The 131,934-nt window shown below is 44.5% G+C and overlaps 1 protein-coding gene across 2 annotated transcripts; it reads left to right on the top strand.

Moving 5' to 3' along the window:
- Positions 1-64,210: 64,210 nt before the first annotated feature.
- On the top strand, positions 64,211-112,142 carry ACTR2 (actin related protein 2). 2 transcript variants are annotated; one of them, XM_040993315.1, is made up of 10 exons: positions 64,211-64,339; positions 74,873-74,983; positions 77,737-77,751; positions 81,312-81,527; positions 84,964-85,036; positions 92,194-92,330; positions 95,137-95,286; positions 100,375-100,520; positions 105,806-105,938; positions 109,620-112,142. In XM_040993315.1, the coding sequence occupies exons 1-10, from the start codon at positions 64,292-64,294 to the stop codon at positions 109,788-109,790; spliced, it is 1,200 nt and encodes a 399-aa protein (XP_040849249.1). In that variant the 5' UTR covers positions 64,211-64,291; the 3' UTR covers positions 109,791-112,142. The 2 variants fall into 2 exon arrangements, with proteins under 2 accessions (XP_040849249.1, XP_040849248.1); XM_040993314.1 differs by lacking the exon at positions 77,737-77,751 and having other exon boundaries at positions 64,212-64,339.
- Positions 112,143-131,934: the final 19,792 nt, after the last annotated feature.

Below are 131,934 nucleotides of genomic sequence, written 5' to 3'. Positions count from 1 at the left end.
ACAAGTGTGGCAGGTATCCATTCCTTGATCCATCACCTGCAGCCTACGAAAGTGTGCATCGCTGGGAAGGAAGTGGAAGCAGAGTAGCCAGGACTCAAACCAGGCACCCTTATACAGGAAACAGGTGTCTTAACCACCAAGTCAAACACCTACTCCTCCATTTGCCCAGGCCCCTGGGAAGGAAGTAGCAGAGGGCATAAAGAGAAATCTTATCAAACCCAATCACTTTTCAACACAACTGATGAAATAAAGTTAAAAACCAGAAGAGGATTTTATGCTCTTAAATATTTTTGTCTGGTTACCCCCTATACTCCTCTAAGAGCTCATACTACCTTCTACTTTTTCTCCTATTAGAATCCCAGATATGTTTAGCAGCCCATCTTAATCACGCATCTTCCTGGAAGGAAGAATTATTTTATTATTATTTGAAAAGCAGTGTTTTAAACAGAGGAGTAGGAAAGAGAGAAAAACAGAGAGAGAGGGATTCGGTTGCTGGTTCACTTCCCAAAGGTCACAATTGCTGGGGCTGGGCCGAGCCAAAGCTGGAAACCTAGAATTCCACGTGAGTCTTCCAAATGAGTGGTAGGGGCCCAGGCAGTCAGGCCATATTCCACTGCTTTCCTAGACATAACAGCAGGGAAGTAAATCAAAGCAGAGCAGCTGGGAGTTAAACCAACACATGGTGACAATGCGGACGGCTTAACCTGCTATGCCACATTCAAAGAATGCCTCTGAAGCCATGAGCCACACATGCCTATTGAAATTACTAACAGTTAACTTAAATACTCAGCTCTGCTACTTGGTAATATTATCCACATTTCAAATGCTCAGCAGGCAGTGTGGCTGGTGGTTACATCTCCATAAGTGGAGGAAGATCTAGGAAACAGCATAGAATGCTACAATTTGTTGGGGGATTTTTTATTGTTGTTGGGGTTTTTGTTGTTGTTGTTTTACTTTTCTAGCAGGGAACATGTCTTTTTTAAATTGTACTCTTTCCCTCCAGCATTTGGTACAGTGATTTATACCTAACAGACACATCTTTTTTGAGTGTGGAGGGTTTATTTGTTTGAAAGGCAGAGTTTACAGTCTCTATCTGCTCATTCCCTCCTCCAAATAACTGCAGTCGCTGGAGCTGGGCCAAATCAAAACCAGGAGCCTAGAATTTCTTCTGAGTCCACCATGTGGGGATAGGGGCCCAAGAACTTGAGACATCTTTCACTGTTTTTCCAGAGCACATTAGCAGGGAGCTGGATCCAAAGGGAAGCTGCAAGACTCAATTGGTGTCCATAAGGAATGCCTGCACCGCAGGCAGCGTTTTAACCTGCTACATCACAATGCCAATCCCACATGGTAAACACTGAATAAATTCATTGATAGGGGTCCTCAAAACTGGATGCTGAGGCTGGCATTACAGCTCAATAGGTCAAGCACCCACTTGCTGTACTGGAATCTCATATTGGATTGCTGGTTCAAGTGTTGGTTACAGTTCTGATACAAACCTGCGCCCATGTGGGATTGATTCCAGCTTATGCAAGGCAAGGGATTTAGCCACTGAGCCATCATGCTGGACCACAAACAAAATAAATCTTAGAAATAACTGCCTTGTCTGTAAACTGTAAGATATAGTAAGTCTTTGTACTTTCTCTTCATCAAAAATCAGTCTAGGAGGAACAATGCACTGAAGTCTAGCAGAGAAGAAACTCCTATCCCCTCAGCAAGGTCAGCAGGAAAAAAGGGATTCCAAAGGGATTAAAGTATGCCAGGCATGTAACAGATATCAAACCCCAGGTATTCAGTCCTCTGCGGAGAACATCCATGCCAACACTTAGTTCCCTTGCTTTGATCTCCCAAGGAATTTCCCCAGTAGGAAATATTCTGATGCGATTAGGGTGCCATCAAAACCACCATGCTGTTCGATGACAACCAAGGCAGGCCACAGGTACAGTGGATAAAGTCAGATTACAGTTCCCTACATAGACCTCCAAACCATGCTAGTCACCTTGGCTCAGGATGCCATACTGCCCAGTAGCCTGGGCCTGTTTCGCAGTGTTAAATCCAACCTCACCATTCTCGTGCCTACCTACCTGATCTCAGTCCTCCAGGGATGCACTTGAACCCAATTCCCAGAGAGTGTCTTCCGGACCTCTACTAAAACAAGAGCTGATACCATGCTCCATCCCATATTTTCTTGTCTACTCCCTTGTATTTTCTTCCTGCTGCCTTCGAGGACAGAGTACTTACTCACTGCCATCATTACCCTACACATTCTTTGGAAAAGGTTAAAATGAAGCTGACGTTTATGGAGGTGCCATCCTCAGAAATGGGAGCTTCCTCTATTTTTTTCTTCTGATCTAAAGTACAAACCCTCTCTGCCTTTCCCCCACTCTTGCCCACTCTACAGGGGCAATTGACAGTCGCTTTGCCTTCCATGACACCTGTCCAGACAGCCACAGCGAAAGTCGTGATTCTCTCCTCTGAACCTCCACAGCCATCCTGCAGAGCACCTCACCGCTCTCTTGCATGAGTGATGTTAGTCACTCTTCCATGTTTGCCTCTTGACGATTTGAGTTTTTTTGAATTTACTTATTTGTGAAGCAGACACACACACACACAAATAGAGATAGAGAGCTCTCATCCCAAAGCCCAAGCTGCATGGGCAGGGGAGGGGATGGGCAAGGCCAATTGAGAAGCCAATCTCAAATCTCCCCTATGAATAGTAGGAAGCCAACAGCTTGAGTCATCCCAGCTGCCTCCCAGGGTCTGCATCAGTGAGAAGTTGAAGCAGGCACCAGAGCCTGGCACTGGACCCAGGCACTCCAACATTAGACAGACCTATCTTATCTGGTAGGTGGTAAATGCTCATTCCAGCTTCTTGGAGATTTTATATTTCCTTGTATCTTCAGGACTCAGCCCATAAAATACCTTTTAATGTTTGATTTATTTATAAGATCAATGAATATATTTTAACAAATACTTAGTTATACAGAATGCATAGATATCAGGGACATCATTCTCAGTAGTCAAACACATTCAGAACAAATATTAAGCTACCTTTTAGAAAATATTCATATCTCAAAGAACTTTACACAATGACTAAGATGTTTTCAGTGCTGAGTAAATGTTGTGTGAGTAAAGTTTCTAGATAAACCCTATAAGAAGGCCAGTCATAGTCCTCTAAGCACCTGTATTTTAATATACATATAACAGTAGACTTATTTCAAGCAAAGCACAGGCTGATGAATCTCAGTAATGGTTCTGTTGGAGGTGGTTGCTGCTGCTGTTGCTGCTGCTAACGTGACTCCATTTATGGATGTGGCATGGGTCCTTCCTCACTGGGACATCAATTGTCATTTGATGTTCTTCAATCAGCAAGACCATACCAACATGCTATGCACCCAAAGGATCTCATTTCTGCTCCCTTCTCAAACGATGGCAACTGTGGACAATCTCCATGTTATCCTGTACCACATGAAGTAGGCTGGGTAAAGCAAAATCATAAGCCCATAGATAAGCAGCTGTAGTATAATATGAAGTCCCCTGGAGAGCTCCATGTAAAATCCTTCACCATTGGGTAATCTCTGGAATTAGGTTAGAGTGGAGGGATAAGAACACATGGCCACCTTAAACTACTCTCTTTCACAGGAGACTCAGCAGGAAGTCTTGTAAAAGTCGCCTTTGCATTACTCCACAAAATCTGTCTTAGTCTTTCATCTAGTCATTGATCCATACATTCATTGACAATTATGCATTAGGAACTTGCTCTGCTCTGGCACGGACATACACCCATGATAAAATTGAGCAAATCTGTTGCCCTTGTGGAGAAGGTGAGTTGTCAAGAAGGAGCTCGGTCAGTCAATTGCTATTTGCCCACAGTGTAAGGAAATCACTGATTTTCATCAGGAATAACAGTCCTCCAAGGTGTGGGTGCTTGTTGCCATTTGGGGCACCTGCACGTTGTAACTTTTTCACATTGCAGAATGGGTAAGGACACCACTGGACCTTTCACTGAACTTTAAAAGCTTGGTTAAGGTGGAGATTTTTATACGGGTAGAAGGAAGTCTTGATTAACATTTAATCAGGAGCTGAGTCTGGCGCCGTGGCCTAGCTGCTTAAATCCTCACCTTGCATGTGCTGGGATCCCATACAGAAGCCGATTCCTATCCAGCCATGTTTCCTATCCAGCTCCCTGCTTGTGGCCTGGGAAAGCAGTCAAGGACAGCCCAAAGCCTTGGGATCCTGCACCCACATAGGAGACTCAGAAGAGGTTCCTGACTCCTGGCTTTGGATCGGCTCACCTCTGGCCATTGAGGTCACTTGGGGAATGAATCATTGGATGGAAGATCTTCCTCTCTGTCTCTCCTCCTCTCTGTATATCTGACTTTGCAGTAAAAATAAAATCTTAAAAAATAAAAACACATTTAATCGGGTGCATGATAGAGGAAGGTATTTCCAAAGCTTCATGGAAAGAAGAATTAAAAGATAAATTTAGGGGCAGGAGGGTAGCCTATCAGTTCAGATGCCTATATTCCATATCACATTACTTGGGCTGCAGGCTCAGCTCTTGATCTTTTTTTAAAATTTTATTCTGTTTGAGCAGCAGAGTTGCAGAGAGAGGGAGAGACAGAGAGAGAGACAAAGAGACCCTTCATTTGCTGGCTCACTCCCCAACAGACTGAGGCTGTGCCAGGCCAAAGCCAGAAGCCCAATCAGCTGCAACTCCACACCTCCGGATGTCAGTGCCCACCTCTGGATGCCGGAGATGGCTCAGGTGATTGGATTCCTCCCACCCTTGTGAGAGATCTCAACTGAGTTCTCAGGTTGCAACTTAGACCCAGCACAGCTCTAGCTATTGCAGGTATTTGGGGAGTGAACCAGCACATGGGCAGTCTCTCCATATCTTTTTCTGTGTCTCAAGTAAATGCAACATTTTTTAGAGATAAGCATTCTTGGTGGAAAAACATTTTAATTCTACTCACAGTGTTTTTTAAAAAAGATTTTATTTATTTACAGGAAAGTCAGATATACAGAGAAAGAGAGACAGGGAGGAAGATCATCCGTCTGAGGATTCACTCCCCAAGAGAGCGCACAAAGCCAGGAGCCAGGAACTTCTTCCGGGTCTCCCACATGGGTGCAGGGTCCCAAAGCTTTGGGCCATCCTCGACTGCTTTCCCAGGCCACAAGCAGGGAGTTCGATGGGAAGTGGAGCTGCCAGGATTAGAACCGGCGCCCATATGGGATCCCGGCGTGTTCAAGGCAAGGACTTCAGCCGCTAGGCCATGCTGCTGCCAGGCCCTCACAGTGCGTGTGTGTGTGTGTGTGTGTGTGTGTGTGTGTGTGTGTGCGTGTGTGTGTGTGTTTAAAAGATTTGTTTATTTTTATTGGAAAGGCACATTTACAGAGATGAGATCTTCTATCTGTTGGTTCACTCCCCAAGTGGCTGCAATGACCAGAGCCAGGAGCCTCTTCCTGGTCTTCCATGTGAGTTCAGCATCCCAAGGCTTTGGGCCATCCCTGACTGCTTTCCCTGGCCACAAGCAAATAGCAGGTAGGTAGGTAGAGGGGAAGTGGAGCAATCAGAACACAAACCGCCGCCCATATGGGATCCTGGCTCATGCAAGGCAAGGACTTCAGCTACTAGGTTATACAGTGCTGTGACCTATGCATAGTTTTTGCATAATACACATTTTCCATAAATTTTTGAAGACCTTTTGTAATAGTTTAGGATTGTTGGACACCATAATTTGAGGTAAGCAGTTAAAGAATCTTGGGATATCAACTATTCTTTGATGCCTTATGTTGAAGAGGTGGTATGTCTCCATGCACGTGCCTGGACTCAGCTGTGGAGTTTGGCAGCTTTTACCTTCCTCTTCAGTTTCCTGAAGTAATAACAAAGCCATGCTAATGTGCGAAGTGAGCTATAAACTGGTCTCATAAACCTGTGAAAAATATGTATGTTAGGAGAAATAATCATACAATTAATGATATATAAGTACAATTACAAAACACTCTGGGGAGAAATATGGAGTGTTATGGCAGTTTATAAGTAGAGCAATTCACTTACTCTTACAGAAGTCAGAACAAGTGTCTTTGAGAGCTTGTGTTTGAAGCCAGGCAAACTTGTGCCTGCTAGAATTCAGGATGGAAGTGGAAAGATGAGACAACAGGGGCAAAGGTCACACAGTAGGAAGGAACACGATGAAGGACGGGGCTAAAAGATCAGCAAGGTCGGAACACAGGCAGGGAGAGGAAGACGTTATGAAGACAGAACTGGAGAACGTTGCTAGCTACTGCCCAACTTCAATGACTGTGTTTTCAGACAAAAGAATCTTTGTGCTCTGAGATCTGAAGATTACATTCCCAGAATCACCAGCTACATTCTCAAACTCTCCAAAATGGCGATGAGTGAGCCTCCTTCCTTAGCTATCATAATATCACATTCCAACTGTTGCCCAATAACAGTGAAACCATTCCAGAATATCCTCCTACACAAATTCAAAATTGTGGTTAAACCGGTGATCTGGATTTTGTGCTAGATATCCGGTAATGCCCAAAAGGAAGCAAGAAGAAACTAGATAAATACAAAGTGAGGAAGAAGAGTTATTCCAAGCATTGGCTTCAACATGCACAATTATTTTTTTAGTTTGAGTTTAATACAATACTGCTTTGTAGTAGTTTAGTCTTCTATATAACTGCTCATTAAGTCATGAAAATGGCTTTAAGTCAGTATGTACTATGGGATTGCAGTTCATGCAAGGTGAGGCTTTAGCCACTGAACCATAGCACTGGACCCAGATTGGTTATTTCTAACTTACTTTCCTTATAAGCAACAACCAAAAGACAGGCATCAGGCTATGTTAGGCCCATTACACTGAGGGACCTTTATTATCAAGCCAATGGGAACTAGCCTGTTTGGGAAATTTGCTATCTCTCTAACCCTACTTAGTCTGAAGGTTGGATAAACAACTCAGTTTGCTTTCAACTTGATGGCCTGGAATTTTAGTGTGGTCCCCCCACTCCTTTTCTTTTTATTCCGTTCTGTTGGGACCTAGTTTGGTCACGTGTTCCAAAACTAGACCTCCTATACTTTCAACTAAACACTTGCCTCCTGTCTTTAAGAATTTTAAGCACATGAGGATGGGTTTCAAACTATATGGTCAGGTGAAGCTCTTTCTTCACATATGCTGTGGTCTGGATACGGCTTGAGTTTGACCCACAGAGGTTCACATGTTGGAGGCATGGTTCCAAATGTAGTGATTGGAGGAGCTTTGAAAACTGGGACATTGTAGCATGTTCTTACATCAGCTGGAGAATACTCTTTTTTCTTTTTTTAAGATTTCTTTTTTTATTTTTATTGGAAAGTCAGATTTACAGAGAGAAGGAGAGACAAAAAGACCTTCTTTCCACTGTTTTACTCCCCAAGCAATCAATTCAAAGCCAGGAGCCTCTTCCAGGTCTCCCACATGGGTGCAGGGTCCCAAGGCTTTGGGCCATCCTCGACTGCTTTCCCAGGCCACAGGCAGTGAGCTGGAAGGCAAGTGGAGCATCTGGGATACAAACTGTGCATTCAAGGCGAGAACTTTAGCCACTAGGCTACCACGACGCGCCCTAGAAGGCACTCTTTTTTTCTTTAAGGTTTATTTTTATTTATTTTTTTTATTGAAAAGTCAGATATACAGAGAGGAAGAGACAGAGAGGAAGATCTTCCATCTGATGATTCATTCCTCAAGTGGTCAAAACCACCGAAGCTGAGCTGCTCTGAAGCCAGGAGCCAAGATCCTCCTCTGGGTCTCCCATGAAGGTTCAGGGTCCCAAGGCTTTGGGCTGTCCTTGACCGCTTTCCCAGGCCATAAGCAGGGAGCTGGATGGGAAGCTGGGCCGCTGGGACACAAACCAGTGCCCATATGGGATCCTGGCATATGCAAGGTGAGAACTTTAGCCACTAGGCTACTGTGCAGGCCCAAATCTCTTTTATTTATAATAATAGTCTGCCTCATGTATTCTATTACAGTGAAAAAAAAAGAAAATGAATAAATACAAGGAGCTCTTGACTCTGGCTTTCTGTAGGTCTGTGTAACAATTTATTCCAAAACAAACTAGCTTAAAACAGCAATTTATAGGATGGGTGCCACAATATACTAGATTAAACCTCCACCATTTATGTAAGTATCCCATATTGGTGCCGATTTGGATCCCAGTTGTTCCACTTCTAATTCAGCTCACTGCTTATGTGCCTTGGAAAGCAGTAGAGGATGGTTCAAATTCCCAGGCCCCTCTACTCATTGCAGAGACAGAAGAAGCTCCAGGCTTATGAGTTCAGACAGGCTCAGCAATAGTCTTTGCAGCCATTTGGAGAATGAATCAATAGATAAAAGACTTCTCTATTCCTTCTGTGTGAATCTGCCTTTCAAATGAAAATAAAATCTTAAAAAAGTAAAAGCAACAATTTTTTTAATAATTTGTGGGTTGACTGGATTTCATTCAGTCCTCACTTGGTGTCTCTCACACAACTAAAGTCATGTGCCAACTGGGATGTGGTCATCTGCAGGCTCTACTAGGTAAGGAGTGCATGGTGGCTCACTCATGTGTTTTGCAATTGTTCGTGAATGCTGAGCAAAAGCACAGCTGAGGCTGTCAACCTGGGCACTCACATGTGGCTCTTCTTGTGGACCAGGGCTTCTAAGAATCTACAGACTGAAATATGGGAGGAATCAGTCAAAAAGTAAAAGACTAGGCCTGGTACTTCTTGTATATTGCTTCTGCCATGTGCTGTTGGGTCAGAACAGTCACAGGGCTTTCCCAGATTCAAGGAAACAGAAAAAAACTTGCCACTTCTCGAAAAAGAAGTGACAAGGTTACATTGCTTAAAAGTACATGAAGAAGGAAGTAATTGTTGCAACCCTCAGCAGCAAAATGCACCTGTTAGTGGAGTAATTCTGTGTGGACAGTAGTTATGGCAAGCCTTAAAGGAAGGTTGAGGAAGGATGCAAAAGGACAAAATGCACGACTCTCAGCTTTGGGGTGGTTGCTAAGCTGACACTTAGAGAATGGGTTAAGACACTTCCAAAATCATGTGCCAGAAAGTTCGGGCAAATCTTCCCCTTAAAGATAGACAAACTATTTTGGAATGTACAAATTCTATATGAAAAACCCAAACTGAAAGGCTATTTTGGTATTACATAAAGGGAATAAAATGTAATTCAGCAACATATAAACTCTAAACTCCCAATCAGAATTTTAAGCCATAACTATAGCCTTGTAAAAATCTGTACATACGTGCTAACCAATTCTATCGGGGTGAAAAGAACTGAAGACATTTACTTCTGATCACCAAGCAATTTGAATGTTAAGAAAGAGCTTCTCGGACCCAGCACAGTAGCCTAGTGGCTAACGTCCTCACCTTGCATGCACTGGGATCCCATATGGGCACCAGTTCTAATCCCAGCAGCCCTACTTCCCATCCAGCTCCCTGTTTGTGGCCTGGAAAAGCAGTAAATGATGGCCAAAAGCCTTGGGACCTTGCACCCACGTGGGAGACCCAGAAGAGGCTCCTGGCTCTTGGCTTCAGATCGGCGCAGCCCTGGCTGTTGCTGCTGCTTGGGGAGTGAATCAGTGGACGGAAGATCATTCTCTCTGTATATCTGACTTTGCAATAAAAACTAAATAAATCTTAAAAAAAAAAAAGAAAAGAAAAGAAAGAAAAAGCTTCTCTGTGTCAAGAACTGTGAAGGGTTAGAGATTTTATCCTACCTGCGTGCTAACAAGTCTGCCACAGACACATGATTGCTAAACAGTCAAATCTTTTTCATTTTTTTAAAGATTTATTTATTTTTATTGCAACCTTATTCTGAGTCTCCCATATGGGTACAGGGTCCCAAGGCTTTGGGCCATCCTTGACTGCTTTCCCAGGCCACAAGCAGGGAGCTGAATGGGAACAGGGCTACTGGAATTAGAACCAGTGCTCATATGGAATCCCAGCATGTGCAAGGTGAGGACTTTAGCTGCTAGGCTACAGCGTTGGGCTCAACCGGGTCAAATCTTCTGTGACAAAGCATAATATACCTGTAGCAAGCATGGTAGCTGGGGGCCAACATCGTGGTATAGCATGTTAAGTGCTGCTTACATTGCCAGTGTCCCAACACAGGTACCAATATGAGTCCCAACTGCTCCTTTCGCTTCTAATGTATCTAGAAGAGCAGCAGAAGATGACCCAAGTGCTTGGGTCCCTGCCACTCATGTGGGAGACAAGAATGGTGTCTCAGATTCCTGGCTTTGGCCCCAGCCCTAACTTTTGTCACCACTTGTGAAATGAGCCAGTGGCAGCAAGATCTCTCTGTCTCTCTGTGTCTCTCTTAAACTCTTTTAAATATCTACAAATATATTTTTAATAGCAATAGCCAGAGAACCATCCTTTTCTCCCATTAGGTATCCTACTGCTATTTCCACAGGTGATAAAATGCAGTCCGGGTGACAGTTATACATGTGATAGGCTGCAATACAGGAGAGAAATTCCAAACTTAGAAACATCAGCTTTGTACAGTGAGCTGCAAGCAAATCCATGGCCCAACCTTTGCCTTGGGGAAGATACCATCTTTATTACGTTGGACAGATAACAAATGTATCTTTTTTTTTTTTTTTCCTGGAGGCAGATGCTATCCACAACTTCCCAGGTGGATTACACTTGAGAAGCCTGCATTGTAGCCAAACAAGTTAAGCCACCACCTGCAATGCTGGCAATATGGACACCAGTTTGAGTCCCAGCTGTTCTACTTCCAACTCAGCTTCCTACTCGTTAGTGAAAAGCTTTGGAAGATGGCCCAAGCATTTGGACCCATGCACTCATTTGGGAAACCCAGAAGAAACTCTGGGTTCCTGGCTTTGACCTGGCCTGTCTCCAGCCATTGTGGAGTGAGCCAAAAGATGGAAGATCTCTCTCTTTCTTTCCCCTCTATCTCCTTGTAACTGCCTTTCATATTAACAAATTATGAACTATTTTTCCCTGAAAAGAAGAAAAGACTGTTAGTGCGTGTACTTACACTATATGAGGAAATGATTTCCCAAAACGTGTGGGTAGTAGCATGTTATCTCCCAGAGCAGGCAACAGCCAATCTGGGTGCCTCATTTACTGATATTCAGCATGCATTTCAAAATATCTCCATAGAACTCTGATCTTGTAACATTTGTATTTGGAATATGACAAGAGAGCTTTCTAAAAATGTTTTAAAAGAGTTATTCATTTTTATTTGAAAAACAAATTTATAAAAATGTGAGAGAGGAAGATCTCCTATTCACTGCTTCATTCCCCAAATAGCCACAACAGCTAGAGCCAGGCTGGTCTAAAGCCAGCCAGGAGCTTCTGCTGGGTCTCCCACATAGATACAAAGGTTCAAAGATTTGGGTCATTCACTGCTGTTTTCCCAGGCACATTAGCAGGGAGCTGGATTGGAAGCAGAGCAGCCAGGACTGGAATGGACACCCATAAGGGGTGCTACCACCACAGATGCAGGCTTAGCCTGATATTCCACAGCACTTACCCCAGCCAAAGGTTTTTCTCTGGTTATTGAATGCTTAGTCAGCCTCAAAAGAGAAAGAGAGCTAGCAATATATATATACATTCACACATACACATACACACATATATTTAAGATTTATTTATTTGAAAAAGTTGTAGAGAGAAGGAGAGAGAGATCTTGTATCCATTCGTTCTGTGCTCAAATGACCACAATTGCTAGGGCTGAGCCAGGCCAAAGTTAAGAATCAGAAGCTTCGTTTGAATCTCCCATGTGGTTGACAATGACCTACACACTGGGGCTCCGTTCCAGTGCTTTTCTAGGTCATTGGCAGGAGGCTGATTGGAAGTAAAGCTGCTGGGCTTGAACTGGCACCCATATTGCATGCCAATGTCAAAGGCAGAAGCTTCACTCACTACACCACTACTGGGCTGGGTAATATACATTTTTTAATTGCCAAATACTGTTGCAAACTGAGGCCTTGCAAAAGAATGATGAAATTATCGATCTACTGGCTTCTTCACTCATAGACTTATTTATTCAAATATTCAACAGCTTTTAACATTTTACTTATTTGTACGTGAAAGGCACAGAGATACGAAGACAGAGACAAACAGACAGATCTTCCATCCACTGATTCACTCGTAAAATGCCCACAGCAGCCAGACTGGATGAGGCCGGATTCAGGAGTTTGCAATCCAGTCCAGGTGTTTCATGTGGATGACATGTACCCAACTACTTGAGTCACTACCCACTGTCTCCTAAGACGTGCATTAGCTGGAATCAGGACTCAGCAGCAGGGCTGGGGCTCAAGCACTCTGATATATGGGATGCACTTGTGACTCAGGAACATCACACTCACCGTGCCAAATGCCCAACCCCCAACAAATCTTTATTTATACTGTGGGCATTAGAAAAGTGGAAGAATATTCCTGGTGTTTTAGAATCTAGATGCCAGTACAAACAGCTGACAGTAAACAACAAATTACACCACTGTTAGAATTGTGGTAAGGACTCTGAATTTGGGGAGTCAATTTTTTAAAGATTTATTTATTTTTATTGGAAAGTCAGAAAAACAAAGAAGAGACAGAGAAAAAGATCTTTCACCCGTTGGTCTACTTCCCAAGTGGCCACAATGGCCAAAGTAAACCTATCTGAAGCAAAGAGCCAGGAACTGTTTCCAGGTCTCCCATGTGGGTACAGGGTCCTAAGACTTTGGGCCATTCTCTACTACTTTCCCACTCCATAAGCAGGGAGCTGGAAGGATAGTGGAGCAGCTGGGACATGAACTGGTGCCCATATGGGATCCCGGTGTGTACAAGGCAAGGATCTAGCTACTGGGGCCATAGTGCCAAGCCAGACAATTAAAAAAATATATGTATTGCTTACATAGTTGAGAAGGATGCATGCCTATATGGCCCTCAGGATAGGGTAGAGAGGATTGAGGTATGGAGGAAAATTGATGGAATATTTCAGTTTTTGTCTTTTTTTCTTGTATCTGCAGGGGGAGGGAGCCATATTATTGGGGAAGTGAGAGGGTCACTGCTTACTGTTGTTTGATAATGCCTTAAAGACCCCAATGTGGGGCCCAGCATGGTAGCCTAGTACCTAAAGTCCTCACCTTGAATGCGCTGGGATCCCATATGGGCACTGGTTTGTGTCCCGGTGATCCCGCTTCCCATTCAGCTCCCTGCGTATAGCCTGGAATAGCAGTCAGTCGAAGATGGTCCAAGACTTTGGGACCCTGAACACCTGCGTGGGAGATCCGAAGGAGGCTCGTGGCTTCAAATCAGTTCAGTTCCAGCCATTGTGGCCACTTGGGGAGTGAACCAGTGAATGGAAGATCTTTTTGTCTCCTCTGTATGTCTGACTTTCCAGTAAAAATAAATAAAACCTTTATAAAAAAAAAAAAAAAGACCCTAATGTAGGAAAGCATGTTCTGAGGGTGTTACTTGAGTGGGTCGGATAGTTCTAAAACATTGTTGATTTTGTTGCTTCAGGGTTGAAAAAACCTTTTTCAAGTTCTATTTGTTGACAATGGCCACCTAAGATCAAGATTCTTGCTGTTGGGCCAGGAGGGTCATCCATCCTACTCCACTTTCCATCCTGCTGGCCTATGTGAGTTGGCTGCCACGTGCTTTGTGTGCGTCTGTGTATGCTTTTTCACTGCATGGGCATCAGGAACTGAGGAGGCCTAGACCCAATATGTACACTCCAAGGCCAGACCACACATCTTATAAATTTCCCTGTGGCCAGGGTTTAAGTCTAGTTGGGGAGTCCCCCAAGAAACTTGCCTAGGATGACATCAGACTTGATTCTTACATGTGCCAGCCAGTGCAGAGTCAGGCTAGTGTGTCACCTGCATCAGACAACATACATTTTGCCTCATCAGATCTGCTCCCACCCTCCCTCATCTTTGACACAAACTGACGGGTGTTGCAGACCAACCTAACCTGCTCTGCACCCTGCCCTGGTTTTTGCACATGCCAGAGGGTTCTATGAACTAGCCCAGCCTGGCCTCCCCTAGACTTGGCCCATACATATTTAGTCCAGCCTGGCCTGGGCTACCCCCAACCCTGGCTCTCATGCTCAACAGTGAGAGCTGTGGCTTAACAGGAGTTTCCCAAGTTCCCCCCTACCAGACCCATGGGGAAGCCAATTCTACTTTTTTTTAAAAAAAAGATTGATTTATTTTTATTGGAATGTCAGGTCAGAGTTATGGAGAGAAGAAGAGACAGAGAAAGATCTTCTCTTCTATCCACTGGTTCATTCCCCAAATGACTCTAATGGCCAGAGCTGAGCTGATCCAAAGCCAGGAACCAGAAGCCTCCCATGCCCATGCAGGATCCGAAGGTTTTGGCTCATCCTCTACTGCTCTCCCAGATCATAAGTAGGGAACTGGATGAGAAATAAAGTAGCTGGGATATGTACTGGAGCCCATATGGGATCCTGGTGTTTGCAAGGGTAAGATTTAGCCACTGGACCATCACACCAGGTTCTGTGTTTATTCTTAATTAAGAGCTGAGTCCTCACAAAATTACTTGCTGAGGCTGGCACTGCGGCATAGAAAGCTAAACCTCTGCCTGCAGCACTAGCATCCCTTACAGGCACCAGTTCATGTCCCAGCTGCTCCATGTCTTATTCAGCTCCCTGCCTATGACCTGGTGTAAAGCCCTGGGACCCTGCATTCCTGTGGGAGACCCAGAAAAAGCTCTTGGCTCCTAGCTTTGAATTGTCTCAAGTGTGGCTGGTGTGGCCATTTGGGGAATGAACCAGCGGATAGCAGATCTCTGTGTTTCTGTCTGTCTGTAACTTTTCTTTCTTTTTTTAAAAAAAAGTTTATTTATTTATTTTTTAATTAATTATATTGCATTATGTGACACAGAGTTATAGGTACTGGGATTCCCCCCACCCCTCCTGACTGAAGATTTATTTATTTTTATTGGAAAAGCAGATATACAGAGAGGAGAAGAGACAGAGAGGAAGATCTTATGTCTGTTGATTCACTCCCCAAGTGAGCGACTGCAAAGGCCGGTGCTGTGCTGATCTGAAGTCAGGAGCCAGGAGCCACCTCCAGGTCTCTCACATGGGTGTAGGGTCCCAACGCTTTGGGCTGGCCTTCACAGCTTTCCCAGGCCACAAACAGGGAACTGAATGGGAAGCGGGCTGCCTGGATTAGAACCGGTGCCCATATGGGATTCTGGCATGTTCAAAGCAACCGCACTGGACCCACTCTCTCTGTAACACTTTCAAATAAAAATAAAATAAATTATTTTTTAAATTACTTGCTAATGTGTTAGTTTGCATCTGGTAAAGATTGAGTAATTTTTTTCCAGTAGAAAGTAGCACATTAGTTGATTTTCTAAACTGTTAGATTAGCTGATGAAAGCAGAACTGGCTCACAGAGTTGCTGAATATTTCATAACCATGTCTCAAAATTAGTGTGAGCTGGGGTCAGTGTACTACTGGGTATCCCCAAAGATTGTGATTTATTGTCCTAGAAGATAACAATTTTGTATCTAACAAAGCAATCTTATATCTTTTTCTTTTTAAATTTAATTTGGGCTCCTTCTGCTGCTTTCCTTGGTATATTAGCAAGGAATCAAACAGGAGAAAGAGCAGCCAACAGTTGAACTGGCACCCATGGAATGCCAGCACTGCAGTGATGACTTAAACCATTGTATCATCATGCCAGTCCAATAAACCTATTTTTTGTTTGTTTGTTTATTGGAAAGGCGGATATACAGAGTCAAGGAGAGACAAATAGATCTTCCCTCCAATGGTTCACTCCCCAAGTGAGCGCAACGGCTGGAGCTGCGCCGATTCAGAGCCAGGAGCTCTTCCGGGTCTTCTACACAGGTGCAGGGTCCCAAGGCCTTGCACCATCCTTGACTGTTCCCCCAGGCCACAAGCAGGGAGCTGGATGGGAAGTGGAGCCGCTGGGATTAGAACCGGTGACCATATGGGATCCTGGCACGTCCAAGGCAAGGACTTTAACCATTATGCTATCACGCCGGACCCAATAAACCTATTTTTTTTAAGGATAGGTGAATGGATGGGGCTGGTTCCAGTTCTGTTCTACTTTGGATCCAGCTCCCTGCTAATGTGCTTGGGAAAGAAGTAGAAGATTGCCCAAATTTTTGGGCCCCTACTCATCAGCACAGATGCAGATAGAATTCTGGATTTCTGGCCTCAGGATGACCAGTTCCAGCCATTGTGGCCACTCTGGGAGGTGAACGAGCAGATCCCTTCCCATTCCAGCACCCCCCCCCCCGCCCCCGTAACTGCAAAGGAGAAGAAAAAAGAGTGGGGGAGAGGGAAGAGGAAGAAGAGAACAAGAACAATGGTGTGGTTAAGAGTGCAACATAGGAAAGGAGCCGAGAATGAGAGGTGGAGAAAGACTAGTCAGACAGCTTTTCCAGGAAGTTTGGGTGTGCAAGAAGGACAAGGGAAATATCTAAGATAAATGTAGTGTTGAGGATTTGTAAAACTTGCTGATATTGTAAATCTTAAAACTGGCGCTTAAATGGGATTCCTGCAATTGCAGGGTGAGGGTTTAGCCACCAGGCCAATGTGCCAAACCCCTGAAAAGCAGATTTTTAGAGACAGAGAGGGAAGGTCTTCCATCTGCTGGTTCACTCGCCAAATGGCTACAATGTTTGGAGCTGAGCCAATCCAGAGCCAGGAGCTTCTCCCAGATCTCCCACAGAGATGCAGGGTCCCCAAAAACTTGGACCATCTTCTGCTTGACATGTCAGAGACCATTGTGAAGAAGGCAGCCTGCCTGATAGCCCACCTCACAGCTAGCCAGACTTCCCCAATGCAAGATCAATAAAGCATGCAGTCCTCTGGGAACGGGAGGAGTACTGCAGAGGTACTGGGGCTCTAAGGTGCTCTCAGCACAGGGGTCTGGCCAAGGCACTGCCAGCAGCATTCCCAGGGCACGCTTCGATGTTGCATGAGGTCTTGAAGATTAGGAGTCCCATCTGGAAAGAACTAAAAGAACCAGCAGGCCAGAGGGAAGAGAGCCGGGTTCTGTGTCAGAGAGCTGGGACTCGTAGCTGCTGCATGCTTTCCCAGTCAGGACTGAGCAGCTAAAGGCTCAGCAGTACCGGCTGCTGCCGGAAACGAAGCAGGACAGTGAAGAAGATAGTACTGTGCCCCGAGAACTCCCTACAACAGCACTTTCTAAATTATCTCAGTGAAAATTGACTTCTTTCCACTCCAACAGGAACTGACCCTTCTGAACAAAATGCAACTAGAGAGCTAGAAACATACTCACATGTATAGGTGGCTACAATGCTTCCTTGATGAGCATGGCCAGTTTCTGGGCTTGTGTAATGTGCAGGTAACAGTTGCTGACTGGCCTGAGTCCTTGGGTCCCACTTGGAGCAGCCCTACTCTATAAGGCTGTTTTAGGAAGGCAAATCTCACACTATCCTGACCTTTTGCAAATGAAATTACTATGGAAAAGTAGGAGCTCCTTATTATATTCTTTATTAATGGAAGAACTCCAGGGACTGGCTTCATGGCACAGTAGGGTAACTAACCGACATGCAACACAGACATCCCATATAAGAGCACAGATTCAAGCCTTATTGCTGCTCCACTTTCAATCCCTCTCCCTGCTAGTGTGCCTGGGCAGGCAGAGGAAGATGGCCCAAGGATCTAGACCCCTGTCACCCACATGAAAGATACCAGATGGTGTTCTAGACTCCTGCCTTGGGCCTGGCACAGCCCTGACTATACAGTCACTTGGAGAGTGACCAGCTAATTGAAAATCTCTTTCTCCCCATCTCTCCCTTGCTCTCTGTTGCTCTGCCTTTCAAATAAACAAAATAAATTTAAAAATCCATTCATCTTCTCCGGTTTATTTCTCATTGCTACATCTGAAGAAGCTGATTGATTCTAAGTAAATACATCCAAAGTGGTTTTTGTAGAAGATACTAGGACAGGCTTAGCTTTTGTAAAGACATCTTAAATATGAATTCAGGAAGACAGTCTCAGGTCCCAGGAGGCAAGATACTTTCCTTGCTGGTGATTTTTATGCATTGATACACCAGCTAGGAAGGCAAGAAGCTTGGCTCATCAATCTAGAGCATGAGCTTTCAAAACTAATGAACATATGGGTCCAGCACCGTGGCCTAGAGACTAAAATCCTCGCCTTGAACGCACTGGGATCCCATATGGACACTGGTTCTAATCCCAGCTCCTTGCTTATGGTTGAGGAAAGCAGTAGAGGATAGCCCAAAGCTTTGGGATCCTGCACCTGCATGGGGAAACCTTGAATAAGGTCTTGGCTCCTTGCTTCAGAGCGGTTCAGCTCTGGTTGTTACAACTGTTTAGGGAAGGAACCAGTGGATGGAAGATCTTTCTGTTTCTCCTCTCCATAAATCTGATCTGCCCTTCCAATAAAAATAAACAACTATTTTAAAAAATTATGCCTACTTGATAGAGACTGAAGACAGCTGAGCCTGAGAAAACAGAAGATTATCCAATGCCTTGGGCCTCTGCACCCATGGAAGAAACTCCAAGGAAGCTTCTGGCTCCTGGTTTCTGACTGATCTACCTCTGGCCTTTGTAGCCATTTGGGGACTGGTTCAACAGATGGAGGATCCTCTATCTGTGTCTCCTTCTCCCTCGCTGTAACTCTTCCTTTCAAATAAATTAATGAAGTTTTGGAAGAATATGTAGAACTTACATATGAAAGAGATCACTTGTTGTCCAGTTACCATACACAAGGTAGACGCATCTCATCATATGCAGGTCAGCACTAACTAGCATGTACGGATTTGCGGATAATGCAGTTTGTGCTTTGTTGCTGCAAATCCGAAAAGAATGTGCAGGGAAGGAAAGAGGTTGTAGTTAAAGAATTAGAAAATGGAAGAAGACGCAAGGATTCCAGTATCCACATCATTCTTTTAACTGGTTTTCAGCTCATTAGAGGAATTTGATGCAGAAGTTGATGGAATTATTCAAGACTTGCTTTGAGAGAACTGTCAATACGGGGAGGAAGAGGCAGCCCCTTCCTCCCACTTCTGTTTACTGCAGTCCTGTTCTTGGACTCTGAGACCTGGAGATACTGCTGGGTGCCCAGAGACTGTGACTAGGGTGGAAGATCAAGGAATGTCACCACGAGACCACCGAAAACAGCTATGGGCCAAAGGGATCCAGATCTGGAGAAGCTGCAGGCAGAGAGTGCCAGGATGGGCACCAGCAAGCGAGCCACCCCCTCAGGTGCTGCCAACAGTGATGCCAGCTCCTTGTGGAGGAAAGGGCTCCTTTTACGAGTACAGTACTTCATGAAATCCAGGAGACACTGAATTAAGCATGTATTGTTTCATTTAACCTCTATAACAATGCTATGAAGGTGAAATTGTTACTATTCTTATTTTACAGATGAGGAAACTGAGGTTTGGAGAGACTGCACAACTTTCCTGAGGCTATAAGACCCCCCAAGAGGCAGAGCTGGATTTAAAATTCAGGAACATAAGGCCCAATGCAGTGGCCTAGTGGCTAAAGTCCTAGCCTTGAACGTGCTGGAATCCCATATAGACACTGGTTCTAATCCTGGCAGCCCTGCTTCCCATCCAGCTCCCTGCTTGTGGCCTGGGAAAGCAGTCGAGGATGGTCCAACAGATCCTTGAAACCCTGCACCCATGCGAGAGACCTGGAGGAGGCTCCTGGCTCCTGTTTCGGATCAGCTTAGCTCTGGGCATTGCAGCCTCTTGGGAAGTGAATCATCGGATGGAAGATCTTCCTCTTTGTCTCTCCTCCTCTCTGAATATCTTCCTTTTCAATAAAAATAAATAAATTTTTTTAAAAATGGCAATAATAAGGTGAGATTTTCTGAAACACTTCTGGGACATATCCATAACCTGATCTTTGCCATAGCCTTGGGTTCTCAGGAAGTCCCAAAAGAGAAGTAAGAGAGCTTATCTCATTTTAAGATGAGATCTTGCTTTTCTTTTACAGCTTGGACAGTAAGCTGATTGACCCAAATTGTTTTCTGTAAATAGAATTGAAAGGTCCTGTTTGCCTGGTTCTGCTGTTCGCTACTAGGTGGGCTACAGTTCTTACTGATTGGATAATTTAAAATTCATGATGCTTAAATTGGGTTTCTGTTCCATACCACTACAGTTGATTGGATCATTTATATTGTGCACTGATGTTATTGGTTGATTGAATGATTTGCATGTGCCATTCTTAGTTGATCGGATGATCACTGTTTAAGAACTCCTGAACATGGCTGACCGGGGCTGTTCCCCTCTTCCACATGTAGTGGAATGGGACAGTCCACCAGTTTGCACCAGCCAGTGAATAGACTCCTGAGCTTCTAAGACTGCCTCCAACTCATTTTTTGGGATAGATTTGGTCAACTCGCAACAAGAGCAACATAGAGTCAGGCAGAGATACCAAGAGAGACCTTCCATCTATGGGTTCATTTCCTAAACAGCCATGACAGCCAGGTCTGGGCCAGGCCAAAGCCAGGAGCCAAAAACTCCATGCAGGTGGCACATTTGTATTACCAGAAAGGCTTGGCAGGTTCTTTCCTCAGCTTAATATAGAAATAAAAAGCCAGGAATTGGTTGCAGACAGAGAAGTTTTATTTGCAGGATGACCAGGTAAATGGGAAATAAGAGGGAAGGGGAAAGCGCCTCCCAAGAGAGAGCCAGGAGATGGGGTGCCCCTTGAAAGGAGAGAGGGATACCAAAGGAAGGGTGTTGGGATTTTAGGCCTTCCCTGACCCTTCCTTGTTGGGTAGGAACTTACAGGTAAAAGGTTTCCCATTGTTGGTCTCAATCAGTTAGCAGGTGACTGGGCAATTCTTGTGCCACCCACTTAAAGGTGTGGTCAAGATTTCAGCTGGCTTGGATGGTCTCATTAGCATGTTAGCAGGAAGATGGATGGGAAGCTAAGTAATCAGAACTTGAATGAGCTCTCCAGATTGCAAGTGGCAGCTTACTCCATGGTACCATAATGCCAGTCCCGCCAATTGACTCTCAAAGAGTGTTAAGCCCATTCAATGGGAAAAGAATAATCTCTTCAACAAATAGTGCAGAGACAACTATATACCCATGTGCAAAAGAAAGACATAAATCGTTATCTCATACCACCTAGAAAAATTAACTCAAAATGAATCAGAGACCTAATCATAAACACTAAAAGTATAACGCTCTTAGAAGAACATGTATGTGCATTAGGCAATGATTTTCCAGGTATAATACCAGATACACAAGTAATCAAGGAAAAGATAGTTAAATTGTACTTCATAGAAATAAACTCTTCGTGGATTAAAGAACATGATTTAAAAAGTGGAAAGGCAACTTACAGACGGTAGAAAATGTTTGCCAATTATCTATCTAATGGGATCTATATTTAAGTTAAATAAAGAAGAATTCAACAACAAAATACAAGTCAATCATGCAGGAGTGAACATCCAGCAACTAACACGCATTAGAGGGGAAGGTCTAATGTCAAAGGTTTTCCCCGAAAAAATCAGAGTTGCACCAGTGCTATGGTATGGGTGGGGAGAGGGAGGGGAAGCAGCCTTCAGAAAGTGGTTCTAGAAATGAAACATAAAAAAGTGAAAGGGAAAAACTCAACAACACATTTGGAAAATGAAACAGCAAGTGTCAGAACTGTCATTTGAAGCCAAATTAGACTGATTTCAAAGTCTGTGAAAATAGAAGATGCTTTGAATTCATTAACATTATCTAACCAAAATTATGAACTTGTCTTTTCTTGTAATGAATAATAGTACATCTTATGCCTCTAAGCTTACTAAAAGTGAGCTTGAGTTTATAATATTTTTTAAATCTACTGTATCAATAGTAGAAATAGAGGTAACCTAGAGACTTCATATGTTCTGAAAATGTAAATATAACAATAATTTCTGGTGTTAATCTCCCTATATAGTCATCACATACCAATTACGAGTTGCCATTCATACAAAGCACTAATGCAAAAAACCTTTAAATGAATGTTTTCTTGTTTTGTAAGATTTATCTTATTTATTTGAAAACATGACAGAGAAGAGAAGGGGAATGAGAGAGAAATCTAACGTCTATCATCCATCCACGGGTTCAGTTCCCACTATGGCTGTGTCTGGGTCAGGCCAAAGCTAATAGCCAGCAGTGCTACCTGGGTCTGCCACATGGGTGGCAGGAATTAAAGCACCTGAGCCTTCATTTTCTGTTTTATTTTTTCTTTTAAGACTTATTATTTATTTTTATTGGAAAGCCAAATTTACAGAGAGGAGCTACAGACAGAAAGATCTGTCCACTGATTCACTTCCCAAGTAGCCACAATGGCCAGAACTGAGCCGATCTGAAGCCTGGAGCTTCTTCCGGTTCTCCCACGCAGGTGTGCAAGGTCCCAAAGCTTTGGGCCGTCCTCAACTGTCTTCCCAGGCCTAAAGCAGGGAACTGGATTGGGAGAGGAGCAGCCAGGGTACACACCGGCGCCCATATGGAATGCTAGCTTGTGCAAGGCAAGGACTTTAACCACTAGGCTACTGTGCTGGGCCCTCTTTTTCTGCTTTTCCAGGCGCATTAGCAGGGAGCCACATCAGAAGCAGAATAGCCAAGACTTGAATTAGCACACTGATATGGGATAATGGCATCACAGTATACCATTTAACCAGCTGTATCACAATGTGGATCCATATATGGGGTTTTGTTGTTACTCATTTGCTTGAGTTGAAGAATGTCATTTTGAGAAAACATGAAAAAAACATGTTTTAGAACTATGGAATTTTGGAGATGGTCATTTGGTCCAAGGGTTAGGATACCATTTGGAATAGCTGCCTCTCAAATTGGAATAACCTGGTTCAAGTTCTGGTTCTGCTCTTGAGTCTAACTTCCTGCAAATGTGCCCCCTGGAAGCAGCAGCCACCATCCTGAATTCCCAACACTACAGTCACAGGTAATTGGAAAACAGATCAGCAGCTGGAAGCTCTCTGACACTCAAATAAAATAATTATTTTAAAAACTAGAATTGGACCTGGTGTGGCAACCTAGTGGCTAAAGTTCTTGCCTTGCAAGCCCCAACATCCCATAAGGGTGCCAGTGCATATATCAGCTGCTCCACCTTCCCATCCAGCTCCCTGCCTGTGGCCTGGGAAAGCAGTCGAGGATGGCCCAAAGCCTTGGGACCCTGCACCCACGTGGGAGGCTCCTGGCTTCAGATCGGCATAGCTCTAGCCATTGTGACCACATGAGGAGTGAACCAGCGAAAGATGCTTTTCTCTGTCTCTTCTTTTTCTCTGTAAATCTGACTTTCCAATAAAAATAAATAAAATCTTGAAAAAAAAAACTACTCAGAATTATGGAATTTGGAACTAGAAGGAACACTAATGTCTAGCCTTGTTTCCTCATTTATATGTACAAAGCTGAGTGACACAGGGGCTGGAATTCAAGCATTTCCACGCTGTAGAACTTTGAAAAGGGGAAATAGTCGCAGCACCAGTGCTCATGTCTGATGCCTTTAAAATCAGGAAACAGTAACTGAGTCATCAGTGACAACCACACAATGAGATGAAAATGAGGACAGAAACACATGACTTCACGTCCTAACTGCTGTGCTAATGGAAAAGAAAGGTCAGTTCTTCCTAACCCACTCCCCACGTGTCTGCAGCATCAGATCTGTGTCTGGGCCTTTGGACAGTGAATTAGTGGATGGAAGCTCTCTTCCTCTGGGTCCTCTTTCTCTGCCTTTCAAATAAACTAAATAAATCTAAACTAAATAAATCTTTTTAAGAACAAAGTAGGAAAGACACGCACAAGGTCCAAGTACTCAGGCCATCCTTTGCTGCTTTATCTTGTTCCTTTGTAGGGAGCTGGACTGAAAACAGAACAGTCAGGACTGGAACTTCAATACAGGTTGCCAATGCTGCAGGCAGAGGCTCACCAGGCTGTGCCACAACATCTGTTGCACTATTTTTTATTTAAAGATTTTGTTTATTTTTATTGTAAAGTCAGATATACAGAGAGGAGGAGAGAGAGACCTTCCATTCACTGGTTCACTCCCCAAGTGGGATTGGAACGGGTGTCCATATGAATTCCAGGTGTGTTCAAGGCGAAGACTTTAGCCACTAGGCCACCACACTGGGCCCTGCTGCACTCTTCATGTTTTTAAAACAACGTATTGGGGTCAACACTGTGGAGTACCAGGGTGAGTCTCAGCTTAGAGTGCTGGCATCTAACATGGGTGCCAGTTCTAATCCTGGCTGCTCTATTCCTGATCCAGTTCCCTGCTGAATAATGATCTAGGAAAGCAGCAAAGGATTACCCAAGTCCTTAGACCCCTGCACCCACATGGGGAACCCAAACAAAGCTCCTGGCTCCCAGCTTTGGACCAGCCCACCTCTTGGCCAAGGACTAGAACCAGCGCCCATATGGGATCCTGGCACGTGCAAGGCAAGGGCTTTAGCCACTAAGCTACTGCCTGCGCCCCAAACAAATATTTTTAAAAATTATTTGAGAGGGAGAGGAAGACAGAGCTATCTGTTGGCTCACTCTTTAAATGTTCACAACAGCCAACACTGAGTTGGTCCAAGACCAGGAATAGGATACTAGGAACTCAACCCAGGTCTCCTATAAGAGTGACGAGTATTCAAGCATTTGAGCCATTACCTGCTACCTCTCAGGACTCCAAAAGCAGGAAGCTGGAGTTAGGAGAGAGGACTTGAAGTTAGACGCTGCAGTATAGCACCTAAGGATCCTAACCTACAGCTTACCTGCTCGGTGAAGCCTTTAGCCTCATTTGGTCAATCCTCTTTTTGGCTTCATTCCATGCAGTTCGTATCTATGTAGTATCTTACAATGCTGCCTTTCCTCTCTGAATTCACCAATTGCTATGCCCAGAAAGGGAGGAGGGGGAGGAGAAGGATAAGTTCAATTTATTCTATTCAGTTGCCATTGGTTTTCACTCGTTTGAAACTCTGATATTTATTTGAGATAGGGATAAGTATTTCACTTGTCTATGAGTATGATACATCAAGGGGGGGTGAAGAACCACTTTTTCAAATACAGTATTTTTGGTGGCAGAATTACTACAGAGACAGTGTTGGAATTACATAAATAACTGGGAGCAGATTCATAACTCTGCCTCTGCTATTTAAGGAACCAACTGAGAGAACAGGAGAAATTTATTATGTTATCACAAGCAAATTTTTCCTAGTCATCTCAAGGACTAAAAACATGTAGGAAGAGCCTGGCTTGCTAGTGAATGTAGAGGATGTTGACAAATGGGCAGCTTCCACAGGACACTGGCTCGTTATTCTTACTTGGACTTTAACCCATTTAGTTCTCATATATTGAGTTGTGTCATTTCACTAAGGAGGTCCTAAGAGAAACCAATGAAACAGCGAAGGTGACATGAGTTTCAAGAATTGCAACACAAAGAACGAAAAGAACAATGAAGTCATTAGGAGAAGAGGCCATTCATAAACAGCTTAGTACCACTGTAGGAAGAAAATGAGCTGGAGCCAAAAGGAAGTGTAGCTGAGATTCTATACTTAAATTAATATATATATTATATATATGTAAAATTTATATATATTCTATTCCTAAGTGATATATATATATCACTTAGAAATAGAATTGGGGTGGAATGGCACAAGTGGCACAACATACTAATCCTCCACATTCTGTGGCCACAGTATCCCATATGGGCACTGGTTCACGTACCGGCTGCTCCACTACTGATCCAGTTCTTCGCTTATAGCCTATGAAAGCAACAGAGGATGAGCCAAGTCCATTCTGGCCATCTGGGGAGTGAATCAGCAGATGGATGACCTTCTCTCTTTATCTTATCTTTCCTTCTCCATAAACTCTTTCAAATTAAAAAAGAAAAAACTTAAAGAAAATTTTAAAAATACAGTTGGGGACTGGTGTTGTGACATAGCATATAAAGCTGCTTTGTGGGCCCAGCATGGCAGCCCAATGGCTAAAGTCTTTGCCTTGCATGCAACAAGATCCCATGTGGATGCCGGTTCTAATCTCAGCAGCCCCGTTTCCCATCCAGCTCCCTGCTTGTGGCCTGGGAAAGTAGTGCAGGACGGCCCAAAGCCTTGGGACCCTGCACCTGCGCGGGAGACCTGGAAGAGGCTCTGGGCTCCTGGCTTTGGATTGGCTCAGCTCCAGTCAATGCGACTGCTGGGGAAGTGAATCAACAGACGGAAGATCTTTCTCTGACTCTCCTCTCTGTATATCTGACTTTCCAATAAAATAAAAATTTTAAAAAGCTGCTTTGTGCTACTCCAGCAACCCACATGGGTGTCAGTTTGAGTCCTGGCTGCTTCACTACTGACCCAGCTCCTTGCTAATGGCCTGAGAAATGTAGCAGAAGACAGCCCAAGTGCTTGGGCTTCTGCTACCAAGTTGGGAGACCTAGGAGAAGCACCTAGTTTCGACCTGGCTCAGGCCTGGCCAATACAGCCATTCGGCGTGTGAACCAGTAGATGAAAGACCTTTGTTTCTTGCTCTCTCTAACTCTGCCTTTCAAATAAATAGAAAAAAACAAAGTGTGACTACTCATTCAATTCATTCATTCCACAAACATTCATTGCAAGTCAGGTTGTATCTTGAGACAGGCATCATCATAGGTACTTGACATTGAACAGCAAGCAAAAATCCCCATCCTTGGGCCCGGCACAGTAGCCTAGCAGCTAAAATCCTCACTTTGCATGCGCTATCCCTGCTTGTGGCCTGGGAAAGCAGTAGGGGACGGCCCAAAGTCTTGGGGCCCTGCACTCACGTGGGTGACCCAGAAGAAGCTCCTGGCTCTGGCTCCTGGTTTCGGACCGTCTCAGCTCCAGCCGTCGGGGTCACTTGGGAAATGAATCAACAGACAGAAGAGATTGCTCTCTCTTCTCTCTGTATATCTGACTTTCCAATAAGAATAAACAAATCTTTAAAGAAAAAATTGTTTCTCTAACCTCAGTTTCACTTTGACACATGTGAGCCAGTTTGTTTTTTTCTTAGTCTTCCTAAGATTGGGGTAATTAATTAGGGTAATCAGATGCCTCCCTTTGGTTGCTGTAGAGAAGCCAGCTAAAAACCCAAGATGTGTAGATTGCCTCTGAAGAAAATTCAAGAGGCTAAGTTTGAATTGGTACAGAATCAGTTTAGTTTCAAAATTAACTCAAAACAAACCAGGCCAATTCATAGGCTAATTTAGGAAACAGAAGTTGAAAGAGCCTATGTTGTGGCTTACCAGAGTTAAGCTGCCACCTGAAATGCTGGCATCCCCATTCAGCAGCCTTTCCAGTCCTGACTGCTCCATTCCAACTCAGCTCCCTTCCAAGAAAGCCTTGGTAAAACCATGGTAGATGGCCCAAGTGCTTGGACCCCCCAAATGAGACCAGAAGGGAGGTCCAGGCTCATAACTTCAGCCTGGCCCAGCCCTGACCTTTGCATAAAACCTCACCAAAACAGCAGGATTACCGAGACCAGAATGATGACCAAACCAGGCTTTACTGGGGTAAGCTCCAGGTGCACCAGGCCACAAGGGGGTGGGCCAGGAGAGTCGCAACCTTACCGAGTTGAACACGGTTTAAAGTAGTGGCGCTGACATGGCTTGAGGTAGAGACGTGTATTGGTTTCTGATTGGTTGGCTCCATTTGAATGAGTCCCAGGCAGTTATTCTTGGGGGTAACTTTTGCTGCCACCCAGGGACTTACTGCCTGCCCCCGGGCCCTGTGGGCTAACAACAGCCACGTGGGGAGTGAACCAGCAGATGGAAAGTCTCTCCGCTCCTCCCTCTCTCTCCGTAACTCTGCCCTTCAGATAAATTCATTTTTGAAAAGAAATTCAATGACAAGTTTGATTTTTCTTTTGAAATCAAGTTTGATTTTTCTTTTTAAGGTATTACTCAATCTACTTATACAAATGATAGTTAAAAACCAACAATATTGCATTTTGGTTTGGTATAAGGGTTAGGAAACCCCTTGGGTGAACTGGCGCTGTGGTATGGTAGGTAAAGCTGCTGTCTGTGGTGCAAGCATCCCATAAGGGTGCTAATTTGAGTCCCAGCTGCTCGACTTCCCATCCAGCACCCTCCGAGTGTACCTGGAAAAGCAACAGAAGATGACTCAAGTCCTTGGGCCCTGAACCCATGTAGGAAGCCTGGAAGAACTTCTTCGCTCTTCCAGGAGGTTATGGCCATTTAGAGAGTGACCCAGTGGATGGAAGATATCTCTCTCTCTTATAGTCTCTTGTAAAATCTGCTCTTCAAATACAAATAAATAAATCTTTAAATTAAAAAAAAATCCAAAAAAGAAAATAATAGAAACTCCCTTGCAATGCCAGCATCCCATATTGGAATACAAGGTTCAAGTCCCAGCTCATCTTCACACAACCCAGCTTCCTGCTAATGCACAACATGGGAGTTAAAAGATTATGCCTCAAATACTTGGGGCACTGCCACCTACAGAGGACACCTAGATGGTGTTTTAAAAAAGCAAAGATTTAAAAAAAAAAGAAAGAAATGGCCCAGCAAGGTAGCCTGGTGGCTAGGGTCCTTGCCTTGCATGCCTGGGATTCCATGTGGTACAAGTTCTAGTCCAAACTGCTCCACTTCCCATCTAGCTCCCTGCCTGTGACCTGGGAAAACAGTCAAGGACGGCCAGAAGACTTGGAACCCTGCACCCACGTACGAGAACCGGAGGAGACTCTGGGCTCCTGCCTTTGGACTGGCTCAGCTCCCGTCTTTGTGGCCACTGGGGGAGTGACCCAGCAAACGGAAGACTGTCTCTCCTCCTCTAAGTATCTGCCTCTCCAATAAAAATGAACAAATCTAAAAAAAAAAAAAAAGCAAAGAAAAATTCAACAGAATGGGCATTTGGTAAACAGTTTCAATGCTGCCTGGGATACCTACATCTCAGAGTGCCTAGGCTTGAGTCTAAACTCCAATTCTGATTCCAGCTTCCATTCTTACCCATTGCAGGCATTTGGGAGTGAACCACTAGATGGAAGATCTCTTTCTCTCTGTCTTTCAAATAAGATTGGTCATTTAGCTAATCCTCCACAACCGCAAGGGCCAATATCCCGTATGGGCACCGATTCATGTCCCGGCTACTCCACTTCCTATCCAGCTCCCTGCTCATGGCCTGGGGAAGCAGTAGAGAATGGCTCCACATCTTGGGAGCTTGCACCCACGTGGGAGGTCAGGAGCAGGCTCCTGGCTCCTGGCTTCAGCTCAGCTCAGCTCTGACTATAGTGGCTATTTGGGGAGTGAACTAATGGATGGAAGGTCTCTCCATCTCTACTTCTCTCCATAAATCTGTCTTTCCAACAATAATAAACAACTATTTTAAAGATTATTATGCATAGTCTAACTTCAACTGAGATATAAAGGATAATTGTAGCTTCATAACAAACTCCCAACCGGCACCTGGACCACAGGCATAATTCACGGGTTGCCAAACAGTTAAGCAAACCTATACCATTCTTGGGCTTCCCTGCCCACTGGAACCCCTCCCTTCATGACTCAGGAAATAACAGCCAATAAAATAGATTCTACGTGGAACCAAGATTAGCTGACACTTCAGCACAAACACAATAAACAGTGTTTAATGTTGGCTGCAGCTAGAACTACCCGGAGATAAAAGGACTGAAGACCAGGGGAATGCTCAGGCCCAGTGTTGCACATATTTTGAGTCTAAGTGAAACGGAATCTGACCTAATCAGCTCCGGGGAGGCCACAAAGCCCCTGCCCTGAGGCTGATTGTCTCTGCTCCCTGTCTTGCTTTTCAGCCATGAAGAGGCTCTTCTACAGACTTGCATCTATCTGGTTGAGAACAATACTAAATCCAGGACCGGATTAGGTCCATTTTGGGTTGTAGGGAAGGATGTAGAGGAATAGAAGAAAGGAAAGAGGAGATAGAAAATCAGAGGATTGTGGTGATTATTTTTCCACTTTTCCACTGTATACTAACTTTAGAAGAATTAAAAAAAAAAAAAAACACCAATTTTCGATTCTAAAATAAGGGGCTTCCCCATTGGAGGAAGGTTGCCAAGGGACGCACCTTGTAGGAAAAGAACGGCACTGAAATGAGCTCTGCTGCAGCTGTGGGTACCTGCATGAAGTCTTGAGCCATAAATTCACAGAACAGAAATGATGGGGGACCAGCACAATGATTCAACTGACTGATCCTCCACCTGCAAGTGCCAAGATCCCATATGGTCGCTGATATGTGTCCTAGCTGCTTCACTTGCCTTCCAGTTCCCTTCTCGGGGCCTGGGAAAGCAGGGAAGATGGCTCAAAGCCTTGGGACACCCCACCCAAGTGGGAGACCTGGAAGAAATGTTTGGCTTCTTAACATACACTTATATTAAGTTCCTTATGTTAGCTCCTTAAATATATGTTTAGCTATGGAGTATTCTGTGTAAGGTGTTTCTCTGAGGATATATGTAATTAAATACTGTATTCCTCACAATAATATCTTCAGAAATAATTGTCCATTCAATTTTAGGGAGATAGAAACAGGCAAGCTGAGGTTAAAGAGTCTAAAGTCACTCAGGGACAAGTGGAAACGTTGGATGGACCCAGGCCATCTGGAGCTCACCAAGCAAACCAATAGCAAGGGGTTGGTGTTTCATTTTAACATATTAAAATTCCTATTTATCTTTATCTAACTGAAGGAGAGGAAGAGAGAGAGAGAGGTTGGTTTCCCATCTGCTGGTTCCGTCAGGGATCTGAATTGCAGTCTGGCTTCCAAGGTGTGTATCAGCAGGAAGCTAGACTGGAAGCAGAAGCAGCACTCGGTTCCAGGTACTTGGACACGGGATGCATGTGTCCCAGCCACTGTACCAAACGCCAGCTACTCTCCTTGTAACTTTCTGCTTTGCCTTCCTGTTCCCCTCTGTCTATCCCTCTCCTTGCTTCCATCAGTATTGCCAATCAGCTCCTGATGCACTCAACCTGATACTGGAATCATTAGGGCCAGAGGCTTATCAGAGGGTTCTGAAGTTAGGAAGATGGGAGAAAGCAAACTTTGCAGGCAGAAGGCAAGAGTGGGGACAGAGGACTCAAGAGTATGGGGGAGGAGGAACTCTGCTTTTGAAAAAACTCAGCTTTTCAAATCTTTAAAAATTTTATTTTTCCTCATTAAAATTTTTTTTTCTTTTAAAGATCCATTTTTTTAAGATTTATTTATTTTTATTGCAAAGCCAGATATACAGAGAGGAGGAGAGACAGAGAGGAAGATCTTCCATCTGATGATTCACTCCCCAAGTGACCACAATGGCCGGTGCTGCGCTGATCCGAAGCCAGGAACCAGGAACCTCTTTCAGGTCTTCCACGTGGGTGCAGGGTCCCAAGGCTTTGGGCCATCCTTGACTGCTTTCCCAGGCCACAAGCAGGGAGCTGGATGGGAAGTGGAGCTGCCAGGATTAGAAACAGCGCCCATATGGGATCCTGGTGCATTCAAGACAAGGACCTTAGCCCCTAGGCTACCGCGCTGGGCCTTTCTCATTTATTTTTTTAAATCTATTTCTTTGAAAGGCAGAGTTATAGAGATAGGGAGAAAGTAAGAGACATAGAGAGATCTTGCATCCACTGGTTCATTTTCAAACAGCAATCACAAGCTAAAGCCAGGAAGCTGGAACTCCATCTGGATCTCTCACATGGTGCCATCTTCCAACAGTCAGGAGCTGGATCTGGAGTAGATCAGCCGGCTCTGAAACTGGCACTCACACTAGATACTGGCATCAAAGGTGGCAGATTAGCTCACTGAGCCACAACACTGCCTCTTTTCCCTCACATTTTTCTTCACTTCATTTATGTTGCCTTTTGTCTGGTCCAAAATGGCAATTTGGAGGTTTTTTTGTTTGTTTTTTAAATTGTATAAATTTTAGTTTTGATGATTTTTACATGGCAAGGTGTTTCCTCTATAGGAAGGAGTAGGTTGGAAAAAATGTTGGAACTGATTTGTCATCTAACTTTTGAATATAGTTGATGAAAAAGAAATGTATATGGCACAAAAAATAACTCATCTAGGGGCCAACACTGTGACACAGTCGGTTAAGCCACCACTTGTGATGCTCTGGTTTCTTAGCAAAGCACTGGTTTGAGTCCTGGCTGCTCTGTGTCCAATCCAGCCCCCCGTTAATGCACTGGGAAGGCAGCACAAGATGCCTCAAGAGCTTGGGCCTTGTCACGCGGAAGACCCCGATGGATCCAGCATCCTGACTTTGACCTGGTTCTGGTCCAGTTCCAGCCATTATAGCCATTTAGGGAGTGAAGCAACAGGTAGAAGATCTCTTCCTCTCTCTGTCTCTCCCTTTATCTGTAACTCTGCTTTTCAAATAAATAAATCCTTTATTTAAATTTTTGTTTTATTAGTATTTATTTGAAAGACAGAATTATAGAGAGACAGAGAGAGAAAACGTTCTTCTATCTGTTGGTTCACTACCCAAATGACCACATTGGCCAGGGCTGAACCAGGCTAAAGTCATGAGTTTCTTCCAGGTATCCTATGTGGGTGCAGAGGCCCAAGGACTTTAACCATCCTCCACTGCTTTCCCAGGTACACTAGCTGGCAGCTGGATCAAAATTGGACCAACTGGAACTTAAACTGGGGCCCATGTAGAAGGCTGGCCCAACAGACAACAGGTCAACCTGTTTTAACACGGTCCTGGCCCCAAATTAAATATATATTTTTTAAAACCAAAGTTTAGCAACTAGCCTACCATATGCTATTTTTTTAAAGATTTATTTATTTTTATTTTTATTTTATTGGAAAGTCAGATATACAGGAGGAACAGAGACAGAAAGGAAGATCTTCCATCATTTGATTCATTCCCCAAGTGGCTGCAACAGTCAAAGCTGTGCTGATATGAAGCCAGGAGCCCAGAGCCTCTTCTAGGTCTCCCACACAGGTGCAGGGTCCCAAGGCTTTGGGCCATCCTCCTCTGCTTTCCCAGGCCACAAGCAGGGAGCTGGATGGGAAGCAGAACTGTGCCAGGGTTAGAACTGGTGCCCATGTGGGATCCCAGTGCATGCAAGGCAAGGACTTAAACCACTAGGCTACCATGCCAGGCCAACTATTGCTATTTTTTAAAATTTTATTTATCTATTTGAAAGGCAGAGTGACAAAGAGAGAGAGTTATTCCATTTGTTAATTTGCTTCCCAAATGCCCACATCTGCAGTTGTAGTACAAGCCAAGCTCAAGAGCCAGAAACCTAATTCAGGTCTCGTACATGGGTGGCAGAAACCCCAGTACTTGGTCCATCAACTGCTGCCTCCCAGGTGATTAGCAGGAAGCTGGACCAAAAGTGCAGAATAGCTGGGACTCTAAGCCAAGCCCTCCAGCACAGGGTGTGACCACCATAAACGGAGACTTAAGTGCCTGCATCACAACGCCTGCCCTTACTGCTTTACATTTAGTTAGTAGGAGGTAGAAAAATATTGACCATTTTTATAAAATGAAATCAGAGGAGCATATTAAACTTTTTATTTATTTGTTCCAGAGAAAGTTCCCTCTCTGGTTCACTCTCCAAATGACTGCACCAGCCAGGGATTGGCCAGGCAGTAGCCAGGAGACTGGAACTTGACGGAGTCTCCCAGGAGTTTGGCAGGAACTCAGTTGCTGGAGCCAATACCTGTTATCTCCCAAGGCCTGCATTAGCAGGAAGTTGGAAGGTGGAGTGAAGCCAGAATGTGAACCTAGGAACCAGAAGCGGATGTTTAATCTGTGACGTTTCTGCCAGGGTGGTAGTCTTCAAAAAGCTTCCCATTTCTTTGCAGGTAATGACAAAACCTAAGGATGGTAGCAGAAACAATTGCTTCAATTTACGTACCAGAGAAACCATTTTTTTTTTCCTCACTCAGTAATTACCAATGCTAATTAAGCTCTCTCTGTTTTATTTTTATCAGAGTCTTCCTCAAGAGCAAAGCAGCTCTGAACGAAGGATAGCTGATGGGGACATGAGGTCCTTGCAAAGCAATGGTCTTCACTCCCAAGATCCTTAGGATCCGATTCAGACTTGAGCAAGAACACAGAGGCACCACCAGCACTCACTGAAAGTCATCTTGAGCCAGGCTTGCACGCTGAGGGCGTGTTTGCACTGACTTGATTAAGCTGCTCAGAGTCGGGGAGGAAGTCTCACCTTCACTGCCGGTGACTTAATCGGTCAGCCGTGAATGGAATATAAATGGAAGAGGCCAGACCTGTTCCCCACCTCTGGTTGCTGATGCTGCTCGCCCCCTTCTGGCTGAGTAAGTGATCCATTTTATTAAATGCAGTGGATGATAAGTGTAGACACAGGTGTAGAAATCGCTGTTTGCAACGGGAGGGGAAAGTGCATTCTGGAAAGAGATGAAAAGTTCGCAATTACTAAATCATTTTTTAACATTTAGTAGGTGAACCAACAACTCATTCCAACTCCATTGGAATTTTCCTGTGGGTTGACTGGGGCTTAGGGACTGTCATCCTTTTTAAAATATAAATATCTTGGGCCCGGCACTATGGCGCAGTGGTTAAAGTCCTCGCCTTGCACGCCCAGAATCCCATATGGGTGCCGGTTCTAATCCCGGCAGCTCCACTTTCCATCCAGTTCACTGCCTGTGGCCTGGGAAAGCAGTTGAAGATGGCCCAAAGCCTTGGGACCCTGCACCCATGCGGGAGACCCGGAATTGCATTTATTTATTTCAAATACAGAGAGGCAGAAACAGAGAAATTCAACCAATTGGCTGTCCATTGAATTTTGTTGTAAGGTACGTTTATTTGAAAGGCAGAGGCTCAGAGAGAGAGGGAAAGACAGAGACACTTTCTACCTTCTGGGTTCCTTAAATGGCTGCAATGACTAGAGGTTGGCCAGGCCACACTCAGGAGCCTACAGTTCCATCTCCTGCATGGGTGACAGGTGCTTAATCACATAAGCCATTTTATGCTGCTTTCCCAGGCATATTTGTAGGAAGCTGGATTAGAAGCAAAGCAGTCAGGACTCAAACCAGAGCTCAGGTGGGATGCTGCCATCACAGGCAGTGGCTTACTCTGTTGCATCACAACACCAAACCGGATTTGCCTGCAACAGTTGGGCTAAAACAGGCTGCCACCAGAAGCCAGGACTCCAATGCAAATAATTTGAACCATTATTTACTGCCTCCCAGAGTGTACATTTGCAGGAAGTTGGAACAAAAGCAAAAGTAGGATTTGAATCTGGGCATTGCAATGTAAAATGCAGTTTACCAGGTAGAGTTTTTTTTTTTTAAGATGTATTTATTTTTATTGGAAAGTCAGATATACAGAGAAGGAGAGACAGAGGAAAATCCTCCGTCTGATGGTTCACTCCCCAAGTGAGTGCAACGGCCGGTGCTATGCCGATCCAAAGCCAGGAGCCAGGAATTTCCTTCAGGTCTCCCACATGGGTGCAGGGTCCCAAAGCCTTGGGCCGTCCTCAACTGCTTTCCCAGGCCACAGGCAGGGAGCTGAATGAGAAATGGAGCTGCTAGGATTAGAACTGGTGCCCATATGGGATCCCGGTGCGTTCAAGGCGAAGACTTTAGCCGCTGAGCCACCGCACCACGCTCACTAGGTAGAGTCTTAAAAAAAAATTGTTTTGTTTTTACTGGAAAGGCAGACTTACAGAGGAGAGACAGAGAGGAAGATCTTCCATCTGCTGGTTCACTCCCCAAGTGACCACAATGGGCCGGAGCTGAGCTGATCCAAAGCCAGAATCAGGAGCTTCTTCTGGGTCTCCCATACGGGTGCAAGATCCCAAGGCTCTGGGTCATTCTACTGCTTTCCCAGGCCACAAGCAGGGAGCTGGATAAGAAGTGAAGCAACTGGGACATGAACCAGCGCCCATATGGGATCCCAGTGCAAGCAAGGCAAGGATTTAGCCACTGAGCATTGCACTGGGCACAAAGTAAAATCTTAACCACTCTGCCAAATACCTGCGACACTGATGTTTTGGACTTTTCAGCCATTTAAATCCTTTCTTGAAGGTGATTCCTCCCATAGAGATCAGAGAAAACCTGCTTTAGTGATGAGAACTACAGCTGCACTGAGGACAGGCAGTGCTTGAAACTCCTCCCCGGATTAAGGCTCCCCCAGTGCCCCCATCCCTTTGGAAGAAAGCTGCCACCTTCTCTTTACTTTGGCTCTCAAGCTTGGTTTACAAGGTTAGCCAAACACCTTGTAGCACAGAGCACCTGGGTTAATGATTTATCTGACTGGGGTAGAAGCTTTGTGCTGCGTGCTGCTTTTGTTTCTTTCCCAAACGAGTTAGCTATTGCACACTGAGGATGTAGCTCATGCTGTGTCACAAGACTGTGTGTGTGCTGTGTTCACAGCTCTATCTGGAGCAAGAGCAAAGCACTTCCCTTTTTGATAATGCTATGGTGTTTCTCAGAACCCTGAAAGGAAGAAAGGAAAAAGTGACCCAAAGAAATAAAATAACTTAAATTAGATCACATCTCAGAACTGAAGTTTTTAAAAAAATTTTTTTAGTTAATTTATTTACCATGCTCCACTCAGGGACCCTGGGATGATGTTTTCCATCCCCTGGTACTGAGGCGACTGGCAGCCTGGGTGCGGCTTCTCCCCTTCTCTTCCCCCTACCCCAGATGCAGGAAAAAGAAAAGAAAATTTGGAAACAATGGTCTCACTTTCCCTTAATCCTCAGCCTTTCCCACTCTCATCAACTTTGTAAACATCAAAAATAAAATAAAGCAATAATTTAAATTTTAAATTAATTTATTTGATAAGTAGATAGCGAGGGACAGTTCTCATTGCTAGTTTATTGTCCAAATGCCTACAGGGTCGGTAGGAGCTGGATCAGGACCAGAAACTCCATCCAGGGTGACAGGAACTCAGCTACTTAAACCATCATTGTGGCCTCCCAGGGACTTAGCTGTATTGGCAAGAAGCTGGAGTTAGGAACCAGAGTTGAAACTCAAGAATCTGGGTGGGTCTGCTGCAGTAACCTAGTGCTAAAGTCCTCACCTTGCATGCACAGGGATCCCATATGGCCATTGATTTGTGTCCCAGTGGCCCCACTTCCCATCTAGCTCTCTTCTTGTGGCATGGGAAAGTAGTTAAGGACACTCCAAAGCCTTGGGACCCTGCACCTGCTAGGGAGACCCAGAAGAAGCTCCTGGCTCCTGGCTTCAAATCAGCTTAGGTCTGGCCATTGTGGCCACTTGGGGAGTGAATCATCAGACAGAAGATCTTCCTCTCTGTCTCTCCTCCTCTCTGTGTATCTGACTTCCAATAAAAATAAATAAATCTTTAAAAACAAAAAAGAATCTGTCCTCGACTACTTTCCCAGGCCACAAACAGGGAGCTGGATGAGCAGCAGGGCTACTGGGATTAGAACTGGTGCCCATATGGGATCCCTGCACATGCAAGGTAAGATCTTTAGTCATTAGGCTACCGTGCCAGGCCCCATGATGTTCTCTTTTTTTTTTTTTTTTTTTTAAGAAAGACTTATTTAATTTTATTGGAAAGGCAGATTTACGGAGAGAAGGAGATACAGAAGAGAAGATCTTCTGTCTGCTGGTTCACTCCCAAAGTGGTCACAATGGCTGGAATTGAGCTGATCCAAAGCCAGGAGCTTCTTCCAGGTCTCCCACATGGGTGCAGGGTCCAAGGACTTTGGGGCCATCTCCACTGCTTTCCCAGGCCATAAGCAGTGAGCTGAAAGGGAAGTGGAGCAGCCGGGATATGAACCGGCGCCCATATATGGGATGTTGGACATGCAAGGTGAGGACTTTAGCCACTAGGTTATTGCAGCAGGCCCACCATGATGCTTTACTTACTGTAACTTTGCAATATGCTCTGAAGTCAGGTATTGGGGATGGCTCCAGTTTGATTTTTCTTGTTCAGGATCATGTTAGCTGCTCTGTAGACCTCATTATTTTGGATCATTAGAAATATACTGGAGATGACTGATTTTTGCTGCTAGTAGTTTATTTAATTCTTTATAAAGTCAATGGAATTGTGCCAGCATGATAGCTCAAGTGGCTAACCCTCTTTCTGTGAAGTGCTGATTTTCCATATGGATGCCAGTTCATGTCCTGGCTGTTTCACTTTTTTTTCTTTCTCTTTCTTTCTTTCTTTAAGATTTGTTTATTTTATTGGAAAAGAAGATGTACAGAGAGGAGGAGAGACAGAGAGGAAGATTTTCCGTCCAATGATTCACTCCCCAAGTGGCCACGATGGCCAGTGATACACCGGTCAAAAGCCAGGCGCTTCCTCCAGGTCTCCCACGTGGGTGCAGGGTCGCAAGGCTTTGGGCTGTCCTCGACTGCTTTCCCAGGCCACAAGCAGGGAGCTGGATGGGAAGTGGAGCAGCCAGGACATGAACTGGTGTCCATATGGGATCCCGGTGCACCCAAGGCGAGGACCTTAACCATTACGGGATCGTGCCGGCCCGCTGTTTCACGTTCTATCCAGCTCTCTGCTGTATTACAACCTGGGAAAGCAGTGGAAGATGGTCCAAAGCTCTCTGCCATTCCAATAAAATTAAATAAAACTTTTTTTTTAAAAAAGGAAGGAAGATAAGAATGAAAGAAAAAAAATTTTAAATGGCATATGATTTTTTTCCATCTTAAATCATCAGTGTGTCAGGCACTTAACCGCGTAATTAAGTTGCTAGTGAAGGCACCTGCATTCCACATTGGAGTATCTGGGTTTGATTCCAGATTCTGGCTCTTAAGTCTAGCATCCTGTCAATGCAAACTCTTGGATAGCTCAAATAATTGAGTTCCTGCCGCCTATTTGGGAGCCTGGATTTGATTCCCAGCTCCTTGCCCAGCCCTGTCATCATAGGTGTTTGGGAAGTGAACCAGCAGAAGGGAGTGTACTCCTGAGTGTACACACTCACTTGCTCGCCCTCTCTTTCTCCATCTTAACAACTCTCAAGTAAATTTAAAAAATGCAAAAATAATGCTGGGGCCGACACCATGGTAGAGAGAGTAATGTCACAAATTCTACCAGCCGTGGTGCCAGCATCCCATATGGACATCAGTTTGAGTCCTGGCTGCTCTACTTCCAATTCAGCACCCTGCTAATGTACCTGGGCAAGCAGCAGAGGATGGCTCAAGTACTTAGGCACCTGCAGCCTTATGAAAGACTGAAAAGAAGCTCTTAGCTCCTGGCTTGGGGATGCCCAGCCTTGGCTGTTGCAGCCATTGGAGGAATGAGCCAGTGGATGAAGATCTCTGTCTCTCCCTCTCCTTTGTAACTCTGCCTTTTAAATCAATAAACCTTCTGAAAATGATGTGATCGTAAAGAAAACTGACCTACCTGCTTCACATAATAGTCAGGGATTTTCAGCGCTATCCCATGAGCGTGGCGACTACCCATTAGCCCCATTCTGTAGGAGGGCAACTCACAGTACCTGGCACAGCTAAGGTAAGCCATCCCAGGATGAAGGGGATCTGAGGACACAAGTTGTATCAATTACACTCTTCTAGCAAGGAAGGGTGGAAAATGGATTCAGAATGAGTGGACTGGGAGGGAACAGGCGTCGAGAAGTCTGCCTTGTAATCACCAGGTCGTACCAGGTACATACGTGGGAATGCTCACATCCTGAGTACATATTATACTTTTTCTTTTTTTTTCAGTCATCAAAAGGCAACAGCCTTCACAGGCAAGGATAAATTCAAGAAAACAGAAACTGCAGTATTGTCAGCACTCTGTGTCAAACATTGGCATTAAAGTTACTGTGAAGGTGCAGTGCTAATTGCTAGGGTTACAAAGGAATATGAAACCCAACTCTATTTTCAAATGACTCTAAAACAATACGTCACCTGGATTGAGGACTTGCCAGTACCATGCTCAGCACTGTGTTGGGTGCATACCTTTACACAGATGAACACAAAACGCAGTATTCATTTATTTGCTTTTTAGAAAAGATTTATTTTTATTGCAAAGTCAGATATACAGAGAGGAGGAGAGAGGAATATCTTCCGTCCCTTGATTCACTCCCCAAGTGACTGCAATGGCCAGTGCTGTGCCAATCCGAAGCCAGAAGCCAGGAGCTTCTTCCAGGTCTCCTGCACGGGTACACGATCCCAAGACCTGTCTTGAATATTCAAGCTGTCCTCGACTGCTTTCCCAGGCCACAAGTAGGGAGCTGGATAGGAAACGGGGCCACTGGGATTAGAATCGTCATTCATATTGGATCCTAGTGCATACAAGGCCAGGATTTTAGCCACTAGGCTACGGTGCTAGTCCCTGTTTATTTACTTTAAAAAAAAAAAAAAGATGTTCACAAGGCTGGTGTTAAGTCAGAGCGAGCTAATCCTCCATCTGCAGCTCCGGCATCCCACATGGACACCAGTTTATAACCCAGCTGCTTCACTTCCAATCCAGCTCCCCACATATGGCCTGGGAGAGCAGCAGAGCATGTCCCAAAGCCTTGAGACCCACACAAGAGACCCAGAAGGAGTTCCTGGCTCCTATCTTCGGATCAGCTTAGCTCTGACCAGTGTGGCCATTTGGGGAGTGAAGCAGCAAATATAAAACTTCTCTCTCTCTAACTCTCCTTTTATGTAAAATTTATCTTTCAAATAAAAACAAATAAACATTAAAAATGTAAAGATGTTCACTTATTTGTTTGTAAGGCAGAGTGAAAGAGTGAAATCTCCCACTTACAACTTCACACCCCAAATGCTTACAACAGCTGGGGCTGGGCCAGGTTGAAGCCAGGAACCAGGACTTCCACCTGCTTCATTTCCCTCATGGGTGTCAGAAACCCATGTTCATGCACGACCACCTGCTACCTTGGAGGCACAGGAGCAGGGAGCTGCATAGGAACAGAAGAGCCCAAACTTGAACTAATACTCTGATATGAGATGTAAGTATCCCAAGAGATAACTTAAGTTGCTATATCACAATACCTACCCTGCTTATATATATATATTTTAAGATTTATTTAATTATTGGAAAGTCAGGGAGCTGGATGGGAAGTGGATCTGCCAGGATTAGAACTGGCGCCCATATGGGATCCCGGCGCATTCAAGGCAAGGACTTTAGCCACTAGGCCACACCGCCGGGCCCCTTATATATATTTTTAATACAACTGAGATTTAATTACATTTAATTATATAGCGACTTGATTTTATATATTCATGTGTAGAAGAAGCCATATGGATTACACAGTGAATTAAGTAGTGGGTTGTGGTTTGGAAATTTTAACAGTCACTAGGGCCTGAATATTCAAATATTCAAGTATCATCTCCACTGCAAATTTGATTAAGATACAGAACATTTGCATAAGCTAATTAAGATGCAGAAATGGTTAGGTTAGAAATTTCGGCTTTCGCCTTTTTTTTTTTGTTTGTTTAAACATTTACTATATTTTGGAGGCTGGTGAGATGGCTCAATGGCTAAATCTTCACTTTGCAAGCGCTAAGATCCCATATGGACACTAGTTCATGTCCTGGCTGCTTCACTGCCCATCCAGCTCCCTGCCTGTGGCCTGGGAAAGCAGTCAAGGATGGCCCAAAGCCTTGGGACCCTGCACCCGTGTGGGAGACCTGGAAGAAGTTCCTGGCTTCTAGCTTCAGATCAACTCCGCTCCAGCCGTTGCGGTCACTTGGGGAGTAAAGTATTGGATAGAAGATTTTCTCTCTGTATTTCCTTCTCTCCATAAATTTGATCTGCCTTTCTAATAAAAATAAAATGAATTTTTGAAAGAATTTATTTTATTTTTCTTAACAGAAAGGGAGACAGAAAAGATCAATCTTCCATTTGCTGGTTCACTCCCCAAATGGGCACAATGGCCGGAGCTGGGCCAGTCCAGCTTCCTGTTGATGCCTGCTCTGGGAAGCACCAAGTGAAGGCTCTAGGTCATGAGTCCAGGCCACCCTCGTGGGGAACCCAGACTGAGTCCCCAGCTTCTGACTTCAGCCTTGTAGACCCCTGGCTACTGTGGGCATTTGGGAAGTAAACCAGAGGATAGAATACCTGTCTGACTTTCCTTCTCTTTCTCTCTGACACTTTACTTGTCAAGTAAAAATGCATTAAAGAAACAAAAATTAAGCTCATCTCACATTTAAAAATAAGAAGTTGAAAAGAAGTCATTATATAAGGCAGGTTACATGCAATAGTTGAGTGTTATTATCCCCATTCTATAGATGGAAAAAGTGAGGGACAAAGAAGTTGACTAAAATGTCAGAGTAAAGATGAAAGCTAAAGGACCAATGATATAGTGTTGTAGGTTAAGCCTCTGCCTGTTGTGCCAACATTACATATGGGTGTCAGTTCAAGGACCAGATGCTCCACTTCTGGTTCAACTCCATGCTAAATGTTTCTGGAAAAGCAACAAGAGAGGGCCCCCTTTCTTGGGTCCCTCCACCCACATAAGAGGCCTGGGTGGAGTTCCAGGCCCTGTCACCGGAGTGGGAATCCTGAATGGAGTTTCAGGTTCCCGGCTTCAGCCCAGCCCAGATCCGGCTGCTGTGCTCATTTTGGGGTGAATGAGTAGATGAAAAATCAACCCCTCTCTCTCTCTTTCTTTCTCTTGGTCCATTTCTCTATTTCTTTCTGTCTGCCTTCAAATGAAGTGACTACCACAAAGAGACAAGGAAAGCAAGCATTGGCTGGAAGTTTTGAGTCCGAGGATCTGTTTTATCAGCCCAGGATGGGCTCAGGCACAGTCTTGGGGCCCCGTAATTGAAAGCTGGAAACCCTCGGGCTCTAGTCTCTCACCCATCCTCACCCCATCCCACGCTGCCCTACCACCGCCCGAGCCGTGCTGTCTCCCAACCTTCTTCCTTACCATGTCCTTGTCCTGCTTTTACAATTGAAAAGTAGCCTTTGACTAAAATCATGTCACTGAGCAGAGCCAACGGCACAGCAGCCTCACAGGGCCGCTGAACACAAGACCCCGAGTTCATTTAGTTCCTAGATCACAGGCAGAAGTGTTCTTATCTTCACGCGTTTCTTTCCTAGAAATTCTAGGCCCCTCGCAAAATGCGACTATCGCTTGGACATTGCCCCCAGATGGACAGAGTTCACTTCGCCATCATGAAAAGTCCCTCAAGAACATGATATTGCTGACACTGCAAACAGGTCCACAGGTACCACACAGCAGCCAGGGACTGGGACCCACGCTCAACCGACCTCTCAGCCCCAGTTCTAATCTAGACTGCTCTTCACCATTAAACCCTCAGGGAGCCCAAGAATGAAGCAATAGGTACAGAGCCTCTTGTCGTGAACTTTACAATAAACATCTTTCTCCCATCACCCCAGTGTCACGAACTGTCTTGCTGTGTTTTGGAAGTTTTATCATCAGTTCCTTGACCACTTTTGGAGGTGTTCTATTAACATGTATCCCCAATGTGATCGGGATCAACAGATTAAAAAGTAAAACCTTGGGAACACAGCCCCTGCTGGCTGTCCAGGGCAGACAATCCCCATTCTGTTCCACCACTCCCTCCCCTAACAAAGTCTTATCTATTTAAAAATAAAATAAGAGCTGAGGCTGGCCCTGTGGCATAGTGACTGAAGTTACCATTTACTGTGCTGACATACCACAACTGGTTCAAGAGCTGGCTGCTGCACTTCCAATCCAGCTCCCAGCTAAAGCAGTAAAAGATGACCCACATGCTTGAGCCCCTGTATGCACACAAGCCATCTGGAAGAAGCGCCTGGCTCCTGGTCTTGGCCTGGCCCAGCCCTGGCCATTATAAATATGTGGGGAATGAACCAACAGATAAAAAGAGCTCTCTGTATCTCTCTGTAACTCTTTTCAAATAAATAAATACATATTTTTTTAAAAAGCAGGGCCTAGTGCAATAGCCTAGCAGGTAAGTTCCTTGCCTTACACGCGCCGGGATCCCTTATGGGCACCAGTTCTAATCCTGATGGTCCTACTTCCCATCCAGCTCCCTGCTTGTGGCTTGGGAAAGCAGTCAAGGAAGGCCCAAAGCTTTGGGACTCTGCACCCGCGTGGGAGACCCAGAAGAAGCTCCTGGCTCCTGGCTTCGGATTGGTGCAGTTCCAGCTGTTGTAGCCACTTGGGAAGTAACCATCAGATGGAAGATCTTCCTTTCTGTCTCTCCTCCTCTCTGTATATCTGACTTTCCAATTAAAAAAAAAAAAAAAAAAAGGTCTGGTTTGATAAGAGTTGAAGGTGTTTGCAAAAGTGACTCCAGCAGCAATGTGTGGCATCTGGGCTGGCCAGGTAGTAGTGAAGGGACAGTCATCTGCAGGATGGAGAACTCGGCAGTCATCGACAGAACAGAGGTCAGGCACTAAAGAATACTGCTGGCACGTCACTTGAGAACAAGGAAGGAGAGGACAGGGTGCAGAAGGAAGTGACGCTTTGGTCCACACTGTGACCATGAAAGGGTGACGGTGTCTGAGCACAAGGAAGTGTGGCTGGAGGAGACGAGTGAGAGAGCTAAAAGGCCAGGATGGCTTGTTGGAATCCAGAACAAGTTCTAGTGTACCAAAGGCATTTTTGCCCAGGGCTTTTGTAGAGGGCTGCCCCCTGCTGGCAAATTGTGGTGGAAGCTTGAGGCCGAGCTGCCTGCAGGTGAAGGGGAACCGGCTAAGCATACAGCAGTCAGAGGCAGCACAAAGACCGGCTGTTTTCACACTTTGGCTTTCAGAAACGCCTTGCCAGTTTTTGTCTCCAAGTTTCCTCACAATTAAAGCTCCTGGGCTAGATAATCTCTGACTCACGATATCAAACAAAGGAGAATAGATTGGGTGAAGACTGAGAAACTACACATTTCTCCACAAATCTGATTTTACTTTCTTCGGAAAACACTTGAAGAAAGTATTATACGACACGCATGTAATAAAATGCACAAATCTTACTTGGAAATGTGAAATTTGGCAAACGTACAGCTCATGAACCCAGAGTGATAGCTCGGTGGCTAAATCCTCGCCTTGAACACACTGGAATCCCAAATGGGCATCAGTTTGTGTCCTGGCTGCTCCACTTGCCATCCAGCTCCCTGGGAAAGCAGTAGAGGACAACTAAAGGCCTTGGGACCCTGCACCCATGTGGGAGACCAAGAAAGTGCCATGGTGCCAGTTCCGAACCTGTTTAATTTAACCTTATTTGCATCAGATGCCCTGGCTTTGATAGACAATAGAATCTATGTGTGCTTTCTTTACCTCTGTGCTCTAAAAGCCAAAACTGATGCTGCAAAAAACCTTATAAATAACGTTCTTGTTCTCTTTTGAAGTCGTAGTAATTTGACTCTGTCCGGTCCCCTTGCTTCACTTGTCCAGAAACCCTCACTGAGGTTCAGTCTTGGTTGTTCTGTGGCCAGTGAATGCACCTGAATTAGGAACAGCAGCGAGATATCTGAGGATGGAAAGCAGGGACAAAATGAGCCCGTGAGGACGGGAAAGCAGGCTCTGCTCGATGGACTCTGCAGAGATAATTCCTGGGAATGACCGAAAGGCACATCCTTCACACAGGACCTAAGGGGCACTGAGCTGAGAGACAGGAAAGGTGATGAAGGAAGGCATGGGGGCAGTGAGACAGAGAAAGTGTACGGGAACTGGAAAGATGAGAAACCATCAGCGAACAATGTCATGCACCTGGAGAACAGAGGGGCCACAGACCTGGTACAGCCACATGATGCAGAGCAGCTTTGATGATGCTGAGCCCAGCCACTGCCAGGAGAGAGAAAATGAGGCCGATCCACCAGGCAGCAGGTGGAATGCACCTGAGCCACAGGACCGGGAGAGTAAATGGGAAAAGACGCACCAGCACAGACTCGCTGATGGTTAGACGCAGGTGGGACTGCTCAATGGTTTGGGTCAGTAGACAACATCACCCGGGGAAGGATTCCCAGACAGTTGTTGACAAACTGATTTTCTCATTCCTGATTCTTACATTTCCCTTACAATGCATTAAAAAATGAGGTACCAACAGCATCAACAAACGTCATGAGTAATAGCAAGACGTGAGAGGTGCCATGGTGTGTCTAACACGAGGTCCCTGTAGGGTAGCGGTGCCAATAAAGGCTGCAAGCGTAGGGCAGAGTCAGGCTGTGGGAGTCCCGAGAAGTCTGGCAGGCACAAAGAAAGAGCCTTCAGCTGGGCAGCTGGATGATGAGCACAACCTTATAGGGAGAAAAGTTTACCAACACAAGACAGATTGGAAAGGAAGGGAACCCTGGGGCAAGCGATTTAGGTGGAAAGCAAAGCAGCTCAGAGTAGAGCAAAGGTCTCCCAGATTTGCATCCAGAGCTTGTGCTGCACCTTCAGCCTGCATTGCTAGAATCCCCCAGGGGCTGTGCCACCTCCCACCCAGCTTCCTGCTACTTCTGGGAAAGCAGTGGAAGATGCCCCAAATGAGATCTGAGTGGAGTTCCTGGCTTAGGGTTTTAGCCTGACTCAGACCCGGCCATGTGCGGAGTAAGTCAGCAGATGGGAGATCTTTGTCTCTGTAACTCAGCCTTTCAAATAAATAAGCCAATTTAAAAAAAAATTTCAATATAAAGCAAGTCTGCTTCTGGGTATTTACAGCCCAAGAAAATAACTACGACAACAAAGAGTTCATTACCAAGATGCTTATTTAATACTGTGATAAAACATTTATGAAATACTTCTAAAGCAATTCAGCAGATAAATTTCTACACACCTTCTTCCTTATTTCCTAAGGTTCTATCTATAAAAACTCTCAACTTTGCAAATCAAAATGAATCATTTGAGCTTTCATAGATCTAGAATGACTAACAAACATGTAGTTATATAGTTACACACACACACACACCTACATGAGCTCCTGCAGACAGAACTATCAATGCATTGCTCACCGTGCTGGTACTGGAGCTAAAAGCTTTCATGCCCTGCAGAGATGGCAGGCTTCCTCCAGGAGCATCAGGGGCCTTGGCATGGGAGCAGGGCAGGGAGCTCAGGCACGGGGAGTGACACTTCTCCAGAGGGCATGCTCTGGGACACGTGCTTGGGTTTTTGTATATGTATAGCTTGTTTGTAAATTATGTTATAAATGCAGTGAGGGTAGGAACCTAACATCCTTTAGAATGAAGACAGAAAAGACTTTTTTTTTGGATGATCCACTCTATTCTGGTACACAAAATAAACTGCTCACTCTGTAAAGAGTGTTATTTGTCTTCAAATTGTTACAGGGCAAACAAAAAGAATAGGAACATCTGCTACCAGCTCCAGGGGTATCAGAGACGCTTTAGAAAAAGCCCATTACTATTTGGATTCAAACACACATAATGTAGAGGAGGGAGTAGCTAATTATCTTCCTCTTTTGATTTTCCATAATCACATTAAATCAGCACTGAGAAACGTAATGGTTAGGATGGCACCTAATTATACTAGAATCTGCTAAGGATGGTAAAACCAGCTTTCTGAATCCAGCTAAACTGTAAGAATACTTGCACAACCTTTTATTATCCTCTTCTATTTTTGAGTAAGGCTTAACTTCAACCCCTGGGTCACCAACAGGCTTTGAGTTGCAGCATGTAGTTTGCATGGCCAGTGTTGCGGCACAGGCAGCTAAGTTACTGTTTGCAATGTCAGCGTCCCCTATTGGACTGCCAGTTCACGTTTTGGCTGCTCCATTTCCAATCCAGCTCCATGCTAATGTACCCAGAAAAGCAGCAGAGGATGGACCAAATGCTTGGGCCCCTACATCCACATGGGAGACAGGGATAGAGGTCCTGGCTCCTGGTTTTGACCTGGCACAACCATGATTGTTGTAGCCATTTGGAAAGTGAACCTGTGCATGGAAGACCTGTCTCTCTTGTGCTGTTACTCTGCCTTTTTTTCCCTTTTTCCCCCCTACGATTTATATATTTGAATGCCCAAACTACACAGAGAGGAAAAAGAGGCAGGGAAAGAGATCTTCCCAAATGACTACAACTGCCAGGGCTTGGTTAGGTCAAAGTCAGGAGCCAGGAGTTTCTTCTGGGTCTCCCAAGTGAGTGCAAGGGCCCAATCCCTAAGCCAGCTTCTGCTGCTTTCCCAGGCCAGAAGTGCAGCACTGGGGACTCAAACTGGCACCTTAATGGGGTGCTGGCTTTGCAGGTGGTGGCTTGACCTGCGGCATTGCAATGCAGGCCCCAAAGAACTCCGCCTTGCAAATAAGAAAGAAAAGTAACTCCTAGGTTCCCTTTTATTATGGCTACAAAAACCATCAAATTCCTGAGGGTTTGACATCTCTTAGAAAAAAGCAAAGTAGGAGATGGATGTGAGGTGGGTTTACTTGGATACATTTATACTTGAAATCCAATTGAAATAATTATGCCTGTGTTGGCCAGCAGAGTGCAGTCAGCAGATTGGGAGGCGAGCCCTGGAATATTTCAATGCCATACTTAAAAAAAAAAAAAGATTTATGTGTTTGTATCTGAACGGCAGATTTTCACAGGAAGAGAGATCTTTCATCCACTGGTTCACTCCTCAAACGGCTGCAATGGCCAGAGCTTGGCCAATCCAAAGCCAGGAACCAAAAGCTTGTTCCAGGTCTCTTACTTGGATACAGGGGCCAAAGGACCTGAGCCATCTCTGCTGCTGTCTCAGGCCATAAGCAGGGAGCTGGGACTCGAAGTGGGTCCATATAGGATACTGACAATGCATGCAGAGGCTTAACTAATGCGCCATAGCACCAGCCCCATCAGTGCCATGCTGAATCCTCATTGTAAGGTCATGGTCTCAGCTCCATCCGCTGGCTCCATCTGCTTTGATCTGAATATCTCTCATACTTTTCCAGGTATATCAGCCAGGGCTTGATGAACTTTTCCACGAAGTCTGGCTCACTCACCTCCAAATCCTTGACGAAGTCATTGCACTCCTACAGAGTCCAACCTGGAAACCATTGACCCCAAAGATGTAGCTGGCCCCAAAGAAGCCCTACTTAGTCCATCTCCTGTCCTAGCAGAAACAGTGACCTTTCCTGACTGGCCCTCACCCATTCTGGTTCTTGTTGTTGGGTGCTACAGTCCAGCCAAGCCTGGTCCAAACGCAGTCACAGTTCACATGTGGCTCAGCAGGGACAGAGACCTAGTCCAGCCCATCCTTGGTTTTCATGAGCACCAGTGGTTGCTAGAGTCTAGTGCCCAGTTTGATGCATCCCAGACCCAGTCCACACGCATGCCAAAGGACACTGCAGCCATTCCCAGACCAGATGACAGCCCCCTACTTTGCCCCCACACTCACCAGTGGGAACCACAGCCCAGCCAGGGTGTCCCCTTAGCTCCCCAACCAGGCCTATTTCCAGCTACAGATCTTGCGCATGTCAGTGGTTGCTCTGAGCCAGTTTGGCATAACCTCTTACCTGTCTTGGCCTTTGCCTTTGGATGCTGTAGCCTAGCTTAACCCGGCTAGCCCCCAGTCCGAACTCACTGGTAGGTGCTGCAATTTGGCCCTGCTCAGTCTGCTCCCATTCCTGGCTCATGTAAACCAGTAGGTGTGATAGCCTCACCTAGCATGACCTGCACTCTAGCCTGGATTCTGCACTCACCAGTAGGCTAAGGTTTGCTTGGCCCTTCCTTGTCTGCCCCTTTCCAAAAGCAACACACACACTTGCCAACTGATGCAGCCACCCCGCCAAACCTGCCCAACATCCAGGCCTGGACCATTGCTCACCAGCAGGAGCTATGTCCCACTAGGGGAGTTTCCCAAGTTCTTCCATTAGGCCCACTCCCACAGCTGCTAGGCCCTTCCTTACCTGGCATAGCCTGCTGCCTCTGTCCTGGCCTTTGTATGAGCTGGTGGATGCTAAGGCCCAACCCACCCCACACACAGCCCATGTGGGTGCTGCAGCCTGAACCTGCCCAGCCTTTTCCCAGCCTCAGTACCCATAAGTGTCAGTGGATTCCATGGTCATATCTAGCTTGGCCTATCACCTCCCCAACTTCTAAGCTAACCAGCGGGACTTGTGATTCCAGAGTTAGGCCCCCATATCCCCCATGGAATCTACCCCCATGTCTGGTTCTTTTGCATACTGGTTAGTGTCATGACCCAGCCTAATGTGACCTGTCTCCTGTACCAACACTCACTATCAGGTGCTAGGACCTGGCCATACCAGACAGGCCTCTAGCCATAGCTTTTGTGTGGGCTGATGCGTGGTAGTCAGCACGCTGACAAGCCCATCTCAGGTCTCCCATGTGAGCCGGTCCATCGGTCTGACCCATAAAGGTCTTCCAGTCTCTCCCCTCCAAAACACCTCGCTTACCTGCAAGAACAGTGGCCTTGTCGTTGGGAGCCCCTCAGCAGTCCTTCCTTACCTGCAAGATACCCCCACAGTGGTCCTCCCTACCCCCTATCTGCTTGCTCCTTTCCCTATTCAATCCACAATCCTTGTGCCCAGGAGTGTGTGGGTTCTCCAGCCCAGCCTTCGGAAACCCAGTGGGTGGTGTGCTGTTCCAAAGCTCTCCCCGCCCACCAGAGTCCCAAGCTTCTGGCACATGTGCTGGCCTGGTGCCTTACCCCTCCACACACCCAAGACCCAGGCCCATTGAGGTTCTCCAGGCCTGGTCCACCAACACACCAGGGCAGCGTGCTGACCTGGGGCTCTCCCCTCTCCCCTTGCCCAGGACAAACACCTGGGGAAATCCCCAGGTTTACTCCCCCTGCCTAGAAGTGAGCTCCCAGGTCCCCACATGCCCATTGGTTTTATATCCCTAGTCCTCCCCCACAAGCCAACATCCACAGGCCCCTATGGGCTTCCTGTCATCCCCCTCTCCTCAGCTCCAGCGGGTCACTGTGGCGGGAATATATTAATTATCTTGCCATTTAAACTTGCTACACCTCAGCCTACTCTTTAAAATAAGAAGCTCGAGGGAGCCACCCACAGGAACACGTGGAAGAGGGCATAGGACTCCGTATCCCACAGAGATACTCACTAAGACATTGGTTATTTCAGGCTGTGCTGTCCTCATTATCGGAGGCACATGTCACACAGTCATCTACTCGAGCTGAACATAGGGTGTGTGTTCTATCTGGCAAAAGTGCAGGACCACAGCCCAAGCCAAGCATCCAAGGGTACTCAGTGGGATCTTTAAGGCACAAACACTGGAAACCAGGGGACATGGTTACTATGCTGCTGTATCAGCAGCACAAACGGAGTTAGCTCCCTGACAACTGCTCTCGCTGTTTGCATCTCGCACGAGAGTCGGGACTGGGAGGTGCGTCAGAAGCTGAAGAAGGATCAGGGCTTCCTGTGGGAGTTGCAGGAACTCTCAGATAAGCAGTAACCCTGAGGAAGGCAGAAAACCCAGCGCTCAGGCCAACAGGAGGCAGGCCCTGAGCTCAGTCTCTGAGTTCTGTTTTTTCGTTCCCATAAACGTAGATATTTTTATTCTTGATATGAGTGTCAGGCTTCCAGGTCTGCAACAGCTTGTGAGAAAAGCTCAGGCTGTTCCAGGCACTGCTGCTCAGGGGACTTGGCAGCGGAGTGTATCCCTTTTTAATGTTCCATTAGAGATTTAAATTTGTATCCCCCCACAAGCCTAGGGTTTCTTTTCTCTTCAAAACAAGTCATTTAAGATTTGTTATCTGAAAAGGCAGAGCATTAAGAGAGAGAGGGAAGGGTCCAGCGCTGTGGCCTATTGGCTAAAGTCCATCCTTGAATGTGCCGGGATCCCATATGGATGCTGGTTCTAATCCCAGCAGCCCTGCTCTCCATCCAGCTCCCTGCTTGTGGTCTGGGAAAGCAGTTGAGCATGGCCCAAAGCCTTAGGACCCTGCACCCTCATGGGAGACCCAGAAGAGGTTCCTGGCTCCTGGTTTGATCGGCACAGCTCCAGCCTTGCGGTCACTTGGAGAGTGAATCATCAGATGGAAGATCTTTTTTCTGTCTCTCCTCCTCTCTGTATATCTGACTTTGCAATAAAAATAAATAAATCTTTAGAAAAAGAGAGAGAGAGAGGGAGAAACAGAAAGATCTTTCACCATTTCACTCCCCAAATGGTTGCAACAGCCAGGGTTGTGCCAGGCCAAAGCCAGGATCCAGGAGTTTCCTCCGACTCTCATGTGGGTGTGGGGGACCCAAGCTTTTGGTCACCTTCTGCCGCTTTCTTAGGTGTGTTAGCAGGGAGCTGGGAAGGAAGTGGAACATCTGGAACTCAAACTGATGTGAGCAAGGGATGCATTAATTTCCAGTCCAGGTTTGTGGGTAGTTGTTCGTGGAGCCAAGCCTTCCTGGCCTATGTCGGAGGCCATGACACGAGAGTGCACGATGCCCAGGGAAACCAGCAAGGGGCTTAGCAAACTGCAACTCGGCTTTGAGCTGATGGCTGACAGGTGGTCCCGGGAACTGACATAGTCAGTTTCGTCTCTGCTTGGAAGGTCCCTGTCTCGCAGTGGGGAACATGCAGAAATCATTCAGGGGCCTGTGGTCAGGTCAGGCTTGCAGCTTGCTCTTGCTAGGGAGTCTTGTACCTAAAACTGACCTTTAAGTTGATTGGTGGCTAAGGGGGTTTGGGGGACCAATGTGGCTACTGTTGCTAATGCTCTGGGTTTCCTGTTTATTACTCTGTACCCAAGCTTCACTATTCGACTCAATAGAATGACTGGCTGACTCCTGGTCGCCTCCTTTCTCTGGTGGTCTTCAGCGGGGCCTCTGTCACCTCATCTCGGGATCTTTCAGGAGAACTGTGGAAAGCAGCCTCACAGGTTCTTGTCTGTTGCAGAGGTGAAAACACTGGAGAGACCATATTGTGGTGTGACAACTAAAGCCACATCCTGTGATGTTGGCATCTCATAGGGACATAGTTGATGTCCCACTGCTCCACTTCCGATCCAGCTCCTGGCTAATGTACCTGGGAAAGCAGGGGGAGATGGCCTAAATACTAAACTAACTGGAAACCAGTGAGGAAATAGGTTCAGAATTTATTGAACACTGAGGGAATAAACACACCTTCACCTGCCACACAGAAAAACACTCGGCACGGGTGGGCCAAAAAGTTGCTCAAAAACAAGAGGAAAAAAGACAAAACAAAACCAGTACTTTAAGTGTTCCAGGTGGAGTCCATCTGAAACACATCTGCAGTAGAATAAGAAGGCTCTTCTACCTTTCACTTCTTTTCCACAAGAGGATACCTCAAGAGGATCCCACCAGGGTGGTCCCCGATGTGACAGGCATGTCCTGGGATCAGATTTGCCGACTGCTAGGAACTGTTGACAAGAGGCCTTTACTGGGGGGAAGTCTGTTCTCGGGTCTTTCCTCCGTGCAGTGGAGAGGCAGAGAGCAGGGGCTGAAAAGGCACGCCAAGAAGCGGGCAGGAGGTTTTTACATCTCTCCTGATGCGGAAGCTGGTGCAGGTGCCGCTCGGGTCCTTACTAGGAGCAGAAACGCCGGCCCGAGTGCATCATTGGTCCGTTAGGTTTCCGCTACCCTGGGGTCATACTGAATCTCTACTCCCTCTTCTAGATCCAGCACAAACTCCGCCCACCTCCACAACCACAGAGACCTTCATATTCGTTTTTATTGGAAAGGCAGATTTACAGAGAGAGGAGTGACAGAGACAAAGATCTTCCATCCTTTGGTTCACTCCCCAGATGGCTGCAATGGCTGCAGCTGAGCTGATCTGAAGCCAGAGACAGGACCTTCTTTGCGTCTCCCATGCTTGGGTATATGAGGCCCAAGGCCTTGGGCCATTGTCCACTGCCTTCTTAGGTTACAAGCAGGTGGATGGGAGCTGGCACAGCCGGGACATGAAATGGTGCCCATATGGGATGCCAGTGCTTGCAGGTGGACAATTAGCCCATAGAGCCACTGCCCCAGCCCCAAGGTTGCAAAAATGTCAAGATCATCTAAACTTCAATTAACTAGTTATACCACTTCAAAACTGACACTTTAATATGGGACACTGGCGTCAAATGTGCAGCTTGCCCCACTGCACTACAATGCCAGCCACCTTTTCATTCTTTTTCAGAATTATTTTGGCTATCTGGGGTGATATAAATCTGATTTTTAGGATCAGTTAATTTCTACAAAGAAGCTAACTGGGATATTAAAAAGTAAAAAAAATAGCAATTGCTATCTTGAAGTCAGAGTTAGAGAGAGACCTTCCATCCACTGCTTTCACTTCCAAAATGGCCAGAAAAGCCAGTGCTAGACCCAGCTGAAGCTAAAAGCCAGGAACTACATCCTTACCTCCATGTGAGTGCTGGTGGGGACAGGCACCTGGCCACTCCTTTGCTGCTTTTCCTGGGCCATCTGTAAGGAGTGACATAGGACTCAAAGCAGTGCTCATATGGAATGCCAGTACTGCAGGCAGTGGCCTTACCCACTATGCCACAATGCCAGCGCCGAAAGAATTTTTTCTAAAGGTCAATTGAAAGGCAGTGTGACAGAAGGAAAAGACAGGGAAAGAGCGAGGGAGAATTTTCCGTCTGCTGGTTCACTACCCACATGATTGGAATGGCTGGAGCTGAGCCAAGATGAAGCCAGGAGCCCAGAACTCCATCCAGGTCTCCCACAAGGGTAGAGGGGACCTTGGTATTTGGGCCATGATTGGCTGCTTTGCCAGGAGCATTAGCAGGAAGCTGGATAAGAAGCAGAGCAGCCAGGTTTCTATCCACATTCTGATAAGGAATGTGGATGTCTTAGGTGGTGGTTTAACCCACTGTACCACAACACTGGTACCCGCCCTGCCCACCCCCCAAAAAAAACTGTTAACCATCAAGTCTTAGTTGTCAACTTAAGGTTGAAGAATATCTTATTGAAGTTAAATATATATAATAATAAATTCTGAATTTAATGACATGCAAGGCATTTTATCTAGGTAATATGAATGATCCCTAAGTTTAGTGTTTGCTCTTGCTCTGTTCATTTTCAGTTAGGGATGACAGATTACTTGGAGGTCAGCAGCTTACATCATTTTTTTTAAGCTTTATTTATTTTTATTGGAAAGGCGGATATACAGAGAGGAGCAGAGACAGAGAGGAAGCTCTTTGGTCTGATGGTTCACTCCCCATGTGAGCGCAATGGCTGGAGCTGAGCCAATCCGAAGCCAAGAGCCAGGAGCTCTTCTGGGTCTCCCACGGGGGTAAAGGGTTCCAAGGATTTCGGTTGTCCTCAACTGCTGTCCCAGGCCACAAGCAGGGAGCTGGATGAGAAGCAGGGTCTCCAGGATTAGGACTGGCGACCATATGGGATCCAGGTGCATGAAAAGCACGCTATCGCACCAGGCACAGCAGCTTACATCTTGATGTTGAATAATGTTGTTAGCTACCATTTTCCCCCTAAAACACACAGAGACACTCAAACTAGCTGGTATTGAAACTACTAGAAGTCAAATTCTGAGAGCAATAAAAATGATGTACAATTGTCTAATACATCTTCTAGGGTGTAAGTTTTGTCATATATGTTATACCCATGTATGTTCACTTTTACAAATGTTACATGAGTGCTACACATGTTATCATAATATAAAGTCTACTATATAACAACAGGAGAGGTGTTGTGCAGCCATCAGAGGACACACTGAGCAAACTTTTAAGGACAAAAAAATCAAACTTGGAAATAGAAGCCCTGGTAAGTGATCCAGTTTACACAGCAGCAATATGTATAAAAAAGTTGCAAAAGCTTGTGAAAGTGCTGATAACAAATTAAGGCAAGGTGTCTTCCATATTTCACCCAGAAGCCTAGGGAGTTTCAGGCCTAAACTTTAATTAAATAGGATACACTATCATCTTCCAACTAATGTTATAAAAGGTCATAGAGCCTTGACAAAAGAAAACTCAGACAGCAAAGCACCTCACATTGTTTCTTGAGCACTGAATATTCCATCCACAATATACAAGTATAGTCACACACATGTTAAAAAATATATTGGTTTAGTGCCCAGTGTGATGGCTCAGTGGATAATTCTCACCTTGCAAGGGCCAGGAGCCAATGTGAGTGCCAGTTTATGTCTAGGCTGCTTCATTTCTCTTCCAGCTCCCTGCTTGTGACCTGGGAAAGCAGTCGAGGACGGCCCAAAGCCTTGGGATCCTGCACCCATGTGGGAGACCGAGAAGCCTCTGGCTCCTGGCTTCGGATCAACTCAGTTCCAGCCATTGTGATCACTTGGAGAGTGAACCAGCAGATGAGGCATCTTTTTATCTGTCTCGCCTCCTCTCTATAAATCTTCCTCCAACAAAAATATCAAAAATAAATCTTTATTAGAAAAAGTACAGTGGTTTAACAAAGCTGGTGAGGACAGCAGATGTCTCTCCTCTCCTGTCCCTGTTTCTACTTGCTGCCGGCAATTACTTGTAACTGAGTTGCTTCTGGTATTTAACTGTGTGGTTCTAAGCATGCTTGCTCAGCTATTTCTTGACTTTTTTCCAGTTCAGACATTTCTATGTATCTGCCATCTACTGGTAAATACCATATAACTCCTCCCCAGAACATACACATTTCTCTTCTCTTTATCCTCCTAATATCAACATACCATGTTTGATTAGATCATGATTAGTATTTATGCTCACATTGAGTCATGTAATATATGATATTTCCTTCATATTATAATTTAAATTTTTTCATGGGTTTAGTCATTGCCTATTTAATTTTTTATGTCCTTCCTATTACTTATTCATAACCAAATTCTCTACTACAGGCAAGTATCTGTCAATTTTTTTTTTTAATTTTTAAAGGTTTATTTAGAAAGTGAGATATACAGGCACACATGGGTCATGCCAGGGAGTGAGCCAGGAAGAGAACTGGTAAGGGAGATCAAGATTACTGCCTACTGGCCTCCGAGTCCTTGCGTGAAGCAAGCCTACATTTTTGTCAGGAAACAGTGTGTGTGTGTGTGTGTGTGTGTGTGAGAGAGAGAGAGAGAGAGAGGAGAGAGAGAAAGCAATAGGGAGGAGAGCAAGCTTACATTTGTCAGTCTTAAAATTTATCTGAAACCTGTGAGAGAGCACAAGAGATAGAGAGACCAAGAGATAGAGACCAAGAGATAGTGATTCATCTCCTTCCTGAAGCATCATGTCCTGTTTGCTTCAAACCTTAAATGGATGCACAACTGACTTCTTGGAATTTTTGTCTCCTCCCCCACCAGAGTTCTTATACTGTCTGTGCAACGCCCTGGTCTGCTAGTTCCCATCACTCGGAGGTCTCATTTCCAGCAGTACCTCCTTCAGTAACGTAATGAGAAAGGGAGCACATTAAGAGAATTATTTCATAATTCTTAAAAATAATCTTAATGTTTTTCTTAAATAATTGCCCTCCCTGTGTTCTGCTCATTCTTTCTGGCAGTTTTACTGTTCTGGTATCAGTCTGACAATTCTAGACTTCCAACCTTATTTAAGAGTAGAAAACATTGACTGGCAGTGTGTGGGATGGGGATCCCTGCTGACTAATGGCTCTCACCGCTGGGTGCTACAGCAGGGAACCTCCAGGTGTCAGCATCGGTAGACTTTGTCTCCCTACAGGTATTTCTATTTGTTGTGTTCCCCAAGATAGGAAGGTGCCTGGGATAGAGAGGACACATTGTTACCAAACTACTGTATTGACAGCCCAGCAGGCAGGAGCTGGGTGCTATGGTTTGAACTTTGTGTGTTGGAAACAGTCCTCAAAATCACATGTGAATCAGCCTTACAGATGGGTGAGGGGATGTCTCTGGGGAGCAGGTAGGATTAGAGAGGACAGGAGGGTCGCACCCCGTGGCGGCTTTAGTGCTTTTGTAAGAAGTGGGGCAGAGACTTGAGCTAGCAACTTTCTGTCTCGCCATGTGATACCCTCTACCACATGATGACCCAATGAAACAGCCTTCACCTGCTGCTCAGTAGATGCCGGTGGGACTCTTGGTTTTCCCAGCCTCCAGAACACAGCACTAAATGAGCCTATGTTCTAAGTTATGCAGGCTGTGTGCAACACAGAAACTACAACAGAAAACTACTAGCAACAGAAAACTACTACGACGACACTGGGCTTCTCACACTTTGGCTTCAGATTTCTAAGTTCCCTGTTTTCTCTTAAGTTCCCAGGTGTGCCTGTGTTTGAACAAATTGTCTTTTTGCTTTAACTAACCCAAGAGTAAAGCTGTTCCACTCCATTTACAGAGACCTAAGGATAGGCTGTAAGGACGGAGAGGATATTTGGGAGTCCAGCTGATTTCTAACCCATTGCTCCGGTTCCTTCTTGGGACTCGGCTTCCTGAATTGCCTCACTTCTTTCTCCCTCTCGCGGCAGCCATCACATTCTAAGCTTCCTAAGGTTTGCTGAGTTATCCATCATTTCTTTCTCTGTTCTTTAGTTCATAAATATTTGCTGATGTGCATCTTTCATTTCTATTCTACATCTCTGTCTTCTTGTGGATTTTTATTTATTTTTAAGCTGTCATTTTACTAGAATCAAGGAGAGTAGAGAAAATCTGTCAGGTTTAACAAGATGTCCCTACCAGTTCTCAAAGTCCCATTTTTTAAAAAAGATTTATTTATTTTTAATAGAAATGCAGATTTACAGAGAGAAGCAAAGCCAGCAAGATAACCTAGTGGCTAAAGTCTTCAACTTGCATGCGCCAAGATCCCATATGGATGCTGGTTCATTTCCCAGCTGCTCCACTTCCCTTCCAGCTCCTTGCTTGTGTGGCCTGGGAAAGCAATAGAAGACAGCCCAAAGCCTCAGGACCTGCACTAGGGTGGGAGACCCAAAAGAGGCTCCTGGCTTCAGATCAGCTTAGTTCCTGCTGTTGCGGCCTCTTGAGGAGTGAACCAACAGATGGAAGATCTTTCTCTTTGTTTCTTTTTTTCTCTGTAAATCTGACTTTTCAATAAAAATAAGTAAATAAATCTAAAAAAAAAAAAAAAGGTAGAACAGTATGTCCCTGAGTGAAATTTCAGCAGACTATTCTGAAATGTCTTTTAAAAATAGAACAGCTTGGAGCCACTGTTGGATGCTGCAGGTTAAGCCACTGCCTGCAATTACAGTTCTGCAATTAGCTCCCTGCTAAAGTGCTTGGGAAACGATGATGATGATGCAAATACTTGAGTTCCTACCACCCACGTGGGACACCCAGAAGGAGTTCCTGGCTGTGCAGCCACCTGGGGGCTGGACAAACTCTTTTTCTGGCTTTATCACTCTGTCTCTCAGATAAATAAAACTTGAAAATGCTTCATTGAAATAAAATTCACATACTGTACAATTCACTCATTTAAACTGTATAATTCAATGGTAGAGTTGTGTAACCATCACTGTCAATTTCAGAACATTTTTATTATCCCAAAACTTCACTAGTCATTCACCAGTTTTCTGCCACCTGCCCCCAAAACCTCCTAGCAGCCAATAATATAACTCTGTACCTTTATCCTTTCAAAACATTATTTTCAAAATACATATTTATTTGAAAGGCTGAGTAACACATAGATAAGAACAGGGAGGGAGAAAGGGAGAGAAGGAGAGAAAGAGAGAGAGAATTTTCCATCTGCTGGTTCACTCCCCAAAAGCCAAAACAGCCAGGGCTGGACCAAGCCAAAAGCCAAAGCAAGGAACTCCATCCTGGTCTCCCACTTGGGCCCCTTCCAATACCTTCCCAGGCACATTAGTAAGAAGTTGGATTGAAGCACAGTGGCCAGGACTCAATTAGCGCCCTAGTACAGTATGCTGGTGTCACAGCAGATCTCAATTCATTGCACCACAATGTCAACCCCCTATTCTGAACATTTAAAACAAAAGGAAAAATAAAACAACAACAACGAAAGGAGCCATTCAGGGTGTGGTCTTCTGTGACCAGCTTCTTTCTCTTATACATTCAGATTATCCACATGGAGACATTTTTAATGGAGACATTACTCCATTACCTATATTAGCTAAGCATAGAATCCTGCTTTTATGAATATATCATATTATATGTATGCATTTATCAGGAATATTTGGGTCATTTCCAGTTTTTCATTCTCTTAAATAATGCTGTATGCACATTTGTGCGCACATTTTTGTATAGGCACGCTTTCATTTCCCTCAGGTATGGATCTAGGAGTGGGATTGCTGGGCTTTGTGGTAACTCCATGTCTAACTTTTTGCAAAATTGCTCAACTGCTTCCCAAAGTGGCTGCACGATTTTATATTCCCACTAGCAATGCATGAAGGCTCCAGTCTCTCCACACCCTCATCAATGCTAACTTTTTGATGCCAGGCACCCTAGTGGATACAAAGTGAGAATCTCAATGTGGTTTGTTTTCCTGGTGGCTAACTTAACTGATGATACTGAGCCTTTTTACATGTGCTTACTGCTCAATTTTGTATCTCCTTTCAGCAAATTTCTGTGCAAACTGCCCATTAAAAGTTTGTATTTGATTGTTTAAAAAAGATTTATTTATCTGAAGGAGAAACACACACATATACAGACACACATACAGAGGGAAGGAGAGAGGGAGGGAAAGAAAGGGCTAGCCCGGGGTTGAAGCCAGAAGCCAGAACCAGGTACTCCAGCCCAGTATCCCAGGTGGAAGCTAGGACCCAGACTGCAGCCATCTTCTGTGCCTCTCAGTGCGTATCAGCAGAAAGCTGGATCACAAGCGAAACAGCCAAGATTTACAGGATGACTAAGACCTAGACTGAGTTCCCAGCGCCTGGTTCAGTCCAGCCCAACCCCAGCCATCGCAGGCATTTGGGGAAGGAACCAGAAGATGGGAGTTCTCTGTCTCTATCCTTCAAAAAGAATTTATTTTGGTGTAAAAATATGTTGGTAATCCTTGCATACCCAAAGTTTTTGCCACTCTGAGTTGTTCTCTTTGTCATGATGGTGTCTTTTATAACATGAACATTTTAATTATTTTCTTTCATGGCTGTACCTTTGGTGTTACATCTAAAAACTTATTGCTTCATCTGGTACCACAACAAATGACATAGGAAAGAACAAATCGATCAACTACCCTAGCCATGTGTTGGCAGTGAATACCTGGGCAAACGGAGACTCTAAGGTGGACTGTGTCAGCCAGGGGATTCTGGAGAGATTTCATCGTTCTTGGAATGGCGAGACTGGCAGCAATTTACAAATGTTGAACTATCAAAACCACTTGAGTGGTGCCCTTGAAGCATGTCCCACGTCAGGGACCCTGGAACGGGTAGGAGGCTGGGTGGGGCTTCCCCTTTATCTCCTGCCTTCTCCCAGATACAGAAAAAAAATGTGGAAACAATGGTCTTACCCACTTTCCTGTAGCCCTTGACCCTTTGTGCCCTAATAAACTATGTAAAGATTATAAAAATAAAATAATTTAAAAAAAACTTAATGCTTCATCTGAGGCTGTTACAGGGATTTTGGAAGTGAGCTAGCAGATGGAAGGTATCGATCTCTTTGCCTTTCAAATGAAATGGGAAAAAAAAACGCAGTAATTCTTCAGTTATTTGCCTTCAATCCTGAGACTTAATTATATAAACAAAGCATCAAAAATAAGCAAGAAACTAAATAAAGTCTTTAAATTGGATGTTTATTTGTTAACTTTCACAATATTTATTCCTTTTCTCAAACTAAGAGCCCAAATTACACATCCATTCTTTTTTTCCACATGACAGTTGGACTCATCCTAGGCTAAGTACAGCAACATATTTATTGTAAGATTTGCACTTGGTTTTGAGGCCAAACAATATTAACACATTCTCAAAAGAGAGCCATGTCCTCATATGCAGCCTAATTGCCCATGACATCATCAAGGACATAACATCATCTATTAAGTATCAATTAAAGATGCAATTACCTTGAGGAAAGAATCAGACAAATCCAAAACATAGGCCATTTCTACATACTAAATGTCTTGTATTCTTCAAAATCAGGACGATGAAAAACACGAGGAAGGGTTATGCTAGAGTAAGAGACTAGAGCCACGAACAACAAAAGCAATGTGTGCTTCTCAAGCTAGCTCTGGAGCTCCCGAGCAGTTTAGATTTTGGGATTAAGTACCCTCATGTGTAATCCTGGTTCTGCAATGTTTCACGTGAATTTGAGAAGTAAGTTTATTTGTGTTTTTTTTATTATTGTTGTTATTATCAGTTTCCTTCTTTCTTTTTAAAAAGATGTATTTGATTTATGTAAAAGGCAAGGTCACAGAGAGGGGGTGAAGGAGAAACAAAGAGACCTTCCATCTGCTGGCTCACTCCCCAAAATGGTCACAGTAGCCAGGGATGAGCCAGGCCAAAGCCAAGAGTTGGGTTCATGTCCCAGTTGTTCTACTTCAGATTTAGTCCCTACTTTTGGCCTAAAAAAGAAAAAAAGTATAAGATGGTTTAAATGTTTGGACCCAAATAAAACCTCTGGCTTTGGCCTGGCCCAGCCCTGGCCACAGTGGCTACCTGGGGAGTGAACCCATGGATGGAAGATCTGTCTCACCCTCTCTGCAATTATTTCAAATACAAAAATCTTAAAATTAAAAAAAAAAATGTACTTACAGAAAGACAGCACTATGCCAGGCAATTTTGACTAATGGAATGAATGCCTCACTGCACTCTGGGAAGCCAATACTAGAGCAGATTAATCTGCTGCCTATGATACTCATGGTTACGAAATGTGGGTTCAAGCCCTGGCTGCTCTGCTTCCCTGCTAACGTGCCTGGGAAAGCAATGGAAGAAGACCCAAGCACTTGACTCCCTGTGACCACACAGCAGATCCACATGGGCTTCCTCATTCCTGGCTTTAGCTTAGCAGGTTCTAATCCTGCCATGTGGGCACTGGTTCTAGTCCTGGCAGCCCCACTTACCATCTAGCTCCCTGCTTGTGGTCTGGGAAGGCAGTCGAGGATGGCCCAAAGACTTTGGACCCTGCACCCAAGTGGGAGAGCCAAAAGAAGCTCCTGGCTCCTGGCTTTGGATTGGCTCAGCTCAGGACATTGCATTCACTTGGGGAGTGAATCATCAGACGGAGATCTTCCTTTCTGTCTCTCCTCCTCTCTGTATATGATTTTGCAATAAAAACAAATCTTAAAAAAAGAAAAGAAATGCAATGTGGAACAGGCTTAGGTACCTCAGAATTGCCAAAGCAGGTGAAGGAATGTTCCTCAGAGGCCCTTTCCATCCTAACCTCTCTAACTACAAAAGTTACCTTTCTGTTTTTTTAAATCATTTTTACGTATTGATTTAACATAAAACTAAATTTTCAGAAAATACTTGATGCCTTTAGAAATGGTTGAAAACCACTGTTCTAACAGAAGAAATAAAAACTGCCAGGCAGCTACTGCTACTACTATCATTAAAATAACTGGGGGAGTCATGGTGCAATTTTGTCAAAACTTACTTGAAAAGCAGAGTTACAGCACTGGCCCCATGATCTAGTTTTTATTCTAGTAACCATATGTTTAACAGAAATCACAACCTAGTTCTCACCTCTCAAAAATGATGAAATGTTTTCTATGATAATTTTAACATAATCTACCCAATAAGTATTTGCTATGTGTAACAAACATAGTGGTATTTTTTTTAACTTCAAGGTAAAGAGCACCTTGAGCGTCAGCAGCGAAGTATCCAGAAATGTGACTCTGACAAATGGCTAAAAAGAGAAAAGGTAGGGACGCCACAGTCAGGGAACACAATAGGTTTAAACGGATGGGATGAGTACCCAACAGCTACCGCCGAATGGCTGCATAGGTTAATGCTATCCTCACAACCATCAGACGTTACGGCCACGCATGTCCACATCACAAGACTCTTGAATGGCCGAGCCAGATGTGAAACTGAGCTGGCCCGATTTCAAAGCCGAGGTTCAGACTTGGAGCAGGTACATGCACAGAAGAGACGTGCAGAGGGCAGAGGCTCCTGGAGGGGTTTGTGTGACAGCTCGCTCGTTCACCTCACCCGAGGACCACCTGCGAAGGGTGTGGCGCGGACGCACGACCTCAAAGTGCGGACATCCATCCCAGGTCCTGCCCCTGAATGGGCAACCACCCAGTGAGCCAACATCTCGAGTTCGCTCCCCACCCTCCTGCTGGCCCCTGCGGCACATTCCACGCCTCCTCGTGGCCGTGGCCGACCCGGCGTCTTCCAGCTGTCTGCGCCTTTTGGAGACCGTTAGACGGCGCCCTTGATTCAGGCCACACCTCAGGGAGACGGCCCCGGCTTCCGCCACTCCCGCCGCCATTTAACTTCCCCCGAAGCCCCGACCAGCAGACGCAGCCTGTGGAAGAGGGCGCGTTCCGCACCCGTGACCGCGGGCCGCGGGCGGGGCCTCGGCGCTCCTCCCTTGATGAGTGGCGCTCACAGCTGCCAGTCATAAGCCTTCTCCGTTCTGTCCCACCCCTTCCGCGCAGGCGTTCTGCTAAATGACGGGCGGGGACCGGCAGCGACTTCCGGCTGGGGGAATAAAGTTAGGGCGGAGGTGGGGCTGCGAAGGAGGAAGAAGGAGAGCTGGGCGGCGGCGGCTGTAGGTTGCACGACGGTGGCGGCAGTCCCCAAGGCCGACGATGGACAGCCAGGGCAGGAAGGTGGTGGTGTGCGACAACGGCACCGGGGTAAGCGCCGGGCGAGGAGGCCGCGGCGGCCACAGGCCTGGGCGGCGATGCTCGGGGGGTCGCGCGGCCTCGGGCGCTGGACGTCCGGGGCCCTCGCGGCCGGCCATGGACACTGCGGCTGCGGGGAGCAAGCGGATCGGGCGCTGGGCTCTCCCGGCAGCCCTTCGGGGCGGGGCGGCGGGCGAGCTTCCACCTGCTGCCCGCTTGGGGCCGGCTCCGTGTTCGCGGGGGCGCAGCCTGGCTGGAGGACGGGGCCGGGGGGCGGGGGGCGAGAGGCCGGGGTCGTGTGCTCGGAGCGAGGGGGCTGCAGCCCCCAGGGTCGTGGCTGTGCGGAATGGAGAAACACCTTAGAGGCCTTCCTCTTCCTGTATGGTGGAAGATGCGGAACGCGAGGCAGGAAGTGGGCTGAGAGCAGAAAAAGGAAGCGCTGTCAAGCCAGGGGCCACGGCCCTTTCTCAGTGGTGGGGGGCCGCAGTGTTGGTGGGTTTGCTCTTTCTTTTTGGAAGGGAGGTGGCGGCTAAATGAAGCGTGTATGTTCTCCGTGCTGGTGGCTTGGTCCAGGTGCAGCCCTGTAGAGACCAGCATGTTCCATTGGGTGACCCCTCCAGCCCCAGTGTTAGTTCCGCTGACCGAGAGGGAAGTTGATCAGTGTAGGTGGTCTCCGACCCCGTTTTCCTCCCTTAGGTTGAGAATACAGATAATGATAGTCTTCAAATATTGCAAGATACTGGCTTAGAAACCTTTTAAAAATGACAAACATTTAATAAAAATGCATTTTTGAACTTGAGTAAGGTCGGCAAACGAGGAGAGAAAATGTGTGAGTGAAGTTTTTATGAGTTCTGTAGTGATTTCTGGAGCTATTTTCGTGCTGGAACTTTTTTTTTTTTGTATGTGTGTGATTTTTTTTTTCTCCCCTCCCTTCCATAAATGTGACATAGGACTTAAAGATTTTCCTCAAACTTTAGTTTGGAAATTGCATTGTTGAGGGGGAAAAAGAAAAGCTGATATTCATTATCCTAACTGCCACTGCCCTTGATTGAACTCAGCAGATTTTTAACAAGCAGTAATTATATTGGCTTCATCTGAACTAAATACGCCAGGACTTAATATTACAGTAAAAATATCGTAATGGGACGTCCGTAGAGAGCACTTCATTTTTTTATTTTAAAAGATTCATTATTTGAAAGAGTTAGAAATATCTTCCTACAGCTAAAGCTCACAACAGCCAGAGCTGAGCCATTTTTCTGGGTCTCCCTTGTGGGTGCAGGGTCCCAAGGGTTTGGACCATTCTCTGCTACTTTTCTAGGCCACAAGCAGGGAGCTGGATGGGAAGTGAAGGAGCTGGGACACCCACCAGAGTCCCTAAGGGATGCCAGCAGCAGTGTCGCCCACTGCAGCGCTACTCCGTCCCCCGAGGACACTTTGCAAAGGGAGCAGGTGCACTGCCATAGAAATGTACTGTTTTACTGTTAATTTGCAAACAGGCTTATCATTCTGCTTATGTGTGTGTTCTTCATCAGAAGACAATCTGTTCACAAACTTGTGCCGGTGTGTAGAAGTTTTGTGGGAACCGTTGTAAATGGTCCTTATGAGTCAAGGATGAGAGAGTGAAAAAAGGGAGGCCTTCACAACCTTTCAGAATTACTGGGAAAATGTTTTGATTTTTATCAGATCTTATGTTGCTATACTGTGTTTAAACTAAGTCAGCTACAGACATGTCAGTTTTGTAGTTAAAACTCAGTTAAAGGTACTTTTAGAAAAAGATTAGCCTGATTTCCATTGTAGGAAATTGTAAAACTAGAAATTGATTTAAAATACTTTGTGACTGTCAACTTTATTTAGAAACTCAAATCAGTTACATTTGTGTAAATTCCTGCCCTGAGTGATTCTAGGTACAGAATCTGTTATATATTTGTAGTATGTGACAGTTTTCCATGTTGGAATAGGAATGATAACTATGGCTAGTTTTTATGCAACTATTTTTAGGTTACATTTAAAAGCTGAATGTAGGGCACAGCGCAGTGGTCTATCGGCTAACGTTCTCGCCTTGAACTTGCCAGGATCCCATATAGGTGCTGGTTCTAATCCCGGCAGCCCCACTTCCCCTCCAGCTAAAGCCTTGGGACCCTGCACCTGTAGGGGAGACCTGGAGGAGGACTCCTCTGAGCTCCGGCTTTTGCATCTGCTTGGCGAGTGAATTAAATGGATGAAGGATCTTCCTGTCTCTCCTTCTTTCTGTAAATCTTTCTAATAAAAATAAAATAAATCTTGGTTGTGTTTTATTGATTAGTTTTGTATCTGCTTCTTAATTTTGAAGTCTTGTTGCTTAAGTCAAAAGATGAGTGACTTTGGCATAAATACAAAAACGAGTGTGTTTGGTGTTACACTTCTGATTAGGTTTTTGTCCAGATTTCCTATAGACGTGGTTGACTTCAAATAAGGAGCAGTTCTGATAGAACATGGGAGGCATGGGGGGCATTTGGTGCAGTGGTCAGACCACTGTGTGGCTAATATCCTAGTGCCTGGGTTCAGGTCTTGGCTGTGCTGATAGCATTTCTGCTAGTGTGTGCCTGGGGAGGCTTTGGGTCATGGCTGTAGTAATTGGGTCTTTGCCACCCGCGTGGGACCTGGATTGATTTCCCAGCTCCTGGCTTTTATCTGGCCTAGACCTACCAGTTGTGGGATTTGGGGGAGTGAGGGGAGTGAAGTTATGGATAGGAAGTCTTTTCCTCTGAATCAAGTATATAAACTAAAAAAAAAAAAAGTGAATATTATAACAAGAATGCTGTGGTGTTTCTGAAAATTTAGACAACTAGAAACCTATTAAATAAGATATATATGTATGTATGTGTATTTATATATATATAATTTATTTTTACTGGAAAGATTTTTTTTTTAAAGATTTATTTTTATTATTTTTTTCATTGGAAAGGCGGATATACAGAGAGGAGAGACAGAGAGGAAGATCTTCCGTCCGATGGTTCACTCCCCAAGTGAGCGCAATGGGCCGATACTATGCCGATCCGAAGCCAGGAGCCTCTTTCGGGTCTCCCACGCGGGTGCAGGTTCCCAAAGCTTTGGGCCATCCTTGACTGCTTTCCCAGGCCACAGGCAGGGAGCTGGAAGGGAAGCAGGGCTGCCGGGATTAGAACCGGCGCCCATATGGGATCCTGGGCGTGCAAGGTGAGGACCTTTAACCACTTGCGCCACTGCGCCGGGCCCTACTGGAAAGATTTTTAGAGTGAAGGAGAGACAAATCTTCCATCTGGTGATTCACTCCCCAAGTGGCTGTGACAGCTGAAGCTGAGCTGATCCAAAGCCAGGAGCTTCTTCTGAGTCTCCCACGCTAGTGCAGGATCCCAAGCCTCTGGACTGTCCTCGACTGCTTTCCCAGACCACAGACAGGGAGCTGGATGGGAAGCAGGATTAGAATCAGCATCCATATAGGATCCCAAGGCATGCAAGGCGAGGATTTTAGTTACTAGGCCACTGTGCCGGGCCCTTCAGTTTCATTTTTAAAAATTGATGGAAGGAGTAGTCGCCCTAAAGTGTTTCTGTGTGCTCCTTAAACATTTTAGGGTTTAAAATTATAGGCAGTTTGAGAAGGGTTTTTTTGTTGGTTGGTTGGTTTTTTTTTTTTTACCCTTCTTGCAAGAGCCAATCTGAATGGTCACTTGCCAGATGTAGGGCCCACTCCACTTGCTCACTATCATCCTAGGCCTCCTAACAGCCTAAACCTACCCTGAAAGGTGGAGCCATTAGAAGTGACCACGTAGATGAAAAAATGGAGACTGGTGAAGCCCCAGGTTTAGGTCCCTTTCAAGAGGTGGGCCAAGACCTCTGGTGCTGTATGCCCTGCTGCCAAACACAACGAACAATAGAACTTCCTTAGTGCTTTGTGTTTCATGGGCACAATGCTGAACAAGGTCTAGTTTAAAAAGCAGCTTACAGTGCTAGAATAATTCTATTCCCATATATAGTTCACTTCTGTTGGTAATTTTTAGGCACAAAGATTTTAATCGTTACTATGCAATTAAGTTAATGTATCAATGCCATCAGATAAAATCATAAATTAGTAAAAGAAACATGCAAATTTAAGTAAGCCCAGCTTACCTTTGGCAGAACAGTTGTAGGTAGGCTCTTTCTTCCTTTTGGCTTGCAGGAACATTGTGTTGTTCTTACTCTTAGCATTTGATGACTCAGTGGGAAGTAAGAGAGCCAGTTTAAACCACAGTGCTATGAAAAGGAAACTATATATGGTAAAATCTATTTCTTAAACACAATCTTACTGCACGCATGAAGAACTAAATCGCCAAGTTTTAAAATGATTAGCATGGGGGAAGAATTTCAAGGGTAAAATACCTGATAAGTAATCTAGAATATTTTCCTTATGTTTGTTACATCATTGTGTAGATTAAAAAAAAAAACTTTTTTTTTCTCGAATGAAAGGTATGGTCTATTCTATACTCTTGAAAATTGAAAATATTTTATTATAATCATCCTTGCTTTTACATTTGAAATAATGCAAAATACGTGGTTTTTGCTGTTTTGACAGCATATTTAGTACACTATAGGAATGCTATTAATGAATTCTGTGACAACTTCTGCATATAGTAAGCTGCTTAGGTAGAATAAGTATAAATGTTTGATCTACTTAGCTTAAATTAAAGCCAAATTTTCACTTTTAAGATTTATCTATTTAAAATATTTATAAGAACGAGAGTGGGAGCGACTGAGATCTGTCCGCTGTTTTATTTCCTAAGTGCTTCCAATAGCAGGGTTTGGGTCAGACTGATGCCAGGAGCTAGGAATTCCATTTGGGTCATCAGCATAGACAACAAGGGCTCTGATGCTTTGGCCATCTTCTGCTGCTTTCCTCAGGAATTGGCAGGGAGCCGGAGTGCTGGGAAGTGCGGGGCTGGACTCTGATATGGGATTCTAATGTCGCAAGCAGTGGATAAACCTGCTGTACCAGAATGCTGGTCCCAAGAATTTTCTTTCTTTCTTTGTTTTTTTTTTTTTTTGTAAAGCAGTAATAGCTTACAGTTTCAGGGAGCTCAGTTGCCAAATAAGAATTTTAAGTGAACTGCTCATCTGTACAACTGTATTTAAAAACACTGAGGAATGTGATTATTTACTGCTTTTCTGGCTGTGTGTTTCCAGTGTGTGCAGCTATGGGCAACACGACAATCTTTTTTTCTTAAGATTTATTTATTTTTATTGCAAAGTTAGATATATGGAGAGGAGGAGAGGCAGAGAGAAAGATCTTCCGTCCGATGATTCACTCCCCAACTGAGCACAACGGCCGGTGCTGTGCTGATCCGAAGCCAGGAACCAGGAACCTCTTCCGGGTGTCTCACGTGCGGGTGCAGGGTCCCAAGCCTTTGGGCCGTCCTCAACTGCTTTCCCAGGCCACAAGCAGGGAGCTGGATGGGAAGTGGAGTTGCCGGGATTAGAACCAGCACCCATATGGGATCCCAGCGTATTCAAGGACTTTAGCTGCTAGGCCACGCCGCTGGGCCCAGCAATCTTCTTTTTATTGTTTTACTTTTATTGTAAAGGGACAGTTAAAGAAAGGAAAGAGAACTCTCCCGCCCATTGGTTCACTGCCCAAATAGCTGCAATAGCCAATGCTGAGCTGGTCCGAGCCGGGAGCTGCTGCTAGGTCTCCCACATGGGTAGAGTCCCAAAGGCTTGGGCATCCTCCACTGCTTTCCCAGGCATGGAGTTTGATCAGAAGTGGAGCAACTGGGACATGAACTGACGCCTGTAAGGGATGCTGGCAGTGTAACTGGAGGATGAGCTTGTTACACCACTGTGCTGCTCCAGAACACAGAAGTCTTAACAGTCTCCTCCCAATTTCAACTTTTTAGGATGCTCATTTCAGAAAATTATATTACACTTAGTATGCTGAAGTGACCCTTGCAGACTTACAGCTTCTCTGTGTACTTTTTTTAAAAATTGATTTATCTGTTTTGAAAGGCAAAATCTCAGACACGCATACACATACACACAAAGGGAGAGAGAATGGAGATAGGGAAAAGACTAAGAACAGTACCTGGTGCAATGGCTCAATTGGCTAATTCTCCCCGTTGTAAGCTCCAGGATCCCATATGGGCTCCAGTTAGTGTCCTGGCTGCTGCACTTCCCATCCAACTCCCTGCTTTTGAAAAGCAGTTGAGGTTGGCCTAAGGCTTTGGATTCCTACACCCAAACCTATTTCAGCATTTCTTTGGCGGTGGGAAATAGATTCTAGTTCTGTATCCTAGTTCTCGTCAAATGAGGAAGTAGCTACAAAGCAGTAGGTTGTCTGTGCACATACCAGGATAACATATTAACATATTCAAAGATTAGCTGATCGGAGTTTTTACAATATTACACTCTTAGGTGAGTAGCCTGCTCCTGAAAAATGCCCTCGCTGTAATGGCTCTGTGCTGAATTAGTTCTAGGTGATGTGGGTTTGGCCACAGACACATCTCAGTGTCTGTTTTATGATGGCTCTACAGTGTAAACTTGAACTGACAGGATATGATTCCAGATGGCACTAAGAATAGGAAACTTCCTCATTGCAGACAGATTTTTCAGAAAATGTTTAATTTTTTTTAAATCATTACTTAAACATAGTTGAAAAAGCTTTGTTTATAAGAGAAGAGGTTGGGTTCTGGATGGCAGAATGTTCTAGGCTATTTATAATTCTGTGTGGTTCATTGGTGCAGATGTTGAGTACAGCAGTTAAGATGAAATGAATCAGCAGAAAGAAAACCTTCACCTTTAATGTAATTTTTTTCAATTAAAAATAAGTAGTTCATCAGCATGATTTTCAGTGAGATTGCAGGGATATTTGAATATTAAAATAACTGAGTTTTTATGTTTTGAAGGATTTGTCAAGACAGTACCTATACAATAGTAGCTTTCTGTCAAGGACTATGTTAATATGTTGTGCCCTTGTCTTTTATTGCATCCATGCACTGTTTTGATCATTAATTCTTCCAAAAACAGGTGCTACCTGGAGCTGTGGAATATTGGGGTTTTTTTTTTGTGACTATTAAATGTATCCATGGGCATTTAGAAGCACATTTTCACAAATACCATATCCCTGAAATGCCCAAATTCCTAATGGAATGATGTAATATTTACACACATTGACCTGTATACTTTAAACTATCCCTAGATTATAATAATACCTTGTAATGTGTTATAAATTAAGTGTATTGTTTAAGGAATTGTGACAAAATGGCATGTATTTTTTATTACAAAATCTTTTTTTTTTTAAGATTTATTGTATTTTTATTGGAAAGGCAGATATACAGAGAGGAGAAACAGAGGGACAGAGAGGAAGATCTTCTGTCTGATGATTCACTCCAATGATTCACTCCCCAAGTGAGCGCAACGGCCGATGCTATACTGATCCGAAGCCAGGAGCCTCTTCCGGGTCTCTCGTGCGGGTGAAGGGTCCCAAAGCTTTAGGCCGCCCTCGAATGCTTTCCCAGGCCACAAACAGGAAGCTGGAAGGGAAGCGGGGCTGCCAGGATTAGAACCGGCACCCATATGGGATCCTGGGCGTGCAAGGCGAGGACCTTAACCACTGCGCCATCGTGCCTGGCCCCAAAATCTCTTTTTTTCTAATAGTTTGACCCATAGTTAGTTGCACCTGTGTATGTAAAACCTGTGAGAACAGAGGACTTATTGTGGGTTTTTTGTTTTAATTTTTTTTAAAAGATTTATTTATTTTTATTGGAAAGTCAGAGGAGAGACAGATCTGTTCTCTGGTTCACTCCCCAAGTGGCCAAAATGGCCACAACTGAGCTGATCTGAAGCCACTCAGGATCAGGGTCCCAAGGCTTTGGGCTGTCCTCTACTGCTTGCTTCCATCCTTCCTTCCTTTTTTTCTTTCTTTAACAAAAAAGAATAAATGCTTGGAGCTGGACCGGGAGGAGACCAGGAACTGAGAGATCAAGCAAGGTCCCCTCCATGGGTGGCAGGGATCTAAACACAGTATCTGCCACCTCCCAGGGTGTGTATTAGCAAGGAGCTGGATCAATGTGGAACTAGGACTCAGGCACTGTGACCTGAACTACAAAAGTATCCCAAGTGACACCTAATTGCCATGCCAAATGCCCGCAGTGTTTTTTTTTTAAGATTTATTTATTCATTTTTATTTTTATTGGAAAGTCATATATGTAGAACGACAGAGAGAAGAAGATCTTCCATTGGCTGATTCACTTTCCAAGTGGCTGCAACGGCCAGAGCTGAACTGATCTGAAGCCAGGAACTTCCTCCAGTCTTCCCATCTGAGTGCAGGTTCCCAAGGTTTTGGGTATCCTCTACTCCTTTTCCAGGCCACAGGCAGGGAGCTGAATGGGAAGCTGGGCCACCAGATTTATTACCGGTACCCGTATGGGATCCCAGTGCGTGCCAGACGAGGACTTTAGCCGCCAGGCCACTGTGTTGGGCCCCCTCCTTTTTGGTTTTTTAAAATTTATTTATTTATTTAATCAGAGAGTTCCTCAATTTAATGATTTATTCCCCAAATGCGTTAACAACAAGGGCTGGGACAGACAGAAGCTAGGAGCTAGAAATTCAAATTGGGTCTCCTGGCAGGCATCAGGGACTTACCTACTTGATTCATCACCACTGCTTCCCAGGGTGCTTATCAGCAGGAGCCAAGACTTGAAACCAGGCACTCCAGTGTGGGATGTGTATGTCAAATTACTGTGTCAAACACCTGTTCCTGCCTCTGTATTTTAAAATAATTGAATATCTTAATAATTATCTACTAGTTGTTATATCCTGGGTAAATTCATCAGTAAGCAAAAAAAATCCTGTTTTTTTTTTTAAAATTATTTATTTTCATTCGAAAGACAAATTTACAGAGAAAGGAGAGACGAGAGATCTTCAACCTGCTGGCTCATTCCCCAAGTGGCTCCATAAGCTAGAACTGAACCATCTGAAGCCAGGAGCTAAGAACTTCTCGGTCTCCCATATGGGCCATCCTCCACTGCTTTTTTGCAAGGGTGGTTAAAGACTTGTTAAGGATAGACTTTCAGATTTTCTCATACAACTTCCCCTACCCACCCTGAAGCTTTCTGTCATCTCTTCCATGTAGTACTTGATCTTAATGGGCCAACACAAAGGCTCTATTAGCTAATCCTTCCCATTTGAGCTCCGGGATTCCATATGGGCACCAGTTCATGTCCTGGCTGCTCCATTTCTCATCGAGTTTCCATTCCTGCTTATGGCCTGGGAAAGCAGTAGAGGTTGGTCCAAAGTCTTGGGACCCTGCACCCCCATGAGAGACCAGGAGGATGTTTCTGGCTTCAGATCGGATCAACTCCACTCCAGCCATTGCTGCCACTGGGGAGTGAATCAGTGGTAGAAAAACTTTCTTTTCTCTCACCTTCTCTCCATAAATCTGGTCTTTTCAGGAAAATTAATAAATAAAATTTTTAAATACCTGCCACTTGGTATTTCTGCATCAGTACCATTTTGAGTCCTGGCTCCTCTGCTTTTGATTCAGCTTCCTGCTAATGTTTTTGGGAAGGCCTGCAGGTAATCATCCCTACTACCAATGTGGGAGACTTGGGTTGAGACCCCTGCCTTGCCTGGCCTAACTCTGGGCATTTCATTGCAAGCATTTCAGGATGGGAGCGTGCTCTGTCTGCCTGTCAAATAAGTAAACAAGGCAAATATTTTTATATAGCAAGTAGTCTAAAATAATGTTAGTTTTCCTGTATTGCTAGTTCACATGGCATTTGCTTTTCCATTTTGGATCATGAGATTGCTTAAGTGCAGTTGCTCAGCATGAGAGAAAACCCACTTTAAAATTGACACTAAAGCCCTATTCGTTTTCTGATATCCCTTTTTAAATTAAATTGTTTTAATTTTAAGAGAATTGTATTCATTATTTGGAAGGTAGAGTTAGAGAGAGAATGGTACCAGGAGAGAGATCTTCAGTCCACTGGTTCACTACTCAAATGGCTGCGATACCTGGATTTAGGCCAGTTTGGAACCAGAAGCTTCTTCCCAGTCTCTTTTCTGGGTGCAAGGACGCAAGGACTTTGGCTTTGTTTTGCTTCTTTCCCAGGTGCATTAGCAGGGAGCGGAATTGGAAGTGAAGCAGCTGGGACTCGAACTGCAACCCATTAGGAATCCTAGTATTGCAGGAGGCCTTTTTACCTGCTACAACCATTGTGTCAGCCCTGTCTTTTAAAAAATACTTAGCATTGTTGAATGAATTTGTCCTTTACCCACATATTGCTTAATGACCTAGTCCTTGAATTCTAGCTGAACAGCTCAGGTTAGTTTGTTCTTTTGCGACTTTCCTATTTAGGGGGGGATTAGACACTAAAACAGTTAACAGAAATAAACAGACTGCAGTAATAGTAAGTAGAAGGGGGTGATGTAATAAGTGGGTGACAGTTTATAATGTTGTTTAAGCAATAAATATTTTTCTGATTCTAGTGTTAAATGAATATTGTATATATCTTTACACTTACTTTGTGGGTTTTTTTTTTTTCCACTGTTTCCTTCCAGTTTGTGAAGTGTGGATATGCAGGCTCTAATTTTCCAGAACACATCTTCCCAGCTTTGGTTGGAAGACCTATTATCAGATCAACCACCAGAGTGGGAAACATTGAAATCAAGGTAATATTTTACTTATTTATTGACATATGACTGTAAAAACCCAGGAACTGTTGTTTGAATCAGGTAGCATTAAAAGTGATGCCATGAAAAGCAAAGGGGAAAGCAGAATTTCCCAAAGACATGAAAATCAGTTAATTTCATCTGATTTTGTTTATATGTGTGTTGATTTTTTTTTTTTTACATTGATGTGGAACTGTATTAGTGACATGACGTCCTCCTATTTAATTTTTAAAAGATAACAGGCTGGTATTTTTATTCTTTAATGCCATAAATTTGTCTTAGTGTCTCTTTGGGATCTTCAATTTTTTTCTTTCTGTGCTTTCATGGTTTGGTCCCCTGACTTTTTGTAACTAAACAAGAAAACAGAGGATGTAAATCATTGATTCTCCTTTTCACTAATTTAATGACTGGTTTCTTCTTACTACTATTACTTTATTTATTTTGAAAGGTAGAGTTAGGGAGAAGCAGAAAGAGAATCTTTCATCTGCTGGTTCACTTCCCAAGTGGCCACAATGGCCAGGGCTGGGCCAGACACAAGCTGGGAGCAGCAGCATTATCTGGATCTCCCACCATGGGTGCAGGGGCCCAGGTACTTGGGTCTTCTTCCTCTGCTTTCCCAGATGATTATCAGGGAGCTGGATCAGAAGTGGAGCAGCTGAGAGTCAAACTGGTGCCCATATGGGATGTTGGTGTTGCAGTTAGTGGCATTACCCACTATGCCACAGTGGCATAACGTGCTGGAGAAACCATGCAAGTCTTTATTTGGCTTTACATTGTTTATTTATGGTAAAGAGAAAGAATATAAATTGGTTATTGCCTGCTCCCTGTACATAGATTGAGAGACTACATTAAGGGTAACATTTCCCTCCATGCTGAAGAGATCAGAAATTACATTATTTAAGAAGAAAGAACATTCAAAAGAACAATGATTAACAGTTGACTTTCAGTTCTTCAGTTATCAAGTTATATAGAATATAAATAGAATTTAGCAGTTCTTGTAGCAGCTTAGTTGTGCATAAGCTGATGTTTTTGTTCCTGTCTAGACTGTCTGCCAACAGTTCAGTGAGCTCTTAGGTTGTAAGTCATTTGAAATATGAGGTAGGGTGTGCTTCTTTGGGATGTCTAAGATCTAGGAAGGTGGTAAAGGAAGTAACAGTTTACTGTGGTAGCTCTCTGCAATTGAGCCTAGAGAATGGAGTTAGTGAAGAACAATACCCACTGAGAGTTAATACCGTGTTAATGGTTTAAAAGGTTTAAGGTGATCAGTGATTGTGGCTTCTGTTATGCTATCAAAAAATGAGACACCCAATATAAGGGTTTTTTAAATGTCTTTTACAAAACATGAGATTTCTTGCTCTCTTTTTGTGAAATCTCTTCGTTCTGGTTGAATTCTATCTTAAATGAAGTTGAAAACAATATTTTTTATATATTAAGTGTCAGGCTTTAAAAGAACAGCTCCCCCCACCTCCTTAAGAATTATTTATTTGAAAGCATGGCAGTGGCTGTAACAGCTGATGTGGGCCAAGCCTGAGTGCAGAAGCTAGGACCTGCATCCTGGTTTCCTGCATGGGTGGTTGGGACCCAAGTACTTGGGCTATCTTTCACTCCCATCTTCAGTGTATTATCAAGGAGCTGGATTGGAAGTGGAGTAGCTGGGACTTGAACCTGCAACCTCAAAACAGATGCCATTGTCAAACCTGCTGTATCAAAATGCTGGCCCAAGAGAATGACTTTTTTTATAACTTCATTGACAGTGAGGTATAAAGATAAATCATGTTTAGCTGTTTTTATTCTGCGGTGTATGAAAGCTCAAATGCATTTCTCTTCATTCCCACTTCTTTACTTTTTTTCCCTTAAGATTTATTAACTTATTTGAAAGGCAGAGTTAGAGAAGTGAGGGAGATGCAGAGAAAGGCATCTTCTATCTGCTGCTTCTCACCTGACTTGGTCGCAACAGCCAAGGCTGAGTCTCCCTCATGAGTGTGTGTAGGTGGGCCACCTTCTGCTTTGCTAGCAGCAAGGAGCTGGATTAGAAGTGGAACAGCTGGAATTTGAACCAGTGCTCATATGGGACACCAGCATTGCCAGTGATAGCTTAACCCACTGTGCCACAATGCCAGCTTTCCAGTTGTTTGTTTTTTAAGTCAAATGATAGAAATCAAACCAGTTAATCTAGGAAAGCGTTTTTGTTGAAGAATTTCCCTGTAGCATTGATTTCTGTGGTTTGTCCTTCTGTGCTGCAGACTCAGTACTGTTCACTCTGTCTTTCAAGCCTTTCAAATTAAATTGCTCTTCAAGTAGAAAATAGAACTAGATAGTCTGAGTTGAGTGCTAGAACTTGAGAAGACAACTCTAAACTACCTAACTCTACTGCTCATCTAAACCTTTGCTATTTGCATTTATTTTCTTTTACATTCTTAAAGTCAGTAATGAATTTAAAACATTTGACTTTTTGGAATTCTTGTGCTTAGTGGATTGACTTATACTTTTTATGTCTTGTTAGCTAAAATGATGGTAAACTTAAAGGGAAATTTAAATTAATGAGTTAATTTCTGTTCATGAGTATTAACTGTCCTTGTTAAGTTGGCCCTAATTATTAACTCCGTAGAATATAGTCGTACTGCATCTGACCTCAACCTAATTTGTCTCTGTTGCTTGTATGTTTACAAATTTCAGTGAGGATTTTATTTAGGCCTTTTCTGACTCTTACTTCTACCTTCTCTCTCTTCACCTTTCTTGACCCGTTGAAGTAGAATAACAAAAAGATGGTAAGTGAGGTTACACACATGCTCTGTTTGTTTTCCACTTTTGCTTGATGGGACAGTAGTTGTTGTTTTGTGTCCCTTTAGTCTTGGGGAGGGGGTAATTCCATAATTTTATTTTAAGTACTTTGATTTTTTAACCATTTTCATTGCTTCGGTTTGGTAGCAACTAATTAAGTCCTATGCTTTCCTGATTGCATACAATGGACCAAGCAAGAACTAATTACTAACATAGATTTGAATTGTTTTCCTTGTTTTTCTTAGAGATGAATGTTATAATTAAAGTGGAATGTGGTATGCATAATAATAGAAACCAAGTGACATTTGTAGGACATGTGTGATCCAGAAAATTGGGGTGATGTAGTTGCGTTTAGATAAATCACTTTACTGACTAATGTTAAATTAAACATCATCTATCCTAGTGTGTACATATAGATACATATTTGCATTCTTTGTGCTATCATGTGTGAATTTAATAAACTGAGTAAATTTTGATGTGCAAATGAACCATGATGAGAAAAATAGAATAATTATTTATTTCCTTATCATTCTTGCTTAGGATAAATAACAAAAAGGTAAAATACTTGAGATATTTTTCCATGAATGATAGATTTTTCTCCCCCCAAAAAGCCAATGTGTAGTGTTCTTGCTTTCAGGCAGAAGCTTAATGGGGTCGTCCCAGACACCTAACTCTTCTTCCATTACATTTTTTTCAGTGATAGTCTAAGTGATTCTAAATAGTGGGTATTTTCAAGTTTGTGTTTATAAGAAGTTTTGACAAGAGTATTAGCCATATCTAATGATATATTTTACCTAGTAACAGTAACTGGAATTTCTTTCTGAGTAAACAAAAGCATTTAAAAGTGGAAATTACTTGTATTTAGCTTACATAAGAGAACATGCATTTGTCATAAACTGCTAAGGAGATTAAGAAAAGGTTGTACATATACATGGAAAACAGTCTAGGCTTAATTTACCATAGTTCTTTTAATGGAATTTTCTTCAGGGTATATCATTGTGGTTTAAGATTTGTTCTTTTTTTTTTTTTTTTTTTTTAAGACTTGTTTAGTTTTTATTGGGAAGTTAGATATACAAAGAGGAAGAGAGACAGAAAGAAAGATCTTCCATCCAATGATTCACTCCCTAAGTGGCTGCAATCGCCAGAGCTGAGCTAATCTGAAGCCAAGAGCCTAGAGCCTTTACCAGGTCTCCCATACGGGTACAGGGTCCCAAGGCTTTGGGCCATCCTTGACTGTTCTCCCAGGCCACAAGCAGGGAGCTGGATGGGAAGCGGGACTGCCAGGATTAGAACCAGTGCTTATATGGGATCTCGCACTTTCAAGGCGAGAACTTTAGCTGCTAGGCCCTGCCCTATTTCCTAATTAAAGGTGGCATAAAATGACTGTGGGCAAATAGTCTCTATTGTCATTGAAACAGTATATGAGTGGCTGTTTTTTGTTAAGGTTACAGATGATGGTTTAGACTTGGAAGTTCAGTAGAGAGGCAGGTGATTAAAACTTAAGACCAGACCTGATCATGATTCAGTTCTGAGACATGAAAGCAAGTCAGTATCACATTTTTAGCTTTTGTTGCTTTGGGAAGTTTTGAGATTTATGGGAAAGGCTTATAGATTATAGAACCTTTTAAAATTATAAAATTTCAATTAAATTAAATTAAAAAATTAAATTCAATTAAATTAAAAAATTTTTAATTGGATAGTTCAACTAGCTACTCAAGAAATTTTGCGCTTCCCAAATATTTAATATTTTCTTTCACTCTGCCTTTTTTATTCAGAGTGAAGCAGGGATGCTCTATAGCAGACAACAGACCTTTCAGTCTGTCCTTTGTAGTATATGTGTGGCCCACGAAGTAGATACACAAGCTTTTATTTTGAAGTAGCACTGATTCAGACATATGTAAGCCCCTATTTTTGCATAGAATTAAAAATAAATATTCTGTTATCAGATCACGTTTAACCTAAATTGGTTGAAATAATACTGTTTGCTTAAACCATCTAATAGCTTATCTTGCATAATACAAAAAAGGTAAAAGGCAAGTGTCAAAATTGGGTATTCAGTTAACATTGTTACTGTCTAAAAATAGAATTTATACTTGTGGTAATGGATTCCCCCACCAACATTTTATTAAGCAGTCTTTAGGATGTGTAGTGAAGTTTTATGGTAAGCCCAGTACCCTTTGCCTAATCCCTCACATCATTGTGTGCTGTGCTGATCTGTCCTATTTCTTTTGTCCACCAGGTTCATCTTTTTTTTATGTATTTCAAAGTGAGTTGCAGATGTCAGTTGCCATGCCTGAATACTTCAGCCTGTGTATGTCATTATCTAGAGTTAGTAAATACAGAGCTGTAGTTTTTGTGCTCTTCACAGAAGATTACAAATATGATATCTAAGAAATTTGAATAAGTTGTAGTAACTGGATTTTGTTTTCCCTTTGGGAAGTTGCTTTCAGTGAATTTTCAGAAATCGGATTGTTAATAGAGTCCTTATAGATTTTACTTCTGCTTTTTGTTTTATTTTAAAATCTTTTAAATTTAAAGCCCAAATATTTCTAACCTCCATTATAAGATATCTCATATTCACGTAGTCACTGATTTTCTTCATTTCCTGTAATTTGAACTTTAAAAAGGCTGTATAGCAAATGGCCATTCCTGATGCTAGGAATTAAGCTTAATTTCTGATCAATTTCCTATCAGCACAAATGAAAATTAATATCAATATTTTGACCAACTGATTTCTAAATTAGCTTGATTCTAGACTTCAGTAGCCTTCTTATGCATGCCCAGGTTGGCTTTCTGAATGCAGGTTGTCTAAGTTGCTCTCACTGGAGGGAGACAAGGCTTGTGAATGTTACATTTCCAGTGATAGCACTGTCTCCAGAATAACATTTTAACATTGAAAATGTTACTTGTGAGAAAATTTTAAACTTGTTTGTGTTTATTTCTTATTTCCCTGCAAATTCTCCTTCATGTTGGTGGGGCCCGTGTAGATAGAAGTTTGTGAAATTAACTGGTTTGTGCATTACTGTAGAGAAAAAGTCATCTTTTGCATCTTTTGTTATATTGTATGATACTTAGATTTCTCATTCTGATCTTAAGAAAAAGAAATGCACTGCATGCGCTGAGCTTTTTTCTACAAAGTTTTTTCCCTGATGTGCTATTTCACATATCACAGGCCTTATTTTTTGAACATTTGAGCAAAAGAAACAGATGAAACCTCATATAAAACCCTTCAGAGTGTGAAAATGTGGGGTTTATTTGTGCTAATTCTCTTCTTTTGGGAACATGTATGTTAAAGGTAAGGTCAGTTTATTGATTTAAACCACATTGTGCATAAAAATGTGTTATTACTCATGATTAAAACTTAAGAGCTTGTTTTGGGAACAAATTTTAAAAAAATTTTTTGGAATTGAAAACTATCTGAAAGTACCAAAAATATTAAAATTAATTACTCCAGAGTTTTCTGAACTGTCATGGGAATATACTGCTCTGAAGCTATTCTGTGCTAAAATCTGAATGATTTAAAGCTTTGAAATTGTCCTTTTTTTAGGATCTAATGGTTGGTGATGAGGCAAGTGAATTACGCTCGATGTTAGAAGTTAACTACCCTATGGAAAATGGCATAGTACGGAACTGGGATGACATGAAACATCTGTGGGACTATACCTTTGGACCAGAGAAACTTAACATAGATACCAGAAACTGTAAAATCTTACTTACAGAACCTCCTATGAACCCAACCAAAAACAGAGAGAAGATTGTAGAGGTGAGTTTCTATATGGAGTATGCAAATGAGTTCCTCTGAGGTAGAGTTCTTTTTTTCCTGCTAAGGGCCATTAGGATATATATGACATCATTTTTATGCCACATCAAGTTATGACTAAAAAAGATAGCCTGCTACAGATTTATTGAAAAAAATTTTTTTTTAAGATTTATTTATTTTTATTGGAAAGGCAGATTTACAGAGAGAAGGAAAAAGATCTTCCATACACTGGGTCATTCTGCAATTGGCCACAATGGCCAGAGCTGAAACCAACTGAAACCAGGAGCTAGGAACTTCCTCTGAGTCTCCCACATGGATGCAGAATCCATCCCAAGTCTTTGGGCCGTCCTCTGCTGCTTTCTCATGCCACAAACAGGGAGCTTGATGGGAAGTGGAGCAGCTGGGACACAGACTGGCACCAGTACAGGATTCTGGAGCTTGCAGTGGGAAAATTAGCCAATTGAACGATTGCGCTGGCCCTAGATTGAATTTCTGGTACCGTCTGCAGTTGCCTCAGTTAGACCTGATGACTTCACAGGACTTACAGAGTCTAAGGCCAGATGCTCCCCACCTCTGCTTAGGAAACAAATCAGTGTTTTTTCCCTAAGTCTTGTTTATTGAGTGCTTTTGTACTTAGTCATTGAGTGTTATTTTGACATTCAAAAAGCTTGAGATTTTTTAATCATTTCAGGTTATGGATTAAAGATTCTCAAATTGTGAAGTATCAAGTATTTCCAAATGTTAGGAACCCAAAATCTGCACTCAGCTGGTCCCAGGCATTTTGAGCAAAGGATGTTTCATACATGCTAGTATTTCTCTGTATTATCAACAAAACAAAATCCTGCTCACAAAGAGCTTAGAGAAAAGCTTCCATCTCCCTGCTTTCCCCACCACTGGAGCCAGCATCCCATAAGGCACCAGTTCTAGTTCTGACTCCTGTACTTTTGATCCAGCTCCCTGCAAATGGCCTGGGGAAGCAGCAGGGGATGACCAAGTCCTCTGGTCCATGCACCCATGTGGGAGACCTGGAAAAAAATGCCTGGTTTCTGACCAGCTCAGCCCCAGTCATTATAGCCATTTTGGGAATGAACTAACTGGGGAAAGATCCCTCACCCTCTGTCTCTCATTCTCTCTTTCAAATTAAAATTGTTAAATATTTAAAATAATTTTAATTTTAAAGGCAGGTTTATAGAGAGAGGAGAAGATACAGAGGTCTTTCATTCGCTGATTCATTCTCCAATAGCCACAGAGCCAGAACTGACAAGTTAAAAACCAGGAGCCAGGAGCTTCTTCCAGGTCTCCCACATGGTTACAGGGGCCCATAGACTTGAATCATCTCTTGTTACTTTCCCAAGCACATTAGCAGGGAGCTGGATCAGAAGTAGAACAGCCAAGACTTTTACCAGCACCCATACAGGATGCTGGCACCACATGGTTGAGGAAAAGCCTGCTGAGCCACAGCTCTGGGCCACTGAGCCTTTTACGCTCTTAGAGGAAAGTGGACTTCTGCTCTGTGTGAAATGAAGGATGGTTGAAAAGAAGGGAAATGTTCAGATGCAGATTGGAATAGAGACCCATTTGGGAATTCTTTCAATTATTTAGGCAAAAGATAAGGCTGGTTAGGATCAGGACTAGTGGAACTACTATGGTAGAAGTACTAAGAAATGACCAGATTGTGGGTCTACTTTGAAGGTAGTGCCAGAGAATTTTCCAGTACAGGTTACTTAAAATGACTTGAGTGGCTGGAGTATAGAATTACCAACAACTAAGGTGGGAAAACAGCCCACAGGTTTTGAGGTAGGGCATGATCAGGAATTGAGTTTTAGGCATTAAGTTTGAGATCATTGTTAGAGAGCCAAGCAGAAATGTCATAGATGTGTATGTGAGGTCAAGAGAAAAGCTTGGGGCTGGATATAAACTGGAAGTCATCAGGGTGTAGATGAATAGTTGGTAAAGAAATGAGAGTAGAGGGTGGTGAAGTAGCCAGGGATCAGAGAGCTGCTGAAGGCAATTGAAAAGCTCATGAGGTAAATAGTTTTATTACTAACAAATGAGAAATTTTTGGTCTCTCTGGTTTTTACCGAGTTAGTAATATATTTTGATTTACTCAATATATTTAGATGATGGAAATTTTAGAAGGAATTTAAAAGAAATTTGTTTTTTGTTGTTGTTGTTTATAATTTGAGAGGCAGCAAAAAAGGGCTCTTACATCTGCCTGTTTGCAAAACATCTGGGATCTGGAAAAGCTATCCAGGTTTGCCACTTGGGTGGCAGGAACCAACCCTTTGATCATTGCCGCCTCCCCGGGTTTGTGCCAGCAAGAAGCCAAGGCTGAAACTCATGCACTTCAGTAACCACTACATCAATTGCCCAGTTTGAAAGTCTGAGTTAAAACTCAATTGCATTGTTAAGTGCCTGGAAAATTAAAGATGATTGGTTTTAGGTACAGTTGTTTCGTTCTTTATGGTTTATAATGTTCTTTGTCTATGATCTCAAACAGCTGTGACTGATAATGTCTGCCTTTAATCTCACCTAAAAAGTGTGTTAGTGGTGTTTTTAATAGTCTTAGAAATAAAACCAGATTCTAACAGGCTTTCACTTCTTTCATTTTCACCTCCTTGGTGTGCAATTAAAGGATGATGGAATAGAATAACAACCAGAATATCTGGTTGCTTAGTTGATGGGTATGTGTATGTTTCAGAGTTACAAAACACTAATTTTGTATAATGCCTACTATCAGTCACAAAATTTCTAAATTTCTAAACTGAAATTCACATAGTCATACCACTCAATGAAGACTAGAACGAACCCCCCAAAATCATGCCCTGTTCCTGCTTACCTAGGCTGCTGAAAATGACCTTGAGTGTAACCAGAAAGGACTCCCAAAACTTCCCCTCTCTAGAAGTCAGCTCGTAGTGCAGTGCAGTTTCAGCAGTTTCCTCTTGGCTGTGGTAGGGAATTGTGGACTCAGCAGCTAAGCAGAATTGGGAGCAAATGACATTCATTTTTGTCTTCGCTTTCCTGTTTTTCTTTCTTGCTGCTGAGGGGAGAGCCACATTCATGGCTGGAGGGGGAGACATAGACGTTCTCAGTAGTTAAGTTCTCAGTAGTTAACATTTTTTTTGGCATTAAAAGATACTCCCTTTAAGCAACATTAAGAAATTCTTGTTCGAATGCAAAAATGCTTGTTTCACATTCATTAGCCATTAACTGACAACTTGAAAATTTTTACTCTGTAGCCCTTATGCAGTGTTAAGGAAGTCGGGCTGCATCCAAAACTGTGTCCTCAGGGTTGAAGTTCTGTGACAGTGAGAATTTACAGAAACTATAGAAACTAATGAGAATGGAGTGTTTTCATTCTTTTTGGCAGTTAGTATATTCTGTGACCATGAAGAAGGCATATTTCATATTTATGAAATAACTTTCTCTGCATTTCCAGGTAATGTTTGAAACTTACCAGTTTTCTGGAGTGTATGTAGCCATCCAGGCAGTTCTGACTTTATATGCTCAAGGTAAGTGAATTTTTATTTATTTATTATTATTTTTTTAGTGTTAATTTCTTTGAAAGAGAGGGAGATCTTCCATCTGCTGGTTCAAATGGTCAAGGTAGGGCCAGGAGAAGCCAGGAAGTAAGAAATTTATCTGGTCTCCCATGTGTGAATAGCAGGAGCCCAAAAACTTGAGCCCTCTTCCACTGCCCGCTGCTTTTCCCAGACCATTAGCAGGTAGCTGGAATTAAAGTGGAGGAGTTGGACACAGATTCCCATATAGGATGCTGGCATTGCAGGTAACAGATTTACTCGCTGTGGCTCAGTGCTGCACCCATGGTAGGTGAATCTTATTTATAAAATTACATGCTAAATTTATAAATTTGATTTTTTTTTTTCATTAGAAAAGCAGATTATAGAGAAAAGGGGACATAGAGAAAGATCTTCCATCCACTGGTTCACTCCCAAAATAGCTGCAGTGGCTGGAACTGAGCTGATCTGAAGTCAGGAGCCAGGAGCTTCTTTCAGGTCTCCCACATGGGCACATGGTCACATGATCCCAAAGGTTTGGGGACATCTTCTACTGCTTTCCCAGGCCATAAGCTGGGAGCTGGGTAGGAAGTAGAGCAGCCAAGACTTGAACTGGTACTTATGTGAGATGCTGGCATTTATAGGTGGAGGATTAGCCAGTTGATCCATTGCACTAGCCATTATTTATATATCACACTATGAAATACTTTCACAATTTGTAAAATTTGTGAAGTTTTCTCATATATGTTGAAATTTGCTTTCATTTTGTTTGAAACAGAGAGAGGGTATTTTAATTTGCTGATTCACTTTGCAAATACCCTCAACAGCCAGGGCTGAGTCTGTCTTAGGACAGGAGCCAGGAATCCAGTCTTAGTCCTCCCACATGGGAGGTAATCACTTAAGCTATCACCTACTATCTCCCAAGGTACAGACTAGCGTGACACCAACATGGGAGGCGGAGCCAGAATGCAGGTCGCTGGAGTGGGCTGCCGGGGTCCCAGGTGGTGGCCTAGCTGCTTACCAAACGCCTACCCCGGATTTAGCATATGCTTTATTAGCTTTATTAAGCAGTGAAAGAGTTAAGCTTTTTTTTAAAGGGAAAAAAGGATGTGTTCTCTGTCTTGGGCAAGTATAAAATGTTTTGTTTTACCCATTCTCCATTAAATAAAAGGAAAATTAAGTAAATTCCTTTATAGATGTACATATGCATAAATAAAACCACTAAATTTACTTTTTAAACGTTTATAAAGGCAGATTAACAGAGAAAAGGAGGGACAGAAAGATCTTCCGTCTGCTGATTCACTCTCCATGTGGCTGCAGTGGCTGGAGCTGAGCCAATCTGATCCAAAGCCAGAAGCTTCTTCGAGTCTCCCACACTGGTACAGGTCCCAAAGCCTTGGGCCATCTTCCACTGCCTTCCCAGGTCACAAGCAGGGAGCCGGATGGGAAGTGAAGCAGCCGGGATACAAACCAGCACCTATATGGGATCCCAGTGCATGCAAGGCGAGGACTTAGCCACTAGGCTACTGCACCAGGCTCCCCTTTATAGTTTAAATACAGTGATTTGTGCAATATGTATTTACATACCATAGATAACTTCCTCATCATAAATTTTTTTAGATGAGTATTGTATCAGTTTGCTTACTAGAATATACTACTGTGTAACTAACTTCAGGCATGACTGAATTTGGTATGGCACTGACTAGACATTATCTAGGTGAGTTCTCTCAATTCCGCATTAGATTTGCTTCCAGGAAACCTGACTCTTGACACAGTGGATCCCAAATCTTGAGGCTGGTTTCTTCCCAGGGTAAAGACTTGGGGAGAAGGGACTATTTGAACATTTCCAATGTAGTTGTCAGAATGATTGGTTCTGATCAGCTCTCTTGCTCACCATCATCCTGTGGCTGTGGCCAGGGTGATGTAATACTGACCTACAGCCATAGCTCCCACACTCTCCAGAAACAGGTTACAGACTCACCAGTTCGAAGAGTTGAGCAATTGTGATTGATACATAGGGACAATCATGTGGTGAGTTAGCGTTCTGTGATTACAAAGATCCTAGATAGGGGGCCCAGTGCGATGGCCTAGCAGCTGAAGTCTTCACCTTGAATGTGCCAGGATCCTATATGGGCACCGGTTCTTATCCTGGCAGCCCTGCTTCCCATCCAGCTCCCTGCTTGTGGCCTGGGAAAACAGTCAAAGACGGCCCAAAGTCTTGGGACCCTGCATCCATGTGGGAGACCCGAAAAGCTCCTGGCTTCTGGCTCCAGATCAGCGCAGCACCAGCTGCTGTGGTCACTTGGGGAGTGAATCATTGGACAAAAGTTCTCCTCTGTCTTTCCTCATCTCTGTATATATCTGACTTTGCCATAAGAATAAATAAATCTTTAAGAAAACATCAGCTCAAAATGCTATTTAAAAAAAAGATCGTAGTTAGGCAATTTTAATTCTTATACAGTAGAGAGTAAACATCTTTTGGTTATCTTAAAAGTTCTCAACAGGAAGCTTCTGAGATTTCAATGGGACGATCAGATTCATGCCAGCAGCCTTTTTAGGCGTGCTCATCAGGCAGTTAGTCTTAGGGGAAAGAAAAATACAGAAACATAGTTTTGATTCAGCATGTCATGGCAGCTTTCTGGAGGAGGTGATATCTGAACTAAGTCTCTAGTCTGAATCTGTGTACCTAGTACTTAGAAATAATGTGTTCTTTGCTTTAATTGATCGCTTGTTAACTTTAACAAGTCATTATCATGGTTATATGATTCTGAATCTGGATTAGTAAAAAACAAAAATTCATTGAGGTTTTTATTTAAATTTTGTTAATTAATTTGAAAGGTAGAGTGTTGGAAAGAGCTCTTCATCTGCTGGTTTACTTGCCAGGAGCGCAGAACCCTGACCTTGTATTTGGTTCACCATCTACTGCATTCCAGATGCAGCAGGAGGCTGGGTCAAAAACGGAGTAGCCAGAACTTGCCAGGCAACTCTTGATACAGGATGTGTTGGTCCCAAGTGGTGGCTTCATATTGGTTTTAAAATACATTGGGTACTACATGTGGAAACTTACAAATTATTTACTTAAAGGAGCTAAATTTCTACAGAGGAGCCTTGTTTCTTAAATAAATTTGCATTGCACTCTGTTTGGTACTGCAGGTTAACAGGGCGTACAATAGGCATAGTTTCTTGTCCTTAAAGCAGTTCACTCCACTTGTAATTTTTGCTTTGAAAGAAGAATCAATTATTCAAAAGTTATAGAGAGTGCTTGCATCTATATGGTTTTAACTTGTAGGAACTTTTAAAAACAGTTTCGAAAGGTTTTGAAATGCCAACATTTTTTACTTGAATTTTTTGAAACCTGTTAAAAAGAGTATAATTTTGGGTAGCAAAGGTAAGATGTTTCTGCTAGAAAGATTTTGAATTGTAGGGCATGAATCAATGGCTCAGTGGCTAAATCCTCACCTTGCAGCTGTCAGGATCCCACATGGATGCTGGTTCATGTCCTGGCTGCCCTGCTTCCCATCCAGTTCCCTGCTTCTGACCTGGAAAAGCAATAGAGGATGGCCCAAAGCCTTGGGAGACCTGGAAGAAGCTCCTGGTTTCTGGCTTCAGATCAGTTGAGCTCCTGCCATTGCAGCCATTTGGAGAGTGGACCTGTAGGTAGAAGATCTTCCTGTCTCTCCTCTGCGTAAATCTGATCTGCCTTTCCAATAAAAATAAACGGATCTTAAAAAAAATTTTTTTAATTGTATGATGGTGTTTGGGAAGTGAATCACTTCATAGGAAATCTTTATCTTTGCCTTTCAAATAAAACTTGATAAAAAGTTTAAGGACAGGGCCCAGCGCGGTGGCGCAAGTGGTTAAAGGTCCTCGCCTTGCACGCCCGGGATCCCATATGGGCGCCGGTTCTAATCCCGGCAGCCCTGCTTCCCTTCCAGCTCCCTGCCTGTGGCCTGGGAAAGCAGTCGAGGACAGCCCAAAGCTTTGGGAACCTGCACCCGCATGGGAGACCCGGAAGAGGCTCCTGGCTTCGGATCGGCATAGCATTGGCCCGTTGCGCTCACTTGGGGAGTGAACCATCGGACGGAAGATCTTCCTCTCTGTCTCTCCTCTCTGTATATCCGCCTTTCCAATGAAAAAATAATAAAAATAAATCTTTAAAAAAAAAATAAAAAGTTTAAGGACAAATAGGAGTAAAACACGTTTTTTGTGGTGCATTGTTTTAAAGGTTTGTTTATTTTTATTGCAAAGTCACATATACAGAGAGGAGGAGGAGAGACAGACAAAGATGATCTTCTGTCCAATGAGTCACTCCTCAAGTGACCACAATGGCCAGTGCTAAGCCGATCCAAAGTCAGTAGCCTGGAGCCTCTTCCAGATCTCCCACGTGGGTGTAGGTTGGGCTGCCCTCGACTGCTTTCCCAGGCCACAAGCAGGGAGCTGGATAGGAAGTGGGGGTCATCGGGACCAGAACCAGCGCCCACATGGGATCCCAACACATGCAAAGTGAGGCCTTAAGCTGCTGAGCTACTGTGCCAGGCCTTTGTGGTGCATTTTGAAAAAATTTTTCTGTGAACTTTTTTTTTAAAGATTTATCCTATTTTCATTACAAAGTCAGATATACAGAGAGGAGGAGAGACAGAGAAGAAGATCCTCCACCCAATGAGTCACTCCCCAAGCGAGCGCAATGGCCGGTGCTGCGCTGATCCAAAGCCAGGAGCCAGGAACCTCCTCCAGGTCTCCCACGTGGGTGCAGGGTCCCAAGGCTTTGGGCCGTCCTCGGCTGCTTTCCCAGGCCACAAGCAAGGAGCTGGATGGGAAGTGGAGCTGCCGGGATCGACACCAGTGCCCAAATGGGATCCTGGCACATTCAAGGCAATGACTTTAGCTGCTAGGCCACAGCGCCAGGCCCTGTGAACTTTTTCTTTATAAGGATTGATTAATTGATTTGAAAAGAAACAAAAATCTTCCATGTGCTAGTTCACTTCCCAACAGTGCTGGGCAAGAATGAAGCAGGAGGCCAGAGCTGGACCTGGCACTGTGACTGCAGGAGTAAGCTGCCGCCTGTGGTCTCCATTTCACATCCTGGCTGCTCCGCTTCCAGTTCAGCTCCCTGCTAATGCGCTTTGTAAAGCAGCAGAAGATGGCACAAGTGCCTGGGCACTTGCACCCATGTGGGAGACCCAGAAGAAGCTCTGAAACTTTTAGCGTCAGACTGCCTCTGCTGTGACCATTGTGGCTATTTAGAGAGTGAACCAGCAAATGGGAGATCTCTGTCAGTCCTTCTCTGTTAACTTTCAGGTAATTAAAAAATAAAAAGAGCCTGGAACTCCATTTTGGTCTCCCACATGTACTTGGGCCATCCTCTGTTGCCTTTCTAGGAAAATTAACGGGGAATTGAATGGGAAGTGGACCTGAGTAAGTGCTGAATCCAGCCTCAAAAGTGCTTCTTCCTTTTTGGCTTAAAAAAAAAATTATTATTTTATTGGAAAGTCAGATTTACAGAGAAGGAGAGAGGAGAAAGACACTTGGTTCAGTCTCCAAGTGTCAGCAATGGCCAGAGCTGAGCTGATCCGCAGCCAGGAGCTTCTGGGATTCCCACACAGGTGGAAAGTCCCAAGGCTTCAGCTGTCCTCTGCTGTCTTAGCAGGCCGCAGGCAGGGAGCTGGAGGGGGAAGTAGGGTAGCTGGGATACAGTCCAGCACTTCCATGGGATCCCATGCAAAGCGAGGACTTTAGCCACTAGGTTATCACGCCAGGCCTAAATATGTTTTCTTAATTGCTGACACTTTACTATTTCTAACTAGTGAACCCCTTTGAGAAATCATAGTCCAATATTAACAAAATTAACTTCAGGCCATAGTAGTATTCTCCTAAATCAGATCCTGATAGTAGCAACAACAAAAGATGAAATACTCGGAAGAAGCTCCTGGCTTCAGATTGGCTCAGCTCTGGCTGTTACTAGGAAAGTCAATCACCAGACAGAAGAACTTTATACTGTTCTGTAGATCTTCCTTTCCAATAAAAATAACTTTTTTTTTCTTTTTAAGAAAAAGAAGAGGGTGTGTTGTGTGTCAGATGGGAAAATAACATTATAAGTATGTATATTGGTTTAAATAATTTTTATCGGAAAGGCAGATCAGATTTACGGTGAGGAGAGAGAGCGGAAGATCTTCTGTCCACTGGTTCAAGTGGCCGCAACAGCCTAAACTGAGCTGATCTGAAGCCAGGAGCCAGGAGCTTCTCCCAGGTCTCCCTCATGGGTGCAGGTTCCCAAGGCTCTGGGTTGTCCTCTACTGCTTTCCCGGGTCACAAGCAGGGAACTGGAAGGGAAGTGGAACAGCCAGGCCAGGAACCGTCACGAACACGGTACCAACATGGAATCCTGGCTTAGCAAGGTGAGGATTTATCCATTGAGCCATTGCGCTGGGCCCCACTTCTTAACTTTCTGTGGTCACTGCACAGTGGTTTTCCAAAGGTACCTGTGGTGCTTTAGGAAATTTCACTTAAAAGGAAGTCAGTGATTAGAATTGTTAGAAAAAAAAATAAAGGGTTGTACTGTGCTGTAAGAACCTGTTCATTTTTCAGTCTGAGGTATGTCCCTGTCTCCTTCAACACAAAGTGATTAGACTAAAAGTCTCATAAGATACACAGGAAAGAGGGTCTGGCATGGTAGCTCAGCAACTAAAGTCTTCGCCTTGCATGCTCCGGGATCCTATATGGGCAATCAGTTCTAATCCCGGCAACCCCGCTTCCCCTCCAGCTCCCTGCTTGTAGCCTAGGAAAGCAGTCGAGGATGGCCCAAAGGACCCTGCACCCATGTGGGAATCTGGGAAGAGGCTCCAGGCTCCTGGTTTCAGATCAGCTCCGTCTGTTGAGGCCGCTTGCAGAGTGAATCATGGGCAGAAGATCTTCCTCTCTGTCTCTCTTCCTCTCTGTATATCTGACTTTGCAATAAAAATTAATAAATTTTTTTTTATAAATACACAGGAAAGAACACTTCAGTATCTTTATTTAAGAAACAAATTTCAAAATGAAAAAGAAAGATACATCGGCTCCTAGGCTGTGGCACTTGGCTGTTTCTAGTTGGCTTGTTCCATTTTTGAAATTTGGATTTTTCTGACTTACCTTTTTATCTAAAACCCCAACTATAGGTTTACTGACTGGTGTGGTGGTGGACTCTGGAGATGGTGTGACTCACATTTGCCCTGTGTATGAAGGGTTTTCTCTCCCTCACCTCACCAGGAGACTGGATATTGCTGGAAGAGATATTACCAGATACCTTATTAAGGTAAGCAAAAAGAAAACTTCATGCAGATTAGGTTTTGTAGCTTGTTTACTAATTTAAAATAAATTGAACTTACCATGATATCATTCTGGCAAATCTCCACTAGAGAAATCACTTAGTTACTCTGTATGCCTGTCAAAACTGACATGAGTTACACACCTGATCTAAGAACACATTGATTCGTTATATAATTATTATTCCTGGAAATGTAAAGACATGAATTTCTAAGATGGAAGAGACCTTCAGACTTCCTTGGACACCTTGAGTGATTTTCTACAGCAAAACTTTTTGAACAAAGTATTTTAAGCCACAATCTTGATTGAATTTTCTTATTCTTCCCCATAAGATACAGTGTTTTAAATTAGCAACATTTGGTCCCCCAGAAAGTTCAGATTGTATTCTTTTTAAAGTCACTGACTATTAGCTATGGACAGTGCAGTGTGCCCCTACACCTCAGGGATGCAGGCAATGTCAAAGGGTGAAGATGCTGCTGGACACCCTACAGTGAACAGCATGGACTCTGCGGTGATGAATTGTGATCCAGAATGACAGTGGTACTGCTGTTGAGAAACTTGTACATTCAGCGATGGTCCCTTAGGTTTCTCCTTGAGGTTAGGATCCTTCAGTCTCAGAGTTATCTTGGGGATCAGTGTTGTGGCACACAATGTTGTTATAACTGGTGCTGATGACACTGGCACCTCATGAGTGCAAGTTTGAGTCTTGACTGTTGCACTTCTGATCCAGCTGCCTGCTGATGTGAGGAAGATAACAGTCACTGTCGTCCATGTGGGAAACTTAAATGGAGTCCCAGGCTCCTGGCCTCGGCCTGGCCCAGCTGTCCTTTGTGGCTGTTTGCAGAGTGAACTGCTGGATGGAAGATGTCTTTGTCTCTCCCTATCTCTGTGTAACTGTACCTTTCAAATAAATAAATCCTCAAAAGAGAAAGATGCTCATCACACAGGGAGATTAAGTTAAGAAGAATTATAAAGCTTTCATGCAAACCCAGAATTCTGAGGATAACTAGCAGAGTTTCCAAGGATATTCTTTTGAACATGAGTGCAAAAATTAGGGGATTTCAAGCTTGATTTTTTTTTTTTTTTAAGATCTGTTTATTTTTATTGGGAAGCTAGATTTATAATGAGAAGGAGAGACATAGAGGTCCTCTATCCACTGGTTCACTCCCCAAGTAGCTGTATGGCCAGAACTGAGCCACTCAGGAGCCAGGAACTTCCTCTGGGTCTCCCACACAGGTGCAGGGTCCCAAGGCTCTGGGCTGTCCTCGACTGCTTTCCCAGGCCAGAAGCAGGGAGCTGGATGGGCAGTGGAGCCACTGGGGTATGAATCATTGCCCATATGGGATCCCAGTGCATACGAAGTGAGGACTTTAGCCACTAGGCTACTATGTCAGGTCCTAAAAAACAAATTTACAAGGAGGAGACAGAGTTCTTCCATTCGCTGAAGAATTCCTTAAATAGCCTTAACAGCCGGAACTGACCTGATCTTAAGGGAGTTGGGATCTTCTTTAGGTCTCCCACATGGTTGCAGAGGCCCAATTCTCTGCTGCTTTCCCAGGCCGTTAGAGACAGAAGTGAAGCAGTTGGGATGTGAGCCAGTGTCCATATTGGATGCTAGTGCCACAGATGGAGCATTAGCCTGGTATGTGACCATGCTGGCTCCCATTTCTGGCATTTAAGAAATAGACTACTAGAATATTATTCTTTTAAGTACTTTACTATATGCTAGGGGATATAGAGATTGAGAAAGAAAATTATTTAAGACCTAAAGAATTTTGTAACGTACGACATGGGTCCTGTGAGCAGATTGCCAACTGCAGAAGCCCAAACAGCAGCAACACAGTATTTACTTACTGATGTACTTTGGCTTAATGATCAAAACTATCTAAACATCAATACTTTAAAATTTATTTATATATTTGAAAGGCAGAGCAGTAGGAAATGGGAACAACAGGGCTCTTCCATTCTATGATTCATTCCCCCAATGGCCACAAGAGCCTGACTTGTTCAGGTCAAATCATGAAGGCAAGAACTTCATCCAGGTCTCCCACAGGGTGGCAGAGACCCAAGTACTTAGGCCATCGTCGGCTGGCTTCCCAGGCACATTAGCAGGGAGCTGGATTGGAAGGAGAAAACCAGTGCTTGAGTTGACGCTCTTATATAGGATACCCGCATTGCCAGTGGTAATTTAACTCACTGCTCCATGATCCTGGCTCCAGTGTACGCTTTTAAAAATTGATTTGCTTTACCTCTTTGTTAATCATTAACTGTTAATTCTGTTACTCTCTGTGAAACTTATATAATATGCACAGTTTGTTTTGAAAAAGCATTCATGTTTACAGATAAATTCGGTATGCTAATGAGTGAGCCAAAAATCCGTATTTCTTAAGCAGGTTATATTATCAAGGGTGCAGTCAATTTAGTAAAGTCACCCTGTTAGGTAACTCCTGCTTGTTTTCTTCTGAGATGGCAAGTTCTTTCGTGGACCCTCCCCATAGTGGTCTCTATGGGACACTGAGGCTGTCCTGACACAGCATGTTGGAAGCTCTGCAAAAAATGCAGAGACCGTGGAAGAAAGGCATGGACATGCCACACCAACCCCTCTTCTTGTTTCTCTGTGTTGAATCCTCTTGTAGCAGGTGATACTCTCACTTCTGGAAGATTCAGAAGAAGCTAGGAGTTCATTACCCATTGTATTCATTATTGATGTGACTTATTTAGTGGGCCTTTTATGGCTTTCATAAAGTAAAAATAATTCAGATCTGTTGTGAACTTCACTTTTTTTTTTGTACCAGTTGCTTTTGTTGCGAGGATATGCCTTCAACCACTCTGCTGATTTTGAAACAGTTCGCATGATTAAAGAAAAACTGTGTTATGTTGGATATAATATTGAGCAAGAACAGAAACTAGCCTTAGAAACCACAGTATTAGTTGAATCTTACACAGTAAGTATTTACAATGCATGATAAATCTTTGTGATTTTAAGATGAGCAGACAAAATTGTTGGTGTGTACTTAAAATTTTCTTGAACTAGTATTTTTTTGAGTTGTGACATACATAGATATAACTTAAATGTCTCTTCCTTCATTAAGATTGTTCAGTTATTTTAGTATACTTGGCAAGAATCTATTATTCAGTAGGATTTTGCAGCATGTTTTAAAGAATGGATGTTGTTTCCCTCAGATATTTGTTTCAAAAATGTTAAAATGGTGAAATTGTCAAGTATGTGAGACAGTTTTGACTCTTCAAAGCCTTTTATAAGCTAGTATGTTCACAACTATGAGATTATATTTTGCCTGTTTTCTGATTTATGGAACCTTGGAACTTTCCAGCATGGTGTGAGTCTCCAGTCCTAGAAGCGTCGTTTGGAAGTAATGCTGTATTAATTCAGTAGGTGGCAGCATTTCCTGGCCCTTTCGCCTAATGTAGCTGATTGTAACTGGTGAGAGTTAGAACCTAGTTACAGTTTACAACACCAAAGGAAATGGTTCTCCCAGAATTTTTCCAAGATTTGAAAGGCACAGCAAAGAGATGGACTCCCCTTAACTGGCCTAGGCCAGGCTGAAGCCATGAGCGAGGGACTCGATCTAGGCTTTCCTTTTGGCACCAGAAGCCCAAGTACTTGTGCATTTTACCACTGCTTCCCCAGGTGCAGCTGGTTCTCAAACCCGTGCTTCAGCATCAGAAGGTGGTGGCTTGTCCCCAACTGAGCCTCAACTTCAGCACCTCTGAATTTTTCATGAATTGACATTTTTTTTTTTTAAGAAATTTTTATTGGAAAAAAATCTTTTTTTCAAAGATTTATTTATTTTTTTATTACAAAGACAGATATATAGAAAGGAAGAGAGACAGGAAGAGCTTCCGTCCGATGATTCACTCCCCAAGTGACCACAACGGCCGGTGCTGCGCCAATCCGAAAACCAGGAACCAGGAACCTCTTCTGGGGGTCTCATGCAGGTGCAGGGTCCCAAGGCTCTGGGCTGTCCTCCACTGCTTTCCCAGGCCACAAGCAGGGAGCTGGATGGGAAGGGGAGCTGCAGGGATTAGAACCGGTGCCCATATGGGAACCCAGCGTATTCAAGGCAAGAACTTTAGCCACTAGGCCATTGCACCGGGCCCAATGAATTAATTTCTTTAACCAGTTGAATTCATAGAAAGTACTTTTTTGTCACCTTTGAATTTATTTTCTCATGAAGATTTTATTTATTTATAATTGGAAAGTCAGATAAATAGAAGGAGAGACAGAGGAATATCTTCCATTCATTGATTTACTCCGCAAGTGGCCACAGTATCTGCAACTAAGCCGATCTGAAGCCAGGAGCCTCTTGCAGGTCTCCCACATGGGTGTAGGTTCCCAAGGCTTTGACCCGTCCTTGACTGTTTTCCCAGGCCACAAGCAGGAAGCTGGATGGGAAGCAGGGTGCTGGCATATGAACCAGCACCCTTATGGGATTCCAGCACCTGCAAGGTGAGAACTTTAGCCACTAGGCTACCCTGCCGGGTACCACCTTTGAAGTTTTTTTGTTTTTGTTTTGTTTAAGATTTATTTATTTTTATTGGAAAGGCAGATACACAGAAAGGAGGAGAGACAGAGAGGAAGATCTTTGTTACAATTGTTCACTCCCCAAGCAGCTACAATGGCTGGAGCTGATCCAACCTGAAGCCAGGAGCCTCCTCTGGGTCTTACATGTTGGTGCAGAACCGGTGCCCATATAGTATCCTGGCGCATGCAAGGGGAGGACCTCAGCCACTGAGCTATCGCACCGGACCGGAATTTCTAATTTCTAAAATGAAATAGTAATAGACAATAAAAATCAAGTATTATTAAATTGCAATCAGTATTACCTCTACGTATTCACAATTAAGGTAGTCATTGTTAAAGTAATCAGAAACTTTTTTGAATTGTTTATTTTCACTTATTTGAAAGACATAGAGGTGATCTCTGTCCTCTGTCTTCTGGATCACTCCCCAAATGGCCATGAAAGCCTGGGCTAAGCCAGGCTGATGCCAGGAGTCAGGGACTCAGGCATCGTCTCTCTGTGTGGGAGGCAGGGAGCCGTCCTCTGCTGCCTTGCAGGGTGCGTGTTGGTAGAGGACCTGGGACTTGACCCAGGCACTTTGATATGGAATGTGAGTGTTCCAAGCAACGAATTTAACCATTGTACTAAAAACCCACCCCTGAGACTTTTAATCCTGATGTGTGTACACAGTAAAACACATTTTACAATCATCTTGATTTGCACACAGCTTTTAATAATGCCTCCATGAAGGTTCTTTGGGTTTCTAATGTTCCATCTACTGGATCTATTTTTAAGCTTGTGTTACAAGGCAGGGCCAGTGTTGTGGCTGCACAGATAAGCCAACTCTTGTGACTTTGCTGGTATCCCATTTCATAGTGCTGGTTCAAGTCTCGGCTACTCTGTTTCTAATCCAGCTCCTGGCTAATGCTATGGTGAAATCATAGAAGATGGCCCAAGTACTTGGATCCCTCCTACCCACTTGGAAAACCAGAATGGAGTTCTGGCTCCTTGTTGCAGGCTGGCCCAGCCCTGGCCATTGTGGCCTTAAGAGTAAAGCAGTAGATCAAAGATCACACTCTCATTCTTTGTTGTTCTGCCTTTCAGACAAACACAAGAGTAGTGCAAGGCAAAAGATAAAACTAGAAATGTAAAATAAGTTTTATTTATTTCCCTTCTTTTTGTGAAAGTAAGTTAATATAGTATGAGTATAAAATAACAAATTGGGGCCCAGTGTGGTAGCCTAATGGCTAAAGTCCTCACCTTGAATGCACGGGGATCCTATATGGGCACCAGTTCTAATCCCTGCAGCTCCCCTTCCCATCCAGCTCCCTGCTTGTGGCCTGGGAAAGCAGTGGAGGACAGCCCAAAGCCTTGGGACCCTGTACCTGCATGAGAGACCCAGAGGAAGTTCCTGGCTGCTGGCTTCGGATTGGCACAGCACTGGCCGTTGTGGTCACTTGGGGAGTGAATCATTGGATGGTAGATCTTCCTCTATCTCTCCTCCTCTTTGTACATCTGACTTGCATTAAAGATAAATAAATCTTTGAAAAAACCCAGAAAATTAATGAGTACGTGAATAAGAATAATAATTGATAGCAGATGATGTGTTAAGATTCAGTGCAAAACAGTGGGTTGCCCACAGTTGAGTTAGAGTTCCTACAGGTGGGTTGCTGAGGAGCCATGTAGCCCAGGAGCCCGAGTGTGGAGAGAGACCTCCGGGAGGCTTGAGGTGCATGGGAAGAGGCTTTGCTAGCAAGGGGCAGCTTTCTGAGGTGTTTCCGAACGTCTTGGGTAATCTAATATAGACTCACCTGAGGATGTTTTAAGAATAGAACATTTGTATTGATATTCTGTTTTATAGAATTTTATAGAATATATAAAAAATATGGTCCTAGAGTTTAGGGGGAGAAACATAAAAGTAATTCTGATGTTTCATGATGAAATATGTCAAATGCCAGTATACATGAGTAAGTTTATTGTTTGGATCAATCCAGAGAATTGGTTCAAGAGTTTCTATTTAACATTGTTCACTTAATTAAATACCAGCTTCTATTAAAGGCCATGGTTTTATATTTGACCTGTTTTAGTCTTATTTGCTTCAATTAAAGTTGTACTGATCAGTTATTTTCAGTTTATAAGGTTTTAGTAGCATACAACAGAACTGCCTAACTGAAAGTATTCTAGGTCCGTGTTCCTTAAACGGATTTTTCCTTTCTCCTTTAAGATTTTTTTTTATTGGAAAGCTAGATTTACAGAGGGAAAGAGATCTTTTGTCCGCTGGTTCACTTCTGACATTGCCACAATGGTCAGAGCTGAGCTGATCTGAAGCTGGGAGACAGGAGCTTCCTCTGGGTCTCCCACGTGGGTTCAGAGTCCCAAGACGTTCGGCTATCCTCTATTACTTTCCCAGGCCACAAGCAGAGATGGGAAGTGGAGCAACCAGCACCCAAACTGGCTCCCATATAGGATCCCAGTACTTTGAAGACAAGGATTTTAGCCACTATGCCATAGCACCGGACCTTAAACTTTTATGATCATAAAAAGTGTTTGCTGCAGGCCTGGCACAGTAACCTAGTGGCTAAAATCCTCGCCTTGCTTGTGTCGGGATCCCATATTGGCACCGGTTTGTATCCAGGCTGCTCCACTTCCCATCCAGCTCCCTGCTTGTGGCCTGGTAAGGCAGTCAAGAATGACCCAAAGCCTTGGGGTGCTACATCAGCATGGGAGACCTGAAAGAGGCTCCTGGCTTTGGATCAGCTCAGCTCTGACCCTTGTGGCCATCTGGGGAATGAATCAGCAGACAGAAGATCTTTTTTTAAGATTTATTTATTTTCATTACAAAGTCAGATATACAGAGAGGAAGAGAGACAGGAAGATCTTCCGTCTGATGATTCACTCCCCAAGTGACCGCAATGGCTGGTGCTGCGCCGATCTGAAGCTGGGAACCAGGAAGCTCTTCTGGGTCTCCCACACGGGCGCAGGGTCCCAAGACTTTGGGCGATCCTCAACTGCTTTCCCAGGCCACAAGCAGAGAGCTGGATGGGAGGTGGAGCTGCCAGGATTACAACTGGCGCCCATATGGGATCCCGGGTGTGCAATGCGAGGACGTTAGCCACTAGGTCACTACGCTGGGCCCAATTGAAAGACATTTTTAAAAAATGCTTCATTTGTTTGATTTGCATGATAGAAATCTCCATGAAATCATAAATGTGTTGAAATGATAGAACAAGCATACTAACACAAATAGTCCAGTGGGTGGTAGAGTTGGCTGTTAGTTCCTTTTTGCACACACAAATGGGGTGTCATGCAGCTGTGCACTGACTTCTCCAAGAAATTCTCAGCACTGGAGAGCATGGCACACCATTTCTAAAAACAGAATAGACCATCATGATTAAATGAATGAACTATTTACCTTTGTAAATATATGACTAAATGTATTTCTAAGACCTAGTGTCTTAGAACACCAGATTTTAATATTATACTAACTGGAACCTGGTTGTTGTTGGTTTCTAGCTCCCAGATGGACGCATTATCAAAGTTGGGGGAGAGAGATTTGAAGCCCCAGAAGCTTTATTTCAGCCTCATTTGATCAATGTTGAAGGAGTTGGTGTTGCTGAATTGCTTTTTAACACAATTCAGGCAGCTGATATTGATACCAGGTATGTTAGAATAATGATTTTGATGTCATTATCAGATATAGAATAGAAAAAACATCAGTATTATTTTTGTTGCAGAAAAGTTTCCAAGAATAATTTTAAAAAACTCACATGTATCTTTTGCCTGAATTTGCTGTTTGACTGTTTTTCTTTCATTTTGTACGTTTCCTTTATCTTTCTTTCTGTTCTCTACTACCTGCAGGTAGGTTGAATGCATCAGTTCTTACTGGTTTGTTTCCTAAAAACAGATACTCACTTGGCATCACAGTGCAGTTAGAGAGTTTGAGATTGTTTGATTTTTTTAAGATTTATTAACTTTATTGGAAACTCAGATATGCAGAGAAGAGAGACAGACAGCATCTTCCGTCTACTGACTCACTCCCCATGTGGCTGTTGCGGCCAGAGCTGAGGTGATCAGGAGCCAGGATCTTCTTCTGGTCTCCCACGCAGGTGCAGCGTCCCAAGGCCCTGGGCCATTCTCTACTGCTTTCCCAGACCACAGGAAGGGAGCTGGGTTGGAAGCATGGCTGCTGGAATTAGAACAGGAGCGTACAAGGCGAGGACTTTAGCCAGTAGGCTACCACACCAGGCCCTGTCTTTTTAAACTTTAAATCTGCATTTTCAGTAAAAAATAAAGAGAAAGAAATGTGAATTTCGTTCTCATCCATTGTCCCTACGGTGCCCTGTCCCGACTCCAGCTGTTGCATGTATTCGGGGAGTGAGCCAGTACATACTTTCTTTCAGTCTCTCTACCTTTCAAACAATTTTTTAAAATTATGTGATTCATATCCCAGTCTCCCCTTTTATTATAAAGTTCATTTAACAGGTGAGGAAAGCACAGATAACATGGGCTGTTTTTAGGGGTAGAGTGGGCTGCGCATGTTGAGGGAGAGAGGAACGTTCACATTCTCTGTTCTGTCCCTGGGCAGAGAGAACTCCTGTTGCCAGGCTTCCTGTGAACCTAAAGGAGTGCTCACATGACCTCCCCCAGGTCCCAGGGGAGAAGGTCATCCTAGGAACCCCTGGCAGCTGCACTCGGGCATAAGTGTCTGGAATATCCTTTCTGTGTTTACTTCTTCTTATGCAAAAGGCAGCATATAATTACTGGTAAAGCAACAAAACAAATAAAAAGAAATACTTCCTAAATAATGCTGTATCATTTCATAGGGATTATCTTCATTTTGGAAGTTGCATAATAGTGTTGTGTAAATATACCCAGTTAATCTGTAACTGATTTTTTTCCCCCAAAGATTTACTTATTTTACTTGGAAAGTCAGAATTATAGAGAGATCTCTGAATGTTTCTCTCTGCTGGCTCACTGCCCAAATGGCTGCAATAATCAGAGCTGGGCCTATCCAATGCTAGGAGCCTGGAGCATCTTTCAGTTCTCCCACTGGGTGCAGGGACCCATGGATGTGGGTCATCTTCCACTGCTTTCCCAGGTCATAAACAGGGAGCTGGACCCACAGTGAAGCAGCTGGGATCTGAACTGGCACCCTATGGGATGCTGGCAGTGACAGGCGGAGGATCAGGCCACCACCATGCTGACCCCTTGAGTTTATTTGAAAGATATAATTTTCCATCTTCTGGTTCACTCTGCAAATGGCTGCAGCAGCTACAGGCTGAGCCAGGCTTAAGTCAGGAGCTTGGAACTCAGTTCTGCAGAAAATGTGCAGGGGCCCAAGATCTGGGCTACTTCATGCTTTCCCATGCAAATTAGGGAGCTGAATCAGAAGTGGGTGCAGATAGTGGCATAACCCACTGCCAGAGCAACTCCCTCATTATGGTAATTTAGGTACAGTATTTGTGTTGATAAAACTAATTATTCTGCATGCATGTAAGGTTTTGTCTTTGAAAATTTATTTATGTTAAAGAGAGAATTAGAGAAAGGGGAGACAGATCTTCCATCCACTGGTACACAGCTAAAATGGCTGTAATGGCCAGTACTGGGTTGGTCCAAAGTAAGGAACCAGGGTTTTTTTCCAGGTCTCCCACATGCGTACAGGAGTCCAAGCACTTGGGCCATCCTCCTCAGAGCTCCCAAGAACATTTGTAGGAAGCTGGATCAAAGTAGAATAGCAGGCTCAGCGCAATGACTCAGCAGCTAAGTTGTCACCTCATGTGCCAGGACCCCATGAGGGTGCCTGTTTATGGCCTGGAAAAGCAGTAGAGGACGGCCCAAAGCCTTGGGACTCTGCACCCACATGGGAGCCTCGGAAGAAGCTCCTGGCTTCAGATCTGCTCAGCTCTAGGAATCACTTGGGGAGTGAACCAGTGAACAGAAGATTTTTCTCTGTCTCTCCTTCTGTCTGTAAGTCTGCCTTTCCAAAAAAAAAAAAAAAATCAGGACTCAAACCCATGTCCACTGAGATGCTGGCATTGCAGGCACTGCAATGTAATGTTAGTATTTATTCTGTGTGAGGAATTTCTGGGTCAATATAAATGCAGACTTTTTTTTTTCTGAAATTTTAGATGTCTATTTGGGAGGGAGAGCAAAAGTAAAAGAATGAGATCTCATCTTCTGGTTCAGCACTACCGAAATACCAAAATGGCACAGAGGCCAAGGCTGGGTCCATGAGGGTGGCTGGAGCCCAACCACTTACCTGTCACCACTGTCTCCCAGACTGCGTTAGCAGGAAGCTGGAGGAGGAGCCTGTGTGGGCCAGTGTTCTAATGTGGGAAACGGGCATTTTCACCTTAAGCTGCATGCTAAAAAAAAAAAATGTATTTTTATTGGAACACCAAATATACAGAGAGGAAGATCTTCCGTTTGACGATTCACTCCCTAAGCAGCTGCAACGGCTGGAGCTCAGCCAATCCAGAGCCAGGAGCCAGGAGTTTTTTCCAGGTCTCCCATGCAGGTGCAGGGTCCCAAGGCTTTGGGTCATCCTCCACTGCTTTCCCAGGCCACAAGCAGGGAGCTGGATGGGAAGTGGGGCCACCAGGATTAGAACCGGAGCCAGTATGGGATCCTGGGCATGCAAGGCAAGGACTTCAAACACTACGCTATTGCGCTGTTAAGCTTCCTGACAAAAAAAATTGAACATTACGGTATACATGTTCTGAAATATATTTGCCATGTGAAGTGGCTAAATTGAGATAATATGCATTCTCAGTAGGGCTTTTATGATAACTTAAGTATTTTAATAGGTATTTTTAGGTATACTGTAATATAATTGTAATCACCAGAAAATAGGTATTTGGCTTTAGTTAAGAGGCCCGACTCCTGCTTCAGAGTACCTGAATTTATTTTTTAGCTTTAGCTCCAGCTTTCTGCTAATTCAAACCTTGGGAAGCAACAGGTGTTTTCTCAAATCTTTAAGAATCTGTAGTCACCATCCTATGCATCTCTTGAACTTTTTCCTGTAATGACATTTTGTATCTGTTGACCAACATCTCCAAGGTCAGCCCACTTTGCAAAAGCTTTGAAAGCACTGGATGGAGGGAGGAGATCTGTACTCCCAGGTTCCTTGCAGCACTATTCACAGTGGCCCCATGGTGGGATGGCTGGATCCCATGGTAGCTTTATATAACTTGTGAGGAAGTTCCCATAGTGCATGGTGGCTCTGCTACTTTACGTGCCCACCAAGGGTGTGTGCTGCTTCCGTCTCTAAGTCCTCACCAACACTTACCTTATGTCATGGGGCAACAGCCACTTCCATGTGTTTCCATGATGGTGCAGGCGGTTGCCTTTTTCTCATGCCTGTTGGTGTTTTCTGTATTGTCTTTTGAAATGTCTGTTCGGACCCTTTGCTCATTTATTAATCAGGTTGTTTTTGTGCTGTTGAATTGTTTCATATTTGACGTACTATTTTTCAGTTACATGTAGAGTTTGCAGGTTTTTCTGCCATTCCATAGGTTGTCTCTTCACTGATTGTCTGCTTTCCTGTGCACTTTTTCAGTTTGATGCCAGTATGGAGGGTACTCAAGTGCATTAGCAGGAACTTGGATCAGGCACATTTGCAGAGAGCTGGAGCAGAAGTGGAGCAGCCAGCAACTTTGCTTGCTTTGCCACAGAACTGGCTGCCAAAGAAATATCTGATAACAATATCTGGCACTGCTTGGGATGGAATATCCCTTATTGGAGTGCCTGGGATCAACTTTTTTTTTTTTAACATTTATTTATATCAGAAAGTCAAATTTACAGATAGGAAGAGAGACAGAAAAAGATCTTCCATCTGCTGTTCACATCCAAGTAGCCAGAATGGCCGGAGCTGAGTGGATCTGGAGCCAGGAGCTAGAAGGGAAGTGGAACATCTGGGGTATGAATCGGCGCCCATTTGAGATCTTCGGTGTGCAAGACGAGGACTTTTAACCACTAGGCCACCATGCCAGGTCTTGGGTGCAATTTCTGATGCTGCTTCCAGTTGCAGCTTCCTGCTCATACATGGCCCTGGTGTTTGGTCCCTGCTACCCATCGGGGAGACACAGTGAATTCTGGGCTACGGGCTCCAACCTGGCCCACAACTGGCTGTTGTGGACAAATAAAAGGATAAGAAATGAGCCAGCAGAGCCTTTCAAAGAAAACGTTTTCAACAAAAATTGAAATTGTTTGACATTCCTACACTACAGGAGTCTGATTTAGTATCAGTGATATAGTACAAACTTAATTTGTGTGTGCTGTTCATTGAAGGCATATGGTGGGGGGTGGGACGGTGCTATCATGCTGCACATTAGACTGCTGTCTGCAGTGCCGGCATCCCATGTGGGCACGAGTTTAAGACGCAGCTGTTCCACTTACGCAAGTAGGGAAGACGGACAGTCCTTGGACCCCTGTACCATGTGTGAGACCTGGATGAAGCACCAGGTGCCTGGCTTTGAACCAGCCCTAGGAGCAGATGGAAGATCTAGTTGCCTCCTTTTGCCTTTCAAATAAAAATGAATCTTCAACGACGACAAAAAGTAACCGTATCAGCCTACCCAGAAATAACACAGGTAGCTTCAAAAGAACAAAAGGGTCTACTGCAAAAGGCAGGTGAGAAGAATTGAGAAGCAGTAATCAGAGGAGAACATGGCTAACAGTAAACGACTTCTGCAGCTCCTGGAAGCACTTGATAATAACATCAGCCGGGATCGTTAGGAAGAGACTCAATTACATCTGTATAAAGAGGTCATGTTTAAAGTTTAGTAGATTTTGTGTAGATGGAGGTTGTTATAATAGTGAACATTCTTACGTGAAGTTTACATGTAAGATTTTATTCTTCCAGCAACTCCTTCAAGCTGATTTCAGTATCCCTGCAGTACTCTTTCTAATCTGTAAGCACAAATTCTCCATTGTGTCTCTCTAGATCTGAATTCTATAAACACATCGTGCTTTCTGGAGGGTCTACTATGTACCCTGGCTTGCCATCACGATTGGAAAGAGAATTGAAACAACTTTACTTGGAACGAGTTTTAAAGGGAGATGTGGAAAAGCTTTCTGTAAGTATCTGTTAACATTCTTTTAAAAAAAAAAATCTCTGTGAAGTAGCTTGTGGGTGTGACAACCACCAGAGGGCGCAGGAAATCTTCCCAAACAAATGCCTGCTTGAACTGGTTCAGGGTGTCGGTACAGACCTGTCACCTCTGTGTTTAGTGGACAGAGGCAGCTAAGCCCAGGGCCAAATTTTCTGGTTTATAACCACCAGCTTGGAATCAGAGTTTGAAAATACATGAGAAAAGTGTGCAATATTACAAAGAAAAATCCTGTTTGGGATTTCTTGGCACTATTCTTAGCTTGTTTCATGTGTCTGATTTTAGATTTTCTGGTGATTTGTTGAGTATTATCTCTGATCAGATTGTAAAGCATCAGGCCTACTCTTTTGCATTAACATTAACCATGAAATCTGCAGGAATAAGTTATCAAAATATAAAATAGTAATTTTTAACTTAGTATATGGGAGTTGATGTTTCTTTGGCCTGCTTTTGTGTTTATTTGAAAGGCTAAGTGATGGTGCCGGCATTGTGGTGTAGTGAGCTAAACTGCTGTTGCAGTGCCAGCGTCCTTTATGGGCACCTGTTTGATCCCCAAGCTACACCATTTCCAGTCCAGCTCCCTGCTAATGGCGCGTGAGCTCAGCAAAGGATGACTTACGTGCTCAGGGCCCTGCACTCAGGAGAGTCCTGCAAGAAGCCCCAGGCTCCTGCCTATGGCCTAGCACACCTGGCTATTGCTGCCAACTAGGGAATGAACCAGCAGCTGGAAGATCTGTTTCTCTTCTCTAACTTTGCCTTTCAAATAAATAAAACTTGGAAAGGCAAAGTGACAGAAATTTTCCGTGTTACTGTTCATTTCCCAAATGACTGGCAACAGTTAGGGCTGAGCCACACCCAAGCCAGCCAGAACTCCATCTGGGTTTCCCACATGATGGCGAGGACACAAGTTCCTGGACCATCCCCTGTGGGTTTCCTAGATGTAGTAACAGGAAGCTGGAGGAGAAGCAGAGTAGCTAGGACTCCAGCCAGCCCCCGTGGCAACTTATGTGCTGTGCCATAATGCTGGTCCTGGTCTTTTTAGCACGGTCCCCAAAACACTGTGCTGTGATGTTTACCATATGCCATGCATCAAAACCATTTAATCATTATTACTGTATGCTTTTGGCAACATGGATGTCAAAGTCCGTCTTACCTAATCATTTATTTAGCAGACATTTCTTGAACTCCGTCTAAGTGCAAAACACTGGTGTCGGTGCTTGTAACAAAAAGGTGGTGAACGGAAGTGAAATCCCTACTTTCTCAGAAATAGAACTATGAAAAGGACTAAGTTTAGAAAGGTGGTAATGTGCACTGATGAACAAGGTCTCCATGATGAGGTGACTTGATCAGAAAGTCCAGTGTGGCACGTGAGTTAGGATGCAGAAGCAGAATTTGAAATGGAGGAGGGGCTGGTGCAGTGCTAGGTTTCTACCTGGCTGTGTTCCTGATCCTGCCGACCTGCAAATATGAATCCTAAGAAGCAGTAGTTTGCCTCAATTAGCTCACTTCCTGCCTGCACACAGATTTGAGTCCCTGCCTGGTTTTCATTCCTTCCCCAACTGTGGGTTGTAATGGGCATTTGAAGACTGAACTAGTAGATGGATGCCTCTTAGTTATGAATACAGTAAACTAGAAACTTAATTATTTCAGTCTCTTAAATCTTAGAGAATGGAATAGAGGATGAAGGAATGTAATGGGATTGCCAGCCAGCACTAAGTGATCAGTTAAGCAAGATACTGAGCTTCTTTCCTATCTTATTCAGCTGCTTTAGAGCAGGTACAAAGTAGAGCTGATAACCTGAGTTGATGCAAGAGAATGAGGGAAAAAAGGCCAAAGTCACTAAAGATGATGCCAGGATGTGGTGAACATGTGACCTTACAAACGTTGAGTAGGTGCAAGAAGTAACCTGGGGATGTGCAGGAGTGGTCAAGGATCCTGTGGAGAACTTCACCAAGGAGAAATGGAGGGTCGGAGAGCCTGATAGGAGGGGGCCCAGAGGAGCTGTGGAGTGTTCTGGAGAAAGATGAAGAGCCAGAAATCTTAACAGTCTCCAGGATTAGGAGAGGTAGTGTCTAGAAAACAGTCGACAAAGCTACAGGGAAGGCAGCACCTTCAAGGACTGAGTCAAAGCCTCTCTGAGCAGATGTGAGCAACCTACACTCTCAGAACTGAAACAGTCTCTTGGTAAGTAATGGCACCATAGTATATAGTAGGCCAAGCTTCCACTTGCGGCACCAGTGTCCCATGTGGTGCTCGTTCATATCTTGGCTGCCTCTGGCTGTGAAAGCAGCGGAAGATGACTCCATCCTTGGGTCCTGCACCTACATGGGAGGTCTTGGGAGGCTCCCTTCAGAACAACTCTTTTCTGGCCTTTGTAGGCATCTGGGGAGTAAACCAGCAAGCAGAAATTGTCTCTCCTCTAACTTTGCCTCTCAAATAAAAGTAAATTTAAAGAAAAGCTTATTTGTCATTCCAAACTGTTTACATAGTGTTACTGATTGCTATGTAGGGCTTCTTTTTAGCAGTACTTGGGATCCATAGAGTAGTTCACCAAAAAAGACTGGGAAACCAACTCCTACAGTCTACTCTTCGTACAAAAGGAGTGGGGGGAGGTGTAGTGTTGACCCCTATTCAGAAATAAAGTAAGTAATTTAAGCAGTGGTTGATCTCAAATGTGATTAGTAAGTGGATATATTTCTGTGTCAGATTATCAGACCCTTAACATTTCTTTGAGAGCAAGCAAGTTCTGTTTCACTGCCCAGATGCCCAATCTGGGCTGGGTCAGACCAAAACAGGAGTGAGCAATTGAAACTAGGTCTCCCATGTACTTGAGCTGTCACCATTGCCTTACATGGGGACCCCAAGCAGAATCTACCCCGTCACATCGAACACCTGTCCCCTGCAGTTCTCCCGTGGGAAATGAGTGCAATTTCAAACGAGGTACTTTGAGTCGTCTTTGAAGCCTTTGTGACTGGCACTGGTATATACTCTTTTTAAGGTTTTCCTTTCAGATATTGGTTGACCATACACATAAGGGTGTGTCCTTTCTAGACAATTAAGTGGAGCTGCAGAGTGGAGAGCAGCTTCCAAGTGTCTCTAATTTTGGTTACTGGGTCCCCTTTTATTTTGACCATATTTGGTCTTGTTTATTTTGAGAACATTTCATTTGAATTTGAGACAAAAGAAAGTCAGATTTGCTTTAAGGAAAGAACTTCTGTGTTGCACTGGACCACAGCCCTGATGTTGTTAGACCTAAGTCCCCTCATCAAGGCTTCATTGGACAGTTAAGTGACCTGTACATGTGGTCGTCTACCAGCTGATTGGAAAACCTAGTTAATCCTGCCTCTTTACTTGGGCTTTCAGAGAGTGATGTGAAATATATTGTTCCAAACAGGACACTTCAGAGAAAACTGAGTGCTGTTAGTAAGAAGGCCGAATGCTAAGTGAAGAAAGGACTGTTCAAGCACAGTGGGCTAGTTTGGCTGTCTCCTGTGAACGCTGGGCCAGTCAGTATCCATATATCTCAGCTGTCAACTTCTGCATACACTGCACAACTGAGGTTCAACAAGAGAATATATGCAAGTCATTTTCACTGAGCAGAATGCAGAAAGTATGCATGCCTGATGATTTATCCTTTTTCTCCTTTAGAAATTCAAGATCCGCATTGAAGACCCACCTCGCAGAAAGCACATGGTGTTCTTGGGTGGTGCAGTTCTAGCAGATATCATGAAAGACAAAGACAACTTTTGGATGACCCGACAAGAGTATCAAGAAAAGGGTGTTCGTGTGCTAGAGAAACTTGGTGTGACTGTGCGATAAACCCCCCAGCTTGTTCCATCACACCCCTAATGCTTTTTTTTCCTTTATTGCCAATCTTTGAACTCATTTAACTCCTGGACATGGAAGAGGCTTCTCTGCCCTTTGACAAGAAAGGTCAAGTTTTATTCTGGTGTCTTGGGAAAGCTTTGTTAAATTTTTGTTAATGTGGGTACAAACACAACAAAAGGGCAAAGGTTCTGTCTTTCGCTTTTTTTCTTCTAGATAGGCATTTAGATCTCCTGTAAGCTTCCTGTTTTCCCTTTACTGCTCTAATGCTGCTCGTTGTAGTCTTTAGCACACTAGGTGGTCTGCATTTATTAGCATAGGACGCAACTTTACCAGGAGCTTTTCCCTGTTGTTGGGGTGGGGGTGGTAAGGGGTGGGTGGGTGTTTACTTTGCAGTGTGGTTCTTCTAACAGTGACTCCTGCAGCTTTGAGTACCTTCAAGCTTCTCCTGTTAATATCTTAGGGAATGTTGAACTCAAAACACAAGTGTTGGGGTGGGTTTTTGCATTGGGGGAGGGGGCGGGTTGCCTTGATTTTAAAAAATTGGAGGTTTTCTGCTGAGGTACAAAAGATGAACTTCATTACAGTACTTTGATTTGGCTAGTTTACCTCTGGTCTGCCTGGAACTGCTTACCCTATGATATAACAAGCAAGTATAGTATTCCATCACCATGTGGCTTAGGGATTTGTTTAAAACAACCATGTTAGCTAGGACTACCCTTCCTAGACTGTATTAGTGGAAAAACAACACATAAAAATACTTGTATTAATTCTAACTACAGATGTAAAAGAAACACTTAGGAGTTGGTGTTTTCTAAATGCTTCTATTTATTACAGAATTATTAAGGTAACCCAGTGCCAAGTACCATTCCTGGAAATTTTTATATATAACTAACCAGTCCTTATGTAATAAGAAAACAGATACATATAAATAATTGCTGGCAGTAGGTTATGATTGTTGGGTTAAAAATAACTTTGGAATATGGGACTTGATGCCAGTTGAGTGGCTTTTTTTGTGGTGGTGTTCATTTGTTTTGATTTAAAACCGGAAAGTGGAGTAAAATTTGACTATTTTAAGTGAGGCTGCCCCCCCCCCAAAAAAAATCAGGGTTTAAATTTGTGCTTGTTCTGAAATTAATCACAACTGCTACTAATTCTCAGTCATCTTTCATGTTTGAAAAAAAAAAGTACAGCATATTGTAAAAATATTAGCACACTTTTGTGCCTATATCAAAAAAGTCCTATTTATGGGTCCTATTGGTGTTGCTTGGTACCTAGGGGTAGGGAAAATCAATGCCCAGTCCTGAGTTCTTAATAAATTTGAAAGATAAAATAATGAGAAGTTGTTACTGTGCTGAGTATGAAATGCTGATTCTAGGAAAAGGGTTTCCTTCCTTGAAAACTTTGTCTACCAACAATGGGTTTGAAAGAAGTGACTGTGAAGACAGAAAACCCTGGCTTGAGAACCTTCTGAGAAAACCTCAAACATCACTTTATTTGAAATTAGCAAAAGGTTAGCTTCGTTATTCAGCTTCTGTAAATCTTGTTGATCTGTTTTACATCAATTGGAACAAGTTGGCGAGGTTTGCATGCTGGCCATGCTTCCTGAGAGAGGAGTATCCCATAAGAAACATCTGGATTGTGGAGACCGGGGCCTCCCAGTCACACTGGAATTCAGAAGCCTTCCAGAATCATGTTCTCTTCTAGGGCTGGCCTTGTTAAAGGACCTGCTGTGAGAAGGCCCCCTACCTGCTGGCTCTTCAAGTTGGGGTAAATGGATGGAGTGTTGCCCTTTGGTCATGATTTTAAAACAGGAGTCGGAAACGGCAGAGTGGGATAGACTCAGAGCATTGGCCCCGTGAATGTAAAACTTTTATGATTCTGCTAGCAAACATGGCAATTAAAATGGTGTATTTATATATAAAGTAATTTAGACACTTCATGTTATAACTTTCCTGTTCTAAGGTAAAATAATGCATTTAATAATATGGGAGTTGAGCTGGGGTGGGTGGAGTATTTTTAGTTGAAGTTATTCGGCATGTTTCCCTCATTTTTTTCCCAATGGTCTTTAAGCTCTTGAGACTCACTGTCATTTAAATGTTCAGTAATGTAATTCTTTCATCTTTAAATTGGAATTGCCAATGCCTCAACCTTTCAGAACAATGTCTTAGAAATAGGTTCTACATTTAAACCTTCTCTTAAATGTAGTATTGGATGTGAACTTTACATAGTTCTGAGCACTGTTATCTGGAAAAGGGTTTTGAAAGATCAATGGAAAACTAGACTTTCTAAGTGGAACATAAATATACTTTTTGATTCAAAAAATAAATGATTTTTCAAAGTAAATTAGTGTTATCTTTGTTTTTCCTTGTAATAATTCTAACTTCTATTTCTTATACTTCTACCTTGCTATTGCAAGATGGATTGAAAACTTTATGGTAGTTGTTAGGCCAAGTTCAGTTTAATTTACGTGTTCTGTTAATGACCAAAATGTGAAACATTTCTGGTTTGGTTTTAAATGAGAAAGAATAACAAATTACAGTTATAGGGATCCTTATTTTTTATAACCAGAGTATTTTGTTTCCCAAGAGACTGAAGGTAACTTTCGCCGAATTAGATGCTATAATAGAACTGTAACCTCTTTTCAGGGAATTTTTAGCTCATGGAGCAGAGTTTAAACATCTTATTTTCAACACAATAAAGTATAATCAAATATGTATTCACAAAATTGTATTTAAGAGAGCAGTCTTGCATCCCCTGGCTCCCTCCCCCACTACAATCAGAAGTGGACCAGGCCGAACCCAGAGCAGAACTCAGTCCACGCCTCCCAAGTGGAAACAGGGATCCAAGCACTTTGAGCCATCATCAGCCACCTCCCAGTTAGCATTAGGAAGCGCTAGATCAGAAGCCAGGACTCTGATGTGGGAAATGGGAAAATGGCAACCTAACCACTGTCACACACTCACCCTAGGTTGAAAGTATATTTTACGGACCCTTTGTTGTTTTTATACTAGCCTTAAGTGACTTTAATCACTATATTGCAAATAACCTTAATCATAGAAGGTAAGGGGAGATGAAAAATCTCAAGATTCTACCTGCCATACATATCTCACTCTGCAGATAAGAATTCAAATGGTTTCTCTCCTTTGGAGGAATGTTCAACTCCCATCAGAGGAAAAAATGAGTACATATACCTGTAGTGGACACAGGAGAACTGGAGAATATTTTAACTTAGGGTGGCATGGACCAGTTGAAGGGCTTGGGGGCTTTGCAAGCACTGGCATCCCATATGGGCACCAGTTTCTTTCCCTACTGCTCCACTTCCCATCCAGCTCCATTGGACGAAGATCTTCCTCTGTTTAATTTGGGACATGTGGAAACTAATCACAATTGAGAACTGTACTCTTATCAAGATTCTGCTCTTGGAAAGGCAGGGAGGAAGATCTGTCCGCTGGTCACTCCCCAGGCCGCAACGGCTGGAGCTGAGCCAATCCGAAGCCAGGAGCCTCTTCAGGTCTCCTGCACAGGTGCGGGGTCCCAAAGCTTTGGGGCATCCTCCACTGAAGTGGAGCTGCCGGGATTAGAACCGGCGCCCATGGGATCCCGGCGCATGCAAGGCAAGGACCTTAACCACTGCGCCATCGCAGCCGGGCCCTATTCCCGCGTGGTTGCAGGGTCCCAAAGCTTTGGGCCGTCCTCCACTGGCCATCCTCAACTGCTTTCCCCTGGCCACAGGCAGGGAGCTGGATGGGAAGTGGAGCTGCCGGGATTAGAACCGGCGCCCATATGGGATCCCAGGCATGCAAGGCGAGGACCTTAACCACTGCGCCATCGCTCCGGCCCTACATAAGGCTTTAAAAAAAAAAACTCTAGTGAGCTGCTTGTTCTTGAATAGGAATTTGCAAAAGAGCCCTAACTCGAATGTGAGAAATTGTAAATATTGACATCAAAAGTTGGCATTTTAAGCAATTAGTTTGGGGATTCTAAAGATCTGCTATGAATTCATTTGATCATTTGCAAGGTCTGTATCCCTTTTAATTATTGGAAAGGCAGATTCACAGGGAGGAGTGAGCAAAATCTATCTGCTGGTTCACTCTCTAGTGGACACTCCCTAATCAGGCAGACCTGAGTCAAACCAACACTAAGGAACCTTTTTTCCGGGTTTCCCATATGGGTGAAAGGTCCCAAACCCTTGTACCATGCTCTACTGCTTTCCCAGACCACTAGCAGGGAACTGGATGGGGAGTGGAGCAGCCAGGACACGCCAGGACGACACCCATTTGGGATTCCAGCAGATGCAAGATGAGGATTTAGCCTCTAGGTTTTTGCATTGGGCCTGAGGTCTGTGTCTTTAAAAGACTTTGCTACACACACAGCCACACCCACCCCTACCTTTTCATTACATCTGCAGGACAGAGGTCCCTATGCTGGCTGACTAACCCCAAAAGAGTGTTGCTACTTCAGTGTGACTGGAGAACTGTTGAAAATGAATGGAACCTCAAGTCTAGAGCCTTTTGACGATGGTGATTACAATTAGGTGGGTTTTAAGCACGATTTGAGCATTTTTAAAAATTTTCTTTTTATTGCAAAGTCAGATATACAGAGAGGAGGAGAGACAGCGAGGAAGATGTGTCCAGTGATTCACTCCCCAAGTGACCACAATGGCCAGTGATAAGCTGATCCAAAACCAGGAGCTTCCTCCAAGTCTCGCACGTGGGTGCAGGGTCCCAAGGCTTTAGGCCATCCTCCACTGCTTTCCCAGGCTGGATAGGAAGTAGAACTGCCGGGATTAGAACTGGTGCCCATATGGGATCCCGGCGCATGCAAGGCGAGGACCTTAACCGCTAGGCTACCGCGCCAGGCCCTAATTTGAGCATTTAAAGTTCTCTGCTTATACTACTTGGAATTCTAAAGGGAAGCTTAAAATGAAATCACCTGTTAATACGTTAAAATAAAGTATCCATAGTAAATGTATTTAAAGGCAGGTAGATATTTTTCCTCTACTGATTCACTATCCCAGTGACCACAGTCAGGACTGGGCCATACTGAAGCCAGAGACAGGGAATTCAGGCACAGCCTTGTACGTGGGTGGCAGGCACCCAGCTGCCTCCCAAGCTGAGCAGACCCAGAAGCTCAAGTCGGGAGCAGAGCTGGAACCTCAAGTCTAGGCACTCCAATAGGGAATTCCGGTTTCAAACACTGGGAAACAACCCATAATAAATGATACCTTATGGGAAATGCTGCAGCTAGAGTATAATTATCTAAACTTTGAAAACTCTTTACCCCTCAGTTTTCAAAACTATCAGAATTACGTGACTTTTTAAAAGAGGTTATATATATTTTTTGTTGGTGGTGGTGGAAAGTCAGATAAACAGAAAGAAAGGAAGATCTTCCATCCAATGATTCACTCCAAGTGGCCGCGACGGCTGGAGCTGAGCTGATCTGAAGCCAGCAGCCAGGAGCCTCCTCTGAGTCTCCCACACAGGTGCAGTATCCCAAGTCTTTGGGCCATCCTCGACTGCTTGCTTTCCCAGGCCACGAGCAGGGAGCTGGCTAGGAAGCAGGGCCGCCAGTATTAGAATCAGTGCCCATATGGGATCCTGGCACATGCAAGGCAAAGACTTTAGCCCCTTGGCTACTCTGCCAGGCCCCATGACTTTCTCTTAATGCAGGTTCTTGGGCCCCATTCTGGCTCTCCCTGTATGGAGCTGTTTGCCTAATCCCAGTTCTATCCAGAGTCTGCCACCACTGCTACAGGGTGCTACACCTGTGTATCCTTCCTGCCTTGGTCCTTGTAAATAGACATGGATCTTTCAGCAGATAGACTGAGAAGAGAAACTGAAGCCCTGGAAACCTGGTACCATTCCTGTGGCCAGTTCCCAAGGTGCCAACCTCCACCCCACCTCGCCAAAAACAAACCTTCAAGTTGGTGACAAACATCCTTTATTCAAAATGTAGATTCTGGCAAAGATAAAACACACCAACAGCTTCTACCATTTGGATGAAAAGGAAATGCTGTAACTCACACTGGCACTTCAGGAAGATTAGCAGCTCTTTGTAATTTAAGTGATAGGAAGGTCTGTAACTGGTTTTGGCCTAAGGTGTGCAATAGAGACATTGGGCAGACTCCCGGGGGTGCATTTTTTAGAGCAAGCCTGCCTTGTCGGGGGCTTGAGTGAAAGGGAGGTGGCTCCTGGGCAGCGCTGGAAGACTCAAGCCAGCTGCTGATTTCTGCCTCCCTTGGGAGGTGACCGCTGAGCTCCCACCCAGTCCCTGCCCGGAGCTGGTACTGCCAGTGCATCTAGGTCTGCTCTCCACAAAGGAAACTGAACTGCCATCTGACTGAGAAGGCTTCTGAGGGGGAAGCATGCAACTGCCTGAAGGGAGTGTTGGAAGCAGCTTAGGGACACTACCCACGCAGTTCTTCCTTCAAGTCATTCCAGTTCCAAAGTTAGGGGGGAGGTGGAATTGTTTTTTTTTTTTTTAAAGATTTATTTTTATTATTTTTTCATTGGAAAGGCGGATATACAGAGAGGAGAGACAGAGAGGAAGATCTTCCATCCGATGATTCACTCCCCAAGTGAGCGCAATGGGCCGATACTATGCCGATCCGAAGCCAGCAGCCTCCTCCGGGTCTCCCACGCGGGTGCAGGGTCCCAAAGCTTTGGGCCGTCCTCAACTGCTTTCCCAGGCCACAGGCAGGGAGCTGGAAGGGAAGCGGGGCTGCCGGGATTAGAACCGGTGCCCATATGGGATCCCGGGCGTGCAAGGCGAGGACTCAACCACTTGCGCCACCGCGCCGGGCCCGGGAGGTGGAATTGTTACAGTTGACAATCGGTAGAAGGAAAAAGCCTCACCTCTGCTTTTTAGGCAAGGATGATTTTTAGCCAAAGATCTGAAGAGGTGGAGGAGGGTTACAGCTGCCATGAGTACAAATGGTAAATCTGTACTTGAATGCTGTAACCAGCTGCAGGTGAGAACGTGAATGGACCGACTGTTTCCAGCATGGGGCACCCTTTCCACAGAGCAATGGTTCCTTGAGGTGAGCCAGAACGGCATCTTCAACCTGCCTGGGCAGCCCCTCCAGGTGGCTTCAGAGTGCTGTCTAGACAGAGTAGCTGAAACTGGATGCAATTTCTGTGTATCTGCCGTTTTCACGGTGAAAGCCTCCCTCCAGGTTTCCGTTGTCGAGTCTGATAGGGATTGAAGCTAACTGCACTGTCCGATGCTCAGATGCCTCTGTTCTGGGCACTGCTCTGAAAGCTGTGCACCAACAAAGCGTGACGCTTCCTGTTGACCCACTTGAAGGAGTGAAAACTGACAAGGGCTCTGAAGCAGACTGCAGCTCATGACACGGCTTTGAGGGGTGCTTGGATTTCCAGTTTGCTTTTCTCCAATACACAAGGTATATATAGGAAAATGATCTTCAGACTTCAAGCTACCATTCTTTTTCATGTTTAGGTCAGTCCTACCAGTCGCAGAAAAAAGTGAACGACAATGTGACAATGCCCCGGATCCCCCTGCTTTCTGACGCACAACACTCTCAAACTGTCTTGTGTTCATGTCATTGGGAAGAAAATAATATTTGCATTGGCGGGCCTGGCGCCATGGCCTAGTGGCTAAAGTCCTCACCTTGAATGCGCCGGGATCCCATACGGGCACCGGTTCTAATCCCGGCAGCTCCCCTTCCCATCCAGCTCCCTGCTTGTGGCCTGGGAAAGCAGTGGAGGACGGCCCAAAGCCTTGGGACCCTGCACCCATGTGGGAGACGTGGGAGACCTGGAAGAGGTTCCTGGTTCCCGGCTTCGGATCGGCACAGCACCGGCCATTGCGGTCACTTGGGGAGTGAATCATTGGACGGAAGATCTTCCTGTCTCTCCTCCTCTCTGTATGTCTGGCTTTGTAATAAAAATAAATAAATCTTAAAAAAAAAAAAAAAGATTTGCGTTGGCAGCCAACAGGCATTTACATCCAAGGCAGGCTTCCTTGCACAATGTGAAAGAGTTTTGTGTTTTGTTGTATTTGTGGGTTTGGGGAATAAATATGTGAGGGGGAAAGCATTTTGTAATGAAATGCCTTTAAGAATCTAAGAAAGTTTGGATTTTGGGTGATCACACCCCCAACCCCATGGCTGAATTGCTGTGATGGGGAAACTTCTGAATATGTCCCAGACCACAGGAACCATTGCTATCCCCAAGTGCGCCAACCTGTTAGGGTAAAGTGACATCCCGGAGAGCACCTTCCACTCCTAGCAGGCACAGCTCGGCTGACTGGCAAACAAAACCAAATGGCAGCTCGGCCACCCGCTGACTGTTCAGAAACAAGGACCTTTTGCACCAACTTTCATGGCAGCTGTTACTTGCACGGACTCGCCTTTTTCTTTGGGCTCTGAGCTTGTCTGGTAAAACACTTAGCTGTGAGGCGGACAGGGAAAGAACTGCATGTGCACCAGGCAGGAAGATGAGGTCAAGGAGGAGAGGAGATAAAGCTCTCTTGACTCACAGCTGCCCACCCTGCGGAGGAACAGAGCTGGCCAAGAATATCCACACTGATTTATGGAGGAAAAATGAGGAAACTATTCAGCTCCAATACGCTGGATGTGTGACAGTATTGGTGTAAACAATTTCCACTTAGGCTGAGAATTCCAAGTCTGTGCTGTTCCCTGTCCCCGTGCCTCTGCCCCTTCTGCTCCTGCTGATGGCAGCAGTGGTCAGGCAGCGATGCTGAAACTCTGGGGTGCCTGAGATTTTCTTGGGGGAGCTAATTACAGCACCGATGCCTGGCTGCACTCTTAAAATCCAAAGTTACATGCTTAAAAGGGGTTCTTGACACTTCGAAGACAAAATAAAGTAGGGAACTGCTGGAAGAAGGTACAAACAAAAGGACAGCGGTTTTACTTAATTAGGGTTTGCTAGAACGAGGGCAGAGGCTTGTCTGTCTCAAATGTAGCCCCCAGCCTCGGGACTCCCAGTTTGACTGCGCTCCTACTGTGTGCCTCCTGAAATTCGGCTTCCTTCTCGATTGTGCCTTAATATACCGCCAGAGGACGCTGCCACTGGTGTCTTCTGTTTTAAGGGGCTTTGTTTCAGATGGCTTTCTGAAGAAAGTGTGTTTTTGCCTTGATTTACTTAACTGCCTTTTGGAGAACATGACTGCATCTTAAATAAGCATGTATTGAACGTTTATCAAGTTCCTTGACTGGGGCAGGCATTTGGCCTAGCAGTTAAGGTGCCGTTTGAGACATCCACATCAGAATGCCTACCTTTGAATCCCAGCATCTCTCCCAATCCCAGCATCCTGCTGATGTGCACGCTGGGAAGCTGCAGGTGATGCCCCAGGTGGCTGGGTTCCTGCCTGCTGTCAACCATGGGTAAGGCCTGCTTGGAGTTCCTGGATCCTGGCTTCACCCTGGCCCAGCCAGTCCTTGAGAGAATTTGGGAAGTGAACACTGAATGGGAGGTCTCAAGCGCTTTCTCTGCCTTTCAAATAAAAATATTTTACAGATATGGTCTCTGCTCCTCTGTGTTAACGTTCTTTGATTTTTCTGAGAGACAACAAAGACATCTTTCAGGCCCTACATTTAATTAAAAGTCATATCAGACAGAGTAGCAGCAGTGGGTCCACCATATAAAACTGCAGTGGTCACCATTTATCGAGTGCCCACTCAGTGCCAGGCACTGCACCTTAAGCATTTTACCAATATTCTCATTTGACATAAATAGGAATTGTGACCTCCACTTTTTAAAATTACTTCAGTTGATTATCTGAAAAGCAGAAGGAAGAAAATGAGGGATAGAGGGCATATGTTAAGGGTATATGTTAAGCTGGCATCCCACGTGAGCGCCAGTTCAGGTCCCTAGTACTACACTTCCCATCCAGCTTCCTGCTACTATGCCTGGGAGGGCAAGAGGATGGCCCAAGTGTGTAGGAGACCTGGCTTCAATTCCAGGTTCTTGCCTTCATTCTGGACTAACCCTGGCTATTGTAGCCATTTGGACAGTGACCCAGTGCACGGAAGATTTCTTTCTGTCTCTCCCTATCATTTTGCCTTTCAAATAAATCAAATCTTTGAAGGAAAGAAAAAAGAGGGACTATTTACTTCCCAAATGCCAGCAAAGCTGAGGCATAGTCAGTGTTAAAGCTAGGGGTAAGGAGCCTCAGAGCTGGGTCTCCCATGGGTATTGGCAGGATCCAAGCGCTTGAGCCATCCAGCTACTGATTCCCAAGATGTGCACTAACAGGAAGCTCAGAGGTGGAGCTATGTGGACCTGGCAGGATGGCTCAGTGGCTGAATTCTCACTTTGCATCTGCTGCTTGTCCCAGCTCCCTGATTGTGGCCTGGGAAAGCAGTAGAGAATGGCCCAACGCATTGGGACTCTGCACCCATGTGGAAGACCTGGAAGAAACACCTGGCTTTGGATCGGCTCAACTCCAGCTACTTGGGGGAGCCAATCAGCAGATGGAAGATCTTCATCTCCATTTCTCTGTAAATCTGCCTTCCCAATAAAAACAAACAAATCTTTAAAAAAACAAAAAGTGAGGCTAGGACTGAATCCTAAAATCTATGATAGGGGATCTGGAATCTCAAATGACAACTTAATCAGTAGGGCTAACACCTGCCACCTTCTACTGTATAGAAAAAAATTGAGACTTCAAAGGCAAAGCAACAGGTACAGGACTGAAGAGCTAGGCAACTAGAGCCAGCGCTGCCTCCACACTTCTCTCTGGCTCCATGAACCTTGCTCCCTCGACGTGGAGCACGGCTCTCTGCGGTGGCCTTTTCAGGCCCTCTCCCTGCCCCCACCCCACAGAGCTGTGATCAACTCTGTGACCCTGCCATTCACTCAGGGCGTTGGGAAAAGCACTTGTCTTTTGTGTGCCTTAATTTAACTCAGAGTGAGTTGAATGCCCCAGCCTAGAGTGGTTGGTGTCCCAAGTGCCATCCGAACAGTGCTTTGATATGAAGTGCCCCACAAAAAGCTGGCTCTTCTGTTTATAGCAAACCATTCCTATGAAAATCAAGTGGAAGCTCAGGGAGGGACCCAGTGAATGGCCTGAAAGCTACAGGCATTTAGATCCAAAGGAATCTGTCACAATTAAGGTTTCTCAAGTTGGGACATTTTTTTCCCCTAGTAGGCTTGGTTTGGTCCTAGCAGGTGTTCGCTGTAGTCCAAAGCCCTGGATTTAGATCAGAACTTGACAAATGAATCAGAGGAGTTTTCAAAGTCTCCACTCACAACAGGAAGGCAAGAAATGGAAAGAATGTCAGTTATTAAGGTTAGCAGGAGCCCGTGGAATCCAAACGGCCCTTGAGAACACTTGCGGAAGGGAAGCTCTCGAACAGCCTGACGCTCCTAAGAACTTGCCCTGACAGTGGCACATGCACTCGTGAACTCCCAGGAAATTCATCCGCACAGGCTGTGGCGTGCACGCGGGTGGTGCCCTCCCAGACGGAAGCCCGGCGGCCACACTCCGTGGTCGCAGCTCTTTGCAGCGGCAGCTAAATTACACCATCCGAATTCAAGGATATATCGCAGACAGCCTTGCTGTGGCTAGCAGTGTTGCTGAAGATGGGGTTGTTGCCTCCGTCTTCCTCTGGCCGGGAAGTGGAGGCTCGGGGGAGGGAGGTGGGGGACTGGGCCTAGTCTCCTGCCACAGGAGGACATGATTAGTGGTTAGCCTATCTCTGAAAGCCCTGGGGAGCAAAGGGTAGGAAGGAAGGAAGGAAGTTGTGTAGCATAAACAAAACCAAACCAGCCCCCAAGAAGCCGCAAGAAAGTCATGCAGATGTGCAAGAATCTGTAACTCATACACTCATGGGATAGCTGAGGGTTAGGACCTGGATTAAATGTTTTCACATGAGATGGGAATAGGAAGAAAAAAAAGCAATCAAGGGGTGGGATTTGGGGTGCCTGGCTTGATTGTTAAAGTGGTTATGGAAACAGATTCATCTTCTGTTTTGGGATGTTTGGACTCACCAAGCCCTATAAGTAAATTGTTTAAAAATATATCCAGCAAGTTTTACCATAAGACCATCCATGTTGCCAATATGCCCTTTGTTATCCATGGCAGGATTAAATAGGTTTTATGATCTTGTTGAAAACAATTCATCACTTAAAAAAAAAAAAAAACTGGTTTGAAAGCAGTGACTGCCCTGATAGGAAGTCAGAAATGGGTTTCTGGAGAAGGCTCTGTTAAAGACAAGCTGCTTGGCGCATGCGCCAGTCAGAACTTCCATGGTATAAACAAGGAGACCCATCAGGGTTTGGCACAACATGAGCATGGCTGGTTTTTGCTTTCAACATCAAATGGCCTTTTAAATGAAACCAAACAAACACCTTTTAAAAAGAAGGAGTGTTGGGGACATTTTAAATAAGCTGCTAAACTGCCTCAATGTCAAGTGCGCCAGGGATTACTAAGCCCAATGGTATGCCCTGGGTGGAAATGCTGCTGTGTGCAGCTGTAATGGTGGGGGGTTTGGGGCCCAGCTTGCACTGGAGCCAGGTTTTTGCAGGTTTGTATAGTTGTCTGTGCTAAATTAGTTTGAAGAAGATCTGTCAAGTTAAACTTGGCAGCGAACAAAACACAGAAGACACAAAAAACGAATATCAGCTCATGGCAATGTTAGTTTCAGCTCGTACAAAATGCACTTTGAGAATTCTGTTTGTATTAAATTGATTTTGTAGGAAACCAGTCTTTCTCTTAAGCAGATAACATACGGTACCCTGCACTAGTCAGGCGTTTGACCACAAAGCCTTCCTGTAAGATCAGGGGCCCTATTGTTTAGGAATCTCAAGTTGCACTTCCATGGTCAAGCAGTGAAGGAATGAAGTGTTTTCCCAAGACATTCTGTCCTTCAGCCAGAGAGCTGGAAAGGCCTGCCGAGTGTTCCCTCACTCCGTTCTTAAAGTGGCCCTCAAAAATGGGTCTGAAGCCAGTGACCTATGCCATCGCTGGTACCTGAATGAATTTGCCAGGTTTCAAATCAGAAGATGTGCTTTCTGCAGGGTGCTAACACAACCTGGAGGCAGCACAGCCTAACACAACTCAGCCCCAGGAGGATTCAGCAAGATGTCTTACATCTTGAGTGCTGGCAATGCTGCATAAATCTCTTGGGCTTATCAGAGTCCTACAGGATGGAAAGTGAGCTGACTTCAGTGCAAGGGCAGCTCTGTTTTTCTGTCCTCTCTACCTCCCACTCTTCCCCTGTTCCTCCCTTGTTCCCTCTGGCCCACCAACTGCTAGGAAGCAAAGCACATGCTGGAAAATCCTGGCCAGAGCCAGTAGCATCGCCAGAATAGCGAAGGCCAAATCCTGCTTTCCTCCCTTGTAAGTTGTAGGTTTCCAGGTGCTTGGAAACCTTCACACTCCCTGTCCCAAAGGATCGCTTTAGCATCAAGATTTAAAGATGTTACAGGGGTTTCTGGTGGTGGTGGTGGTGTTTTGTTTTGTTTTTTCTAGGTTGTGAACAAGCTGTGGAAAGCCAAAACAATAGCAGATAGGAAGAAAAATAAACTCAAGAGAATAATGCTTCCAAAGAAAATCTAGAAACAGAGCTTTTTTTGTGCCAACTCTTCCCACCTCGGTGCCGTATTAGTGACTACTAGTTACAGCTTGTGGCCACAAACCATTCTTTTGGACTTGCTTCCCACACACAGGGGCCTTTCCACCTTAGGACTGGCCTCCATGAGAAGCAAGTCAGGAACTCAACTCCCAGGTTTGTGACAAACTCCCACTTGGGAAGCAGACCCGAGGCCTTCAAGAAGAGCTGAGCAATGTGCCTGGCACCCAGGGCCCGGGGTGAGAGGGCAGAGTGGCAGGGCCACACCCAGCCAGGGTGGTGGCAGGAACCCTCGCACTGCAGTCCCACAGTGCAACCAGATCAGTGACTGCTGGCTTCCCAATGAACTCGCCCTCCTGGAGATGCTGTGAGCTCCCAAATATCCATTAATAATTTATTTCCTAATGAACCCCTCCAAGGCAGGTTTATGTTGCTTGCAGCTCAGACCCTAATAGAGGTAATACCTGTGACACTGGCATCCCAAATGATTGCCAGTTTGAGTCCCTGCTGCTCCACTTCCATTTTAGCTCCTTACTAATGGCCTGGAAAAGCCACAGAGGATGGCGCCCATGTGGAAGATCTGGAAGCAGTTCCATGTTCCTGGCATTGGACTGGAATAGCTCTGGCTATTGCGGCCATTTCAGAAGTAAACCAGCAGATGGAAGATCTGTCTTGCCCTCTCCCTAACTCAAGTAAAAATCTATCAAAACTGGTGCTTAGCAGTGAGTGCCACTGAGGGTAGATTCCAAACATTCTGCTCAGTAACAGACTAAGCTTGCTGCCTCAGGTGTCTAAGAGCTCTGGTGTACCACACAGCAGGTGCTCTGTGCGCTCGAGAGACGCAGGCTGCATTCAGTGCCCGCTTCTGGCAGAGACTGACCCTCGGCTCACGGGCACAGACAGAAGTGAAGAGCGGACAGGGCCCTGGGCTGTGCTCTGCCCTTTTCCCCCTGAAGAATGTGGTAGGACAAATATAATCTCAAATTGCTTTCCAGGAAATCTGAAGGAACTTCTAAACAGGAATGAAGTGGTCTCCGTCTTTCAGAGCAGCAAAGCGTACAGAAAGGAGGGGGAGAGTGGAGGATTCGGAATTCTATTGGGGCCTTCTCTGAAATAAAACAGTAGAGCTAGAAGCAAAGAAAGCCACTATGAGAAGTATTTTCCTTGATGTCAGAAGGCTGTGAAACTATTGAACCGAATATTGAACAAGGCGTTTTAATTCATCACCTGCTGTGGGCCCAGCTGTGTGTTGTGAGGCAGGTGAAAACAACGTTTATTCTTCCGGAACCATTGAGGGGGCTGGGAAGACATCACGGCCTTTACCTTAGCGTCCTGAGGACAGGCACCTCCTCCCACCCCAGGGCAGGTCCCTCGTTTTTCCTGTTTGTTTTTCTCTTCCTGTCCTACACTCCACATTCTAAAACTGTCCCTTGGCCCTGGCGTCGGGGCGGGGAGCCTCGGTGCATCTCCCTGGCCAGTACAGAATGAAACCCAGCTACGAGTAAGAATCTATTTTCAATACTCTGGGAAAGTCCCTTAGCTTTCCTTATGTTCTGTGTTTTTCTTTTCATTTTATTTGAAAGGCAGGCAGAGACAGGTCTCCCATCTGCTGGTTCACTCCCCAGATGCCTGCTCTTAAGAATCGAGGAATTGACAAGCTGAAGCCAAGAGCAGGGAACTTAATCCAGGTCTCCCATGTGGAAGGCAGGGACCCAAGGACTTGAGCCATCGTCTGCCTCAGCAGGAAGCTGGGATCAGAAGGCAAGCTGATGTTGCATCATAGCAGGTTAAGCTGCTGCCTTGGACACTGGCATCCCATATCAGATTGCTGGTTAAAGTCCCATTTACTCTGCTTCTGAACCAGTTCCCTGCCAATGCACCTGAGAAAGCAACAGAAGATGGCCCAAGTATTTGGACCCCTGCCACCCAAATGGAGTTCCTGTCGCCTGGCTTTGGCCTATTCCGACCAAAAACACTGTGACCTTTTGAAGAGCGAACCAAAAAATAGAAAATCTCTCCCCTTGTTGGTCTTTCAAATAAAAAACACTGTATGGTTTTCTCTCCATTATGAAAGAAAAAAGAAAAAGCCAAGTTGGAACTCACACCCACCCAGGCACTGAAATGTTTAAAGAACACGGGCTACTAACTCCACGGGAGAGTCCTCACCGAGTTCCTTGAGCCATGTTCCTCTGCCTATGCCCATTTTCATGGCGTGACGCACTTTGGAGTTCCATTTTCTCCTTGCAAGTAATAAGCCATCTGTACAACAGTACACTGTGCCTTACAAGGGACTAGCACACACCTTAGTGGAGGAGGCTGTGGCAGGCGAGGACAGAACTGGCTTCAACAGTTCTAATTCAGTCACTGAACAATCTGACTCAGCTGTGTGATCTCGGACAAGCTTCCTCCCTTCTCAGAGTTACCCTTCTTCAAGCTTCCTGTCAAATGGGACAACAGGGGCCTGGCACAGTAGCCTAATGGCTAAAGGCCTTGTTTTGCATGCCCTGGGATCCCATCTGGGCACTAGTTTGTATCCTGGCTGCTCTACCTTCCCTTCCAGCTCCCTGCTTGTGGCCTAGGAAAGCAGTCGAGAGTGGCCCAAAGCCTTGGGACCCTGCACCCATGTGGGGGACCTGGAAGAAGCTTCGGGCTTCTGGCTTCAGATCGACTTAGTCCCGGCTGTTGCGGCCACTTTGGGAGTGGATGTAAAATCTTATATGAACTCCCACAAGCTACATGTGAGACCTGGATTAACTACCCACCTTCCACTGTCAGCTCCCAGCCTCACCTGGCCCTGTTTTGCACATTTGGAAAATGCACCAGTGGGTGGGGGCTCTGTCTCTCTGGAGATAAACAAGAAAGAGAGAAGCCCGACGTTGAGGACAACGGCTTGTTGAGCTCTTACTACTTCTATGAAGTGACAGCAGGGACAAGGCAACCTATGACAAGAAACACACAAAATCAGGTGGCGCAGGGAAGGGAGGAACAGCCATGTGCAGAGACAATTTCCTAAGCAGAATGGGAGTCAGCTGTTCGGAGCCAGCCAGCAGGAGTTAGGCTAAGAGACGAAACCGGGCCCCACCACCCCAGCCCCCTCTGATGGCCAGGACTCTCATCACCTGCTCAGGCCAGGGCCACGCACGCTAGGCTGAATTAGCAGCTCTGCTACTGACAGCTGTGAGTTCCTGGGAAAACCACCAGTCTCTTCTATGGCTGATGTGGGCAAGGAATACACGAATTCCAGTCCAGAGGTCAGAACACCTAGCAGAGGCTCCTCATGCATGAACAACAGAATTTAACAGGGAATAAATACACATTCCAACAAAGAGAAATATTCAACAGAACCGCGCCAGCGTTACAATGCCAACAAGAGAGAAAACCTGAGCACAGTATCTCTAAGACAGGATGGGAGAAGTCCGTCGGAGATCTGCCAGCCGAAGGAAGCATGCATTGGTCCAAGTGAGATCTGCAGCAGAAGGCAAAAAACAAGCGCTGGCCCGCCTTCCTTTTATGGGGAAGGGGTTGGTCTCCTCCAGACTCCTCCCCAATCAGACACCCCATCCGGGGTGGGGTTTGGGCACACGCTCTTGCCTTCCACCAGAAGAGAGGCAGAGCAAACCAATTAAAGATGCAAGGTCACTTTGCTGGGGTATAAGAATTCCATGGCAGAACCAGCGCGGCAGTCTAGTGGCTAAAGTCCTCGCCTTGAACGTGCCGGGATCCCATATGGGTGTCGGTTCTAATCCCTGCAGTTCCACTTCCCATCCAGCTCCCTGCTTGTGGCCTGGGAAAGCAGTCGAGGACCCTGCACCCTTGTGGGAGACCCAGAAGAAACTCCAGTCTTTTGGCTCCAGATCAGCCCCGCTCTGGCTGTTGCAGCCATCTGGGGAGTGAACCAGCAATTGGAAGATTTTACCGTCTCTCCTTCTCTCAATAAATCATAGCATACCAAGTTAAACCTCCAACTACAATACCCGCATCTCATATGGGCATTAGTTTGAAATCCAGCACCACTTCCAATCCACCTCCCTGGTAATATATCTGAGAAAACAGTGGAGGATGGCCCAGTGGCTTGGGCTCCTGTACCTACGTTAGAAACCCAGAGGAAGCGCCTGGCTTCTGCCTGGCCCAGCCGCGACCTCCGCAGTCCATTTCAGTTAGTGAACCAATGGATAGAAGAGCACTTTCTCTGTCCTTCCTCTCTCTGTAACTCTGTCTTTCAAGCAAGAAAAAAAAATTAAGCAACAATTCCAACTCACTAAATATTAAGTAATGGCCTAGTTAAACCATATCCATCTGTGAATGAGATGCTTAAGCATGTCTTTGGCTCTTACTCCAGGCTGGTCAAATCAACAGGGGAGAATTTGAAAAAATCAATTGCTAGGCCTATCCTCAGACCACCTGCATGAGAACTCAGACATGGGAATTTTTCAAATGTTCCCCAGATGATTCTACTGTGAGGCAAGTGTGAGAACCACAGGCCGCACTAATCTTAGATGCCTCTCCTTGCCTGGAGCTTCTGGGAGTCCTGAATAGAACATTTCAAAGAACTAAGAATTCACCACCAGAAATTTCTTTCTGCTTCCACTTCTAGTTTTGCAAACTCTTCTACAATGAACAAGTCTAATGCATCTTGAAAGTCCTTTTTTATCTTAGAGTTCTATTGATCAAATCTTTTTAAAAATGGATTCATTTACTCATTTGAAAGGAAGAGTTACGGAGAGAGGGGAAGAGACAGAGCGAAAAAGATCTTCCATCCACTGGTTCACTCCCTAAATGGCCTCAACGACTAAGGCTAGACTAGGCCAAATCCAGGAACCTGGAATTTCGTCCAGGTTTCCCTATGAGAGACGGGGACTCAATTACCTCTCCCACCCTCTGCTGCTGGCCCAGGTGTGTTAGCAGGGAGCTGGATCACAAGCGGAGCAGCTGGGACTCAAACCAGTGTCCATATGCAACACAAGCATCACAGTGACTTCACGTGCTGTGCCAAAATGCCGGCTGGCCCCTGAAACTTTTTCTAAAGTATACGGTATTAATTTTCTCCATGGGAAGCAAAGACAATAAATTAACAACCTGAGGACCATCACTGACTGTTTTTTTTTTTTTAGATAATGCAGGTTGATGAAGACACTGCAAAAGTCCTCCCCGCCCCCAGCCCCCAGGCAGCCATGACTAATCCACCAACTAACATGTGAGGTGAAGCCTATTTGCCATTCTGGGAATGTTGAATTTAGCTCAAGTTTTCTCTCACCGTGGGGCGTATTCCAAGGCCTCAAAGGCAAGATTGCACATAAAATTTGCTGCACTTAACTGTCTGCAAATACATAGGATTCTAGGGAGGACTGTGTTGAATGCATACTAAATCTGAAAACTTTTGGTTATGAATAAATTAGAAGTTAATAAAAAATCACTCCACTGCCAGTTCTTTTATTTAGATTGAACAAGTAAGAATTTAAAACTGGGAAGCTAGGTTTTTTTAATTCAAAGATTTATTTATTTTTATTGGAAAGGCAGATTTACAGAGAGGAGGAGAGACAGAGAGAAAGATCTTCCATTTGCTAGTTCACTCCCCAAATGGCTACAATGGCCAGAGCTGAGCTGATCTGAAACCAGGAGCCAGGAGTTTCTTCCAGGTCTCCCACATGAATGCAGGATCCCAAGGCTTTGGGCTGTCCATGACTGCCTTCCCAGGCCACAAGCAGGGAGCTGGATGGGAAGTGGAGTATCCAGGACAGAAACTGGCACCCGCATGGGATCCCGGTGCCAGGCCCAGGAAGCTAGTTTTGCAGAAATAGTATCACAAGTAGTGATACTAATGCCATGACTCAATGGTTGTGCCACTTTGCACAAGCTCTACTCTCAATGCCTTAATTTTCTCACATATACAATGTGGGCTGCTGACAATATTTACCTCACAGGCTATTATCAACTTGAGTGACACAGCAGATGTACACCCAGAGGCCTGACACATGGGAACTCGACAAATGCTACCTGTTTATTTAGTGAACATCATTCAAGGTAGGCTTCACTAAGTGAATTACGGTAAATCAAAAATTGTACAGACTGCTATTGAGAGTAGTGGAGAGGACAGAAACAGCCGCGCTCTTCCCCAGATGTTATTCTGTGGAAAGGAAATGAGAGTCAGTCCTCCAAGTGCGTGTCTTGGACATGCAGTCAGGGACATGGATGGGTAAGCGACCCACTGAGAGCTGTGCTGGCCCAGAGGGGGAGATTTGGAAATTGGTGGTCTGCTTTTTGGTGACATCGGTATTGGCATTTGGGGGTGGGCAGGAAGCTAGATGTCCTGCAGTGTGTGGGAGACTCCTACGCGAGAAAAAGAGTCTCATGTCCCATGTGACTTTCAGATGTGCTCCCAGGCTGATTTCAAGACATGCAAAACAGCAGTATTTAAAATACCATCACTCTGGAAATAACTTTAAATTGGAGATTGTTTTTCAAGAGCTCAGTGAAGTATTTTTAGCTTTTTAAAAAATATTTATTTATTTTTATTGGAAAGTTGGATATAAAGAGAGAAGGAGAGACAGAGAGGAAGATCCTCCATCTGATGATTCACTTCCCAAGTGGCCGCAGTGGATGGAGCTGAGCCGATCCGAAGCCAGCAGCCATGAGCCTCTTCTGGGTCTCCCAGCAGGTGCAGGGTCTCAAGACTTTAGGCCGTCCTTGACAGCTTTCCCAGGCCACAAGCAGGGAGCTGGATGGGAAGCGAGGTAGCCAAAATATGAACTGGTGCCCATATGGGATCCTGGGCATGCAAGGTAAGGACTTTAGCCACTAGGCTACTACACAGGTCCCATATTGCATGGTGGCCTAGTGGCTAAAGTCCTCACCTTGAACACGCCAGGATCCCATAAGGGGACCAGATCTAATCCCTGCAGCTCCACTGCCCATCCAGCTCCCTACTTGTGACCTGGGAAAGCCCAAGGTGGAGGACGGGGGACCCTGGGACCCTGCACCCACATGGGAAACCCAGAGGAAGTTCCTGACTCCTGGCTTTGGATTGGCTCAGCTCCAGCCACTGTGGCCATTTGGGGAGGTACGGTCACTTGGGGAGTGAATCATCGGATGGAAGATCTTCCTCTCTGTCTCTCCTCCTCCTCTCTGTATATCTGACTTTGCAATAAAAATAAATAAATATTTTAAAAAAGACTTATTATTGGGGCGGTGCCCAGTGGCATGTAAGGCTAAGCCTCTTACTGCAAGTACCAGTATCCCATATATGTGCCAGTTTGTCTACTGGCTGCTCCACTTCCCATCCAGCTCCCTGCTGTGGCCTGGGAAAGCAGTCGAGGATGGCTCAAGTTCTTGGGACCCTGCACCCGCGTGGGAGACCTGGACAAAGGTCCTGAACTGCTGGCTTTGGATGGGCTCATCCAACCAGTGGATGGAAGACGTCTCTCGCTCTCTTTCTCTCTTCTTCTGTTTAATCTGCCTTTAAAATAAAAATTTTTTTTCAAAGATTTATTCTCTACATATTTATTTGATAAACAGAGTGATAGAGACAAAAGGAAGGACAGAAATGGTCCACAAAAAGGCAACAAGAGCTTCCTCTCTGTACCACAAGTGTCCCAGATAGAATGCCTCAGAATTGTTTAAAGGTGTGGCACTTAGTGTGGCCCATGTGTGCGAAGCAAGTTTGCATATAGCAGCAGTTAGCACATTCCTTTCCAAGATGCATTAGGAAGCTTTCATAGCAAGTGGTGTTGAACACATGGAATGGAAAATTCCAGAGCCTACAAAACAGAGTAGGGTTAATCAGAGTTTGGAGGAGGTATTCCACGGGGTACAGTAATGTGGCACCATTCAGACCCTGGTTTCACCATGCATGGTGCTCCATGGCTGGGCCTCCAGGGATGTCCCCCCTTTTGTAGAGCATAGGTCATGAGTTATACAAAAGGCCTTGCGGGTGTCTGGTCCAGAAGTTGTGCTACAAGTTCCTTTTGGTTAATGGATGCACTGGAGACTGCCCAGTGGCTCAGTAGAATGGGCCCCATCCATGTCAGAACTGGAGTTTGGTTTCAGTGAGTTTTACTCCCAACATTCAGACAGCACCGGAGGAGGGTCCCTGGCCTTGACCTAGCCCTGTCCTTCTAGTTTTGGGACAGGGCAGAAAGGGTACAGTGCTAGTTAACTAGGAACTGGCCTTAGTTCCACACTTAATCTCATTGCATTCTCATGACTGATGCAGAGGTGCTGTGGTCCCTGCCTGCCCATGGCTAACTGAGGTGGCCTAGAGCCATGAGTCACAGTGGCCAGTGGCCAAGGGGCCAAGGCAGGAATGAGCTGTGGCCCTGACCTGCTGCCTCTGCACCTGGTCACTGACAGAAGCCCACACAAACACCTCAGGCAGGAGGGGCTGGGGAAACAAGCCAGCCGTTCTCCGAGCCTTCCAGCTCCCAGCCTGAACTCACTGTGGCTCTCAGGCGTCACCCTCCCCGCGCCCCACTCCCAAGCCTTGGCTCCCAGCTGCCACATCTGTTTGGTGGAGAAATGGGTGGGACCCCAGAGCAGATTTATTGCACCTTCAATGCCTTGGGCTCCGTCCCAGCCCTGCAG

Source organism: Ochotona curzoniae, unplaced genomic scaffold (assembly GCF_017591425.1).
Source record: "Ochotona curzoniae isolate NIBS_2020 unplaced genomic scaffold, NIBS_Ocur_1.0 contig_883, whole genome shotgun sequence".
NCBI classification, from domain to species: Eukaryota; Metazoa; Chordata; class Mammalia; order Lagomorpha; family Ochotonidae; genus Ochotona; species Ochotona curzoniae.
Note: the sequence above shows the minus strand (reverse complement) of the source record. Positions and strands in the feature narration are given on the sequence as shown.

Coding starts and splice junctions, on each gene's coding strand:
- ACTR2 (XM_040993315.1), top strand. CDS start 64,292: ATGGACAGCCAGGGCAGGAAGGTGGTGGTGTGCGACAACGGCACCGGG. Junction 81,528..84,963: donor ACAGAGAGAAGATTGTAGAG/GTGAGTTTCTAT, acceptor CTGCATTTCCAG/GTAATGTTTGAAACTTACCA. Junction 92,331..95,136: donor TTACCAGATACCTTATTAAG/GTAAGCAAAAAG, acceptor TTTTTGTACCAG/TTGCTTTTGTTGCGAGGATA.